This window comes from Ammospiza nelsoni, chromosome 1 (assembly GCF_027579445.1).
Source record: "Ammospiza nelsoni isolate bAmmNel1 chromosome 1, bAmmNel1.pri, whole genome shotgun sequence".
Lineage (NCBI taxonomy): Eukaryota > Metazoa > Chordata > Aves > Passeriformes > Passerellidae > Ammospiza > Ammospiza nelsoni.
The window spans coordinates 26,560,252-26,680,127 of record NC_080633.1 but is presented as its reverse complement, the minus strand read 5'-3'; the positions used below and the strand labels follow the sequence as shown (position 1 = coordinate 26,680,127).

Here is a 119,876-nt window from a genome sequence, read left to right as displayed (position 1 = left end):
GATCCACTACAGCAGGATTCAAGTTTCACCCCAAAAGCCACTCTTGAAAACAGAAAAAGAATAAATATGTGAGCAGAGGAGAGCACTATGAAAATTAAACAGCTTTCCAAAACAGAACAAAAAAAAAAAAGAACCCAAACTAATCCTTTTACTACTACATTCAAAGTTTAATTGTGTTATTGTGTGTTGCATTTAGTCTTCAGTAATGCAGACAGTTGAAAAAAAACTCAGCTCCACAGAACTTAAACTGTATCAGTCCATTTCATGGAGAGCTGGAAAAGTTACATGTTTTATTTTAAATTTAGTGATAATTTATCTAGGAGGCAGTTTGGTAGTAGCACTTTGGTTTTAATGATTTCTAGCTAAAAGTAGCTCCCTGTCCCTGTGGTGTTTTTGTGACCCCGCATGCATTGCTGGTGGGCACTTCTGGGGTGTCTTTGCAGACTCGCTCAGGACATGCAATTCTCCAGTGCAACTCTGAGTGAAGAGGTAAGTTTTTTAGATCCTGAGTAATCCATGGACTTTAGGCCCCTTCTTTAATTCCGCCCACTTAAGCAGTGACCTGCATCAATGGCACTATTAGCACTATTTACACATTTACATGTTTGCAGAGTTAAGGCTTGTGTACCTGCAGATAAGTGACCAGCTGTGCCTGGCAGGTAGAGTCATGTACAATATGTAATGATGCCATTTGGGCTTTGCCTTTTCTCTTTTATATGTTTTCCATATTCTTCACACATATATTTGTAACTCTGTCACCTATTGTATTGGCAGTTAGTTTTCCCAGTACTTTTCCATGGCCTTTCCCTAAGCAGAAAGACAAAACAAAGCTCCAAACCCCAGGGGTACAAGGCCCCTGTCCTATCTTGGCTCTTCCTGTATTGGTGCTGAAGGGGAGGCTCCAGACAAGGGGTTTGCATCACCAATTGTCCTCTTAATTGGTACTTTTTATCAATTATGCTGATTTCCTAAAACCTCTAAAAATATACTCCCCCCTGGAGCAGGTGGGCTTTTGTGCACATCTTTCCATAACTGCTCCTTAAGGTCTTCAAATAAAGATCTTATTTTATATTACCTCCTTACTAAAATTGTCTCGAGTTTCCAGGCTGGGAAAAAGGCAAGTGTTAGTTGACTGGCAAGTGAAATTATGTGTTTGCAGAAGAGTTCAGTACAAAAAGTCCATGTGCAGGTAAATTACATCTTGTCTTCCTGTGGTGGTGTAAAACATAAGATTCAAAATCAAAATTGATTTCCCACTGTTTTCTCTACCCAGCTGATGTAGTGTCTGTGGTGAATGTCTTCATCTCTTCACAACACTGCACAGACCATTCTGTAAGCCCAAGTGGGAATCTTCCACATCTCAGACTGTTTCTGGCGTCTTCTCTCCAAAGGAGGCTGGGCATCCTAGAACCCCACTGACTGGAGAAATGTGCTATGGACAAAAGCCTAGCTACATTTTTGATTAAATACAGCATCATCCGGGTGGCTTTTATGTTATTTAAAGTTTATTTACGGAAAACATTAAATCCTATGCAGAAATAATTTTTTAAAAAATATAGCCACCAGAATGTAGCTGCAGACACAACAGACAGTTTTCAGTGTATTTGTATCTGTTATAAGACAGTACCTTAAAAAACCTGAAATACACACGAATATAATGCACAGTCTTCATTCTGACCATGTGATGTGTTCATATGTTTCAATACTTACCCTGCAAAGAGGTTAAAAAATATGAAACAATCCATTCTCACAACAATAACTGAAGTAGAGAAGTTTGGCTATGCAAGAGAATTGCAAGTTGGAAAATTTAAGGGCTTAAACATATTCTAATCGCAATAGAAAAACAAACTGTAGTTTATTCAACCTAAAGCTATACCTGGCTCCAGTTTTAAGGTTAAACTGTGGTTTGTACTTGTAAACAACTAGCCTGGTGCACCATTATGTCAAGAGATGCTGCTATGGGTGAAATTTCCCATTTGTTGAGCTTTTGATACAAAGCAAAATGATTCATATTCTTCACATCCTTCTGAGCAGAAACCAGGAGCATTTATTCCCAGAAGGACTGTTCAGCTGATGCCTTTCTTAAACAGTGTTAGCAGTACAGAGGGCCAAACACAACAAACAGACGTAGTTTGGGCAGTATTTCCATAGCTATCATTTCTGATAGGGATTCAACACCTTAAGCGCAACCATCAGCACACTTAGATAGCTGTTTCATTGTCAAAAGACCAAGGCAGGAAACCCCAGAGGGCAGTTCATCTTGCATACCTCGAATGTGAAGCTTTAGAGCACTTAGAGATTTGATTCATCATTTTGAAGCCAATTAGAGAACTGCTTTATTTAGAGTATATTTTTTTCCAAGAGGCCATATTTCTTCATTGGCTGAGGAAGGGGGCACCAAACAGACTAGACCCTGGCTTTCAGACAGCTAAAGCTGGAGAGAATGAAGCACACGTCCTGTGTCTTTTAACTTGCTGGAATCATTAATTGTGGATTTTAAACTACGGTATGTAGGCAACCCCTTTCCTGACTGCTTCCAGACACTAAAATCCTAACCCTAAAGTCCAAATTACTTAATGGTCAAAATCAGAAGCTGTCATGTTAAAAAAACATCCTGATACCAATTTGAAACTACTTCAAAGATCACACTACAAAGCCTTTTATTTTTCTCCAATATGAATGTTGAGCAGTCATCAATTAAGGAATAATGTAAAGCTCTTGCTCAGACACAGGCATCAATGTCATATCACCACATATAGATACAAACTAGCCAGGAACATTGACTGTCAGGGACAAGCAGCTATTTTCAAACACAGCCAAGGTGCTTTCAGCAGGGATATTACTCACATGCTGCTTTATACAAACAAAGAGCTTTTTTATAAACTCCCTAGTTATCTATTCTGCTGAGAAGTGCATCTCCACCCCAGTCAAAAAAAAAAGAATAATATAATGCACAAAGGTTTCCAGGGTACCTTTGCCATCCTAATTACAGGCAAAAAAATTCATTCAGTGTTTAACACAACAGATTTAAGTGATGAATAGCCTAGTTTTATATCTACTCTAGATGCCACCTTGGACTGTGCCACAAACCAGCACCTGAAGGTCCCCAGTTGTGGGATTTCTGTCTTGGGTCCTTCATCTCTCTCTTAGACTGAGATGTTCTAATAGACATGAAAATAAAGAGATGTCATGACAAGCAGTCTCAATATGGCAAAGACCAGCGCGGTGGAGCAGCAACTCAAATTTATGTAGCATTTGGCCTCTTCTAGAAGAGGAATAGATCAAAAGATTAATAGAATAATATTCCCTATGTAGCTCTCCTGGCAATCTTTCTTACAAGTCAACATCCTTACCTGAGGAAGAGAAGGGACAGGTACCGATTTCTTCACTCTCACAAATCATGACAGGACTTGAGGAAGCAGCATGAGGCTGAGTCAGGGGAGTTTAGGCTGGATATCAGAAAAAGGTTTTTCATCCAGTGAGAGGCTGGGCACTGGAACAGGCTCCTCAGGGAGGGAGCACTGACAAAGCTCAAGAAGTGTTTGGAAAATGCTCTCAGGCACATAGTGTGACTCATGGGGATGGTCCTGTGCAGGCTAAGAACTGGACTCAGTGATCCTTTTGGGTCCTTTCTAACTCAGGATATTCTGTAATTCCATTATTTTACTGCTGCCAATGAGCAAGCTGTGTGACCTGTGACCTGTGTACCATTTGGCTGAGTTATATGCTGCCTGCTTCACTCATCCATTGTACTCATTAGCAAAGGCTTGAAGAAAAATGACTTCATTTGTATCTATTTCTTATCCAGAATTCCCACTGGATGCTCAGCTGTCAGAACATCTCTGTGTTTGAAGGTATTCGAGCATTTCTGAACTAAGATTTGAGTTTTCTCCCGTATTAATTACAGGAACATGCTGAGCTGCTCTTCAGTCATAAATCTCCTTTTTGCCACACAAGAATGTGTGACATACAGCTTACAACAAAGGAAAAGAAGTCACAGATGTATTTAACACTTAAATGAAATTGAACTTGATGTTTCAGAGACCATTGCAAAATAATTTGAAAGAATCTCACAGGATCAAAAAACATAATTATAATCTGTAGCAGTAGCATGATGTTGGCTGAGGTTCACTTGTCCTAACTTTATGCTTCCTTCCACAGGGAGAAATGTCAAAATTCTGAATTTCTCAGTTAGCAAATCTGCCAACAACACAAAGCATTTTGCTTTGTATCACAAGCTCAACAAATTGGTTGATGTGCTGGAGGGAAGGGATGACAGGTTTGGGAGGTGGGTCTGTGAAAACCTCATGAAGTTCAAGAAATTCAAGTGCAAGGTCCTGCAACAGGGTTGGGGCACTCCCAAGCATGAATACAAACTGAGCAGAGAATGGAGTGAGAGCAGCACTGCTGAGAAGGATGTGGGGTGCTGGTGGATGACAGCAATGTGCACTTGTAGCACAGAAAGCCAAATGTGTCCTGGGCTGCATCTACAGCAGCATGGCCAGCAGGGCCAGGAAGGGGATTCTGCTCCTCTACTCTGCTCTGCTCTGCTGTGCTCTGCTCTGCTCAAACCCCACCCACCGTGCTGCATCCAGCTCTGGGATCCCTAACATGACAAGGATGTGGATTTGTTGGATGAGTCCAGGGAAGGGCGACAAAGATGATCACAGGACTGGAGTACCTCTCTAGGGTGAGAAAGCTGGTGTTGTTCAGCCTGGAGACAAGAAAGATCTGGGAAGACACTAGAGCACCTTCCAGAACCTAGAGGGGCTACAAGAGAGACTTGTAACAAGGACATGTAGTGACAGGACAAGGGGTCACGGCTGCAAACTGAAAGAGGCAGGTTTAGATTAGATACAAGGAAGAAATTCTTTACTGTGAGGGTGGTGAGGCACTGGAACAGGTTGCCCAGAGAAGCTGTGAATGCCCCATCCATGGAATTGCTCAAGGCCAGGCTGGATCAAGCTCTGAACAACCTGGTGTAGAGGAAAGCATCCTTGCTCATGCCAGGGGAGTTGGAACTAGATTAACTTTAAGGTTCCTTGTAACCCAAACCATTCCATGATTTTGTATTTCTATGATCCTACCCTAGGTACCTCTGTGAAGGGGTGAAAGGAAAAGAAAAAAGAGACATAAGCCCAAGTCTAAATAAAGAGATAACAACACAGCAGTGAGATGTGATGTGACACTGTCCTTGCAAGGGAAGAGAACAGAGAGGGACAAGGCAAGTGAGATGAAAGCAAGAAGTGGTTTATGTTTGTAAACAGGCTCTTTGTAAAGGGAAGTGAAAAGGTCACTGGACTGGAATCAGTGACTGACAAAGATGAAAGAGAATATTGTGTGATGAAAGGATTCCTATTATTTATAGAAACAGGTTTTTGAAAATGGAAATAGTGTGTAACTGTGTATCTGCTGGTGCTAGATGAGCTGCTAGTGACTGCATTAAAGTGACACTACTCAAGGAGAAAAATGGGAAAAAAAGTGAATGAAAAGATTAGAAAACTTATGGAATTTCTGCTAAATTGCTTAATGAACTAGTGAGTGGTAGGAAAGTTTTTGTGACTGTATGTCCTTATAAAAGAGTTACATCTGTTCATCAGAGTCCATTGCAAAAGCAACCATCAAGAAAGTGGTGGAGGAAATCAAGAACTGCCAGAAAACAAATGGCAAATGTTTGTGCAATGCTCCCACCACTACTAATAGGCCAGCCTGTGAGGAGGTGTTTGTGACTCAACAAGGGATGTGGCTGAGTGTGCAGTATGTCCCCAGAGATGGAGGTAGTGAGAAGAGTGATTGGTTTGGGATCAGTCATCCTGCAAAACCACAGAAAGAAGGTAATCCAGGCTACTGAAGAAAGACCCATGGACCTTACAGGTAATTTCATGGGCGTAATCCAAAATTTTTTACAGGGGTGTCTACTCAAGTGTCAACCTGAAGTTCACTTCAATTCTAAACAAAGAGAAGAGAAAGAGTAGTGAGCAGTAGGAGAGTAAGAGTAAGAAAGTTAGAAGTAATAGAAAAGAGTAGTGCCTAGTAAGATAAAAAAGATAGTAAATATCTTCAGAATAAGCAGAGCTGTGCAAATGGCACAGTTTTATGTATTGCCTCCTAAATAACTCAGTGGTAAAAACATGAAGCACTGGTAGGTAAGCTCAGTCAAGCAGCAGTGTGGGTAGAAGAGTGAGGAAGGAGCACAGGAGAGCACTGGGGGAGAGAACACCCAGACTGTCCAGGGAAGTCTGCAAATTGCCCTCTTGCCTGTCCCTGCTCATACAACAGGCCTGCCAAGTCTGAATGAAACAATCTCCTCTCCTTTTCCATTCCACAGGAGCGGCTGCTAGAACAGCAAGTGTTTCAACATGCACAGGTCCTGTTGGTCCTCTCACTTAGTCTTGTAGTTCTTCCTGAGTCTGAGTTTGCCTGCTCACATAAAACAGGGGAGTCAGACTTCAGTGAGAGTCTTCTGTCTTAGCTAAGCTACAGGAACAAGAGATGTGTGCTAAAACAATGCCTCAAGGTACAGTGAGACTAGTTCATAATGCTGAGCCTCAGCTGGACTCTCTGGAAGCTGCAGCTGCTGGGTAGTGTGGCTCTGAATAATAATAGGAAAAAACACAGAAGTGTCACTAGTGTTTTTATCTTATAAAAATGTATTAATTGTGTCATCCAGCTACTTCTGTGCTATACTGAAAGGGTGGTGAGAGGGTCTCTTAGCTTACCATGGTGTTTCTGATCCAGAAATTACCTGAAATACCCTTGGTTATCTTTGCACAGAGGTAAGTTGTTCTGTCCTGAAAACACTGGCTGTGCCTCTGCTGAGTGTTTTCCCTTTGGGCCCAGGCTACCACATCACAGCATCTCTCCATGATACACTTTCTGATAATGGCATCTGTTTGGCTTCCCTGACTATGTGATTGCCTACAACGACTAAGTTGTGACCTATAAAACTCCTAAATAAGCTAATATTTGATCAATACGCTTCCAAAGACCTGGTTTAGAAGAAATTCCTAGTTATCTAAAGTAGATGACACCCATTTGAAATGACATCTCAGGTCATCTGTAGTCCTATTTTAACTTTATTAATTTTTTATTGATCTTAAACAGAAATTTCTTTTGCCTTTGCAGTACTCCTTTCTTCATTCTTCATTCTTCATTGAGCATATAGCAAAATACACATGGCTGTAAACTCTTCATTTGTTAAGTACCATAATGATTTCAGGATGATTGATTGTGACAAATTCAAGATTCTCTTTGCTAAAACTACCTTGAGAGGGCTGTGAGCATTAGCTGGCATTCCCTGAGTGTATTTCTCATTACATCCCATCATTTTACTGTCTTTCAACAACGATGTCCCTTGCCTTCATTCCAGGGCTGCCTTGGGATACAGTAATGAGTCCTCTGACCATTTTAGTCTCTCTCTAAAGGGAAAGCAAACAAAGTGCCAGACAGAGAAGAAGATAAAAAAGCTCACATAGTAGGAAAGCAGGGAAGGAGATGGCACTATACAGCAAAGAAATCATCAGTAGTTTTGATTCACCCTGGGTCCAGGCATCACTTGACCGATCTGTAAGAGACACCCAACTTGGTCTCTTCTGTAAAGCTCCATTGAAATAATTTTAGTTTTCTAATGCTATCTGATCCCTTTCTCTCTGTCTCAGCTGCTTGATTTCAAGCGTTCCCCCTGAGTATTTGAACACGAATGCAAAACAAGTATTAGAGAATTGTATGATAGAGCTTGACATTTATGAAATAAAAGGAAAGACAGTCAAGTGTTGTTGGTTTTTTTTTTTTTTTAACTCTGCCAGTTGCTGGAGACCTTTCCATGGCTATGGTATTATCACTAGTTTCCAGTATATAACACTGAAATTGAATTATGGATAAGCTTCCACATCTTTGGCTTTCAGCTATTGGCAGTCCTGAGAAAACTGTATGTCTTGGGCTGTCCACCATTTCAAACATGGTAATGTCTCTCAAGGACACATCTCTGTTTCTTCCCTTCAGAGAATCATAGAATATGCTGAGTAGGAAGGGGCCTATCAGAATCATCAAGTCCAACTCCTGGTCCTGCACAGGACATCCCCAAGAGTCACACCATGTGCCTGAGAGTGTTGTATTAATGATTCTTGAACTGTCAGGCTTGGTGCTGTGACCACTTCCCTGGGGAGCTTTTCCAATGCCCAGCCACCCTCTGCACGAAGAACCTTTTCTTGATATTTACCCTAAACACACACCCCCTCCACACCCCCACCACCACCCTAGCTCAGCCTCATGCCATTTCCTGGAGTCCTGTCACTGCCCACCACGGGGAAGAGATCACTGTCTGCCCCTCCTCTTCCCCTCATGAGGAAGTTGTAACTGCAATGAGGTCTCCCCTCAGTCTCCTCTTCTCCGGACTGAAGAGACCAAGTGACCTCAGCCACTCCTGATATGGCTTCCCCTCAAGGCCCTTCACCATCTTTGCTGCCCTCCTTTGGGCACTCTCTAACAGCTTAATGAGTTGTTTGGTTTTTTTAATTTTGGGCCCTAAAACTGCCCCCAGGACTCAGTGCAGAGCAGAGCAGGACAATCCCCTCCCTTGCCCAGCCAGTGATGCTGTGCCTGATGCCCCCCAGGACACAGGTGGCCCCCCGGCTGCCAGGGCATCGCTGACTCATGTCCAACCTGACATCAACCAGGACCCCCAGGACCCTTTCTGCAGCTCCAGCCTCTCATTCCCCAGTTTATATTCACAAACAGGGCTGCCCTTCCCCAGGAGCAGAATCCTGGCAGAAATTACCAGAACCATTATTTTTCTTCCCCTCCTGGCACAGCTCCTTCTGCTTATCCCTTTGCAAGGCCTTCGTAAGGGGAAGGCCTTCACTGCTGACACTGAAAGACAAGCTGGCCATTGCTTCTCCCAGCTCTGCTGCTTTGCTGGCATGGGGCTGGTTCCAGCCCTCCCCAGCTTCTGTTGCTGCAGGACTGACCATGGGTTAGGGCAGTGGACAGCTCAGCTGGGGCTGCTGCTGCTGTAGCTTCCAGCTGAATGAATGTTTCTCCATAGCACAGAGACTGACTTGGTCAACACGTTTGTGCCTGGATCCCAATGGTGTTCACCAGCCAATGGATATCTCAGTTCCCACTCTTTTTGATCAGGAAATTAATAATACTGGCTCTTCTCTACATAACTGAGAAGCCAGTACCTATTTGAAATCGCTGCAGTTGTCAGTGTTGTTGTCCTCTTTAAACTGACGAACCTTTGACAGCTTTATGCCCTAGCAACACAAAGCAAGGCAGACTATGCTGTTCAAAATAATTTCCTCCTGCCAGGAATGTGTAGAAACCACTTGTGATATAACATATGCCTTCTCACCATAGTTCTCTGCAGCCTCACAGACTTCCTAACCTATGACAAACATCCTAGGGAGGTTTGGAAATAGCTTCATGGGAGGCATGAAAATCACCTGTAAAAAGCACAGCACATTGCTCGGGTTTGCCAGGGAAGTCAGAAATAAATGCGTGATTTATGGAAGAAGTGTGCAGAAGAGGTTGTTCAAGTTCTAAACATGGTTGCTGTGGTTCCTGATGAATCGTTTACAGAAAAAGACACTTGATTTCCTTTCAAATGCAAAGAAAAGGTAAAAAAAGAGGGTTTCCACAAGAGGTTTTCATCCTTCTTTTTATGCATTGCTTTAACCGCTTTGTGAAGGACTGTGCCACCCAAAGCTAAAGAAGCCACTCACAAATCCAGTGGAAGAAAAGAATACAGCTATACAAATCAGAATAAAATATACTAGTTTCTCCTTTCCCCTTCACAAAAATACATCAAGAGTGCAAACCTGATTTTCTTGCAAACACATATGACAGTTAGAGGGGCAGAGTTTCTTTGGGTCACATCCCATTGCCACCAGTCTGACCCTCCTCATCAAAACCCTTCTCTGCTTATGGCTGCAGCTATTTCTCCCTTTAACCACATCAAGTATTTGCTCAGTGACCACAGCCTCACAGGGGCTCTCAAAAAAGATAAGCACAGCACAAATACAGCAATTGTTTCCTTCCTTCCTTCCTTCCTTCCTTCCTTCCTTCCTTCCTTCCTTCCTTCCTTCCTTCCTTCCTTCCTTCCGACACTTCCTTCCGACACTTCCTTCCGACACTTCCTTCCGACACTTCCTTCCTTCCGACACTTCCTTCCTTCCTTCCGACACTTCCTTCCTTCCTTCCTTCCTCCCTCCCTTCCTCCCTCCCTTCCTCCCTCCCTTCCTCCCTCCCTTCCTCCCTTCCTTCCGACACTTCCTTCCGACACTTCCTTCCTTCCTTCCTTCCTTCCTTCCTTCCTTCCTTCCTTCCTTCCTTCCTTCCTTCCTTCCTTCCGACACTTCCTTCCGACACTTCCTTCCGACACTTCCTTCCTTCCTTCCTTCCAACACTTCCTTCCGACACTTCCTTCCTTCCTTCCTTCCTTCCTTCCTTCCTTCCTTCCTTCCTTCCTTCCTTCCTTCCTTCCTTCCTTCCTTCCTTCCTTCCTTCCTTCCGACACTTCCTTCCTTCCTTCCTTCCGACACTTCCTTCCTTCCTTCCGACACTTCCTTCCTTCCTTCCGACACTTCCTTCCTTCCTTCCTTCCTTCCTTCCTTCCTTCCTTCCTTCCTTCCTTCCTTCCTTCCTTCCTTCCTTCCTTCCTTCCTTCCTTCCTTCCTTCCTTCCTTCCTTCCTTCCTTCCTTCCTTCCTTCCTCCCTCCCTTCCTCCCTCCCTTCCTCCCTCCCTTCCTCCCTCCCTTCCGACACTTCCTTCCGACACTTCCTTCCGACACTTCCTTCCGCCACTTCCTTCCTTCCTTCCGCCACTTCCTTCCTTCCGCCACTTCCTTCCTTCCTTCCTTCCGACACTTCCTTCCTTCCGACACTTCCTTCCGCCACTTCCTTCCGCCACTTCCTTCCGCCACTTCCTTCCTTCCGCCACTTCCTTCCTTCCTTCCTTCCTTCCTTCCTTCCTTCCTTCCTTCCTTCCTTCCTTCCTTCCTTCCTTCCTTCCTTCCTTCCGACACTTCCTTCCGACACTTCCTTCCTTCCTTCCTTCCTTCCTTCCTTCCTTCCTTCCTTCCTTCCTTCCTTCCTTCCTTCCTTCCTTCCTTCCTTCCTTCCTTCCTTCCTTCTTTCCTCCCTCCCTTCCTCCCTCCCTTCCTCCCTCCCTTCCGACACTTCCTTCCGCCACTTCCTTCCTTCCTTCCGCCACTTCCTTCCTTCCGCCACTTCCTTCCTTCCTTCCGACACTTCCTTCCTTCCGCCACTTCCTTCCGCCACTTCCTTCTGCCACTTCCTTCCGCCACTTCCTTCCTTCCGACACTTCCTTCCGCCACTTCCTTCCGCCACTTCCTTCCTTCCGACACTTCCTTCCTTCCTTCCTTCCTTCCTTCCTTCCTTCCTTCCTTCCTTCCTTCCTTCCGACACTTCCTTCCGACACTTTCTTCCGACACTTCCTTCCTTCCGACACTTCCTTCCTTCCTTCCGACACTTCCTTCCTTCCGACACTTCCTTCCTTCCTTCCTTCCGACACTTCCTTCCGACACTTCCTTCCGACACTTCCTTCCTATTTTGTCCCCATCGCTGGTGCTTTTCCTCAAGCCACTTCAGAGCTGCAAAGTGCAATCCTCATTTCTTCATTCTTAGCTGGGACCTCAACTACAAAAGCTCATTCCCAGAGAAACAAAATTATCCAAATGATCCTAAAACATCTAAACATTTCCAATCATACAGAACTATGGATAAGCAAGCAGATACAGTTTGAGATACTCTAGGGAACAGGAATAAACATTTTTGGAAGATAACCTTTCCTCTGGTGTTTTTCTGCACTGGCACTTTCAAACATCTGCTGCATCCTTCCACCTGTTACTGCAATACTGTCATAACTTATCAGTGATGGCCAGGTGGTATTTGCATTGCAAAAATCTAGGGAATATCTGGATTCCTCAGGAAGGTAAAATCTTATTTTACCCTCTAACATGAATTCTCAGATTGTTATTGCAGGATGATGTAGAGCACTGACCTGCCGAGAGGATTTTGTCTTCCAGATAAGGCATAAAGTGAGAGTCTGCTACTGCAGTCACTAAAGATACTGTGACACTTTTGTTTAAGGTGTATTATTTCCTCTACTCTGGTGAAATCCCAGCTGTGAACTTTACATTTCTCCTATCTCCTTTCTCCTTAAAATTAAATTGGATAGGATGGTTTTCATTTCCTGTCCCCTCACTTCTTGTGTGTGTGGCTACAGGCAGTTAAAAAACCACAGTGTTTCACCCTGGAGGTGCCTCTATCTCAGTAAAAGGTGAAATAATCTTTTATGAAAAGATTTACCTGTCTCACAGGAATTTTTTGAAGTTTAAGCCTTTTCTTTTCTCTTTTTTTTTTTTTTAAGAGGATTGAGATAAAAAACACCACGACTATACAGATGACCTGCATATTTACAAGGAATTGACAAATTTTGAATGCAATTAGGATCATCATTTTCTGAGATTTCGGTATCCTTCATCATTTTTGAGAGGAGAAATCAAAATAAAAGCAGTTGAAAGGTAATCCAGACAGGAAAGGAAAACCAACCACAGTGCTTTTCTTTAAAGGAAGTAGCTCTCTCTGCCAGGCATGATCTCTGCAGGATTTATAAAAACTATTGTGAAGGATGGCTGTCATATTAATGCATTTTTGGGTCTTTTCCTGCTGACACTTTGAAGACATGTGACTCAGCTCTATTTCTTTCTATTCAGCAAAGCTAGTGCTTGCTTTGAATACCAAAGGGTTAGGGAAAAAGGGACACAGAGAAATCTCTGTCAGCAGTCACACAGCCAGTGCAATTTCTGATGAAAATGATGGCAGATGCCTAGGTTACCTTGGTACCTTGCACTTTCATCCCTGTTTCACTGAGTTTTGCAGATCTGGAGGCTTGACATCCAAGAGACATTAAACCCTTGAAGTGAAACAAGTAGATGTGATTAAAATCAGTGTTAAAATTGTTTTCAACAAATTTGGCAAAGGTGGGGCATGGTTAGATGTTATTCCATGCAGTCCTGGCAGAGGGAGACATCAGAAATATCTCTAGTTATTACACTGGAGGATCATCTGCCTTGGAAGGATAACAGCCACTATTAATCCTGGTTTTCAGCAGCATCCAGCATGACTGAGAGACTTTCAAGTACCAACAAAGATCAGTCCTTAACCTTATAGTCTGAAACTAAATTCAGTGTCAGAGGTAAAGGGGAAATAGTAAAATGTACTGAGTGCTCCTTTGGATGGTCTGAACTAGACACGGTAAATCAACCAGGCAATCTTATAAGTAGGGATGACCTTGAGAACCCTCCAGTCTATTTTAGTCATACAGTGCTTGTAGAAACTTGACTGCTTCATTCTCGATGAGTTTTGTCAAGTACCTTCTGTGAAAGTAGGCATACCCACTGCAGGAAGAAAATTAAGTGCAGTCTATTCTCATTTATTTTCAGGAGAATTTTCCAACTTGCAGTTTAGTGAGACTTCACAGGACAACCCCAAATTCTTCCTGTTTAAACCCTCCTTTTAAAGTCTTAACTTCTTTTCTTTTTTTAATTTTTTTTCCAACAGCAAATACACTAACTACATGTTGGCTTCAAACTCTACAAATGTTTTATCTTAACCAGGTGTTTATTTTGTTTGCATTATCTCACCCACTTCTTCCATGGATATTTGAGGATTAGCATATGTTGTGGACAAGATCAAAGCAATCAACTTACAGTTTGTGAGCTTTATAAGGGAATTATTTGATTTTTTCAAACCCAACACAGCTGTTGTGCATGAAAAAATCTACTTAATTTTATGTAAAGAAAAGATTTCTATGAACGCTTTTGTTTGACGAATTCACTTCTCCATCTCATACAAAAATCAATTAAGATGAAAATGCAACTGGACTGTGTATGTGTATTTTTTTTTTTTTAATCAGGAGAGCTCCATGTCTCCAGATTCTATTGAAGTAGGTTTTCAAAGCCCTTTTGTTCTCACCTGCCTATGAAAAATCATTTGCAGCATCCTGGATCTGAGCTCACAGTGACTGCCTGGATCCAAAAGGTAAAGCAGCCCATCCCCATGGAGGAGGCCAGCTGTCTCATTGAGTCTGCAAGGCTCTTGGCTGGCACTGAAGCAGCACTGGCATCATTTCCAGGGAGAGGTGTATAATGAGGTAGCACCATGTTAACCATAAGCAGGGAGAAGTCAAACATCTGGTCTGGAGGAAAAGAGGAGTCCAGAGCTGAACTATCAGCATCAAAGCAGGCATTTGTTGGGGACTGTATGCCAGGATTCAACACCTAGAAGCAAAAGCTTTGGGGATGAAAAGGAATGCAAAAACAATAGTAAAAAATAATAGGAAGAAAACTCCTTGTTCAATACACTTATTTTCTAGGAACTATATTCTTGATTATGTAAAACCAACGCTATTACAATTCTACTGTGGTGAAAGAGAGGATACTCAGAATAATCTTCATTTTGTACAAATGTACAATTATTTCCTCAACATGACTTTTTAAATGTCTGTCTCTTTGTCTTTCACAGACCAAGCTGCCAGTTTGATGCAATTCCACTAAAACCCCAGCCCAGCGCAGCCTTTTCTCCTTTCTGGGTTGCAATTCTACAGCAGCAGTTTATGAATGCCAAGAAGCCCTGTCAGTGAGTTGGGAGAAATTATCTCATGGACTTCTCCTACAGTTTGGAGGGATGAGAATATAAATAGTGAAAATTATTTAGCAGCACTTGGGGAAGATGAAGGGGAGTGTTTTAAAAACAGAGGCAGAGGGTGAGAAAAGGACAGAAGTCATCCTAGGCAGCCCTTGCTGGCAGGTGCATTCACACCAGGTGCTGGCTCTGTTCTCCACTGATTGTAGCAGCAGGACACTGGCAGGTTTTGCTATGCTATAGAAATGTCTGGGTGTATTTCAGCTTTATTTTTGTTGGGTTGACACTTTTAAAAAATTTTGGGTTCTATCAACAAAACAAAAGGAAAGAAGAAGTGTCTTCCTGTAATGTATAAGGGGTAAAACAATCTCTGCATCAGTTTCCAGAGTGCAGCTTTCTCTTTGGCTGCAGTGTCACATGCCCAAGTGAGTGTATGGCACATTCACAGGTCTCTCATCATCATTCTGGACATGCTTCTTGCTGAACAAAGTTGCCTCCTAGAGAACTGATCCTAAGCTCAAGTACTTGTGATGCCAAGTCCTGGTGGCAGGCATTTCACAATGAAATTCACTGTTCTTTCTTACAGTCATGGGGGAAGGTGACTCTGACCTGCAATCTGCTGTTTGCTTTGGCAAACAGGGTCAGGATTTCCAGTATTGCCCAGTCTCATGACTGATTTAGAATTGACTGATTAACACATCTTGTTAGTTGTGTACTGAGACTTTGATCTTTTTGTCTGTTCATCCCTGAGCGGTGATCTTTGCAAAGTGTTATGAAATTGATTGCTATTTTCTTACAATGCTAAATATGGAATAGTTAAATCTGCCAAGGACTTTTTAAACAATATCTCTACCAACTTTCCTGCATTCCCATCTGGATGTTCATAGTATGGATTTGCTATGACATGCTATTTGCTATGCTTTAGTTGATACAGCAAGGAAAAGCATTTTTGGAACATAAGACTCCCACAACCTCTCTCAGCCCCAATTAGGACTCCCCAAAGTTCCTTATTTCACATTGCAAGGAGTCAGATGCACAACAGTAAGTTATCAGATCCTAAACCAGAATACTAATCTGTCATCCTCACCCATTTCCTCCTCTTCTACTCACAAACTGCTCCAGGTAGTTTTCTACCCTGAACTGCCCATTGCTCTTTCTCCACTCCCCCATATGCCTGCTCAGAGCAATACATCATCTCCTTTCCTAATCATCTTTCCTTACTCTAGTTTTTAATGTCAAAATATTCTGTGCCTTTGGGGATTTGCTAGTCCATATTTTCCTTTTTGCTGCTCACTGACTCTTTCTGGTCCTCCCTTCTTTGAAAATACCAGAAACACTGAGTGTTGTAGCATATATGCTATATATGTGTTCCCATTATAGTGCTATGAGTCTATATTTGCATTTTTGGGGATGTGAAGCCCGTGAAACATCTTCTCATTCCCTGGCTGTTCAAACTGGTGGACCTCTTGGTGTAAACTGTGTCCCCCCTTTCAGTCAGCACATGTGAATATATTTTTTGGCATAAAGGAAGGGAGGTCATGCTCCTCAGGAAGAGGTCTACCTCAGGAAGAAGGTGGAACATTGCTGATGTGTGCCTCCATAGCCAGAAGCTGCAAAATCCCAAATCCCAAAGTACAGATGGAGCTAGGGAAAAATGAAAAAAAAAAAAAAAAAAGAAGCCCCACTGCATTTAGAACAGGCCATATAAAAAGGTTCTTTACAGATCCATCAGTATAAATGTAAGTGGTTGATGCATCTATCTATAACAATTCTGGTGCCAGTCACATGACAAGTTACTGGGGGGTCAGAAATAACATGCCATCAAAATAAGCTCCTTGAGTATTTCCATTTTGGTGCACAGAACATCTGATAAAAAGAGGCACTTGTCATCACTTCCTTAAACATAGTCTTCTGCCTCTTTTGTTCAAACCACTAAAAGCTAGATAGCATATGCACGGGACTAAATTCTTCACAGGCAGGCATCTGGATCAGTATATTGAAATTGAGTCTATTTTTAGGCCACTGATGCTAGCTTCCCCATGAAACTGCATATTCGTAGTTTTTCAGGCTTTCTGAAGTGGATTCTTGCCATAAATTGATTGTAAATCATTTTGAGTGCATGGGAGGAAGGGCCTGCTCCAAAGTCTATTGAAAATACATTAGAGTCTTTCTATTGATTTGAAAAGCTGAAGATCCAGACAGCAAGAATTCATTCTGCCCATGTAAAATACGTGCAATTTGCATTAGAAATGCAACATAAATGTATTTCTTATGCAAAACTCAGCTGAACAACACACTTCACTGCATATCTAGCAAATTCCACAGCTGGAAATATTGTTCTCTCTTTTATACCCCTATTCTTCTTATCCAAGCAGCTAAGGAGATATTTGGGGTTTTCTCAATTGTTTCGTTAGGGGGATAAATTAATGGGAGAGAGAGCCTGTGATTGCTCTGGTACAACCATTTGCTTTACAAGGAGCAAGCATAAATCCCAGATACAGCAGGAAGAGCAATAAAATGTCTTCTTTTTTTTTTTTTCTTTTTTTTTTTTTTGTCTTTAAGCATTATAAATCTGTCTTTTTAACAATCATTCTGCCCCAAAAGCTGTTTTATCCCCTTTGGCTTTCCTTCCATCATGCCACACATACTTCTCTGTTACCTGTTTTTCTGGTCCTTTCTGTGGTTTTTTCATGACTGCTGATCCTCTGGTCTATGTATGGTACCCTTAGGCTCTGAGACTGCTTTGCAGAAATTTGCAGCTGCTGGGATCTGCTGTCAGTGCTCATAGTAGCAATTCCACTGTGTCAGCTGCTGCTTAACACCTACTATCACTTCACTGTCCTCATTTATCTTAAAAGAAAGTGATTGTCATGCCCAGGAACTTGAGTGAAATCTCTGATTGTTTCCAAATCAAAAAGCTCAGACCTACAACCAAGTTACAACATATAAGCAGTTATCTAACTCTTGATGATCCACAATAAGTGCTCAAATATCCATCCTTTCAGGCCATATCAAATACATAGGAAATCCATTTAGCTAAGTCCCCAAAGAGCATCATCCCAATCAAAATATGTTTTGTATTAGCTCCCTTGATGTTCTCAGGCCACTGAGGCTCAGAGAAGGCTTTATATAAATCAATAGGTTCATATGGGGTCAAACAAGAGGAGCATGTGGTTTTCAATCTCTTCAGGAAAAATTTGAGGTACCAATCAAGCTATTCCTCATTCTGTGAACTTGTATTACCTTGACTGATCACAAACTGTGAAGCAGTGGATATTTATTAAGTTATTTGGGGGCCTTTTGGGGATGGTGTACCTTGTCTAAGCCACACACTGCTAGGATAAGAGAAATTCAGTATTAAATGCAATTCTGTTATGTTATTTTTTCTCTTAAGCTCAAATATTTTTATTTAAAGTTTAATTTTAAAGTTTTGAAAAATAAAATCTTAAAGTTTTGAAACACATGCAAAGTCAAGACAAATTCATAGAACTTATGTCCTATGAATACAAGTGTGTGTGGTGTTTGGCCATAAAGGGAATAGTGTTTCCTGGTGTTTGTTCTAGGGTCAATCTCCAAATTATGTAGAGTTTTAAAACATCTTCATATTTTAATTTTCGATCTCATGTGATGGCCTGGAGAATATTTTTAAGTAGACTTATGAATTCTCATTAATTTATGAACTCGTTTTTTGACTTATTTTCAACATGGAATAAATATACAGAAAAAGAAACCCTGCCTGTGAGACAGACATGTCTCAGGGCCATGAACAGCTTCGCCCCAGGAAAACAGTGGAAGTCACTGCCTGAGACATTTACTCTTAACTATTTTTAGCCTCAAATTAAAGAAAGGATGGAGAATAGAAACAACACAGAGGAAAGGTAGAAGGACGAGATATTTAAAAATGGACTTTACAAGCAAAATTCTAATAAAAGTGGCAAAAAAAACCTACAAAATCCTAAAACAGGAAAGAAAGTATGGCAGGAAAAAACCCAAAAGTTCTAAGAAACCTTAACAACATTAACAATCCTTTAGAAAATCCTAAAGGGTGTTTTTTATTGTTTTTACATCTACAATTCTTTGGTTTCCATTTCTTCCATTATTGGTATGCTTAAAGTCTTTTACAAAGGCTGAATGTGTTTAGCTTCAGCTGTCACAGAGCTCTGCAGAGTTAAATAGCCTGTCAGAGCTACCTCAGGAGGGCCTTGATGAAACCAAAACTATTTTAGCTGAGTATACGTGAGCACAGTAACATTCTAATGTTTCTGGAGTCATATTAGTATGAAAAAGTATTGCTTTTGTGTCTCTTACTGCTGAATAAAAAAGCCTATTTACACCAAAAGTAATAAATTGTGACATTGCATTCATTGAAAAAACTACTGAAATTAATGACAAAAAACTACAGCATGTTCAGTCTTCTATATGAATATTACTTTCTGACTTATTTTGTGTCTTTGCTCTTCTTTATCAAGACAAAAATGTATAAGCACCTCTATAATCTGTTTACCCAGGTCTTCAGCTCTCTGATGGAACACTTCCATCACCCACCCAGTATGTAAGAGATGGGCACTATTGATCTTCCAAGCCTTTCTCTGTGCCTTCAAAGTTTAAGAAAAGATGTAATTATCTGTTCTAATTAGTTGACATGGAAGCAAAAAGAAAAAGGAATCCCTTTCTCAGGGTCTTAAATTTCCCCATACATTAGGCATCTAAGTCAGATTTGTCAACTCCATTCCCAGAGCCAATTCAGTTTCAGAACTGAACCCCACCATATGTGCAAAGCTAGGTATACTTCACCAAGGTCACGTTGAAATCTGGGAAGGAGTGAGGGATTGAAATTCTTTCCTTCAAATGTCTTGTTCCCTTCTAGTGCACCTGGAACAGCACTGAAGACAAAAGCACTAGCAATTCATATAATGAATAGCCCTTCCATTAAAAACTGCTCCAGGCACACTTGGCAGCCCCAACAAGGATAAGTGGGAGGACCAAGGTAGATGATAACACTTGGTAAACTATTAACCAGCCCACACATGGGCTTGAAAGGTTTGTACCTGTATATATTAATCTTTTGTGTAAACACATGGAGGACAATTATGGACACAGTGGCTTAAACTGCAAGTGTTAAAGAGATTGCTGACCCAGCACAATTACTGCTGCACAACTCCCTCAGACACCTGTCCTTTATGCTGAGAAGGACATCCTAGCTGGGAGTGCTTCTGTATATACATATGTATAAAATGGCACTTGGTTCACATTGGGAAATATAAAAGAAACCACAGAAAAGCTCTTTGTGACACCTAATAGAGATCATCTTGACGAGTCTGTGACTTGTCCTTACTTGAATCCAGTAACTCCACCAGGAGAATGCAGAGAGGCTGCAGTTTTTTGGCAATGGCTGCAACAGGAGCTTTACAGCCCTGCTCAGTAGCCCTAGGTTAAAAAGTAGGTTTGTCCTCTGCAGACCATTCATATTCCATCCTCCTAAAGCCCAAATACTGAGATTATAAAAGCAGAGCAGCTCTCAGTGAGGGTGTGCAAGTATGAAAACCCCCTGAACACAGACAAGTATTGATGTCTCTGTATTTGAGTACATGTCCTGTCTGTTCTGGAAGCCCCAAGATCCCAGGAAAACTACTACACCCTGCTCCAATTTCTCTGGCATTCTGTTTTAATGGCTGTGTGGTATTGCAGGTTGCTTTGACAAAGGTCTCTGTTTCACCCCACAAGTACACACATACAAACTCTGAAAAAAATAATTCCTCTTTACATCATAACACCTGGCTTCCTTTTGCAATAAAAGGTGCCATATAAAGCAAGATATGACAATCTGAGCAATAAAATTAGAAATTTTAATCTCTCCATGCTGGGCACAGAAAGAAGTTCATTGAGGCATTGGTTTACTGTAGTATGTTATCGAATTGTGATAATGCAGATAAAAAGGGAATGGAAATGGCAAAGTTATTAAACTAACTGTATCAGCAAGGATATTAATTTGATTTATCTCACTTATTATTATTGCCATCAAGCTCAAATGCAAATCCCAAAGTTTGAGTTAAATCGATGACTGGATTTAGTTAGGAGGAAGGAAAAGGAAGGATTAACAGTTATAAATGCTACTCCCTTACATGAATTTGGAAAAGAAAATCTTTCTTGTAAGTTATTTTTTATCTCCTTCTTGTTTTCTAATCTTCTTGTTAGTAATTTTTAATGCTCCAATTTTAAAGGGACTAATAAAGACATCTAGTGTGTACAATTTTGCTTTTCTGGACATTAATATGTTTGCCTGATACTAACCCAATTCTCTGGTGTTTCAGTGGATGCTCAGAGGCAGCTCAGAAGCATATGGAAATCATAAGACCTAGGGCCCTCAGACAGATGAACTGTTATTCTCTGCCTACAAATAAACAATGTACTGTAATAAGTTTTAAAGTTTGTATTCTGTTACCACAGTGCTAGCACATGCAAAAAAAAAATTTAAATGTGAAATATATGGTTTCTAGTTTATACTTCCACTTCAGTGTATGGTATTCTTTATTTACATATCACCTTTCTTTAAGGAAGGAGTTAGGGTTTTGTTAGGTTTCTTATATTGTATATATTTGAAAGCTCACATCCAGGGCCTAGCACAATAAACCAGTGTATTTTGATGCACTAAAAGTGAAATTTGGTCTTATTTTGAAGAAATGTCAAAAGTCCAGGGTGACACCTAAGGTATATATTAAGGTATATACATAAGATATAAATACTAGAGTCAGATAATCCTCATCCTGACTGGGAATCACAGAATCACAGAATCACAGAATTTTCAAGACTGGAAGAGACCTATAAGATCATCTAGTCCAGCCGATGTTCTAACTGTTCAACTAGATCATGGCAGCAAGTGCCACATCCAGTCTTTTTTTAAATTCTTCAAGGGATGATGCCTCTACCACCTCACTGGGTAAATGATTCCAGTTTCTGACCACTCTTTCTGTGAAGTATTTCCTTCTTACTTCTAACTTACATCTAGCTTGACGCAACTTGAGACTGTGTCCTCTTGTTCTATCCGTTGTCGCCCGGAGAAAGAGGCCGAATATATCTATAATATTTACAACAGTTTCAACTCACTTGCTGAAGGTAATTTAACCTTAGAAAGATCGTTTCATTAGGATGGTTGTGATGCTTTTGGTACCCAAGAAGGCGTCCTCAGAGCAGTATTCTCCAAAGACATCAGGGTTTTATAACAATACACAATGCTTTGGTATAGGACATATACCCAGTCATTGTGTCAGGATTAAATCATTCATTCTTAAGGTAATATATTTGAGATGGAATACATGCTTAAAAGACTTGTTAAAATGCAGTCATACTCTGTGATGAAAGTTAGGATTCAGATCTTATGAATTTAAAATAAAAGTTAAGCCAAGGGTAGCCAAGGTTCATTATTATAGCTTTGTGCAGCATGGTAATCAAGCCTGTGGAAGTGTCTGCAGCTGTACCCACAACATCCCTTCTGAAATGGTTCTGTCACTAAGCTGAGATCTTGAACTAAGTGGATTGTTGCCTACCATTCAATGTACACAGAAAAAAAAAAAACAAAAAAAAAAAAAAAAACCAAAACCAAGGATAGACAGCAAAATATAATTTTGGCTACCATCTCCCTAAGTTAATAATCTTCGTAGAAGTACATGTTGAGTTTTGGTATTAAAACAAAGGGTTTCATATTATAGATTATGGGGAGACTCATGTGAACAAAGTGACAGATATAGACAATCAAAGTGTCTATTGAGGCATGGTGCTGCAATACAAAAGCAATCAGTGCAGAAAGCAAGGCAGAGACAATACAATTTTAAATCCATTTGACAGACAAACTGTATCAGTTGAAGCTTCTTAGGCTGAATGAATATAAAACTCATTATCAGTATTGCAGCATGCCCCACTTTATTTATTTGGATGAAGATTGGAGAGTGTGAGTAAATAAAGCAACCCTGCTCTCTACAATTTCTTTGCAGGTAAATCCTTTGCCTATATTTGTTCTTTGTTTTCGCACTTCCCACGAGTCTGTCATGCGAGCTCCCTGCCCACCGAAGGAAAACAACCCTAATAGAAAGTACAGGGCATGAGAAGGAAGTGTATTTACCTTTTAGAATGGTCAGTGCACACACACAAGTCATAGTGATACTGAAAGTACTGACTCCTTAATCTCGACTTTTATCATATAATGATCATGGCTGACTATCTCAGATGTCTGTGAAGCATTACAGACTATTTATTCAGTCACGTCTTTAAATGGTGAGAATTGTTTGGCTGGCAGAGTGACTTTTATCATATAATGATCATGGCTGACTATCTCAGATGTCTGTGAAGCATTACAGACTATTTATTCAGTCACGTCTTTAAATGGTGAGAATTGTTTGGCTGGCAGAGTCCATTCAGTCAAACGGTGTGGTAACTTCTGGACACAAATATTTGGGGTTTTATAAGTACTTTCCACATACCAATGTTCCCACACGGACTGTGGATCCCAAGCAGTGTGCAACCCATTTCACTCATATCACCAGCCAGCACCTTGAATCCTAATGTAGAGGATCTATTCTTCTCCTCTCATTTGAATACAAAGAAGTCTTATAAATAAACATTCCCAAAATATTTCAAAAGCACATGATTAACCACATTTGTACATTTTTCAAGATGAGAAAACTTTTAAAGATCCCATTTTCAGTGTTTACCAATGGTTTAGACAGTTATTTTTTACCCCAAATCCAGAACTAACCCTACTTTGATAATGTCTGAAGCCTGAATAATCTCATATGTAGGGATCCATGCTTTTCAGCGAATTTTGAATCAGATTCACATACAATAATTATTATTTTCCTTGCTCTGTGGTGGAAAACTAGTTCAGTTTCAGACTTCCTTTTCTTTTTTCCCCTCATCCTTTTTTATAAAATCTGTAATTGTGACAATAACTGTGAGTAATTTGATTTGAAAGCAACTCCTGGTCTCAATTTCAGCAACCTTAGGGAAGAGGTGAAAGAGAGGTCGTTCAAAACACAGAAATTATCAAAAAGGTTTAAATAACAGAATCATTAAGATTCCATAACAGCCTTTGCATGAAAAAGACTGTCATGAAAAGAGGAAATAGCACACCATGCAATGTATTCATTGGGAAAATAACTGTAATGAAACTTAAGCCCGGGAAATAATACAAATGTAGCCTGTTCTCATTATATTCTAAAGATAGACAACAGTGTATCCCTTTCTTCCCATCATTGTTACTCTTTTAAAAATCAAACCATACTTTCATCTTAAAAGTCACATTTTTCTCAACCTTCAATACAAATGTGTTACAGAAAATTGTAAGATCGGTCAAGTGGTCAGGGTATTTCTTTGCAGTTAATACAAATTGGTAAACAAATCTTATGCTTGAATCTATAGGCAATATTTTTCAATCAATTACAAATATATTTAGATTTATGGGATATAGAAGAGCCCTTGGAAATATCAAAAGGAAGTCAATCATGAACTAGTCATCACCTGGTGAGACACGAAGTGAAATCACAAGTTTTCCTTAGAAGATTATTGTGCAGATGACTATTCCAGGAATCTACAATATTCATGGACTTACTTGAAAACTGCAATGCAAAATCAGTAAGATGTTGTGGGTACTTCCACTCTCCTTGGTGGCCTTGATCTCAACTCTTTCAATCTCCTATGGCCACAAATACAGAAGGGAGACTGTAGTAGGGTCCAGTACTCCTCACCTTATAAAATCTGCTATTAACTCAATGCAGTGAGGCACACTGGATGTAAATTTTCCGTAATCTTCATTTTAAAATCTATTAAATGAACAACAGGCATGTGTTATCAAAGTATTTCTTGTGCAGAGGCACTAGTATACTGGAAGAAGATGCTGCTTTTATTCTTTAGACTCACCTGCAAAGATGTGACACTTGACAGGTGTGGATTTGTTCTCTTCCCATCTGTCTTGCTTCCTTTGAGCAGAATTCCAGCACTCAGTGCCTGGTGTCCCCTGCATCAATAAACACCCCTAGGTTTCTAGTGTTACATTTTCACCTGACATAAAAACAAATGAAAAGTGTTCTTCTGTATATCCAGTTCTGTTTCACACAGCTTTGGCAACTGCCAGCTGGAATAGGAAGAGACACTCTGATTTCAATAGTTGACAGAAATGATACGCAGAGAAAGCCAGCCAGTGACAACTGAAAAGGAACAGGACATTACAGAAAACCTGTATGTTAATACCAGAGTCCAAGGCCAAAGAGAGCAGATTCAAACCTCACCCTTTCCTTGCCCCAGCTGTCACCAGGCATCAGACCCAAACAATTCTCAAGCTCATGGTTTTGATAGTGACTCCTACTAAGTGCCCCCATACATAGGTAGTGCAGCTGCTGTCAAGCACAGATCACTTTGGGTACATTTTAGAAAGAGAGGGGCAAAATGACTGCAACTCAGCCCCGTGTACTTTCTGGAGACCAAACTATTGCAAACTTGGGAACAGCTCCACAGGCAATCTGGGGTACCTCATGTACCACACAGTGGGGACTTGGAATCCTGCATGGAGCCAAGCTCCCAGCCAACCTACACACACCAGCTTTGTCAACCACTGCCCCCCTCCAACAAGGATCTGTTAGAAGAAGACAGGAAGGTGAATCAAGTGAAAAGACACAGATATTCTTCATGGCTTCAGCTGTTCTTCTTTTCTTCTATCCCAGTGATGACATCTGCCACCAGTGAAGGGGAAGAAACAAGAAAGGCATAAAACAAAAAAGTTTGAGAGCTGCTAATAGGGCATATAATGGGCACACTGTATAATATTTTTCTAATGTAAAGCCTCTTCTTATATTGGAATAGGGCTTTTTTCTCATGACCACCACTGCATGTGTGCATCTGTCCTTTAAAATGTGCAGATGTCCCCTTGTGGGTACATCTAAAGGTTTGGAGAGCCAAGGAAAGGGCAGAGAATTTGTCATGAATATTTTTCCTATCACAGTCAAACATTTTGATCTGAGTAACAAAACAAGGCTCTGTGACTATGGTAAAAATAGAGATTTTGCTGTAGATTTCACTTATATTAATTTCTCATTCCCTCAAATTTCAATATAGCAAATTCCAAGGCAAGCTTTTCTAGAGACTTCTAATATGTTTAGAAACTTTGTTTCAACATTTCATATGATATTTCCAGGCACATGACAAACTCTGGATGGAGCATTTATGACACCTGACATCTAGAGCATTCAAATGCCTTTTCAACGACAGCTGCTGAGAAGAAATAGCATCCTCCAGCTGCACAACTTTTTTTCCTTCCCTCACTTGTGAATTGAGATGTTTGGCTTTAAAGTGGCTCTCTGTATTGTACTCTTAAAACTGCAATTGTCACTTGATGAAAGGAAGCCAAATGCACCATCAACGACATCTCACAGCAAATAAAAATCTCTTTCCTAAGGGCATAATGGGCAGGATGCAGCCATATCATTCTTTCATCTTATTAAATCACACTATCCTTGGGATTAGCTATCAGGCACTAGACACGTGGGCTCCACAAAAATATACAAAGCAGAAGCAGGGTACAAAAGGCAAGCACATGCTCCTCCTCAAAACTGAGCACTATGACATTCCATGAATAAATTTTTGTGATTACTCCTCCAAAGAAATAAGAAATACCAAGGAAAACATCTGGCACTAATGCAAGGCCAGGTACTCCATCACCTTAAGCCTGGCCTTCACAGTGGGATAAAACTATGGGGGAAGAAAGAAACATCAGCTTCTCACTATCTGCAGTTTCTCACTTGCAGGATAAATTTTAAAGAACAACACAAGTATATGCACAATAATTGCCAGATAGTTAAACAAGGGTGAAAAACATGATCACATGAAACAAAACTCTGAGTTTGCTCATTCTTTCCTCTCACAGCTGCTGTCCAGCCGCAGTCTCCTTCTCAACTCTAATTAGCAGCCCAAATTAAGCCTTGATGTTACTCTGTTCAACAGAGTTTGCAAGTGGCATACATTTGCACTGATGTGCTGGGGTAGAGATTTTCTTAAGTGACTCTCTGCTAATATTTAGATGTTGAGGAATCTGATTTCAGAAAGGGCTGTGTGTCTTGACACACAGATAGATTCTCTGTATAAGGACTAAAATGTCAAAGACAGTCCAGAGTGAATCAACTAGCTGTGCTTCTGGAGGCAGTAGATCCACCTTGGTTCCCAAATCAGACCCAGCAAGCATACACACCCAAGAGCATCTTCAGTGATACAAGACATCAGTAGTTCAGAACCTTAAATGTGCCCCACAAACCAAACAAGGAGATTTTTGGCTTTTATGTGTGCTGTATCCAGGCACAATTACCTTAAATTTATCACACTTTTCAGCCTAATGTACAGATAATAATACTGCTAATAAAAATCAGATTAAATATTGGTAATAGCTTTTTTTTTTTTTTTTTTTACTTTTTAGTATTTCCCTTATTTAGTCCTATGATTTTATTTGCAAGGTACAGTTCAGTTCCAAAAGGCCCACATAGGATTAGCAAAAAGATGCCCTCTTGATCACAAACAACTGCAAGGCCAAGCACAGACCTCCCTTCTACTGCCACTGGGTAGAAGAGGAGCAGCTTAATAGGGAGATCCCCAGTGTACACAGAATCGTAATCACATACTCTCCATGTCCCTGTTACATCCTCCCCAGAGAAAAGCTTACCATATCTCCTCTTCACCACAAGCAAGAAAACACAAGGGTCAGCAGAATCCTTTTGCTTTTATCTATCCTCATTTAGAAGCACAGGAGGCAGGGGTTCTCACTGTGAAACCTCCCTCCTTTTATTTCATGATATGGCTTGAATCCCTAAGACACAACATTTCTGTTTCTCTCTTGCACAAAGGAAGGGCAAAATCTGTCTTGCATGGGATACATGAAGACTTGGTTTGGGCTCTCCCAAGCAGATATCTGGTGCAGACCTGAACTGAGAAGTGGAGAAGGACTTAGATGCAGAGTGAGAAAGGAGAGGGTGCACATCAGTGCACTTATCTCTGACTGCACAGCAAGCCCAGACCCCGGTGCTCCAGTCAAAAGCACCATACAAATTACCTTAACTGACCCCAGTTTATTCACAGAGCATTTTATTCTAGAACATGCATCCTGTGAATCCCCTTGGCAACTAGCTAACAGCCAGCAAAATATTCCCTGCCAAATGCCCATTAAACTTCACATAACGTTCCTACACCAAAGAGGCTTTATCTCTAGTTTGTAGTCTCATTTTTTAAACATCCTGCAGTACCAGATAAGCTTTTAAAAAAGGTATTCATTATTTGATGTTTCTTTTGTTCAGATAAAAATGACAACAAATAAATTCAGAAAAAAAAACCCAAAACCAGACACCACTTTCATATTTTCAGTGGTGCTATTCACATGACAAAGATACATTTTTAACACTTCTGCCCAGAATATTAAAGTCCTGCATTTTGCCTGAGAGAGAATTTGGGTATAGAGAGCTTCATTATCAAAGGTGTCAGCACTTCTTCTTGTCTGTATCTTCCCTAACAGCATCTTGGATGTCGCAATCATTTTCTGGGAAAGTAATTTTGATCTTCCACAGAAAGCTATTAAAAGTGACCTGGATCTTATAGGTACAGCACTTTAACTTGAGAATTTTAAATAAGCAATAGCCCTTCTAAATTATTTAATAGAGATTTAGCATCAGGTATTAGCTCCTGGACAGAGCTGTATGTCAAGTATATGTTGTATAATTTGTTACTGAAGGATGAACATTAATGTCTGTTGCCACCTTAGAAGACAGGCTTGACCTGAGCAATACTTTACTAATAGTTTGCAGGGTGGGAGGATTTTGAATTTCCATCATTTTTAATGATTCATTTGTGTTTTAATGGGGAGCCAGCTTCACTTCACATCCCTGGGCCATTAAAGACATTTTAGCCCCCTTAGTTAATTCTGTGTTCATTCCCCAAAATGAATATTCATACCATTCAAATGCAATTTTTAATTAACAGCACCAGCAGCATTATCATTATTACACCTGAAAGATTCAAAGCCAGATCAGAGAAATGTTGCCACAATAGAGTTCACTAAATTCTGCTCACATTCTCCTCTAAGGCTGATCACCTTAAAAGTAACAAGAATAAACTGTGGGATAATGTAAGACAGATCTAATTAAGATAATGAACTGGGGATTATGAACATTGCTACTCCATGTCTGAAGAATTTTAATATATTAGTCTAACAGAAGGTTAAGGATTTACAAAAGGAATCATAGTGAAATATACAATGTGGGCTTTTTGGACAAAGCTTGAGATTCAGCACCTAAAATGTATAAATAAGTGGGATAAAAAGAAATCAAGGAGGATATTTCAGGAAACACACATCATAAATTCTTTTAATTAATTTACCTAATACTTCCACAGAACATACAATGAGAGAATTCTCCCTACAAAGCAAAAGCAGGCAGGGAAACATTATGGGAAGCTGAGAGGCACTTACAAGGCTATACTGTGGAGAGTTTTATCCTAGCTTCCATCTGATATGGCTATTATGGCCTTGGATGAATTTTTCTTGAGGGAGCAGCCTAATTAGCTTGCCAGCAGCAGCATGGAAAGGAAAGGGAGGGAGGCAGGCAGAGAGGAAAGAGGTAAATGAGCTGTTAGGTAAAATACAGTTGATATCAATAAGACCCACTGTTCAGTTTCTGAGAAGCTTCATCTTCCAAAACAAGGCAGCAGACAGACAAATATTTGAGGATGAAACTAGAACTAAACAATTTTCTGTAATCAATAGCAGATTGTCAGAAATCATCCTTCTCACATTTGCAGAGGTCCATTCTTCAAAGCAAGTGCCTGGGAACTGCTGCCTTGGAATCGTACCCCCAGATAATTCACTGTAATTATTCTGCTACAGGTAAAGTTTCACTCCAGAAAGAATCATTATTATCCTTCTAGAATAGAAACATCAGGTTACTAGAATATTTGTTGAGGAGTAAATACAATTAGGTCAGGCTGTGCTGGCTCGGTGCTGCACTGCAGGCCTCCTCTGGAAAGAGGGGGCACTGGAAAAACACAACTCTTGGGGGGTAAGTCAACACAGAGGCACGACTGCAGCTCAGGCAGGCTTAACCTGCCCAGCACTGGCAACAACAGGAGCATGTCTGCAGCAGCACAGCTTCCATCAGACTGCACTGGCCTGCCCAAAACCACAGGTAAGCGCTGAGCTGTGAAGCCTCAGCTGCCACAGGGGGATTGCTGCTCCTGCCCAAACTGGACAGAGTAACACCCGGCCCCTGTGAGCCAGGAGCCCTCATGTGTGAGGGTGACACCGCTCCTGGACATGATTTGCTCTGTGCTGCACACTGCTGCTGTAGGCTAACAGGTCCTTGATGTGCCCCAGTACCTGTGGAAGTATAAACGTGTCAAAATGTCCACAGTGTTATTCTGACTCATCACAGACTCCTGCACAGGAGTGAGCCAGCATCGCTCGAGGGAACAGGAGGCACAGACCCTGCACTCAGGGGAGAGCACAGCCCTGCACAGAGGCTGGTCACTGGGCACAACGGGGGAAGCAGCTTTATGATAGCCAGCTCAGAATCAGACATTTCGTGTTGTGTTGCCATAGCAATACAATATAAGGAAAATAAAATAAAATTTTCCCCGATTAAAGACAAGGTTTAGCTTAGAAAATATCCTTTGACAGAAAGAAGTATCTGGGAATAAAATGAAAGTAATGTCATTCTGGTTCACTTCTATTGCTTCAAACAGGATGCCACAGACAATTCATAATGGCTCCAACATTCGTTTCCAAAAGGATAATTCTCACTGGTGCCACCTGTCAAATTTTCATCTTGTTCCAGACACAGAGGTTGTACTATAGATAAGCCTAATTGTCATTGTCTTCACTGAAATAGCTGTGCTATTTCTCTGTATTTAGGACCACCCACTTTCCTCAGAAAAACAGATATCTATGGCTCTGGAGACAGAGAAATTCAATTTTTTTTGAGCTTCCCTTCATATTATTCTAGTAAAAAAAAACCAAAAAACAACCCAAACAAACAACAGCTTTTTCTCCCTAAAGCAGAAGAAAGAGAATATCCATAACACATTCTCTACAAAGAGTAAAGCCTGTCTGTGAAGCAGACAGGTTCTGGAATCTTGCTTAGTGCTTGGGCTAAGCAAGGAAATAGGGACATAACAACACTCACTATTTATACACTGAACAACAAGATCATTGCTTTTACCCTCGATTCTCTCTTATTAGCACAGTATTTAAAGTAATTCCAAAGGAAAATATTCAGCTGGGCACACTCATCCCCCTGAGGAGAGGGTGAGAGCATAAACATACACCAGCTGTTCCTCATGCTGCTCCGTGCTCTTTTGCATGTCACTCTGGTGCTTTGGTCATGAGCTCAATACAAAACCCCAAAAGAATAAACTGGAAATGAAGAGTGTCCTAGTATCTCTGAGAAAAGCCTGAAAAAATCAGAATGAGAGCACTGAAGCAATTCCTCACAGGTCTGCCAGCTGTCTACTATACACCAGCTCACTGGGAAAGGACAAATTAAATGAGGAGTCATCTTCAGTCCTTGAATTTTAAAACAGATTCTTAGGGTATGACTTGAAAAAAAATCAGTAGACTGTAGAGGTGGCAAAGCCTCTAAAAGATCTACAGATCTTTTAGAAAAAACTGGTTTATATGAATGACTTGTGTTGATCAAATTGACAATGCACTGCAATAAATTGTTAAAACTGCCCTGGTTTGTACACATTTAATTTGGCATTTGACACAAGGCACGTCCGCTGTGATGGGAAGGAGTATTGCAACAATATGCAACAATGAGCAGGGCAGTCAGTCAGTGAGAGGATGAGGCATCTCTTTGTAAACCCTTGGGGGACAGCAGGAGGCTCCCTAGCCATAGGCAGACTCCCTCAGACCGCCAGTCAGCCCACACATTTTCCTCCATGAGAAAGGAGACGAAGGAAAGGAAAAGGCAGCTGGAAATATGTAGGTACATTTAAGCAGATAATGGTTGGTGGGGTTGATGGTTGGCCTGCCTGCTTTTAGGAAAACAAAGCATTATTTCAGGGATACTAAGTGACTTGTTTTAAAACCTTTTTCTCTAACTGCTACATTAGCTTGGATTAGAAGTGACCTAGCCACTAAATTCAGGCTAGTCACTGTCCAGTGGAGACAAGGACTTCGTTAAAGTACACAAGGGTCACTTGATTTCACACCAAAAGTTACAGGTACAAAAGCTAAAAGAGGAGATTTGATAAAGGAGAAATAACATTGAATAAAGCTTGCCTTCCAAATCATTCCAGTCTAGTGAAAATTTTTTGTGAAGAAAGATGCAAAATAATTTTATTTTCCTGTATGATAATTCTGATATTTTTTCAGACAGGTAACATAACTGCAGTTTGATAATTTTTAGTGTACCTTATAATCATAATGGAGAAATGAGACAGTACTTGTCATACCTGATTTGCAGAGCTGAAATATTTCTCCCTGTATTTACAGATTCTCCCATTCTGACCAGGTTTTTTTAGGCCTAAAAAGAAAAATGAAATCCAAAATTGTTCACATAGATACTAAATAACTTTTTATGTTTCTCTTTTCTTATGGAAAAACAGAGAATTCATTCAGAGATGGAGAACCAACACCTGCCTGCAATGTCACTTAAGAAAGTTATTTCTTCTGATTTAACTAGAAATTAATGAATTTTTTTGTTGCAAGATCACAATCTGAACTCCCAAACTGATGTACTACGTATTATTTCTCTTTTGCTATCAATGTTTAATGGTTTTTTGACAACGTTGGATTTCCCTAATACTTTTGTTTATAAATATTTTCCTTCCACAATATTCAAATCTATGGTTTCAAAAATTCTTTTACACTCCATTATCCTTCCAATTTTTGTTGGCCTCAAGACCAAATTTTTATCCCATGCATATGCACAGAGATGAAAATATCAAGAGACACAAGCTCACTTAAATCTCATCATCTGTCTTATATCCAATGTACTGTATATTAATGGAGCATAAAAGTTTTTGAATTAAATAAAAGCACAAAATTCAGTCATGACAATAAAGGCTGCTATCATCCAGCAATCACCATCTTAACTGCTGCATGCATACATGAGTAAGACATATGATTTGAATAACAATGAGAATATTGACAAATATTGAGTAGCTGTGTGAAAGTGTAACATTTAGTGTGGTAGATGCATCACTATCAAAAAGTGAAGGGGAACAGACATGTCATCAGGTCAAGGACAAAGCTCGATTTTCACACTACCTTTATATACTGATATATTTATATTAGTTCTCTTACAAGAAAACTCCAGGTACTAAAGTGCATCACTTTCTAAAAGTTTTAAAGAACTTTGATATTGGGCTATTCTGTTTAAAATAAGTCAACTTAAGGAATAGTCAGTTGGTAAAAAGACCAAAGAGTCTCCCAAAGAGAGGAAGCTACCTCTTACCACTCTTTAACTCAGCAGCTGCCAAGATGACCTGCATCAAAATTACCAGGTCAATGAGATGCATCTCCAGCTTGATATGAGGAGTATGAGGAGGGAAGAATTACTGCCCTGTCAAGAGTTCCTAAAAAGAATTTTCCCAGAGTCTGGACTTACATTGTCATTGTGGGAACCTTTCTGGAAAGTGTCCTCACAACTAAAATTCACCCTAGCAAATAGAAGTCATCTGCTGGCCCATTGACCTTTCCACGCCCAAGAAGTAAAATGACTTATTGAAGAGTCATGTACTGTAGTTTTGACTTGTCCTAATTGAATTATTCTCCAGCATTGCAGGAAACCACAGGGAAAAAATGGCACCCTTTCTGCTAGGCCAAAAGCATGGAATAAAGTCCAAACCCAACTCAAAATCCAACCCCAACACAAAGAGATTATGATTTAGGGACAAGCCTCAGGCATCTTATACCTAAGACCTAGAGAGATTAAACAGGAAAGCCTGTTTAATCATCATCATCGTTTTCCATGCAAAAGAAATGAGGAGGCCTAAAGGGGCCCTAAAAGACCTTCACACTGAGTAAGGTTTCTTTAGAAGAGGCACTATGAAAGAACCCAATAAGCTTTGTTCCTAACATCCTTTCTCAAGGTCTGGTGAAAGGAGCATGCTACAGCTTGGAGTGGGGACAAAAGAAACAGTATTATGGATATTCCAGCCATGACATTTCTATTTCATGCAATCCTATTTCACATTCCCGTAGGACACCGACGAAGAACCACAGTTTGAACTGAACAGATTACACTAGAGCATTCACCACACCCCAGGGCAATTCAAGGTTAAAAGAACTCGGAAGTCTCTTGAAGCTACTTTTGCCTCTCTTCCTACTGGGTCATGATTTCTGTGCTTCTACTCTAGGGACAGAACACAGAATTTCACTGTGATTTGCTCAAAGTTGTCAGTTCCAGAACTATTTCAGATGCCAGGAATTCTCAGTCTGCCTTTTTTATGCTGCTCTTTAGCAGAGGGACTGCCTAGCCTGGAGATGAGACAGCTAAAGGGGATCTTATCACTGTGTATAAATACCTGATAAGAATGACTAAAGAAGACTCTTCACTGTAGAACCCAGTGACAGGGTAAGAGCAAATGGGGCACAAACTGAAATACAAGAGATTGCACTTTTAACACAAGCAAAACTTTTTTTTTTTTTTTTTTGATGGTAAGAACTGTTGAATATTGAAATATAGAGGTTGTGAAGTCTCCATCCTTGGAGATACTCAAAACCCAACTGGACACAGCTTTAGCAACCTGCTCCAGTGACCCTGTTGTGAGCAGTGACTTGGTTGGACAAGACAGAGTTCCTCACAAACTCAGCCACTCTGAGGTTAGGAGCCCTTCCAGACAATAATAACTTGATGGCCCTGTGAGTAACTGAAAGTTGTCATAATCTGTGATGCTTGCCTCAAAATATTTTCCTTCTCTGAAGGAAGGCAGAATGTGCTAACATGGATGTGCAAACGTAGAATACAGCACAGGATGAATTTCTTCCAAGTTAGTATTTTTGCTTGTTCTATGCTTGATTTGCAAGGGTCCCTTGGTGGAAGAAATGCTGCTGAAACTTGGAACTAGAGAACTTCCATATGCTCCTCTGTCTTTAGTGATGCCCCAGTTCTCTGCTTAGTTATGTACAGACTTTCTCAGGAAATTGGCCTCAAGAGATGCTTTTCACTGAGGTGTGGGTAGGGTGGGCATGACTTGGGGATGAGGTTTTCAAGGGCATCTGAGGGATTTAGGGAACTTACTTACACTAGAAAGTGAGAACTGAGACATCCTTTTCTTTGGCTGGTGATGGACACGCTTCCCACCATGTTTATTCCTTGCTGTGTATGATTACTTGCAATGAGAACTCCAACATCAGTGATGTGACACCACTTTAGCCTCACAGGCTACACAATTCTGTAAAAACAATAATCTGTTGTGCTTCTTGTCACTCCAGATGCTTTAGAGTAGCTCTCCATTTCAGGAGACACAGACATAGAGGATCACAGCATGTATCAGGTAGCAAGCAAACAGAAATTCTTTGCCAGGAAATAATAACAAGGTTTTCAGGTTTCCTAAAATGATACAGTTCTGCAAGGTCAGATGATTAACCTATTGGGACTTTGCACAGCACCAAAAGAACTGACTTTCTCCTTACCTTTTTTCACAGTATTTATAGCATCAATCACTACCACTACCATTCCCTCAACTTTGCAAGCTGTCACAGAAAAGTACACAAATTAGGAACTATATGAAGGGCCACATATTTGAATCTAGAAATATATTCAGTTATTCACACTGGCTTGTCTGAATCCTAACAAAAAACCAACCAAACAAAAAAAAATCACCTTTCATTTTCATCTCAGAATACCTGACAGAAAAAGAGGAAATACCTGTAGTAGGCACGTCGTGGACTTCTGAGTCCTAGAAGAGCAGGACTTGTGAGACCACTTACTAAGTACCACACTATCCTGACACTGGGATCTAAGAACATCAAATAGAAGATGAGGCAGGAATAAAACCAGAAAAAACAATGTCTGTCAGGTCTGCCTGTCACAGATAGGAGCTTCTTTGACTCTGCTGTAGCGCTAACAAACAGAAGGGACATTCATGGCATGAACACCCTTAGCCTCCCCCCTCCCTCCTCGCCTCTCTTTGAAAAGCCAGAGCTCTTTGCATCTCTACTGCATCTCTAGTTTCAATGATGCTCAGTTTCTTTGCTTCCACACTGATATTTCACAGATTCTTAATGGCTCCTTATTAAACCAAAAAGTCCGTTTTCATACATGCTAATGAGAAGAGCATAATGTCAGCTCAGGGATTGGGAAGTACAGCTCCACAATGAAGCACTTTGCCAAAGTACCTCAGTATTCACATGGGCAGGTGAAAAATATACTTGAGGACAGAGTAATAACAAAGTCATATTCACACACAAGGACATCAGAGCATACATGGCATATAATGAATTTGTGTTTAAACATCTGAATGTAGTGCCTGTGCATAAAATGCTGTGAAGGGATTAAGCCAAAAGAGTCATGTGGCAGTGACTCAATAAGAAAGATAAAGCACAGTCATTTAGGCCCCAGTTTCCCCAAACCTTAGCGTCAGCTGCTCAGGCTTCATTAACATTACCACATCTTGTGCTTCAGCTATTAACAGCACACTACATTGTGACTGGCCTTTTGTGGGGACACAAAAAGAATGAGTGGTCACAAGGAAACCTTTGTGCCTCTTCCACAGTTGCATAGGAGAGCCAGTCCGTGCAGCCCACAGCTGTATAGGGAGTTTCAGAGTTAATAATGCCAGCAGCAGAATACTTTTCAAAGGAAAGTGGAGCAGAAGGGAGGGCAGTTAAAGCTCTGCTCTCTTTCTCTCACATTAGCTACCAAACTAAACAGAGGGAGTTTATGCTATACCCTCACAAAGGAGACGCACAAACTACTTGTCATTGAAGAAATCCTTCCCATGACACTGAGACTTTCTGCCTGCCCTTGAGAGCTGACAGGCGCAACACTTTCAGGAATTACCAGCGCTGCAGTGCACCTGCAGTTCCCCCATGATTCTGCTGTGCCCTTGGTAGTGTCAGGAGAATAGACATCATACAGTATTTATGCATGTCCTATTGCCGGATTTATTCATGGATTTTTAAGCACTGGCCATATGCATGGTGCTTAGTAAGGCACTAGTTCTGCCTGGAAGAGATTATTTGTAACATATTTTTTCATTCTCTGCCTCAAAAAAAATCCCAAAGAGTATTTTAGAAGTTACATAAATTGCCTTATTCATTCTCAAAACACCAAATCCATCAGCATGCCTAGCTAGCCAATTAGCACCACTGAATTTGTCTTAAATGTCAAACTTTATGAATAAGCAGTCTGGGTAGTAAGAATTGGAAGCTTGTTTTTACTGAGGACATGCTTACAGTCTGTAATATGAGTTGCAAGCTCTATATAAAAATTGTTCACAACCTTCAGAAAGAAAAGGATAAGAAATAGGTGATGATACTAGAAAAATAAAATTCTCCTAAGGCAGAAGGAATTAGGCTATTTTAAGGCTATTTTAAATAAAGCTGGACGTGTCTCGAACGCAGAAAATCCATTTCTGTGTGAGCAAAAGAAGCCAGCAGGTGTCAGCCTTGCTTTATCCAACCAGCCTCTTCCTGGCTCGGTAGCAAATTCTTGCAAATTTATTTGCTATGATTTTTGATCGTAATTTTCTTCTCAGGAGAAATAGTTAACTGTGTTAGCACAAGTTAACTGTGTTATCACAGAATTCTATATTGGGCAATATTTATATAGGTTAAAATGTTGAAACAGCTGCTACCATAGCAACTGCTGCATCAGATGGATTATCACCAGGTGAACAAGGAGACTGGAACAACTTCCTGATGAGAAATTCAATTAATATGTCCGTGTTTGTATGCAGAAGCCAAACAGCAGTTTGTCTGAGTTGGCAATCACATTTTACATGTGATGTTTTTTTCCACAAGGGGAATGATGACCATAATACCTTTATGCCTCCCTCACATTTTTATGAATGCCTGTTTTCAAGGCCTGAGACACACTTATTTCCATTATACAAAATTCTAACTCCTGAAATGATGTGCGGGGTCTTGCTCAATAAACACATCACACAGGGAGTGTTTTGTAATGCCAGTGATCACTCTGCTGTGTAATAAAATAGTGTTTCCTTTATTAAAAATGCATATAATATCACTTTTAATCTAAAATTTTATAAAGACAAAGTGCTGTAGGTTAAGGGCAAAAAAAGCCCAGAAGTCCAGTCCTTGTGCAATTCAGGTTTTGATAGGCTCCTTATCTCCTACTACACTGCAATTTCCAGCAATCTGAATTCCCAGGGATGCTGTCAGTCACTGTGATGGGTGCAGCACCCAATGCTGTTCATTTCTGATGATCTTTTAAACTCACTCCCCCCACCTCATTACAGTGTAACCTGCAGGAAGCATCTCTAAAGAACAGTGCAAAATTGTGTCTGTGGAAGACTCCTGACTCTTCATTTTCCTATCTACTTTAAGTCGTGCCATAATTTGCTGTAGGGAGTTGTAGTCATTTCTTCTGAGATGCCCAAATCATTTCTTTGCTGTATACTCATGGGAAAGTGCCCTTCAGGTCTCTTACTTTAAAACACTTTAATCTGTTTCAATCACAGAAACCTTCAAATGTTAGTTGATACCAAAGCCATCTTGTTTCCATTTGAAAAAGAAATGCAAAACATGACTTGATTAGTTCCAAAGTTTCACACATTTTTATTTAAAAGCTCATACAAAGAACATGCACAAATTTCTCAGAAGCCGACGTGAAGGTTTTCCCGCTCATAAATTTCAAGTCTGGATTTCCACCTGATCATATGCTCAAAATAAGCTTCCCTCTCTCTCACAGGACTTCCACCAGGACTACATTCAAGTTCCCCTTGTTCTCTAGTTATTTTTACTTTCCAATTCCTATTTATCTTTAGGCAGATACCAAACTGATGCATCCGACCCTGAATCTGTGGTCAATTTTGAGGCAAGTCCTTTAAGCTGCCCAGATAAAAATCTATTTGGGCCTTGTCCAGCCTAACATTGGCTTTTACTGCTATGTTTATTATTAGAATGAGGGAAATTCTATGGCTTCCTCATTTAGAATAAAGCAGAGATAATGTAGTAATACATACCAAACAATGCATCTGAGGTGAGCCAAACAACACCACTATCAAGCAGAACAAAACCCTGTGTCACACAGGATATGGCCGAAGTGGAAGTTCATAGTGAGCTTATACTCAACATGAAGTTTGATACTCTCATGAGTAAATCAGTGTCAGCATATGACTTCTGAAAAATGTGGTTTCCTTTGAGGCTTCATATCAGTGCCTCCTTATTACCCCAGTTCTGTGAATATGGAAGGCTTTCTGTGCAACCACAAGTAAAACAAACAGCCTTTAAAACCGATCTGTGAAATTTCAGTTGCTGGCTACTGCAGTTAGGTGAGATCCAAAGGTATGTGAGAGACAGATTAGACTAACAAGCAAGCTGCTGGATGGAGACTTAGATGTCTAAGGCTCAGAAGACTTGCCTTCGGTTTTTATCCTTTTCACTTACATATGATGGGACCACAGATAAGGCACTTCCTCTCACTGTAACCTTTTTTTTCCTGCTGTCCTTTTCCTGTATTCCCTGCAAGGATTATTTAGAGATTTAGAGACAAAGATTTATTTCCATTTTATTTACAAAGCAGAGATCACAGTGATTACACAGCAGAGACCACATATTGTCAGGATGTCTGAGTGCTCAAGGAATGCAGTTATCCTGCATTAAACAACATTATTAATAAATCATAGAAACCATGGCAAATGTCAACTCACTGAAAATAGCTTTACAATTCTGGTCACATAAGGCCACCCATCATATTCTTTATTGATAGTTTAATTTTTTTTATACAATATTACATTAAACATTTCCTGAAATCCGATTTTTGTCCAAATTCTCTTTTCAGTTCCATTTGTGTACTGAAAGACTCTGGTATAGAAAGTGTTTAATTTGTAAATAAATAATTTCAAAATATAATCCTAAGGGGATTTTATGTAGGTAATTCCTATTTGTACATCAGAATGCAATAAAGGAATTAATTTATTGTATTAGTTAAATATCAGTGCAGTTTCAACACACCTAAATTTCTGGACACTAGAAGTGAAAGATGTTGATTTCACTGACAATAAAACATTTGTGCATTTTTTATTATGTGGGTTATTACAGACATATGTAACTTGATTTGGATTTGTACATGATATAAGATCAGAATTAAAGGAAGTTGATCCAAATCAAATAAACAATTTTGGTGAAGATGGAGTATTTTTCTGTCATGTTGGCAGCCATACTAATGAATTAGAAGACAAATGCACAAATTCTAATTTTCACCTGGAGTCTGAAGACACTAAACACAAAGGCAGCAGCACAGCTAGGTTGAAGGGAAACAGAACAGTATCAAGATGCTGCCTCTGTCTTGTCTTCTTTTATTAGTTTGGAATCAAGGCCATGCTGACAGCATGACAGCACAGTCAGACAGCAACAAATAACTCTCAGCTTGGTGCATTATACAGACATTGCACAGAAGCACAGGCCAGCACAAAACTGGCCACTTCTAGTAAGCTGCATTCTGTTTGCTAGACATATTCAAAGAAAATGGTTTTGTCAAGCTGGTACCATGGAGTATCAGCTTAACCAATACAAACTGACAATTACTAGCGCTTCCTACTGTTAATCAAAAGCAAAATCAAAGTTGCCATCTTGTACTTGCTGGTTCTTATCAGCTGAAAATGTTCGACATAAGTGAACAAGAAGGTTTGGTGAAATTCAGGCACTTGCTGATAGATCTCTTCAAGCAGCTCCTCACAGATTTCTGCTACATCATTTCAGGCCAAAGATATTCTATAATCTGCTGCCATTTCCTATCTGTAATTGTGAATCATATATCTCAACAGAATCTACTGTTCCAGATCTCTTATCACTCTTTTTTTTAAATTTTTAATTTGAGTTTTTTGAGGTTTAGTTAGCAGAAATATGCCAGTATCTATGGACCATGTTTTTCAGCTTGTGCAAGGTTACATAGGTATAGGGCTTTTTTAGTGGCTTAGTTGAAGAAAGCCTTAGATCTGTCCTATGAGCTAACTGTCCTTTGTGCCTTTGAAAATATCCTGTGGGGCCCCATATTTACTTTTCTAATTATTTAAAACAGTTTGGATCTGAGCCAATAAGGTTCATTAAGAGGCACTCAACCAGGTTCTTCATGTAAATTTCTAACATCTTTACAAACACGTGGCCAGCAAAGCAAAGAATGCTAAGAAACAAGGTTTCCTTTGTATCAGTCACAATCTCCTCTGAATCAAAAAAACCCAACCAGAAATGGAACAAGGATAATTAATTTTATAACCTTAATGGGCACCTCTTCTCCCAAAATCCAGACAAATTGGCAGGTGGTGTGAGGAAAGGGCATGGGGAAATCAGCAAATATCAGGAGGCTGTTATACAAGGCACAGAAACAGCTCTCTCTGCACTGGGTGTGCATCTGCTCACACACAGCCTCTCAAGGAGCCCACTCTAGAATTACAGGGTATTTAGAGAAGAATGGAAGGGGAAAAAAGGGAGATGGAGTTTTACAAAGGGAGACTTAAAATATTGATATTGCTTTTCTTAGAAAAGAAATGAGATACAGCAAAGGCACTTCCTAGCTCTTAGTAACTCTTACCATGTCTATATACTAGTGATATCATGGTTGTAATGGTCAATATGAGTGACAAACAGGCAGAAGTAAGAAAACTTCATGGGTATGATCTTAAATTCAGGGATTAGGCTGAAATTTATATCTGACCTGCAACTAGCTCCTGTCCAGGTCTTTGCATCTTCCCCTAGTGCTGGCTGTGGTTTGACACAGGACAGCACACAGGTCTCGCACAGCACTGCAATTTCTTTGCTCCTTTAGCCAGTGGGCACAGTCCTTGAAAACACGAAAATGGGCATATTCCCATTTTTATTCTGGAGTCATTAAAATAAGGAAATTGCAGTTGCAACACTACTCAACTAACTTTCTAACTCTCATTCCTGAAAAACAGAACTTAAAAATCATTCATAATGCATCCTGCTTCCCTGTTCAGTACAGTCATTCCTTCCAGCTCTTTATCTCCAAAATGCCTTGGATAAAACCTGCAGGAACTAAAAATAACAGCATTAGCTCATCATCACACTCTGGTCAATGAGTTGAGTAATTCAGACCTTATGAAAATGTACATTTAGAGCTCTTGCAGATGAGATGTATAACACAAGCCATTAAACACAAATCTATTGATCTAATTTCATTATTTTCAGCAGACTGGAGTTTAGAAATTATGAGTTGCACTAATGAATACCAATCCCCGGGAAAAAATGGCTGTAATTGAATAAATTTTAGTTGGAAACACCTAAGATGAGATATTTGTCATTACAGATAAAGGTTTAACATTTTAAAGAATGTATGTTCATGCAAAATACTCCAAGCTTAGTTTTGTTCAAAAAGACAATATGCAGAAAATTGAATCATTCTTTCCCACTGATATATTACTGCTTTCTAGGGATAGGGCTAGAGAATGGTATCTTTCTGGAAAAGTAGACAAGATAAAATGTTAAAAATGGTGATAACATTAAACTCATATTTCTATGCTGAAATGGAAAAAGGCACTTTTATATGTTGCAATTAAATAAGCCTTTTCTTTTATTCAGAGAGGTGGGGAGAACTAGACATACAAAATGATTTCCTCATCTCAAAACATTTCTATTTCTTCTTGGTAACAAGGCCCTTCCTCAGTCACAGAAGCTAATTTTAAAAAAATTAAAATTCATGTTACAAGGGTATGCTGGTTGTAACTGCCACAACAGAGTGCCTAATCTTGCCTCCCATCCATGCCAAATATCAGGACTTCTTTCAATCAATTCCTATTGAACTTGAGTATAAGCTTTACAAAAGAAAGACCCACTGCTCTTACTGTGATTCTCCATAAAAGAGTCACATTTGCTTGATAAAGATCAATGAATGTTTTTTCAATTATTTTGGTGTTTGATTGTACTAGCTTCATAAGTCAAATTCGGACTTTAGTCAGAAACATATATCTGGAACAATTAAGTCCGTTCACTTCACATTTGTAGTAATGTAACAGAAGAATTCCAAACTGATGTGATAAAAGAGGGAGCAAGTAGCAATGTTTACACACTTGTACAACACTGAAATATATGTCATTATATGCTAAAGCTTGTTCTGTGTTTTTCCATTTTAGGATGTATTATGTGGTAGGTGTTCTGCTTCGTGTCTTGAGTGCCAGACAGGGCATACGGTTGTTCAGAGATTCAAACAATGACAATCATTTTTCATGTCACTGATTAATAGCTCTATTAAACAGGAATAATGTTCCAATACTTAAAGTACTTCATCATAATTAAGTCATACTGCAGAAGGGATGACAAACCTTTCCTGTATAATATCTGTCCTGAGGTAAGCCTAGGTATGTGCTTGTACTCTTAAGACACACACATTAAGCAGCACATCAACCTCTTTGTCCAATTTTTCAAAACACCCCTATGCAGCAGCTTTGCCCTCAAATGTATCAGCTGTTTTCTCCAATTTAGTGGCAGCCATGAACTTGCTGAGGATGTTTCAACCCATCATCCAGGTTATAAACTAAGGCATTAAACAAGTTAGCCCATAAACAACTGCAGAAGGTCTACACTAGAGGCTACCTGAACTTCAAATCAGTGACTCTTTGAGCCTAGTGATTAAGCCAGTTTTCCAGTCACCTTGTAATCCATCCATATCTAATTTGGTTTATAAGGATGCTATGGCAGACTTTAACATAAACCTATTAAAGTAAAAGCATACAACATCCCTTGCTCTATCTCAGTTACTAACAAGGACAGCTATTAAATCACAGAGAGCTATCAAATTGCTCAGGGATGACTTATCCCTGGCAAATCCATACTGGTTGCTCCTAATTGTGTTATTTGCCTTTCAGAGCATGGAAATGGCCTCCAGAAGGATTTTCTCCATGATCATCCTAGAGACTGAGGCCAGGCAGAGCAGGCTGCCCCTCCCTGGTCACCTTTATGGATGGCCCTTCATAAACACAGGCTTAATGTTTGCTTTTTCCCAGCCATCAGAAATATCCCCTAGTCATCACAGCCTCTCCATGACACCAGCCAGCATCCCAGCCTGTCCAGTGAATCAGGGTATGTTCAGCATGCCTAAAAATGGTCCTTAATCAAGCTCCTCTATACTGTGGGATTCTGCCACAAAGAACAGACACTTGGGAGGCCTGCAAACAAATCTTGCCAACAATTACCAAGAGATACTTATGATTTTACACATTCTTCTGTAGCTCACAAAAAAGCTTCATAAAGGTAGATATAAAACCAATAGAAAAGAAAAAGATTTTCAATTGCTTCTTTGTTTTTTTTGTTTTTCGATTGGCCATGTTTTGTAGTGTGTGTTTGCTATGGCTGAATAGCTCAATGTCTTCAGCTTTACTCAGATTAAATATTTGGTTATGCATTGTTTTCACTGGCTTGAAAGAGACATGTAAATCTGGGAGATGATGATTCAGACATCATAAAAGCATCTTGATTTGGTCAAAGTTAGAATATTACAGTTTGTTTTAGACTGCTTATATTGCATTTACTTCAGTTTTAAGAAGCTTGTGAAAAAAAATGTTGCTCAATAACAGAACTGAGCTCAACTGACCTAAAATTCTAAAACCACATAAACAGAAGGAGTACAACATCTTGAACCAGCAGTCATTAAAGTCATCAAGACTTTAGATTGAACTTGTAGTTTAAGGGACTCAAATGCTAATTTTTTTCTCAGTCACAATGAATACATTCAGTGGAATTTTGCACTGTTATTACTTGTTCATCCCTATAACACATATCATCAAACATAAAAAGATAGCTAGCTAGCCAAAAACTTTTAAATTGCATTTTCAAAAAGGAAAGATAACATTGTGTGCTTCTAGAGCAACTAGGTGTGTAAAAGGTCTGCTTTTGTACTAATGAACAAGTTACTTAAATCTTGTATTCTAATAGGCAGAAGTAGCAAACACAATACTTTTCACTGCACAGGTTCATTGGGAAGGGGAATACATTGAGTTTTCTCTTCTTTGCACTAGTCAGGAGCCACCTCTTATAAAGGAAGTTAAAATGAGCTGGTGCAGACCAGCAGGAAGACTGTACTACACCAGAGGAGAGCATCTCAAAGGCACAATGTCTTCAAGCTGCACAGACTGCACACCATTCAGGGACCAAGGCTGTGCTGAAAGAAACAGTCTAGCCCTGAATATTTTATTTTCCAGAATTCAGTCTAATGAATTTTTGTGCTGTAGAGGCAATAGATAAGAAGTAGAGCTGTAGGAAAACAACATATTTTGCATTTCCAAAAGCTAACGAAACGAAAACTATCAATAGTACATATTATAAGCCAAATTTTATCCTGGTGAGAACTGAAATGAATGAATTAGGATCCTCTCCAAAAAAAGGATGTGATAACGGAAAAGCTGACAGATCTTTCATTAAAGCAGCTCAGGATAGAAATCTACTGTGGTACAAATCACTGGCTTTAACAGCAAATTTTAAAAACCAGCAAATTTAAAAACTTGCTTTAACAGCAAATTTTAGCAGGCTTTATCTCTAAAAGTATTAAGATAATCAATGTTGTCAATAACTCAAAATGACAAATAATCTATCTACTATGCTTTCACAATTAAAAAAATGATTTCTCAAAAATTCCAGAATATTCATACTAACAGTATCTATGGAATTTAAGAGACTTTTTCAAAACCTGCCTTAGAGAGAAGCTGAACCTCAAGACTTTAATTTTATTGTATATTCCAAGTAAATGTTTATCTCTCGTCAGCAGGAATGAGCTGAGCACATCAACCTAGTGAGCAAACTGGTTTACTGCCCACAACAGTTTCACCTTTGTTAAATGTTCTGTAGATATCAGAACACTTCTCACAGAACCAGAATGAAAATAATCTCATGGCAACATGCAGGAAGTATGCACATCTTTTTAGTTCTGTGGAATATACATATATAAGATGGGGAAAAAACAGCAGAAACAGAAAACAGTGAATCTCAGTGAGGGCACAGCTTATCTCCTGGGACAAATTATTCATGCTGTTCACAAAGAGGAAGGAAAAAGTCATGGCTGAATGAGAGATGCAGCAGTATTTTGATGAATAATTTTTCTACTTAAAACAATACTTTATAATTTTTTTCTCTGTTCAGATCAATAATTTAATTTATGATGAGATGGGGTGTTTTTTCAACAAAATAGTATGAAAAAGTTAGAAAAATCAAGTTTTCAGTAAAAATTTGTATTTTCCATCACTTAAGAAAGTGCACCATAGAAAATTAAGAGGCTTGTTTTCAAATGCAAACTTGTACTGAAGTTGGACTGAGCTGTATTTTCAGAACAGTAGCCTTCATATTCCTCTTGGCACAACTGAAAAAAAAATAGATTGGTAAAGGTATGTTTTTGTCAGATAAGAAACATCTGCATATTAGATTATGAAACTCCACCAATGTTCTGTTTCTCTAGCAATGCCACTATTTTTTCTATTAAATGGCAAAAATAACATAAAGTCCATGTGTCATAAGGAATTGAAAAGCATCTTCTATCTCAAAACAGTTATCTTGGGACAGCCAGTTCATACTGCCTTGAAGGGCAAAGAGATTATACAGGACTGGAACATCTGATTCAAGCTGTTGAAATCTCAGAGATTATTTAAATCACAATGCTCAGTTTTAGGACCATCTTATCACTAAGAACTCTGGCACATGATACGAAGGTTTATTGAGCACAACAGCTTCATTATAATTTCTTTTCAAGCAAATGTCAAAAAATTTTACAAACCCAAATATTAACATGTTTTGGGGGGAAAAAATCAAGTTTTTAAAATTATCCACAGATGGATTGTTCAGAATTTCAATTTTCCAAAATCAATATTCAAATTTGTACCAAGCCGTAGTATTGCTTGCTAAGTATTAAGTGTCACACATTCAGAAAATTCTGTAAGTATACATTTACAATAATAGTGTTTATGTGATACATGAGGGGTTGAAAGTAAAACAAACTCTGTAGTTGCCTGCAACAGTTATTGTGCTGCAAATTTATTTTCTGATATAGTGGAATTCTTCTCACACGTTTGAGAATTAGCAATATCTACAGTACACAGGATAACAGCTGCCAGATTCTTTTTTAGTAGACTTACACTCCTAACATATGAAACATCTCCAGGAGAGCTTTAAAAATTAGGTGACTCATATTCTTAATGGGCCCGAATATTTTAATGACTGATTCAAAATGTTTGTCTTTATAGGGAACAGCTCTCATGAATGCACCAAAGAGAGAGCATGGTAACATCTGGGAGCCCCGGCCTGTATTTACAACATTATTGTCTTCTAAAGAAACGAACTTAATAGAAAATGCATTCATATTGCCACTATGAAAATATATTAAATGAAGAGCTATTTTATTGATATACCATGCTTCAAAGAAGTTGTATTTATTAAACATGGTTTCTGTCAGCACCCTGCTCCTTTCTCATTTCCAAACCTGTGGAAAAAGCAAGCCCATCTTAGGAATCTCTGGCCTTTGAAAATACTGGAAGATGGGATAGCTAAAGGTGGTGGTAAACCAGTGTAAAAACCCTTGGTCAGTTCTGTCACCAATTTTTGCTGACAAATCATTTTATCTGTGTCTCAATTTCTCATTTACAAAGCAAAACCAGTGATTCTTGCTGTCTCTCTCCCATTTTGCATTTTCTTTCAGACTGTAAGCCTCTTTGGGAAAGAAGTTTGGGGATTATTCAATAATACCGTTGCAGACTATAATAAAATAAATTCATCGTTTACGGCAGGGATCGGATTGCTTATGCAAGTCCACAGTAGATAAAGATAATCTCAGTTCAAGTACATATGCATTTCAGAATACAACCCATGACTGCAGGTTGGGTGTATCCACATTAATATTTCCAAGTAAATACTTAAGAAGAATGTTTTTTAAAATATTATTGTTCTCAGATGAAAATCAGTGCAAATTGCCATCGTTCTCCTCTCCCTACCGTCTACTTGTCTTATTAAGGATAAACCTGGCTCTTAAATGCCTTGCTAATTCTCTGGTGAATTCTGCAAATACCAGCTCCATCTAAACAACAGATTAACCAACACAGTTCTTTTGATTCAAAATGTCAGGTATGAAAAATAGATAGTCAGTCCACAGGCTCCATCCCTGTCATTCAAATGAAAAGTATTTGACAGGAAAGAATACCCTGTGTGCTGTTTGCAAGAGTATCCAGGGAGCTGGATAATGACAATAAAGGAGACAAATAGTGTAGGATAGCGGAAGAATGTACAAAAATGTTCAGTGCAAACCAGACAAGAGGAAAGAAGAGTATTGCACAGCTCACTGATCAGGAATTGCCAAAAAGAGTATATGAACCAGCATCTGGACAGCAACATTAAATCTGGACTTCAGACTCCATCTCAAAGTGAACACAAACCTGCATGAAGTAAAATTTAGGCAAGCCCTTCCACTCCAGACTGTTTTAATTTTAAGAATTAAAATAGGAAAGAACTATAGAAAAGTAATGATGATTGGTCATCATGAAAGCCACAATTACAGGCTGAGTCCTACTTGGCAATTTTGGTCCTACCTTGATGTTCAGAGATGCTGGCACCACTTCAACCTGGAGTCCTCTAATTCTATATTTGGCTGTCATTTCAGGGCCTCTATCATAGAAGATATTGGGGGCAACAGGCACAAACTGAAACACAGGAAGTCCCATAAGAACATGAGGGAAAACTTCCAATCAGAACAGGCTGCATGGAGAGGTTCTGGAGTCTCCTTCTCTGGACACACTGAAAATCCACCTGCACACAACAATCCTGTGCAACATGCTCCAGGGGAGTCTGCTTTAGCAGCAGGGGCTGGACCAGATTATCCCAGAGATCTCTTCCAATATCAACCCAAATTATCCTGCGATTCTGTATTTTCCAGTTCATGAAAGGAGAAATAAATGACTAATTAAGTAAATCTCTGAAGCTGACAATAGGCTAAAGGTTTTCAGTCGATCACTAAGCTGGAACAGTCACACAAACAATACAAGTTACATGCCTTGCAAAGCTAAATTACAGAAACTATAAAAATAAATGCAAAAGAGCAGAACACAAACACCTTTAAACTAGACAGATTTTTGCTAAGAATTTTGAAAACAAACAGCAATGTGGCAGGAGAATTAAAAGAACAGCAGTTAGACAAGAGAGGACAAAAAAGACTGGAAAATATTCATATGAGGGACTTGAGCAAGTTTAAGGGAATCATTTTCCTCATCTTGATTTCTAAATTTTGAGCAGAAGCTCAAGAAAGAAGTGACTGTGTCCATAAAACAAAACATTAAAAGACTGTACTTCCTTATGTGGAAAAGAAATAGAGGGCAAATAACATGAGAGGATTAAAAACCATCTTAATATGTGAAATAATAATAATAATAATAATAATAATAATAATAATAATAATAATAATGATGATGATGATGATGATGATGATGATGATGATGATGATGATGATGATGATGATGATGATGATGATGTTACTGTCCAGGGAAGATGAGAAACCTTCAATGCTGTTTCTAGGATACCTAATGCTATTCAAGTTTCTGAAGTTACTAATTGCCAGATACATATAAATAAATGTGGGACAGAATAACAACACATTAAGAAACCTTAAGAAAATAATATATACAAATAGGGAAATGTAATTTCTATTGCTTCAACTGAAAAACAGGACACTACTACTGGGATTCCAAAATCTTTGAATTTCTAGTTTCTAGTTTACTCTCTCTTTATGGTTTCCATTTTCTTATTTGAAATTCAATCTTATCACTTAAGGAATATAATAAGCCAAAAACCACCACACACATTTTTAGGATTATTTTATATAGACAGCACAGAACACCTGAGAATATATCAATTTAATGACAAGGACAGCATACCCCATAGTATGCTATAGTAGCCATGTGGTACAGTAAACACAACTGGATGGTGAGTCTCACTGAGTCAACATAGGATTCCAACCCTTATTTGTCTTTTAAAAAATTAAAGGCAGCTGGAGCAAAGTGCAACACAAAGCTCAGATGCAAAAAGGAGCTTACAAGATGAGGGCTAAAAATAATCGCTGCCTCAGTCTTTCAAAAGCTCTGGGTTTGTGTGATTGAGGGCTTGGAATGTCATTTCTCTACCATAAAACGTGATGTTTTCAACTGTGAAATGATCAGTAGTTCCACCTCAGAGGGCTGTACTTCATCTTTACTTCCATCTTATGGCAATTTTAATGATGTCACCCAAAGAATCTCAGTTTGTGAGAGGATGGGGTGTTCCATGGAAAGAACAGAAAGCAGAAATGAACTTTTTTAAGGTCAGGGAACCAGCTGCTTAGTTAATTTCAGCAACTTAGAGTATTTTGATGCTGAAATGGGGAAAAACTGTTAGTAGCAGAAAGGTATGAAGAACCATGTTTCAAGGTGCTTCATGCATCCAGTCAGCTTTGTCAAAGAACTAAGCCTGTGAAAAGTAGAAAGTACACCTTATTTCAAATATCACTTACAATAACTGTTTTAGTTACATCTATGTATTTCTGCTACCCTAAAAATATATCCATGGGAGATAAGAGAGGTGCTAGAACAACCAGATGGCACTTGCTTATATTTATAACATTTACATCTGGTGATAAACTACATGAAACATGAGACAAGATTAAGAAATGCCTTCCCTTCAGTGAGGAATAAAGCTTTAAAACTAATTTTTTGAGGTTATATAGTAATCTCAGCTAATGGTTTGAGACATTTAGATGGACAAAGCCAAAAGTTGTCTGTGATTTGCAGGATATAGTCCTAAAGTACATAAGAAATGAGCTAGCCTAAGTCCTGATCTTTGGTATATTCACATACATACATAAATATTGGCATAAAAGTAGTTCCAATAATTACAAAAGTACAGCGTTTTGCAGAATCAAAGTTTATTCAGGTTTATTTTCCCTCTTTCTTACAGTGGAGCAACTAAGAAAAGTAACACTTGCAAATTTGCAAATTTACCAAAAAAAAAAAAAAAATCTATTTGTCTTGGTTCTGCTCCTGCAATGGCTAAAGTAATTCCTTACATCCTGTGAAATTTTCTTTTTACACCTTCCTCTAGAAGATTTGCACATGTAAATACTACTAAAAGACACAACAGATTCTTCATGTTCACTGAGAAACTAAAAGCTATCAAATCCCAACGTCAGACGTGGCTGAAGAGATCCCAGATCCTCATCCACTGCAGAGAAACTTTGTGTCACTTATTAGCACCACTTCCCTTTGGTAAGAACTCACTCCATGAACATTTTTTCTCCCAAAACCAGTAACATCTCAAATTTATTTGACTAACGGGGTAATATGTCTAATGCAAGTATTTACACTTCAGCCTGTTACTCTTTCAGTCATGGGAACCCATGTCCAGAGAATGATTAATCTCACTGGAAACTAAAATAAACCAGATAACCACACCCTAAAACGCATCTTTTTATATTTGTTCTAAAGAGAGCTCTAGAATAAAAAGGCAGCTGAACAGTGTTTATTTACAGTATAACATCCAGAAGCAAATGAGATATTTTACACCAGGTTTCCTGTATTCCAAGCTTTCAGCTGTGTCATACCCTTTTCTGCAAGATGAAGGACCCCATTAAGAGATTTGTCTCGCATGAAAATATTTTCTTGCTGTTACTTTGCTTTAACACAAAACCTATCCTGTTAGGGTTTCTGTAGTTCTGGCAAACAAGCCTGTATTTCCTGCCATAAAAACATTCTTGTTTGTCAACACACTCTCTGTGCTACATACACCATGCTTGGGGGTATGACCTGCTGTTAGTGGTCACACTAATGCTAAACAGCAAAACTAAACAAGCTCCTAAATTATACCTGAAATTCCTCACATTATAGTGTTAAATTATCCCAGTGGATTTCTTCAGAGCTCAGGGATAGCATGCCTAGCTCTCTACCCATTTAGGATCCCAAGTCTTCTTCACAGTCACTGTCTCACAGCACAGTCCCTGTGGTTGAAAACATCTTACTTTTACTCTTAGATCTGTGACTTCCAGCGAAATATATCAGCTCTGCCTCACAGAAACATGGAGACACTAGCATGAGTGCTTGGGATTTCTGTAACGTTCAGAAAATGAAGCCTCACAACCACTCTTCTCCTCTCTTCATTTTCCACAGCTTCCTCTTGTCCACTCTTCCTCAACCCTTTCGGGGGCCCCATCAACCCAACCTCCTCTTCTCCGTTCCTGCCTTCACGCCCTGCGTCGTGCTTGCACCTCCGCTCTCTGACGCCGGTAAGTTAACACTGCCCCACTTAAGTGGGATCGTTTTTCACACGGGTACCGCTGCTCTGCGTTTCTCCTTTTACTTCATTTTCAAATGCTACCTGTGAACTCTTCTCCCCATTTCAAGCTCTGAAATCAGCTCCAAATCCACCTCCTTTACTCAAAAAGCTCTCACACAACCCCAATGACCCAATTCCGACATGAGCTCAAAACCAACGCTCTCCTGACCCCCTCCTCCGTCACTGCCACCTGCCTGCTACGTTAAAAGGCCTTTTCCTCCAAGTTTCCACTCCTCGATGGCAGCTATTTATGACAACCGAAACATTTTAGTATTTCCTTGCTGCTCCTCGCGGGACACCTGCGGTCCCCAGCAGGCTGGGGCGGAGGCACGGGGCTTATGCTTTGTCGAGGCGGTGATCAGGGCCCCAACCCGAGTGACTCTCCCACTGCTTCCCTCACAGCGCGGCAGGAAAAGCAGCAGGAAACGCCTCCCTGCCCTGCCCACGACCGGACAGCGGCCGGCCCGAGCTCCGCGGACCTGGCGGCCGCGCCCTCCCGGCTCGGGGGCCGGGCTGGGCCGGGCCGGGCGGCGGCTCCGCCCCGCTGCGGGGGCGCCCGCGCCGGCACAGGCGGCTCCGGTGGCCGCGCTGACGCCGGCGGCGCTGGAACACCTGGCGGGGCGGCGGCGCCTGCGGCTCGGCCCTTCCCTCCACAAGGTGAGTGCGGAAAGGGGGGACTCGCCGGTCTCCGCGCTGGGGCCCGGCGGGGAGAGCCGGTGCCGCGGGTACCAGCACGGGGTGGGCGCCGCCTCCCCCGCGGGCGCCCCGCTCGGGGCGAGGGAGGCGGCGCGGCCGCCGGGCCTGCGGAGCTGATGCCCGTCAGCGCGGTATCCACGGGCGGACCTGTTCAGAGCGACATTTCCGAGGCTCAAGATGGCATCTGTTCCTCCTTTTGCCTTGTGTTCCCCCTCCTGCCGTGCGGTTGTCTCGCCATGATTATTGCATTTATCCGTTTGTGCCTCCCGTACATCCTCGCTGGCGCTGCGCCCGCTGGAAGCGGGGAGGGAAACGGCCGGCTCTCCGCGGCGGTTTCCGGCTCGGCTGCCGGCTCGGCGCAGGTTGCCCGGCTGCGCTCCGAACCCTCCCGGGATCGGCCGGGTGGAGAGGGCTGGCAGGGCATCCTCTGGTCAGGTAATGTCAGACATCGAACCAGCACCGAGGCAGTGACAGCTGGTGAAATGGCAGTTCAAGAATCCCACGTTTACGGCTTAAAGCTTACAATTTGTGAAAGGTTCATCCTGGTAATCAGGTTTATTTTACGTCCATCCACCTGACTCACGAAAGCTGCTATAGTCTTTTAGAAGAAAATAGAAAAATCGGATATTACTTGAAACATCAGGTCGGTTTTTAGCAGCAGAAAGGGGTGACGGGCAGTGTGTTATTTGTCAATGTCATGATGTATTTGTTCAGTGCCATATGTAAATAGGTCTTCTGTTTCACACTGTTTTGTGTAAAGCTGTTAGCCTCAAGGATCTGTGTGACCCCTCTTAAAGCAGTAATGCAGGCTTGACTTAGAGGTGTAAATGTGAAATTGACTCTGGTAATCTCACAGTTACATCCTTTAACCCCCTACCACCAAGTTACATTGTGGTAGTAATTTGGAAGCTTGTCATTGGAGTTGTTCTTCTGTTTGGTTGTTTGAATATTTTCTCCCTGCCTACAAGCCTTGCTTTAAACCAAGATGACCTATTATTTCCATTAAACACCTGTTTGTTTGCTTTTGTTCTCCCCATGTTTAATTGTGTTATCCTCTTTCTTTCAGTTTCTGGATAGATTTTATTTAATTTCGGTCTCAGGAAGCAGCTGTGGCCCTTGTTTCAGACTTCTTGGAAATAAACTGTTCTTGTGTTCTGCTCTCATAAGGACAAAACTGTTTGATCACTTTTCCAAACTGTTGGACAGAGAAAACAGTGGGCTAGATTTTGGCATCTGCAGTGCAGGTGGCATTTGGTTATGGTCTTTTATCCGATTTTTTTTTATAATCCACTCTTGATTTTTTGATAATCCACTCTTTCCACTTTGTCTATGTAGCATTCTCAAATAGGGAGTGAAAGAACCCCTTGACAGTGCTGTCTGGCACAGATGTAGAAGTTGCAGTTCTTACTGGTACTTAGCATGACAACCAGCAACATCTTGTTTAGACTTTATCAGGTTTTTTTAACTGCTGTTTCAACAGCCTGTTGGTTTAAACTTAGTAATTTAATAGTTTAATGTTAATATCACTGAAGGAGGAATTTAGTGTCAAGCCACAGAGATCTTTTGAGTAGTGAACTGCCATAACTGGTATAACCAGTCACATTTTGCACATGACACACTACTGGAAGATAGTGTGGTGGTTAAGTAGTGCCAAACCTCAGTCTACATGAGTTTTTCAAGTTTCTTCACTGTCAGAATGTCATGCATGAAACGTTGTTGTTTCCAGAAAGGTTCCAGCACTTTACTCAAGAATCTAGATGCTGGTCAGTGGTATTTGCTTCAGTTGAGAAAAAAAATAAATGCATTTTAGATAATGGTGCTTTCTTGTATTGTGCTTGTTGGAGTTGAGATTTAAATATAAACTTCAGATTCAAGAAGACAAGTTATGAGTTTATTTAAGGGCGGGTTTCGTTAACATTTTTCTTTTAGAAGTTTATATTAGTGGGGGATGAAGGGGATCACATAGTGCAAAGTAAAATTCCTGTTGAACCCTACTACAGAGTTAGGGGGTTTTGTCCTGGCTTAGTAGAGTTTCAAGCCCAACCATCTTGCCAGTTTTTCTCTGTTATCCATCCTTTACACAGTTGTTAAATTGTTCTGATGATTTCTCACATCATCTTTTCTTGAAGAAATTAATAATAACAGCTCTTTTCAGGCTTCAAGTAGTGTTGAAAGCTGTTGGTACAAGTTGGCAGAAAAAAATGTGCTAATATCGCAAATAAACAAGAAGACAAAAAATGCTCTCAAAGACTTTTTAATACTTTTAAAAATCACCTCCAAGAGTATTGCTCTGTAGTTTATTCTTCAAGATTTTTTGCTGCTTCTCAACCATAAAATCACTCTGGAGACAAAATTATGCCACGATGCAGAAACATTACAAATACAAAATCCCAGAGAGAGAAGTTTGTTAGAGCCAAACAGTCAAGAACAAGAAATTTGACCTTTTAAGTGTTGTTAGTAATAGCAGTCTCACAGTACTTTTTCCTGTGACTATTGTTAGCCACAGCAAACTGAGGGGCATTTTGACCGGTTATGCAATTGTTCGCGTCAACTTTGAGAACTGTCTGTGCCAAGTCACTGAAACAGTACTTGGGTACATCTTGCAAGTGGCTTCATAGGGATCACCACTGCCCTAGGAGCAGTCAGCTGGTGTGCCAGGATATTACTGAGAGCAGTAATACAAAAGTTGAGTGGACTCTGTGTCTGCTGAGAACATGTAGCCTGCACTGGTGGTGTTTACTCAAAGGGCGGTGCGAGATCGCCCTGCATTGTTCTTGCTGTGCATGGTGAGGCTGTTTTGTTAATCGAATCTCTTATCCACAGATGTGGAATAATCTCTGAGGGAATCTGGAGAAAATTATTTTCTTGTGTTCCCTCCTCCAGCATTGTTTCCCCTTGGGTATAAATGGCATTGCCTTCTGGCTTCTGAATGGATGAAAAGGCAGGAGGGTGACAGAAATGTGAGAAGGTTTACTGTGCCAGTAAATAGGGTATCTAAATAAGAGAGCCATTAGTTTGAAGTTCTAAAACCTTATATGTTTGTATGTAATATACTGTACATGCAAGAGTTTCATGGGTTTGGGTTTTTTGGTCCATTCACTACTTTTCTCATAGTTTCGCAAGAGGAAAGTTTCCCAGTAGTAAGACTCTACTCTGACTACTAGAGCTAGAGTGCATCAGAAGAGCAATTTGTCTCTTATAATCTATGTACACTGCATGTTCCATATGATATTTTGCTTAATAATATTCAGCTATTAAGTTTACATGTAGCAGTTCTTAAATGAAGAGAACATATGTGTGTTATGAAACAAATTGATAGTCATTTTAAAGAAACAAAGCAAGTCTGCGTTTAGAAAAAGATTAAATACTGCACAGTAAATATCCCCAGTTTTGCTCATTTGCAGTGAGCTTAGACCTGCCATTCAATGACTTATACTCAAGTTATTCTTCCATAAAATGCATGTAGTACTTACAAATCTCACTGTCTCCACAAATGCAATGGAACACTTTACTAGTGAAGTAAAAGATGTTATCTGAGGGGAAACTGATACTATGTATTGTACCTACATTATTCCACAATAAGCAGATGAAAAACCAGTATAATCTGAAAAAGGAATTTAAAATTTAATTTTTGTGTGATTAAATATCTCTGTGCAAATGATAAAGTTCTATGTGCAAATGAACTTATCTAGAAAGTGCTGTTGTTTGCTAATCAATCTTGCAGTCAACCAGCATTTATTTGAAATATTTTGTTCTGAGACTACATGTACTGTGCATGTACATCTTGTGACTTCATGTGCCATTGTTATCAGTGTTTTTGAGAATCCACTGGGTTTAGGAATTTTTTGTTCTCAGCTGTTTAAAAAAAACAAACAAGAAAACCCCCAACCCAGTTCCAAGTATAATTTCAGTGCATTTATGCTCTAGAAAGAAGATCACTTTATGCCTGTAAGTTTGACCTGATAGTTTATGGAATTATATGACAGATATATGGTACCAAAATAGACACAAAATTATTTTTTTAGAGAGGAATACTAACTCTTGAGTTGGTCCTCGCACTTTGTGGGGGCAAAAATAAGTTTTAACAAACATGTTGACAGTGCCCAATTCCTGCTTTTTCAGGATGGCTAAAAGTTACTTGTAACCATTCAAGTACTGAAAACCAGAGTGAGTGGTTCAGATGGATTGATACTCTTCAATTCTTGGTATAAGGGAGCAATAAACAAACTGTAAATATGTAGTTTGTCTGCCAAGTGTACACATCAGAGTTGGGAATAGAAAAATAAAGACTAAATGACAGCATAAGAAACATGGCCCCAGATATCATCCTTTCTTTAGACTACACTGGAAACTTAAGTAGAATAATTAATTCACACATTAATTGTGTGTTCTGAAATTAGAAGTGCAACAATTGTGTTTTGGAAGAAAGTGACTCTTGACAGTACTCTCTGCAATAGATGTGACCCATACATGCCCTACACAGAGTATTGCATAGAGCCAGTGTAAAATTGAGTGAAAGACAGGTGTCAGTAGTACTGCTGCTCATTTGGTTGGATGTACTATGTGCAGATAGGTGCCTATGTAGTGCTACAAAATGACAGAAAGAAGACCCAAAACATTCAGATTTCTTCGTGCCTTGTACATGGTTTCTTACGGTGCAAGTCTTTAATCACACAATCTTAGTCATTTAAGACACCTGCTGGTATTACTGTGGATTGTTCTCCACTCAGTTTACTAGCTTGAAAAACAAAGGTGTGTTGTGTTGGGTCAAACTACCTCCTTGGAGAACAAACTCCAATTTCTCTGACACTTCTGTTGTTTTAAGTATGTGCTTGGGATTTTTCTGCACATCAAATTTGGCAGGGGTAGCAGGCTCAGTAGAGTAGGTTAATTCTTTGGGGGGGGTTTGAATTATTTGAAGGATCAGGACAGATGAATAAATGAAATTTAATAAATGTCTAGTTTTCTGGGATGTCTCATAGGCTTTGGTAGCTATGAGAAGGAAATGGCAGTAACTGTGGCAGAAATGTTAGTTCCAGAAGTGTTTGTAGTAAAGAGAAAATTGATTCCAGGGAACTTAATGGGATGTGGCCATGTCCCAAGGATGGTGTTACTCAATATGCTGTTGACTTTTTTTTTTTTTTACAGTAATTCAGCAGACCACCATGAAATACTAGCTCTAAAAGAAGGGGAATAGAGCAATGCTCTCACAGCAGGATTTATCTTTGTAGTTCAGCTGCCTAATGCAAAAAGCATAATTTCTGTGTGCACAGAGCGCAGTGGTGGGGCTTTGGTTGAGGTGCTCAGTGTAGCTCTTTGGAGGTTGTATTCACTATCTGTGCAGGGACTTAGCTTGTATGGTAATTTAGGCACTAAAGTTAGGTAATTGCAGTCAAACAGGATTTTTTTCCCCCTCAGCACCTCGCATGTGTATGAATATAGCAGGAGCCTTCACTGTATAACAGATGCCATTTTTATCATGTGCTTCTTTTAAGGATGTATGAAATTCTTTCTAGGTGTCAATCCCTGAAATAGATTGAAAGAGTAATTCTGTTGATACTGCAATCTTGTATTTCTTCTCCTGAGAACTTGTGGGTAATCTCCAAGATAGACACTTTCAAGGATAAGTAGCAAAGCTGTGAATCAGTCTGAGACAAAGGATTAGACAAAAAGTTGTAATGGTTGGAAGGAACTGCTAATGCAGCACTTACAGACCAATTTGCAAACTTTTTGAATAAATAAACAAGTACATCAGTGAGTAGTCTAACAGAACAAAAAGACTCCTGGATTTGAAGCTAAGCATGGATGATTCTGCAGGATTAGAGCATCAATATTGAGACTTAAGAGCTTTAGAGGAAAAATTAAATCTTGTCGTTTGTCATAGATATACCTTGAACTCTAGATTCATTTTAGCTGAATTAGAGTGGTAGCTGTTCTTGTATTTAAGAGTAGGAATGTTTCTATGTCTTGTGTGTAATCTTGATGCTGAAAGACCCAGACTTCAGTTTTCACTCTGTTCCTGCATTGACAATGTGGATAGTTTGGATCTGCAGGCTGTTATATTCCCTTTTGCTTGGGAAAGGCAAAGCGAAACACCATTTGTAGCTCCTGGTCTCTGTGTTTGTACACCAGAGAAGATAAAACTGTACCGTCTAGTCTTCATCTTGCAGTGAGACTGCATCTTGTTTTGCAGACCCATTTACTTGGTTCAGCTTGATCACAGCTTCCAGGGAGCAGAGAGGAGGAGATAGGTTGTTAGCCAAGAGCTGTTGGAGGCACAGATGGCATTGATTCCCTCACCTAGGCACATTTTCTTCCCTTCAAAGTATTTTACATAAATGAAATTATCAGTCTTAATTTTTATATATGGAATTCCTTCTTTTTTATTGCTGTTATTTAGCACCACTGTACTATTACTGTATTAAAAGTTTCTTGGAAGATTATTCATTTTAATAAAATGTTGACGTAAGTCAACAGCAGTGCATGATTCTGCCATATTTGAAAGTTATAAGTTGGAAGGACTTTAGGATGTGGAGAATCTGTTAGGATTTGAGGAGCCACAGAACATATTCTCTGCTTTGAAAGAGCAGTAGACTTAGGACAGTTCTGTCAGTGAAAGTGCAGACTCTTCTGTGTGTTTTGATGAACATATTTCCTTCACATAAGGGTTGCTGAATTTTGCTATGTTGTTTGTTCAGTTCCCTTTCCTTGTTTCTGGATGTATCTCAAAAGAATGTGTTGTTCAATCTACTGCCTTCCTACATAGCTGCTAGGTCATCTTCGGTTGTTAGATTTACTCTGTACATCAGGATTTATAATGTTTTTGCAAGGATTTCATCTCCTCTCTTTGTTCTGAGAAGCTATGATTAGATCAACAGTTTGTTTTACATACAGTCTTCAGACTTGAAAAGATTCCTGTTTGATGCCTCTGCATGCTGATATTTTTCTACGTAATCAGTTTGAGCTAAGAGCACAGTAAGAGCTAGGTAACCAATGCTCAGGCAAGAAGAGATACTTGAATTAAGGCTGTTTTGTTTGTTGAGCTGGGTTTTTAACTGATTTCCTTATAACCTAGGAGAGTATTAAGATTTGAACTTTACCATGCCGTGTGACACTTCTTACTTTTAGGCTTACTGAAAAAGAGAAGTAATGTGAGTGACACTGATATACAGACTTGTTTATTATCAATGTAGCTGTTGGAGAGAAGGCACTCATACCATCTTTTTCTTATGCAAGTAGAATCTAAAGATTATTCATAAAGCTGTTTAGCTCTTGGGAAACCAGACAACTTATGCTGCAGCAAAACGTACTAAAGCTAAAAAAGAGAAGCAAGCTTGTACAAATGTGGTACAGAGCATGAGCTGGAGGGTAATCCTAGCATATACTGCAGTTCAAATCACACAAAACGCCGTGAAAGCATTTTCCTATTTGCACAGAAAAAATTACATATGTATTCAAGTGGTCTTGGTGAATATAGAGAATCAGAAGATTCTCCATAGGAATATAAATGTCACTTGCTAATGACGAGTGTCCTCCATCAACTTTTGTTTCAGTGTGACAGCTAATAAAATTCCTTAGTAGGATGATGAGTATGGCAGAAATAGCATGAAATTCTGTGTGCATTCCAGCTGTTATGGCTTCCCGTGGAAATAATTTGTGTGCAAATAGTCTACCACCCAGAGAAACTCTGCCATAGTTGGCTGTTTGCAGGACCATCTTGGTTTTGGCATTTCTTGTTGTCTGTGGCAGAGCACTGCCTGAATTCAGCTGTATTCCACTTAAAGCCAGGCAGAGTCTAGAAACAGTTCTGATGTATTTCAGTGTCCAGGCTGTGCCTGTCTTCTCTGGCATCATTCTGCAAAGAGGATGGTTTGTGGAAAGTGATGCTGGGGCTTCTTGGTGCGTCAAAAACACGTGCTAAGGATTTTCAAGGTTTTGGCAGGGCTTGTGGGCCCACCAGTTCTGTATGGGAATGAATCTTTCAGCTCTGTGGCTCCTTGTGTTCCAAGCAGACTTGTTATGAGTGGAACCAGCTCAGGTTTAATGCTTAAACTCGGGTAGCATTAGTCTCTCTCAAAACACTGACAAGCACTTGGAAAATTACTGGAACCATGAATGGACTTCTTCAGGAAGCCTTAGATCCATCACTGTGCAGTATTAAACATGGGTTTGTGTACAGTTGTCTGTAATGTGGCACTGCTTTCTCTGGTGTGAATAAAGCAGGTGTGCTTGCTTCTGGCACCCACCCTCTCATCTAGAGTATCCCTCCCTTTTGTTTGTCAAGGTAAAGTCTGTTGTGGAGATCACAAGTGTTGTATAACTCTTTATTGTCAAATATCATGGAAACTTCCCAATATAAATGCTTTCCCATAGGGAGGTGATTTTCTTTTTAATGTTGTTAATCATTGTCAGGATAATACTGTTTATTGAAACTTATATCTTTGTTTGTTTGTTTTAATACACTGAGAAGAAAAACAAGCAAAAAAAGTCCATTACATCAACTCCTTGTGGCAACTAAAGCTTATTTTTATATCTAACACTGTATGATAACATGGGTTAATTTTAAATTTGACTGCAATTTTTGGAGAGAGTATTGGTAGATTCAAGTTAGTGTCATGTGCATCTATTGTAGTCAATTTTGGCAAAGACCAACTGGCTTGTTACTTCTGTTTGGGACATTTGTCTTGTTCTTCAAAGGCATAAGCGTTCAAAACTTGAAGTAATGAGAGGTTATGTGCTCATTCTTGGTCTCTCTCTGCAGCCTCAAAACCAGCATTTTGTGGCTGTAGGGATTTCTTTACATGACTGTTAAATGTTCCTTTTAATTCTTGGGAACTTCCCTGGGCTATTTCCAGTCCCCTCTTATTAGTGTCTCTCACTTTTTGAGACTAGACTTAGATTTCAATATTTCTTTTTAAAAATCTCACTGCTTTCAGCTATGCTTTTAATAGTGTCCTTTGTTAGAGCTGAACCAGTATCTTAACCCTTTTTGGTTCCAGGACTTGGAACAGACAATAACAACACATGAAGTAAGAGATTATATAAATAAATTATGGCCCTGTTAAATTACTGCAGAGACAATTCACTGCACTTTTTTTTAGGAAGTACATTTCTGTTTTTTCGATGCTAGTACTTACTAAGCTGTCTTTGCAAACTGAATTCTCATTTATGACCAAAAGTCAGCTCCATACTGGAAATAAAATGGGCACAGGGATTGAGTTTGTGTCCTGGGCTGCTGCTTGTTGCTACTGCTTAATTACAGCAATGTCCCTGGCATGCTTTTTATCTATACTATCTAGAACTCTCTATGACCTTTTTCCCTCCTGGCCTGTTTTGGATGATAATCACATGCCAGGAGCCATTTCCAGCAGGCAGTGTAGGTAAGGCTCCATTTCTGTTTTCTTCCACCCTAACTGGCCATAGGACACCATCCCAGCAGGTCTTGTAGCCCCAAATGCCATCCCATCACACAGCAGAACAGAGAATACATGCCCTCATTTTAATACTATGAAAATATTGTCCAGTTTGAATGTAAAAACTCCCACAAAGAATATCCTCAGGGCATAAGGGTGCTATGTAGAACCTGGAAGAGTATACTTAGGAAGATGTCAGAGTGAGAAGGTGAGGTCAGATGTTTAGGAAGAGAGAGCATGAGCTGTATTGCAAATAACAACTGTTTCACCATGACCCTATTTATTTTTTGTAGGGACAGTGGTTTCCAGAAGAAGCAGGTGGATGTGTACAGTGAATAAGGTCAGTGCCTTGCACCTTTTCCCCATGCTGGTTGCTTAAACTTTGTTCCAAGTAATGTACGTGTTAGTCCACCTGGACAGGCTGTTCTTTGCTTCCTGTCAAACCAAGTGTGCTGCTGAATAACTGAGTCATGGACAAGCTTGTGTATACAAGCTAAATCCTGTGGTCTTATCTCACACACACACACACCCCCACAGTTGACTGAAGGAGGACCAATGTGAAAACAGTGAAGTCAAGAATATAAAGGCATTAGAAAATTAGTTAGTAGTGTCTGTGCCTATGGCTCTAGAAAGAACAGCACAGCAGTCCATTCTATATCTTGTCTCACTCAATGGTTGTGTAACACAACAATCTGAAAAGATTCTTTCTTCCTCCTTCTTTAGCTGTTTGAACTGTGGTCTGAAGACAGAGTTACTAATTTTCTTGTGGTCTCTCCTGCAGTGCTTAAGAACATTTCACAAAAATTCCAATTCAGGCGAAATTCCTGCTCTGATATAATCTTGCAGAATCTCCTGGATCTTTGCCAGCAAGTTTCACAGGTACTGACAGCAGAGAGGTTAGGCTCAGAAATCTGAGATTTGGCTCCATTCAGCTCCAAATGGAAGTGCATGTGCTTTATGCTTGCAGGAAGCATCCAGGTTGTTTGCATTGCCTTGTTTGGGTTCCTGCAATCTGTTCCAGTCCCTTTGCCTCTCCAGTGCTAACCACACTGTCTGAATGCAGTATTGTGCTAGTTTCCAACATGACGACTCCCCTTTGTAGCCCCTTTTCTTTCTTACTTGGATTAGAGCCAAAGTTCAGTTTCAGCACTGTTACCTCCCTAACTCCTTTTTCCATTACTGTTTTCTCAGTCAGTCAGCTTCATACCTTAGTGGAGCCTGTTGGTGTGTTCATTCTGTGCCTCTCCTTGCTGGAGTCCATTCCCCAGCAGCACCACCCATCTCACTGGCTTCATTTTGGTCTCATCCAGATCCTGCTGCAGTGCCTCCATTCCCATGTTAGCCATGTGCCAGTCCTCTCTGAAAGCAGCAGAGGAGAAGCCTGGTGCTTGTTTTTTATGATTATCTGGCTTGGCTGTTAAATTTGGCCTGGAAGGAGCATGCTCAGGTACTAGTGGGAAATTATGTGCATGCCATTATGTGCATGCTGGAGATGGTAACTTAAAAAATCTAAAGTTCTAATGCCTATAAATCATATTCTATCCTCAGGATCTGCGGTGTCCCTCATAGAAAAACCATCTGGTCGTTAAATTTCACATCTCTGACTCAAGACATGATGTAACTAGTGTTTTAGAAAAATAGGTCAGTGGGATATAGGCAGAAAAAAAAAGTTAAAAAGTAATTGAATTTTGTTGTGGCTAAAACTTGTAGGAAAAAAGCTTGACTGAGGGTGATGCCTAGCATGAACAATTTTGGCATGCCTCATAAAAAGTCACTGAATTTTTGCCTGGTAAATATGCTTTTGCTTGAAAAACTTGCTAACATAGAAGGATTGGCAGCACTTAAATCCATTTGTAATGGGTTTTCAGGAGAATTGTGGTACACAAGGAAGGCATTTGGCTCACAGATTGAAGAGTTTTCTTTTGTAATATGGTAAACAAGATGCTGTAGCATATTAATTTTCTGAGGGAAAAGATATAGGATTTCTAGTGTTTTATCTAAGAATTACAGATACTTGTATTAACTGAACATTTCTTATTTAGGTGTCTGAAGAAGACAAGAATCATGGAAGGTCATAAATAGTAAGCATCTTGATAATTTTTTATTCTAAAGAGCTAATAGTGTTTGTATGGTGATTTGTTCAGTTTGTTCATCAGTCTCATAATTCAGGAATCTGTATTAATCCCAGCACTTTTTCTAATCTTTTTGTGACCTTATATTAGTAGCTGGTTAACATCAGATGAGTTATGGTGTTTTCTTCACTTGACTACTGAAATGAGATCTCAGTTATTTTCACTGCTGTAGCAGAAACACACAATTAGCCAGGCAGCTAAGGCCTTTATAATACCTTGCGAGAAGTTTGATGGGTATTTTTAATTATTATTAAAGTAATGCTATTTTTATTAAACTCTCATATTATGTTTTCTCATAATACAGGAGGGTTTTTTTATTCATTAAAGGTAGTAACTTTGGTATTTTAAAGGTGCAGCCTGTATCAGATGAATATAATATTCACCCAACTTGATAGGTTGTCGGTTGTCAGTGTGTGTGATGGCTTGTTTATACAGAGTTCCAAATAAAATGTGGTATGTTTTGTACGTGTTTTTTATTTTTTGCTGTAGCATCAAAATACCTTTATTTTAATTTTAATTAATAAATTAAACTCTTGGAACTAATATTTGTGTAGAATTAAATGGATAAATATCTTTGCTTTTCAAGTTTGGTGAAGAAGCCATGAAGTGCTCTGTGTAAGTGCTTTTTAAAATGATATCTCTGCTCACTTCCAGTTTAATTTCTTACCATTTATTTGGTAATTAAGGTGCTGTCACCTAACTCACTGATTAAAAGTAACTAAAGCAAGTAATGTAAGCCTGTGAAAAAATTTTCCTTTTCAGGTTAAACTGTGTCACTAGTGACTGTGTAGGGTAGATGTGGTTCCCTTTTGGGGGAGTGTGTACCAATGGCTTGTTTTTTCAGAATGGCTGTATTGCTTCACAGCAAATGTATAGATATACATCCATCTATCTATCTATCTATCTATCTATCTATCTATCTGTCTGTCTGTCTGTCTGTCTATCTATCTATCTATCTATCTATCTATCTATCTATCTATCTATCTATCTATCTATCCATATGATACATATAATCAGAGGGTCATAGGATGATTGAGTGGCCTGGGTTGGAAGGGACCTCAGAGATGACCTGGTTCTAACCCCCCTGCCATGGGCAGGGACACACGTCTCCATACACGACTTGATGTGTATGTTGGGTCTGAAGACCTCTTGGGGTAGCATCTCTGAGCAATTTGTGTGTTGTGAACAGAACTAGGGGTCAATATCTCACTAATGAACTCCAGTTTAACACTCCAGATGTACGGTGTCTTCTCAAAATAAACTCAACCTATTTAAGTTTTGTGAAGCATCCAATTATAGCAGTGTTTAGCAACCACTTTTTAGTTCTAAAAAGCTGAAAGACTACTCCAGCTTTTTATATATGCATATAGGGGGAAATGTATGTACTTTTGCACAAATTAATAATGGAGTAACACTTCCTGAAAGACACTGAAATTTTGTGGTAAAGCTATATTTTCTATTAAGCTGTCTGGGTATGGCTTAAATATTGTGGAATATGGAATTTATATATTGCACTTTTTATTAGGTCTGCTGCAGGAATGCAGAATTATTTGTCAGTGAGAAATAATCCTTGAAAGAAAAAGTTACCTGTTATACACCCACAGTTGTCATGTAGTCCATTGTATAAAGAGAGATGTGAGATATCAGTCTTTCACATAGCATGCTCAAAAGAGATGAGTGTTTTTCTGATTCTTTTTTTATTCAGTTACAAGAAAAGGAGGGCAGGAAGTAGTCTAATCCCATTCATAAAATGAGTTGTGTCAAATCCCAACAGTGCTGAAATAGCATGAAAATTGCTACCTGCTTGAGCAACTCTGCTAGTTCACTTGAAACTCTTCTATTAATTATACAAAATAAAAAGTTAATTCCATGGGCTAGAAATCCTTTCCTAATGCCTTGGGGGGAATTCTTTGAGGCTGTTTATTAGGCAGTACTGCATGGTTAAGATATTCAAGTTGAAATCAGTGTATTTTTTTTCAGAGTAGGATGGGAAATACAGTAATTTAGTTGCTTTGTTATTAATGCATAATGAGGAACTGCATGTTATATGTGTGTTGGCATGCAAATGCAATACTCTTAATGGAAATGTATTAATTGTGTTAGAGTTATCTTTAAAGTATCCAATTGAAGTTTTAAATTTTGTTTGTTAATATTCTAGCAACTATCCAAGAGAATTTTATGATCAATATGCTCAAAGCCAAGAAAAATCTGTGGTCAATAAAATGCAACAGAAATACTGGAAAACAAAACAAACCCTTATAAAAGTTACAGGAAAAAAGGAAGATGAGCATGTTGTTGCTTCAGATGCAGATCTGGATGCAAAACTAGAGGTTTGTAATATTTACATAATGTCTGTTCTCTACTTGTTAATTTTTAAAGTGTCTTCATTTCCACCAAGCCTTTAACATGTGTGCATGTAGGATATAATTACATACATACATTTTTATAATTTTCATGTATTAGCTCTTCCAGATTCTGACAAAAGTATCTGTGTAAATTCAGAGAATATAGGGGAATTTAGGAACACAAAACCCTATGTCCCTTTAACTTTGTTTGAAACTGAACATATCTCAGATTTATTTTCATATTATAGGGACAGATTTTCTCCTTTTGTTAGCAGAGGAGTCAGGAGATTATCCTTTGCCTATGTCAGTTTAAGGTGATTTGGTTTGGTTTTTTCCTAAAAGTATTTTATTGAGCATACAAATGACATTTTTTAATACAAGTATGAAATACCACATATACCAGAAAAACATTCAATATGCCCAGGAGCAAGGTGCACAGTGCATTCTACTCTGAAGGTTTCGAGCAGATTAGTGGGTTCTGACATGTCAAAAGAAGCCTCTGAAAGTCTTAAAAATAAAACCAAGAGAAGGAATCCTGCTGTGTGACAAATACAGTCCCACTGTCAGTATCCTCAACTCCACTGAGGGGGAAAAAAATAGGTTAAAGTTCTACAAAATTAAGACCTAGAATGTTTTTGAGACAAAGCAAAAAATAGAGGGTGCACTATGGAAGTGTAATAAGCCAGTTAATGTCCATCTAAGTTCTGTTTGTGTTGTTTTCTTGCATGATGGTAAATGTTTTGCTTTACTGGCTTTCTTGTAGTTTCTTTAAAAAAATGTTGACTTAGGATTCTCAGTTTATTTAGGTTTTAGCTGAAATACAGGAGGCTGTAGTAGAACAAACTCAAGAGCAATAACTTATCACCCGGTGGTTCTACTTACAGAGTCTTCACAATGGGTTGTAAATCAGAAGTATTGATGTAAAACAAGCTGGAAGTATGGAACACTATTTTATAAATACATACCTGAATTTTTTCCATGTCTACTGTGTTGCAGATTTATCAGGAAGCATGCTCTGTTAGCTCAGGTGGGGCTGGAAATAGTGGAATAAGTTCACACAAGTGGAATAAGTATGTTTTGAACAAATTCTCACTTGCAAGTCATACTCCCAGTTGAAAAGACAAGACCTGTATAAATTTGTAGTCAAGCAGCCTTGACAGAAAGCACTAACTGTGCCAGTGGTCTATTTTACTTCTAGCTGTGTAATGCCTCATATAGTAGAGTTTAGATTTAAGTTGCAGGCTGGAGGTTTTAGATGGACAGACAGAGAGAGTAGTAATTTTTCTATTTCCTAGAAATAATCTCCAAATATAGTCATGACTGACTTTTTTTTTTTTTTACCTCTACTTCCTTTGAAAGCTGCTTTGTTTCCAATATGCCAATAAAACTTTCAGTTTAAATCAACAACCTTCTGTGTTGGCCATACCTATGCAAGTTTGTTCCACTAGACTTGACAGTGTCTATGAAAAATTTAGTATGCATATTCCCACATGTGAGAATGACTGATGGATAAATATTTTGATAACTCTGTTCTACCTTGAGGTTTTTAGAAGCAGATTTGTACATCTTCATATCTATACAAAGATATCACCTAAAAAAACCCACACCCAACGCAAGTCCTTTGGTTAACTACCAACTGTTGCAGACCTGTTTCCAAAGTTATTTTTTCTTTATTTTCCTTCTGTAAGGTTATGATTGGTCAGTCTTTAGTTTCAGTAAAAAACTTAATTGAAAAAAGAGCACAATTGATAAGGGGAATACCAGAAATATTTCTCATTGTTCAAGAAGAAAAGAATGCTCCCTAATAATTTCTATGAAAAATTAAGGTCTTTCTTGTATTTTATTCCTCAGTGTTTCTTGCATACGCTTGACAAATTTTTGTGTATTTTGTTTCAATATCAGCTGTTCCATTCTATTCAAAGAACGTGTATGGAGTTGCTGAAAGCAATTGAACTGTATCAAAAAAGGATTTGTTGTAAGTATGATCAAACACAGTAGTTAAAATGATAAGAAGGTCTGCATTATGGAATCATTGAACAAGTGAAAAGGTAAAAATGAAAGCGGAGAACTACTAGTTTCATCCTGTTCAAAAGTAATGTTCCTTGCAGACCCCTGAATGCAAATTTGGTTATTTGTTTGAAGATTTCCCAGTTCTGACATTTTATTGATATGATGCCGTGATAGCAATAATGACTGGAGAAAGCTTTCTTTAGTTTTTTTCCCCCCATGACTTAGTTGACAAATTCAAAAGTGTCATGTCTAGAAATCATAACCCCTTTCTAAACAGTTTTAGTGTTTTGTTTTGCTATTTTTTTAAATCAGGATTGCTGATGAAGAGTTTTTGTCTTATTACTAGTTTTATAATCAAGTAGTCTATGCTATTATGATGAATTCGATCATGCTGACTTAATTGCAAAAACCATACAGTAATTAGTGACAATCATTAGTGAGAGATGGGGGACCTGATTTGGGAAGTTTCAAACAGCAAGTTGTATTAAATGTCCTCCAAAGGTTCTCTACAGTCCATATTATTTGATTTCTGGCCTGAAGGAGAGAGTTCAGCTATGAAATCAGTAAATCTTCAATTGCATTTTCTCGAGGCTTTCATTTTTCTTTATCCAAAGAAAGTCAGAGATAATGTTTCAGAATCAGGAGGTAAAATTGAAATACAGAATAGTAGTGTATCAAGTTGAAGAATTGGCAGGTGAAATATGATGGCAAGATTTGCATCAGGTGCAGATGTGCATCCTCTACCAAAGAGTGCCGAGTCTGCACTGGAGTTGGCTGTTGGCATTTTGGAAAATGGCAAGAGGACTTCAGGAGATCATCTTCATTGTTTTAGGCCATTCTCTCTCTTGATAGTGATTGACATTGGTAGTATAGGAGATAGCCACTTTGAAAGACAAAGAGATGAGAGCATCATTAAATGTTTTTGTAAGGTTCTCTGTGATCCATGGTCCCAGTTTAGAAACAGTCAACAATTCAGTGTAAAACCACTTCATCTTCCTGTTTAAAAAAATAAAAAATTTCTTTGAGGTAGATGTCTTTCAGGTAGTTGAAATACAGTGTTTGAATTACAGAATGTTCAAGTTGTGAAGTAATCTTGCCAGGTAATTTGAAAGTAAATGTTCTTTAAAATGAAGTACTAGACTTGTCATGTGAAATTTTATGTAGTCAAGCATGAAGAATGGTAAGAGAAAAGCAAGTAAATGAGTTTTGGTTAGTACAGCTTGGAATTAGCTTCAATAAAAGTATGCTATCAACTGAGGCAATCCAAGTGGTAAAAAAGAACTAAAAACCAACCTACCAAACCAGACAGAACCCAAAAAACCCAACACTGAAAGTTAAGTGCAATCAAGATGTAATAAAACCCTTTTTGTAATATAACCAACCCAGATTTTCCTTTGTAAGAAAGAAATAGCCCATTTTTCCTGTTGTCTTTTGGTGCTGATGGAATTTTGTGATTTTTAAGTATATCAGCAAGCGTCTCAAATGAACCAGGTCTTCTGTTTACTACATGCAGGAATCCTGTGAAATTATTTATTTTTGCTTTGCTGCTTGGACCTAAAGTGACTTAAACTGTTTGATGGTAGGCTGGTTTTTAAGCTGTTAGGGACCAATTAAATAACATATTTGACAACTCATTTATTTTTTGTTAGTTCTGTCTCAGGAAGAAAATGAATTGGGGAAATTTCTCCGATCACAGGGTTCTCAGGATAAAACAAGAGCAGGAAAAATGATGCAAGCTACAGGAAAGGCCCTCTGCTTTTCTTCTCAGCAAAGGTATATGGGTCAACATTTCTGTCTGATTTGCATAGTACTTGTGATAATGGTAGTTGATTCACCAATGTCATCATTCATTTGGCCATTTGAAATGTGTGATGAACCAATCTATAGGAAAATTATTGACAAAATTTGCTGTAATATTGGCAATATTAGTGACTTCTTGAATTTTGCCTGATGGTGCTTTTTGTCCATAGACCTGCTATGTCTGTCTTCAGATCCCCTGCCTGTGCCTGTTCAGCTCAGTGTCTCTGAGGCTGTACTGGAGCTTCTCCAGCAGTAGGGTTGTAAAGGAGATGATGTCAGATCCCCCTCCTGGTTGGTAGCAGTTCTCACTCTGCAGAGAAGTGCTGCAGCAAGCTCACTGTGGAGGTGTCTGGTTCCTGCAAGGGAGGGAATGAGTAAGGGAATACTTTTTTCTGGGCCATCGGGTCTCATACCTCAACTAGTTGGAAGAGAAAGGAGGAGTCTGAATGCCATCTTCTGCTTTAACTTCAGTGTAAAGTTCTCCTGAGACAAGATCCCAGATCCCTACAGAGCTCATGTAGGTTGTGCAGGGGCAAGTAAAAGGCAAGGAATCCAGATGGACTCACAAACACACTAACACCTGCTGTTAACTGGAGTCCTTCATGTGTCCCTGACCCGGTGTTTGCTCTAGGAGTTTAAAGATAGCATTACCTGATGTCATTGTAAGTATTGTGATGCTCTTTTTCACAGCATTAGGACTATGAAAGGATGAAAATCACCATCACTCACAAAGGAAGATTCTATTCCATTATGTTTTACAGGATTTTGGAGGGCTTTCAACTACTATGATACTTTCTGGCTTTATCTTAACAGTGCAGTTGTTTGGCTCAAAATGAAGCACAGCATACAGAGCACTGAGAATTTCTTATGTTTATTATCTTGGGCTAGAGTTTGGTCATTAGCACCTCCAGTAGCAGACATGATTTGCATCATTAAGGCACTTGTAAAGCACCTTTGAGCAAAAGTGCTGATGGCTTGCTCCTTTATGAAGCATAACTGTTAATAGACAAAATCTCAATGCATATCTACATAAACTAAACTTTCTTTTGGATATCTGGGTAAGAATTTGTGGAATGAGAAAAAACATCATGAAAAAAAAAAAGTCATATTGAATTCACATATTAATATAGCTCTGACCCAGTACTTTTTTAAGGCATCTTTTCAGATAAATTCACATTTAAAACAAAACCATTTGTCTTTCTTCTTTTAAGCTATCCTCAAACTCTTGCTGAAGTTGGGACTGCTTTTATTCATGTTTCATGCTTGTAGCTAGCTCATTAGCTGGAGATCAAGACAACATATCTTGGGGTACTGGAGCCAAAATTAGAAATTCTCTTATGCCAAGGGACTTCCTGCACATTTAACTATCTCTGTGCTGGTGTGTGGCTGATTGAACCCATTCCAGTGAGGTGCTGCTGCTGGAAGCCAAAAGGGAAGCAGAAGCAGCAGGAGGAAGCAAAGCAAAAGGAATAATCCTGTCAGGTGTTGAGATCCCATTAGGAGCTGAAGTGATGGCATAGGGGGGACAACAGTGTCTCCTACTGCCTTTCCAAAGTGTGGTTGTCAGAAGAAACATTTAGATAAATGTCTGAATCTTCCAAAAGAAAAGATAATGTCCTTCAAAGAAATTGTTCCAGTTACTAAAAAAAAAAAAAGAAAACCTCAGATAATTATCTACCTGACAGATGAATTATTTATTTAGATTTATATTTGAAGACTTAAAAGACTAATGGAAGTACTTTTTGTGATGTTTAGCATGACATTCCTGATACATCTGTAATACTTTTCCAGTAATAAATTACCTTGGGTATATTTTTATAGTTGCTAAATGAAATTTATGAAGAGGAATGGTAATAACATACAAGTGGTCAAACTAAAATACATAGGCACAGTAGAAGAGGTTTCTTTTCCACTCACATGTGTAATTGAAAAGTTGCTATTTGAACAGAAGAGTTGCAAACAGTATTCGTTCAGAATTACTCTGTTTCATGTGTACCTCCAACCACGTGGTGAAATCATCTGAACGTACACTGGCACTAAAGTGAACTGTGTTGGCTGTGTATGTTTTTTTTGAGTGCTAGTAAACTGTCAGGAGTTGTGTTAATCCTTTGTGGAACAACATGTTTAAGGTGTTCCTCTCTCTCCTCTCTTTGCTCCATGCCTTCCCAGGTTAGCACTCCGTGTCCCTCTCAGTAGGTTGTATCAAGAAGTGGAGACTTTCAGATACAGGGCCATCTCAGACACGTGGCTGACGGTGAACAGGATGGAGCAGTACCGGACTGAATACAGAGGAGCTCTGCTCTGGATGAAAGATGTGTCTCAGGAGCTGGATCCAGATCTTTATAAGCAGATGGAAAAGTTCAGGAAGGTATGAGGTTTCCTAGAAGGGATTGCCTAATGAGTGACAATGAAGCATGGTTTTGATTCTTCCAAGGAGGGCACAATTAAGAAGCAATAAGGATGCCATTTATCCTAACCACTTCTTTGTGAGCTGTAAGGAAAGGCATTTTTTTAGTAGTATATTAAACTTCAGCATACATCTTTATAATTTAAATAATATATCTTTTTGAAGAAGGTTATCTAATTTTGAATCCTTAGTGGTGATGCCTGAATGACTAATAGAGGAAGACATGTATGCTGTCAGAGGGGGAAGGGAATATTAATTTTTGCAACTAAAAAACAATAACAGTACTTTACCTAATTGGTCTGCTGCTAAATTTTGCGGGCAGTTAAAGACCAACATTTTCAAAATTCGCTATTGTTGGATTTTGGGGAGGAGTTGCAAATCTGGAATTTATTTTTAGGTTCCTGATGCAGTTCAGTGTGATTCTTTGGCAACTGTTAAACCCTAAAACTGCTAAGGAGACATTCTCCATAAATAGCCTTCATTCAATGTCACTCAAGTTTGCTAAACTCCTCCCCTCCCAAAAGACTTGCAAAATCACGAGTCCTAGGTGGTAGGCTGCAATGTTGCTACCAGGTGAGAGTATAGAATTTATTTAGGCTGATCCTGTCCCAGTTCAGGAATGCACATGAGACATTTTCTAGTGAGGCCCTAGAGCCAAGTTTGTCAAAAGTCTGTAGTGTTCACAGTTGGCTGTTTATAGATGCTGCCTCTCAGGAAGACTTAGGATCTTAGGTATAACCAAGTGGCTCATGCTTTGAGTAAAGGCAGTAAAAAAATTTACAGAAATTGTAAAACTGTATTAAAGTGTACAGAAACTGTATTAAAGTGTACATGTAAATATGTATGTGTCTTAGAGATAGGTAATGTATAAAAGATAAAATCCTGTTAATTGATGGCTTAAGCAGTCTGTAACTGAAAGTGCTTGAGGATAAAAGGTATATAACTGTGGATTTTAAAAGCTTGACTAAACCATCCTAAGAGGAAAGGACTGGCATGCATCTAACTATGCTATTTTTTGTAAACCAAAGTGGTGACAATAGCAATTAAGAAAGGGATGGAACAAATAGTGCCCCAGTTAGTCATCTAATCTTTATTTAATGCTTCAGTACAGGGTATTCCTGTAAGTCTTGTGGCACCAGACATATATTTTATTATGCCCTATGGGAAATGTTTGTAATGGCAAGTTCTTGCAGGTAAAATAATTGGTATGGTCTTGGCCTCAGCTGATTGCTTATGTACATTGTTTGATTTATTAGGAAAACACTTAAAAATGGAATGTTAGAAGGAATAAAGCAGTACTGGTAATAGAAAACTGATTTATAGCTTTCTTGCTAAACAAGTGCCGTGGAAAGCATAAGTTATATAAATGGCAAAGTAATTAAAATAACATATGGTTTGTGCAGTGAGCACTTGTAGATAAAAACTTAGATGTGGAATTTCAGACATCTTGAGTTGTTGTGCTTCAAGGTCAGCAAAAAAATATATTTTTTTAAAGTTCTTACAAAATTTAGTAGCAAAAATGTGGAAATACTAAGTATTTTTAAATATTTCTAGATCTGAAATAAATTACATTCTGAGATAAAAAAATAAAAGTAGATTCTAAAATTCTGTAGCATGACCTCAAATAGTTAAAAAAAAACAAACTTGAAAGCTTTCTGAACATATCTCTTGTCCAACTGGCTGTGGACTGAAAACCTTTCAGTTCACATTGTAATGCAGGGAACAAAAAGCTCTACATTTTGTAGCCAACAAAGCAAAGAAATGCCCCTGGTATCCACTTTCCCACATTCCCCATCTGTGCAACAGGCATATCAAGCTAGTCTTTGAAGATTTAATACTTGCAGAACGTAAACTTTTTGGTTTTTAATCGCGGGGAAAAAAATACTGAAATAAAATCCACAGGCATAATGTTCCTAGGTAGCGTTGCTGAGCAAGATCTGAGTTTCTTTTCAGTGCTTTACAAAAATTAATGGTGGATTCTGTAGTTCTAAATAATTAGAGGAGTTTTTATTGTCTTTTTTTTCTATTTTTTGCTTGCAGATCTTAATTGTGCCATAGTGTGGCAGTGTAATGCTGAGGTTTTAGGGCTTATTTTGGATCTGTAGCAATTTAAGAAGTCATGCTAGTTTTGTGTTGAGCAAGATGTTACACACGTAAGGTTTTTGGTTCTTAAATACACCATTGCCAGAGAGAAGCATTTTGAGCTGGAGCTGCATATTGAATGATACACCACCAAGTAGTTAGGGAAGCTAATCCTCTCAGAGCACTTGAAAGAAAGTTTTCTTCAGACTTCTGATTGTAAAAATCCAAACTATTACTTAAGTAAATGTTTTTTGGTTTTTTTTTATTTCTAGTAAACAGTGCTGGTTTAATGATCTTTAATACACCTAGTACATCAGCAGTATTTATATCATTTAGTTAAAGGACTGTTTTTCAAGTATGTAGCCTTTTATAATGTAATCCTTAATGTATCATTATGTATACAGATATGGTACTTGTTTTTGGAGACCAAAGCTAAATCAATCCAGATGGGGTTTTCATACCTTCCCTCCGAATAGCTCAGGCTAAAAGATCAATAGTTGAGTCAGTATTTTCAGAGCTGATAAAATCTGAGTTAAAACACTGACATTTTTGTAGCTCTCTTTCAAAACAATGAGGTACTTGAAAGAATTTTCTAATGCTGTTCTTAAGGCGTCAGCCTAAGTGTGCAAGACCCAGCAACACTACCCCTTTCAGAGTGTCTCAGAGCACTGCAGAGCAGCCTTTTTACATTGTTGTTTGAAGATAGCTGTATAATTGTAGCTACTTGAGTCAAACTAAGGAAATAGGTATTTACTTTTTCCTGCAGAGTTCTATAAATGCTATGTAACTTCTTTTTTTTTCCTATTAGCAGTTTTTATGAACAGTGCAGTGCTGTTCTGGCTACAGAGGTCTTCCATCCCAAGTTCAGAGTTTGAAGTGTTCCTTGAGAGCATCTAAACAGTGCTGTGATATGTAGAAGAATGTTAATGAGCTAATATCCTTTTACCAAATTCTTCACACTGATCAGGTTTTTAATGTTCTTAAATCTGGTCTCTTTTATCTGTCTGGAGAGACTGTACACTATAACATGAACTGTGCTGTGACATTGAAAATTATAGACCAAATGGCCCAAGTGTGTCCTTCTTCCAGTTCTGAAAAAGTTAAGCTTTTCCATGCATTTTCTGAGCAGGAATGCAGTGTGTAGGGATAAACTGAGACCAGGACACAGCCTTCCATATGCAGCCTATATGACACAGGACAGTGTGCTGTTCAATTTTACTTGGCTGTGCTATCCCATGAACAGTTCAATACTGTAGACTTTCTCATCAAACCTGTACATTTCAGTGCCATCCCTAACAAATAAAAAGTGAGAGCTGAAAAAAATTGTCATGCTGACCTTCAAGCTAGCTATGAGAAAATTACATCTGTGGCATGATAGGTTGTTTATCATGCTACATTGATAAAGCAGATTAATCCCTTCTATATTTGTTTTTTGCTTCCTTTGTTCTCATACTCCTCTGCTTCCCCTTCATTCTGAGGTTTGAACCAAAGCTGAAGTATTTTTGTTATTACCCAGTGGCTGTGCTGGGCTCCCTGAGACAGGCTGCACTGCACCTTACCACCCAGCTCTCAGTTTGCGGGTAGGTGTTGAGAACTTGCAAGCTAGAAGCTGAATTGTTTGGATACATTTTATCTCCAATTCCTTATAGTCTTTATATACTTGAAACAAAATTAATGCCCTTAAATGTAATTTTAAAGACAAATCTGTCAAGAGAACAGTAAAGTGGGAAGAAGGAAGGTTCAACAAGAGGAGCTCAAATGACATAACGACAACTTAAACTGCTGTTGTTATAAATGTACCAATATAGGGAGTGGCTGACCTGTGCAAGCTTTCCTTGAATATATTTTACTTCTTGAAAGTTAAAGCTCCAGTGTATAGATGGGAAATCATGAAGATATAAATAATTCTATTGATTAAAAGGTCATAAGGGAATCACTGACTGTATGTATTCATTGTAAAGGTCTCAGCAAGTATGGCTCAGATACATCTGCTGCAGCCTGTCAGGAAGGCTCAGGACCTACAGCTCTCTTCCCCTGCTGTCCCCTTGCCCAGTATCACTGCTGGGCACGAGGACATTCTGGCTTGTGTGATGATAAAGGTGCTGTACCATGTTACAGCATCATCTGCTGCTCCCCTATCCATTAACATTAGCTGCTAACAGCCCAGCAAACCTAAAGGCACTTTGGAAATGTACTGGAGTATTGTTTTAATTTTTTTTTGTAATTCTCTGTTACTTTTGAAAACTCTTGGAGAGTTCAGAAAATGCAAAAAGCCTGCTGAAGGAGAAAAACCAAATATGAAGCTGATCTTTGACGTAAGGACAGACTTGGCAGTTGTCATACTTGGGAACTAAATTTCAGTTTCTGGTAAAAATAAAGTGAAAAGGAAATCTGTAGGCATTTAGAAGCTAGCAAACTGAAGAGCAAGTAAAAACAGAGGTTTATAAATAACATTACATGATGATGTTTTTTTATATTTTTGCATTTTTAGTCAAATTGTTGTTTTAATGGAAAACAAATTGCAAGTCTGTATTCTTGCAGTTCCTTATGAGTGATTACTAGAAAAGTGAATTTAACTTTACTAGAAAAATAAGAGCTTTCAGGAGCTGAGAGTTGAGAATATTGACCAAAGAACACTAAACAAAGTTTCAGAGGATCATAGAATTTAAAGATAGAAAACAACTTAAAGATCAACTAAACTCTCTTCCTGCCAGAACAAAATCTGTACATCTGTAATATGTTTTCCAAGTATTTTTCTATATCTAATAAAACAATTGATTTGAGGGTGACTCTCTTAGAAGTTTTGTGGTGCTGTTTGTTGGTCATGTTCTAGTTGAATTATTAAAAGCCAACCGAGAGAAAATATGCTAATACTATTGGCATCTGTAGATGATATTAAGCTGGAAAATCTTTCAGTTTTCCAGCAGCAAAGTACACCAGGATCTTAAAGAAAAATATCTTTGGCCATGGCAGTCACAACGGTGTAAATAAAAGACTCTAAGTTGTCATAGTTACAAGTAGCAGTATAATTGATGGATATTTAGAGCCAGCTGGGTAGTCACTGTTGACCTAGCTTAGGTTTTTAAAATTAACAAAAACAATTCTTAAAAAAACCTGTAGTTATCTCTGTTTGATTTTAGGTGTTACTTTCCCAATAAATTCCAACTCCATCTGAAAAATTTTAAGCACTTTTATCTTGGGGCAACAATAATATAGGCCCCTACATGTGAGAGAGCACATGTTGGTGTTTGTGCTCTGGAGGTGTCAGAGAGGTCTGAGTTGCTTCAGTAGACTGTATGCTGGATATGAGATGTGTGGCACTGCAATGTGAAAAAAGAATGGTGACTTTCTTAATACCTGCTAGGAATCTGGGATATTAAAGCCTCTCACAGTAATAGATATGATTTTATCAGCCTTGATTCAAAATCTTCCTTTAAAAAACCAAAACAACCCCCCACCTATTCTCTTCAGTGATTTGGATTGCTGCTGCTGCTTACTAGAAGAATAGGTGAACTTCCAGGAGATGCAATAATACTCTCTGCAAGGTAGAGAGTATGTGTCTCCTCTCAAATTAGTAAGATGGTGTCAAACTGCACTCTGAGATCCACATCTTAGTGTAGCAATGTGATAGCAGAGATAAAGATAACAGCCCACTCTTACGATCCGATGATAAGCAACACCCACACATATCTCTTCTTGTGGCATGCCTGTGCCATCAGGAGTAGGTTTGGCTTCTTTCTGGTGGGGAATAGCAGTCAGAGTAGGGGTTTTGAGATCAGTTTTTTAAATATAAAAGTGTATGGTGTTGGAAAGGCTAAATTTAGTGATTTACCGAGAAATTAGGGTAGGGAAAGACAAAGCATATAAAAAGTGCTCTTCACTCAAAATTCTAGTTGTTGCTTTGTGATTATTGCATCTCCCTGTAAAAGCAGATGGAGTTCCAGTGCTGAGTGTATTATCTTAGAGGATTTTCTGCTGTAATGTTCTTTCCAACTTCTCCAATATCATATTTAGTAACGTTAAGCAGAGAAACCAAAACATTACGAGATATCTCACATGCAAAATGCACAAGCATTTTTAGGCAGTTAGGAAAGATATACCTATTTTGAAAACATAACCTTTAGGAGAAATGTTCTTCACAGTAAAAGCATTTTATAGTCTTACAACTTTAAATTACCATTTCAAGTACCATTTGTAAGACTCAGAGTACATAATGATACAAAATCAGTAATCTTCTGAAGCCATTTCATGTATATTAAATATCGCTGATGATTGTTACTGAGTTAAAAGCAAAGTAACAATGTGTGATGGAGATGCCCTTTTAAAAGCATAATAACAGTATGCCACTTAAAAATAGAAAGAGACTTCTTGGAACAGATTACATCATCTTTAGAGGTATTGCTTGTAGAATATGGTTGCTTCCAGAGATTAATGCTTACCCTTGATAAATGGTTCATCATCTGTTCAGTTATTTTTACAAAAGAAGAATTTGAGGTGAGACTCTGAAAAATGGCATTAAAGTAAAATAAAATTAGTCTGCTGTTAGTCCTCTAGATTACAGATATGATATAGTTTTTTAACTTTGTTTCATGTGACCTTGCTGAAATCAAACAAGGCAGATTTAGGTTATTTGTACATTTTCAGTACCTGTATTTATGTTGAGAAAAGGTAGGCAGGCACATCCTAAAAATTTCTGTTCACCTAAATAACAGAATAAAAAATGTTTCAACAGAGTACAATAAATCTAAAAAAAAAATCAGTGATGTAAATCAATAGCCTTAACTTTTATGCAATAATTGGTTTTGGTCCCAGTATTAAAAAGACTCTCTCAAATATGATGTGATTAAAATTAAACTCCAGGAATTTTCTCATGCCTAATAATTATAGGAATGTGTAAATATTGAATTTATTATTGGATTTAAAAAAATGCAGGAATGGAAAAAAAATACCTGAAATATTATTCTGAAAATGGGAAAGAAAAGATGATTGCCCAGACAATTTCTATTGCTCACATGAAAACTCAAACCCTGCAAGCTGGTCTATGTGGGCAAAGCTTGTTACCCATGTGGATCATTTTGTGAATTCAGAACCTAAATGAAGTGTAAAAAATATGACCAGAGTAGGCTGTGAAAAGAGAAATGAGATTTGGAAAATTCCCTCAACATTAATAGTCTGAAAAGGCTAGGAGGATAGCTAAAGAAATATTTTTTAAAAATAAATGAAATACAGATGTGACTGAACTGAGAGAATTCTGCAGAAGTGAAGAATAAACAGGAAGGGGAATACAGCTGTTGGGGAAAACATTGTTTACACAAGAGAACCAAGCTTTTCTATAGTCGCCACTGCCCAGGAATTCTTCTTATACTTTCCTAAAATGCCTGGGCACATGCATAATGTAGTCCATCTGCTTTGACTTCATAAGGCCTTAGCTGTTCAGTTGTATGTTGCATAGGCTCTGAAAGATGCTGTGTTTGATTTTTCTCCTTCACTTAATGAAACCAAATTAGATAGGATTAAAAAAAAAACAACAAACAAAAAGGTACTGTTCTAACCAAAAAAATGGCAAATATACCACCATCTCTGATTCAGAGTTCTGCCTGAACCCTGCGTATGTTTCAAATGTTGTTTCATCTTTAATAGCACACTGTGAAGTCTGAAGAGCACCACAAAAAGATTTGTGTCTTTTTTATAAATTTATACTCTTTCAGAGTTTGTGTCTTGACAAAATATAAGTAAATTGTTTTGATGGAAGCAAGCCATGCTTATTGATATATTAAATGCCAACCAGGAACAGCAATAACAAAGCATGGAATTATTTACAACAGACTTTGTGTTACAAATGTATCGTGATTATTTGTGGGTGCCATTTTATATTCTGTACTGAAAGGTTGAATAGAAAATGAAACACAAAACCTTGACTTACAGGACTTCTGCATTAGCACTGTAAACAGGGTGGCTTTGCACTCAGGACAGTGAGAGCATTTGGGGACTGAATATTAAAGGAACTTGGTAATCCTGTTGATTTTGTTAGAGGTGTCTTTCTTAATGTTGGTGTCACATCTAGCTATGATTTGCAACATGTGTCAGTGCCATTCCCTGGCAGTTTGTACATCTGTTCATGCCACTGCCCTTTGCAATGGCTAAGGAGATCATACAGGCCAGCTCACTGTTTTACAGTGAGTTTTCAATAGGGATATTGTTACTGCACCTGAATTTGAGCTTTTCAAGTCCCTTTATTTAATTCCAGTGTATTCACTCCTCCCATCTGCTTCCTCAGAGGAGATGCAGATTCAAGTAACAATCTTGCTCAGGCCTTGAAGAATTTAATTTGGATGCAAAGAAATTAAAAATATGAATTATATTTTCCCTATGAGGACACTGTACCTGAAGGAGTCAAGAAGACCTCCAAATTATCTGCATTATCTAAGATAAACTGAATTGTATAATTACTAGATTAATACAGTCATGGGTATAGTAGACATGTTAGTTTTATGCTATATTACAATATTCTTTACATCACCTCTGATCTTCAGTGTTCAAAAGCAGTAATTACCTGTCTCAGTTTCCTGCAGGGGCTGACTGTCTAATTGCTCTCCACTTGCCAGCATTCCCCCTGTACCATGTGTGGCAACCATCCTTTGCTCTCAGGTTGTCTGATGTGATAAACACAAGTGAGTTATGCAATTCTCAGCAACATTTAACACTCAGTCCAGGTTATGCCTGCTTTAGAGCTATATGTGATCTTTCAAACCTGAAAGACCATATTATTTCTTCATTTTTGCAATTTATCTTGGTTGGCCTGCTTCTTGCTACAAATCTTTACAATAATTTTTAGCAACTCATAGACTTGGATCATACCAATAAAATGCAACTCTTTGTTTTCAGACTATTCATAGTTATTTGCATTTATGCAAGAACTGTTGACTTTTTATGAACTCCCTTAGAGTCATTTCAGGAGAGGAGAGTTCAGTAGTTTTCAGGACCATATTCTTCCCTGAAGAGGATGTTTGTCCATGCATGAAAATATGCCTCTGTTTGTAAATTGGGAGGGTGCATCCAAGCACACTGTGGTGGTAATGACTCATGTCTGCAGAGTGACAGATGTATGTTCCCTACTGGAACTGCATTTGGGGCTCATAATGTAAAAGTCTTTCCCCAAACTCTGAAATAATGCTGTTTAGATGAATGTAATTCTGTATTCAATTTAAGAGTTTGCTGATCATTTATATTTTCTTTGTATGTCCTTACTTCAAGGTCCCTGTCAGTGCCAACAAGTGTTTTTTGGTCTTTTTTTTTCTTTCAGCCTGGTAAACCACACATTCTGGGTTTGACCAGTACTGAAACTCATTACCAGCAGAAAGCTGAAGCATGTATTTAAAAGGCTTCTTAAAGTAGAAGAAAACCAGATGTTTTAACAAGGCTAGAAGTTCATATTTATTGCCTTCCTTTCATTTAAATTGTAATTTCATGTTTGTTCCCTTTTAAAAATAATTTGCACATTGATCTAAGCTGTAAGAATGAATACAATGGCTGTGAGGAATCCATCCATATTAATAGTTTCAGGAGCATGACGTGTTCTCTGCTCACTGGTAATCTGAGAGCAGCCAGGAGGTGCAAGGTCTGTGAGGTGGAGCTGCTTTCATACACTGTCATGACCCTGTGTGAATGAGCTGGGAGGAGAGGCTGTGTGCACTCCAGCTCTCAGCTGTCACATATCTCACTGCATTAACCCTCCCTCCTTTGGTACAGTTTCAAGTTAAACATATTGACCATAAGTAGTTTGTCCCTCTACTGGATAAAATAGGAGGAGAGGCCTCATGCAGCCTGCAGAAATGTCAGCTGGGTTGCTGATGCTGGCTGTATCCCTTTATTTCCCCATGAACCTTTCTTGGGAATGCAAGCTACAGCTTTTTGGGCCAAAACTGCTGAGGCCAGGTTCTGTCCTGCATGAAGTGTGGACACATTCATTTGGAGTTGATCTATTCCTGCACAGGCAGGAGATGGAGAAGTTGCTTGGCAACATGTAAGGAGAATGGGGCTATGTATTTGAAGAGTAGGGGAAGATTTTTCTAAGGGCAAAGGCTGGAGTATGTATGACCTGTTTTCTGGGGAAAATGTATGGCTGTGCAGAGATGCTGCTTTTCTGAAGGGTGATGCCTAGATGAAGCTGACCTGGTGCAGAACTCTGTAATCATTCACTGTGTTTTGAACATAGCATCTATCTATTTAGCTTAAAAATGTATTTTCCCAAACTTAAACTCAAGTCAACCACTCCTAATTTAAAATAAGTCTTGTGTAAGACTTAGCATCTGTTTAATTCAAAATTTTTGTTAAAACAGCTAATGTGCAGAAAAGTTGCATATCTCTGTCTCTTGGGGTGTGAGCTCAAAAGCTCTGAATGTTTTAAAATGGGGTGACTCAGGAGTGGTTTTTTGCTTTGCCTGAATTTTTATGTTGTGATGTGATCATAATTTGTATAATAACTCTGAGTGTGGTTCTGAAAAACTGAAGACTGTTGTTGCTTTCGTCCTAACTTTAACAGACTTTCCTTCATTTTGCAGTAAATAGTGGTCGGAATTCCAGAAGCAGTCCACATCACGTATTTGAGAGTCAGCTGCATGCTGTATTTATTTGATAGAATTTTTTTTAAGCTGATGTATTTTCTGAGAATATTTCTTTGTATATTTTGTTGTAATTGTTTTATTTTAAGCAGTTGGATTCACAGTCTGGGTCTGCACTGTGTGTTCTGTTTGTGAAAGCTGTTGTGAATCTTTAAGCTAAAGGCTCTGGTTTTTGGCTGAATGAGCTTGCTGGACTGTGGGTGTAATTTTGATCAGGGCTGTGTCCAGCTGCTGGATAAGTGGAAGGATTCTGTAGAGGCGTTGCTCTCCCCAAATGACACACTGTGTCTGCATCTTGGCCATGCTAGAGGGGCAGAAGTCAGGGAGGAGGAGGAAAATACCACCTTAATCCCTGGTAATTCCTTAGGAAAAAAACTTCAGAGGTTTTCTGTTGCTGTTGAGCTGTACTGTTCAACTTGTGGTGTTTGGCTTTTGTTTTTTTTCCTATGAAGGGACTAAATTACTTTTTAATAATGGAGGAGGAAGTATATGTCTCTTGCTTTAGGGCAGCTGTTCAGAATGTTATTATTTAGTACAGAGCACTGTATTGCTTCCCACAAATTATTTTCATGTCTCAGAGAAATTTAATTTGGATATAACAAAACTTTGCTGCTTCTAAGAGGTGTTTGGATCCATGTCTTTGCCCTGCTATAATAGTGAGAGTAGGGAATAGCAGAGCAACTTTTTTCATATAAATTTAGAGAACATGTAGTTGATGGGCCTGATCTGTTGAAATGCCTAATCCAAAAGCAGGGCTGTTTCAACAATATTTATTTTTAGCAAACTACCCTCTAAAAAATAGAGCAAAAAATTAGTTAGGTATTCATTTCCCACAGGTTTCATGTAGACAATAACACTGTTTACTATTCCAGCCCCCACCTAAATACCATGAGTAACCATTTCACTTGGCAGACAACCATCTGGAAAGAAGAGAGGAGATTTGTGGTGGATGTTGAAAGATAAGCTAGGCCTGTCCAGGTAAATCCTGTAGGTTTTGGCAATTAATTTCCAAAATTCAAACCTCAAGTCTTAATGTATATGTAGATTTTTTTCAAGGGAGTACAAAATTGTTTGAAAGATCTGATCTTCTCTCCATACTGTGGTTGTAATTGTAGAAATGTTGGAGCACCTCGAAATTGCCCCACCCCTTCTCCTGGTGAATCTGTGTGAATGTAAAGCTTACATTCTGTCATATAGTTACAGTAACTGAAGCATTTCCATGGGATTTCTGTTACCTAAACATGTTGGGCATAGGCAGTGCCTGAATATGCTCTGGCACCTCTAACAGTTGAAAAATTCTGTAACTCATGATTTTGAATTTCTCTAGTTGAAAATCTGCAGTTACACAGGTGTTATGTTGCAAAAGCTAATTTGAAGTATCTGTGCTACCTTAAATCACAGAACAGAGAGTTCTTCAGCATAAAAGGATGCTGTGCTGGTCTGAATCCAGCAGAGCAAACTCTCAAACTCTCCATAACCTGCGAATGTGCCTCAGGGTTACTTTATTCTTCAGACAAAAATCCACTGGCTGTGCATCATCTTTCTTCACTGGTGCCCAATGGTAGCAGCTTGGGAGCTGCATAGAGCAAATGCACAGAGGTGTTTTCTTTTAGTACTGTGGCTAGTGGAGACATCACAGGACATAGGGTTTGTTTTCCTGTAAAATTGTCCAGTCGCCTTTTGAACCAAGATAAATTCTGGCCATCCCCAATGCATGGCTGTGCTCAAAGACCTGCCCTGCAGACGAAGATGTTGTGTAAAGATCACCTCACCTCATTTTGTGTTCAGTATAATGCCCTCTGGTTCCTGTGTTGGCTGAAGTCTCCTCTTAACAAGTTTTGTATCTGTGGTATGATGGCCTTCCATCATACTCCTCCTTATTCTTTTTTTTCCTGGCCTGACAAACCATCATCTGTTGTTCTTTTTACATAAACTAATTTACATATGTGGTCAAAAATTTATCATTGCTTGCCTTTTTTTCCCCATTGCTAAGCCTGAACTGATCTGTGTTTACATATCCAACTTGGCTTTCAGTTGAAGAAAAATGCAGAGGGAAAAGTCATGTCCCTGTGTAATATTTATGGAATCACATGCATAAAGTGTGAGGAGGTTCTCATTTTTCCCCATTCTTAAAGAGACACAAGAGACTTGAAAAAGCTACATTATAAAATAATGCAGCAGGAATAAACACAAGCTGGGAAGGAAGTGAAGCAGTAGGAAAAAAAGAGAGGAGTAAGATAAATGTCTATATGTTTGCATAAAGGAGAGAGGGAGAGCTATTCAGTTTCGGTGATAGCCATCATTGAATATATCAGAAGATGGTACAACCAACCTTTGTTTTTTGGAGGGGAAAAAAGGAAGAATATTCAAGCCAGCCATAACCTTATATCCTCACAGGGTTCAGAGAATTGCTCACATCTGCTTTCAGTGGTTGTGAAGTAAGCAGTTCTGGCCATGGTTTACTCATTACTGCCAGGCTGGAGTTGCATGGTGTGTGAGCCAACAGGCTGAAGGCAGTAAAATTTTTACAGGCCAAATACTGAAAAACTGAAGAGGGAAATGTGGCATAAATGTGAAACAAAGACCAAATTTCATATACTCCAAAAAAAAAAAAATCCACAGAGATCCTGGTGTATATCCATGGTCTGGCACTTCAGTAGAAGTTTTTATATCTTTTAGAAAAAATTCTTTGTTGGAATTTAAAAGTAATAGTAGTTAATTCAGTGTACCTAAGAAGATATTTTCCTACCTTAGTTTTTTCTATTGCTGTTAAGGTAGAAACTGCATCAAAGATCATTAAGCAAATTGCTCCTTAACATGGCATTCTCCTTGACCCTGACTTATAGACATGAATTTCAAACAGGAAGAAAAACACATGCCTTGGACCCAAAATAATGAGGGGAAAATAACAGAGCTAAAAATTAGGGCAAAGTTACATAGGCAGGAGAGAATAAAAGCATGAGACTCTATGGTCAAAGAAGAGAACAGAGAATGGTAGTTGTACTTCATCTGTGATACATTTGTATCCTGAATACAACAGCCTCATCTTCAGTGACTGGAGATGCAAACAACTAAACAGTGTATGTTTGAAGTGCTAGATTAAAGAGGTTTTTTGTGTATTTAATCACAATTTCATCTCTTTTGTATATTTAATTCTTTTCTCCCAGCAGCAAACTGCTAATTGCAGCTCTGCAACTACAGTTGAAAGCTTTTTGCAAGAGGTTTTTGTGAAGATCTTATGTAAAGATGGAGCTTAGCTGTAAGCCAGTGGTGTCTCTTGGTGCAGTTTGAGCAAGCACAGATTGCAGTCCACATCTCTGGGTTGAGAACCTGGAGAGGAGAGTGTCAGAAGTATAAGATGTGGTACAGAGACTAGGGGAAGCTACCTAAGATGAGGTGTTTCTAAGTCAATCTGTCTCATTTAACAAACAGAAGATGAAAATTGGTTAGACCATGATACATAAGCTGCTGAGGCTCTGAGGCTCCTCAGTGTTTTCATCAGAAGTTTTTCAAGAGTCATGGCTTGGAAGCTTATACTGGATGAATTAACAGGGTAAATAAGGCACACAATCAAATACTTATGGTTATTATTAGCAACAAAGGAATTAATTTTCTGGATGTTATTTAGTTTAGGATTTATCAAACATAAGTTCAGACACGTGCTCTGTAGATGTCTACACCTAAATGGATCAGTGAGAGCTCCCTTTATGGTCCAGTAGAGAGAAACAGGGTAATATGAAGTGCATTCTAGTGTCAATTGTTTGTGTTTGCTGGATCTCCATCCACTAACACAGGCACAAGGTAGTGAGGTGGATGTCAAGGCCTGAGCTAGGCACACCTAGCATGCTTTTGTGGGTGGAAGGTGTGTCTGAGGGCAGGTGCAAGAGTAATATTTTGTGATGTTCATCTGCTGGTTTGTACTGCCTGTAACCTCTCTGATGAAATACATAGCAACTCTCCAGCAAGGCTTTTCTGGAAGACCTGTGGAGCTTCCCTAACCTGGCTTAGGTATGAGTGACCAAGGGGATAGGTGTGTGCACAGGGACAAATTCTGGTAAAAACTGAGCCAAATAGTAATGACAATTTTGATGAGTCATAATGGCTCTCCTCAAGAACTGCCATAGACTGTGTTTTAAGAGGACATTTGAAAATTCACAAAATTGGAGAAAATATGACACTTTTTTGGCACTTCTTGGCGTTTAAAATTTTGCTATTCACAGATATGAAATTTTTCTAATAAAATGTTTTTAACATACCAAAAATAGTAAATTAAGTAAATTGTAGCAGCTTTGAATGACAGAGTGTGAAGGCTGCTGGGTTTGAGGGAATAACATTTTGGTTATAATGTGACTTTTTTACTATTTTTTTTTCTCTAGGCTTCTCCATTGTAGCATAAGGAGAGCAGAATACATGTTTAAGTCATGGAGATTTGATGGTTCTGACTAGAATCAAAAATGTCAGCATTAAATGAAAAAAAACTTTTAATCAACTTATACTGACTTTATGGTCATTCTGTTTGTAGACAGTTGATGTTTCATATTGAGTTTTCTGGCAGAGAAACATGATCTGGTACCAGTAAATAGAGGGAAATGATGCTACTGTTGTACTAATCTATGTTAAGATGCATTTGTGTATATTCTGTTATGCAGCAATATAGCATTGCTTCTGCCTTTTTTCTTTTTTTGTCTTCATTTTCTTTTGTCTGCTTCAGCACTCTTCTTCTATTGCTTACATTGAGTTCCAGGACTGTCATGAGCAATTAAATCTAAAAGCTCTGAGTAATTATGGCAGGCAATACTCTAGTAGGTATTTGCAGTTATTTCAGTTGGCATTGATTTCATTGGATTATGTTGGCTATCACTGTGTTTTAGTGCAATATTTTAATTGTTTCTCACAATGAATGTTTCAGCCATTAGAAAAATGGTCTTTGGTGGCTTAAAAGATTTTGCGTTGTATTTTATCTTGGGATAGACTTGCCTTGTTCAAGTCTGTATATAATGGGAGATTTCTACGCCTTCAGGACATCAGAAAGTTGTATCATCTTCCTTTCCAGAATTTTCTCTTGCAGTGCAACTGGCCTAATACATCTTTAATTCAGTTTCACTTACTGGCTGTCTCTCCACATGAATTTGCCAATATATTTAAGGTTCCTCAAAACACGAACATAAGTGCTTTCTCAAAGCTGACATGCCACTTGTTCTTTTGTGGCCAAAGGGCAGACAGTACTTGCTGTAGAATCATAGAGTGGTTTGGTTGAGAAGGACCTTAAAAGTCATCTAGAGGAGATCAGTTCCTCTGTCATAGGCAGGGACCCCTTCCATAGAAGGTGTTTTGTTGGTTTCCAGAGTGAGATGGGCAGACATGCAGTGATAATTAAGTCCTTTATATGAATTACAATATTACTGCAAATTTTCTTAATCAAGCCTGATAGAGTGAGATGCATAGGGCTTTTGCACAAGCACAGACAATCATCATTAAGTCCAAGATGGCAAATTTAAGAAATGTATTACCGGAACTTGGTTTGCACTAAAATTATCTTAATTCAAATGTCAAGAATAGTTTTGTTTGTTGAACAAATGTGATGTACATCTGCTCAGCTTCAGACTTGAGGGATATCATTCGGATCTGTTTATACTGTCCAAGTAGTTTTTCCTTTTAGCTAGACGTGGCTCACTTTAAAAATTTCATCTCCTCAAATAATTTCTACCAGTGTTTCTCATCAGACCATAAGTGAAGATTTTAACAACCAGGGTTGAAGGAGTTTTTTAACCACTGTTTTTAACCAATGTTTTTATGTGTTATTCTAAAAAAATGATGGAGCAGAGATTAATGAATGCAATGAATACTCTTCCAACCCAAGGGAACAGTTGAATCAAAGTGTAGTCTGCAAAATGTAGAATATACCAAAGCACAGGGAAATCAGGCTTCATACTGTGCAAGGCGTTGGAAGTCTGTACCTTGCCTGTGGAAGAGTTACAGGCATTATTTTGTATAAAACATTGCCTTTTCTGCTCTCTGACTGCATATCATCAATCCTGAATTAAAAAGAAGGGGAAAAATAAACCAGCAAGTAGTTAGTTATACTCATGTGAAAGTGTAATGGGTGCTCCTCATCAAAACACCACTCAAACTATGAAATTACTGCAGTTTGTGGGAACTGAGAATCTAGTTCCTTATGTTTTCTGTGCCATATGCAGAAATGCTGTAAGTTGTGCTCTATGGTAAATACTTGGTCCTCAAACTACAGTTTGATTTCATTTTCATGTAGTCTTTACAAGGATCAGGTATGCCAGAAGGTGCTATACTTATTTAATGCAAAGATTTGCACTGATTCTATCTGCTGACAGGGTTTACCCAGAGCCCCAAACAGGAAGTTTTGCTATATTTCAGACATTTTTCCCCCACAATTCACTTATCCCCCTCCTTCCAGCCTAAACACACACTGTGCATGCTTTTCAGATCGAGTAAGTGAGAGGTTGGGTGACAAATTAGACTAAAAGCATCTGTTTCTCCTTCTATGCTGGAAATGCTGAGACAAAAATATACATACAGTGAGTTAGTACATTTATCTAACATAATTTTGGAGATGGTGCTTCACTAGCTGAATTGTCCCTGAAATTAGGCTACTACTGAAAATACATTTTGCATTTTATAGGAGACTGAAAGAAAGTAGTAACACAGATGTACTGTAGACAACATAAAGACTCCTTGAAAGTGCATGGCCAATCTGTATTTTAGTAACTGAACATATTGAATAGAGTTTTTAACTGGGTCTGAGGATTTTTTTTTTATGTTATCATGCTTGAAGATTAGAATTTTTCTGTTTGAATAAAGGTTTTCAGCATACTTGCTGGAAAGCAGCTCTGTGGAGAAGCACCTGTGGGTACTGGTGGATAACAAACTGTCCATGAGCCAGCAATACCCTTGTGACCAAGAAGACCAATGGTATCCTGATGTTCACTAGGAAAAGCATTGACAACAGCTTGAGAGAGATGATCCTGCCCCTTTACTCTGCCCTAGTGAGGCCACACCTGCAGTGCTGTGTCCAGTTCTGGGCTCTTCAGTGAAAAAGAGACATGAAGCTCCTGAATTGGGTCCAGTGGAGAGTGACAAAGATGATTTAGGGACTGGAGCATCTCTTATGAGGAAAGGCTAAGGAAACTGGGCCTGTTCAGATGCTGGAAGAGGTGACTGAGAAAGGACTTAGTCAATGTCTCCAAGTGCCTGAAGGGAGGGTACCAGAAGGATGGACCAGGTTCTTCTCAGCGGTGCCAAGCAACAGGACAAAAGAGACTGAGCAGATGCACAGGAAATTCCACCTGAACATGAGGAAGAAACTCTTCACTGTGCACATGGCCATACACTGGAGCAAGTTGCCCAGAGAGGCTGTGGAGTCTCTGTCACTGGAGATACTCAAGCACTGTCTGGATACTGTCCTGTGCTGTGTGCTCTGGGATGGCCCTGCTTGAGCAGAGAGGTTGGACCAGAGGATCTACTGTGGTCCCTTCCAACCTGATCCATTTTGGGATACTGTTTAGGAAACTGTATTAGCAAATAGTTGCCCTTACAGTCAAGCATTCTAGAATTTGACTTGGGGCCCCCAGGATTTAGGATTGTAGCATTTCAGTCCTTTGAAATTATTTGTCTGGCATCTTACAGTTTATCAAGCTATAGATACTGCTTTCCAAATTACTGTAAAGATACTGCTTTCCAAATTTATGTTTTCTTCTGTGCTCTTTATGAATATTGTACTTGAGTGTTTGCATTGGAAAATTAAAAGCCAGGTTGCTGCTTAGAAAAAGAGTAATAATCTTTTTTATGCTAAGAGTACTGTAAGATTTTCTTGTATGATATAATCTCACATCTAGCACCTGTAGTTTCAGATGCTTAGAATCTCATTCATCATAAAATGCTCAGGTTGTGTTTGGATCAAGGCGGTTCTCCTAGGGTCAGTAAAATCCTGACCGTTTTCAGACCAGGATTTTCAAGAAATATTGTATGCTCAGTATTAATAAATTTAAATGAATGAAAATTTGTAGTACTGAGACCATAATAAGGTTCTGTTTCTCATGTCTTAGAGAATACTTGCAGAGAAAGGAGAAGAAGATTAGTATGTATTATATCAGCTTTGCCCTGAGTAGAGAACCAAAGGTTCATTCTGATAACTTGTGTGGTATTAAGTAGATTATGCTTTGTAAGTACTAAGGTTTAAAACCTAATTCATGAAGCCAACAAGTAATCTTAAAAGATGTCTAATAATAACAATTTCAATTGAAAATGCATTTTTTGGCACAGATAAAAAGCAAAAGGTCATGCTGATGTAGTGTGTGGTGTTCTTAGTTGCCCTGTACTGCTGCTGAAAAAAGGAGAATACTTCTGCTCAATAAACTTTCAATATATCAAAAAACCTAAAAGCATGCTTAATTTAATAGTTTTCATAATACCACATTTTCCTGGTTGGCAAGAGAAATGTGTAGCATTTGGTAAGGCAGCATTAAGTATCTTGAATCATCTGTATGAGTGTGATAAACAAAAGGGTTTGTATTCCACATTGTATTGTGGATCACCTCTTTCTCTTTATGAGTGCTTTAGTTTTTAAAGGAGACACTAGTTACATGTTCAGTTAAGATAAATGCCCCTGAAGAATGGATGCAGGAAGACTGCAACTCAAACTATACAGGTGCTTTTGTTTTATGGATTTTTTTTCTCCTTTCTTAAGGAGTTGGAGTAGGAATTCATAATTCCATTTAGTAGTACTTCTTTTTTTAAAATTGTGGCTCACCATCACTGGCAGAATTCACATTCTTTGCTTACTTGAACTTTCAGTCTACAAAGCCACAGCTGTTCTTACTGTGCTTTTGCCAGTGCTGTGATATACCAAGTAGGAAAGGGATTCTGTTCTCAGCTGCACCACTGTAAAATATAGTTATATATGTGACACATTTCCATTTACATTAGTTGAATTTCTCTGGATTTTCATGGCTGTAACTGAGATTAGTTTTTTCAAAGCCCAACAACATCTCTTACTTAAATCCCTACCCATTGCAGCAATTCTTTGTGGCAAAAGATGCACATAATCCCATATTTGGATTTCAGTTAGAAGTTCCTTTTTGCACAGGCACATGACTTTCTACACAACTCTCCTTTTCACACTGCAGTTGTAACTGTGCTCTCAGGCACTTGCAGCTGAAGCAAATAAAGGATTTAAGGACCTAAGACAGGACAAATGTCTTTATCCAGCACTGGATAAAGCTTCTACACTTCTGCCACTGCTCCTGTCTTCCTCCATTGCTGCTCAGTTTTGGAGGTCCAAGTGCTGTTTGGACTAGACAGATGTGCTGGGATGGCACTCCTGGCATGCATAGCATGGTGCCTTGCTTGGGCTTGCATCAGGCACAAGCTAGAAGTGTAGCAATCCTTGGGGATCCCAAACGAAGAAGCAGCCTCAGCTCGTGCCTGTGTAACTCTGACTGGGTGGGGCTTTTCATGACATTCCATACCTTGTCGTAGATATCCTGGCAGTGGCTGCTCCATAATTTTTATATCATAGCTTAACATTTGTCATGCTTGCCTGAGAAGTGGAAGCCATTGGAGCCATTTCCTCTTTCCTGAGGAAAATCAAATTTGTCTCTACTTCACTAAAACATCTTCTAACTACCTAAGAAGTTTTCCATCTTCTGGAGACGCCTCTGTTTTTTTGCACTCTCCAACATGCAAAGATAGCCAGCAAGTTATCAGTAAGATGTTTTACTCATGCTTAGAGCACTGGATCCAGTCAGACATTTCAGTTGTCTTTTTTTACTACTAGAACTCAGGATTTGTTCACTGATGGTTTGGTGGAGTTGCTCTGGAAGACTTCCTCTTTTGGATGAACACAGTAACCACAGAGCTATTTTGTAAAAGTAGAGTAGCACTGCTCTTTAAAAAGTGTTTGCTTTTTTTCATTTGGCATCATCTTTTTCTAAATCTCACCTGTAAGATTCTGAATTTATGACAGATTTTGAATTGTGGTAGTTTCTTCCTTATGAACAGATGAGGCTGATGAGCAGTATTGCTTAAGCAGAACTGATCTGATAAGTGAAACAAAGTTGCCATATACCCAGAAATTCAGGAATCCCACAATTTGTATGAGTAGGTCGCCTGATGAATTTGTGATACAGGTCTTTGGCTGGTTTTCTACCTGGTTAAAGGTCTTGTATACTCTGAGTTTGGGAAAATAAGAGCAGAAGTTCAGTAAACATAACATTTCAGATGGCATTATGAGATGTCTGTATTTGTTCTTGCTGCAAAGTTCCAGGTTCACTTCTGAAGATCAGGAGCATACAAGTTGGACAAATCTTGGACTGAGTTTGGGTATTCTGGACAAAATGGGTTTACTCTCCAAGTTAGGCCAGAAAAGGAAAGAAATGTATTATTTACTTCAGTATTTTGTTTTCATTATGAAACATTTTATCTTTTGGGTAAATACTTTATTTTAACTATGAAAGAGTTATAGGAGAGTCATAATACTTTGCGGTTTGATTGTTTCCCATTCCGTTGGAAGAAAATGATAACAAGACTTGTTTACAGAATTTAAACAAATACCTTTCATTAATGTAATATTTTGGTAGTGTGCAAAGCTGTGACAAAAATGGAAAATCCTGGATACTAAATGTGTACATCTACCTTCTACCCTGATACCAAATCATGTCAGTGTTGCTGTGAAGCACATGCAGTTTGTGGAACAGGATGTTGTATATGTACTTTACCTACAGGTATATGTACTTAATAGGTGATAGAAAAATAATTTGAAAAAATAAAACCCCTTGAACTGAAATTGTTAGTTCCTAGGAAAAGGGTGATTGATATTTTTCTGATAGCAGTTAAGAGAAAAGGCATTCCCATTTTAGAAGGAGAACTTTATTGAGTGAAATTTTCATAGCGATCCAAAAATATTGATGTGCTGTATCATTGCAGACAGACTTTAAACTTTGTCATTTGTCTCTTGCTGTAGGCACGTGGAAATGTCTCTGACTGTGCACCTGTATATTATGTTGAAAACTTTAAGCTCCAGATTTGTTGGTTGGGCTTTGAATTTGTCCTTCTTGAAAGAGATATCAATATGAGTATCTTTTCCAATTGTTCTCAGTGTATGTTTTATACTAATATCCATCATACAAAACAGGGGTTAGAAAACAAAAATTCTTCTCTGGATATATTACAAAAAGCAATGACAGAGAAGAGTACCATTTATCAGCCAGTTTAGCTTAATTTCAGTGGGATTGATGAAAATAAAACTGTAATTGAGCCTGTTCAGTTTTCTGATTTCCCTAGAGGTAGTATTAGTTTGCTCTTTCCTTAAAAATAGAGAAAAAAATCACTTCATAAACAATTGTCCTTTTGTGTGAAGGTTCAAGCACAAGTGCGACACGCAAAACTCAACTTTGACAAACTGAAGACTGATGTCTGTCAAAAAGTGGATCTTCTGGGAGCCAGCAGATGCAACCTCCTTTCTCATGTGTTAACAACATATCAGGTATCCAAGGAAAATGTTGACCTCTGAAAGAATGTTTTCCTGTTAATGTGGCTTTTTAAGAGGTTACCATGGCAATATTCAACCATAAGAATATGTAGCTAGTGTTGGAGGGAAGATGAGAAATTTGCACTGAAACAGATCACTGAAAACAGATTTGTGTTAACATTGGCACTGAGATTTTACCCTGTCTTACAGACAACACTGCTTCATTTTTGGGAAAAAACTTCACACACAATGGCAGCCATCCATGAAAGTTTCAAAGGTTATCAGCCATATGAATTCACTATGTTAAAGGTAAGGAATATATAGATATATATGTTTGCCCGGTGATAACCAGTAAGAGATCATACAAGAGTGCAGGAAGCATATGTTGATATTTTTTTCCATATATTTTCTGACACTTTTATCCCTGTTTTGTCTTTTCATTTAAATACAGGTTTTTTGTTTAATGTCCTTCTGACCAGCTGTGCTGGTGGGTTCTTCTCTTACCTTCCTGTTTGCTTTGATGCAAAAAACTATTTCAGTCTAATTTGTGTAGGTAGCCTGTATTGTTGCTGGGTATTTATTTTCCATGCTCTTTTGTATCTAAAAGGTTGATTATTTGAACAACACATGGGATGATTCAAGATTTATAATAACATTTAGACACCTTGGAGAGGAACTTGGAAAGAAAATGCACCTGCTTTGGTGTACCCTTGTGATGGAAGAGGAGGGACATTTGGGGATGCTTTGTACCTTTTGAACTTCCTCCTGTGAAAAATTTCACCATGATTTAAATTTGAAATCAGATTGGGAATCTATGATAAAGAAATACCATCTATATTGAGCCCACACATGTGGCAAGCAACTCCTTGAAGCAAAACCTATTGTAAAAATGGCTGGGAATATTGTAGTGTGTTTAGGATGCAGCCTTTGTTATGAAAATCTTAACCAATTATATTACTCACCTCCTGCACTAAAAGATGTTATTTCCTGTTTTTGCACTGATATGTATGGTGATAAATGATGCTAATCAGGGGATAGTTTAAAACTCTAGGATTTTATATAATTCTGTGCTTTCAGAAAACAGCTGCTTGTGAGTGAGACTGTGTTACTGGCTTTTAGTATCAGGGTTTTTTTTTTCTTTCGGTCTCTGGAGTGTGGGGTTATTTTCTATACCAAAGTCTTCTCCATGATCTCTTGTCCCCAGCAATTAGTTTCTGATAGTTTGCATTACATAATTGCTAAGGTGATTAGATCAAAATCTGGTGATTGCATCAGGTGAGATTGTGTTGCCTAAGAGAATAGATGTCTGCTGCTACTTCAGTTGCATTCCAGGGTAAGTGACCTCTGCTTGTCACTTCTGGAGGGCGTGGTGAGTCCCATCTCACCTCTGCTACACCTGGGTGTGGAATGACAATAGGTGATTATGGTTAGGGAACTGATCCCTACCTGTCATATCATATGTTCATGCCAGAGGAACTATATATTAAAAAGGAGCTGCAAACTAATTTTACATTGAGATTATGAGGTATTATTTTTTAATTATGTATGGTAGATAGCTATGGCTGATCTAAGGTAGTGTAGTTTCTGATGGAGAAATTTTTGGTCTAAAAATGTACCCAATGGAGATGCCATGTCTGTTGCTGACGTTATGCATTAAAATATAAAATCAGAATATATAGTGGATTAAAATACACATCAAATATTTGTGCCCATCTCTACATTTAATTGGAAGTTACTTCTTTTATACTATGTCCCCCAGCCTGATACCAGGCAGGGGCAAATAGTCTAAAAGAAGTAACTTCCAACCCCTTCTCAAAGGGATCTGCCTTAAATGGAAATTTTGAATTTTATGCTTGCAAATCATTTTTGTCTTTTATGATCCCATAAAAGACAAAATCTTGCTCATACAAATTAAACTGAATGAAACTGAGGATATGTGAATGTAGGATTAGTGTTCTACTTTAAAACAAGAAATTAATGCAAGTTAATATTTAATTTAAACATAGATTGTTTTACTGAAAAATTAAGAGGTGCTATGTACTAGAAAACTGCTCTTCGTATTTTGTAGTATAAATACATATTTGTGTACCAGGTTTACCTCAGGAAAGAGACTCTGAAATGCCTCTCGGGATTGTTTCTGGAAAGAAAACATTGTCTTTAGAGATGTTTGCCAAACTCCCTTAATGAAAAGCAGCCATTTGTTTTCTTTGCTTCAGGGTATGTGCAGAGAGCAGTATAATTGTGCTATTGCAGCTGTATTTTGTAACTCTTGAGTTTTGTGCTTGATGAAAGATGATTATTAATGTGCTAACAGCTCTATGTATAGTGATGTAAAAGTATCTGGTACTGTATCCATCACTTTACTATTACAGATGATGGGCTGCTGTTTTGGTAAAGCCCTTAAGGTTTCATTGTCTTGAAATTAACATATATCAAATGAATTAAAGTTTATTTCAGGGGCTGCTTTTCATGAATAATACCTTTTTTAAATTTCTGTTACGATTTATTTGCCTTAGTTACTTAAATGATATTTAGTTGCATTCTTTAAATTTAAATGCTAGAATACCAAACTTTCAGAAGAGTTTGTATTAGAAATAATAGCTGCACTGGTAAGAGAGTCAGAAGGCAGAAATCTCAGTGCATCTATTTATTTCTGTGTGAAGTGGAATACTGCTGCCTGAGCTCCTTACATGGACTATTTCCTTGGAGTGCTCTGTCCAAACAGGTACTACCACACTGTTGCCTTCTGCTGACCTCTGCTGCAGTCTGGTATCCTCTCTTGTTTCTTTACTCATAGACAAGATTGCCTATGATTTTGCATCTCTTAAGGGTTTTGGGGGAGATGTGATATTTCTTTTCTTGATAGGAAGAAATTCTGAGACAACCTGCTTTTCCTCGTCCTCTTCAGTTCTCCCCCCAAATGAAATATGTTCAATATTTTGTCTCCTCAGTGCTGTTGCACTTTTTCATAAATGTTGTTACATCTTGGAATGTATGCCTGGCTCTTGAAACTGCCCTTAGCTGTGTTGCTTTGATTCTGTCTCTGTCAAGAAGTGCACTAGTCGTCCAAGGCACTTGGGAGGAGCTGTGGGTGAGCTGAGTGCAATGTCAACACTGCTGAGTTAACTGCAGAGCGCAGATTTTAGGTGCAATCCAGATGATCTTGGCTTGACTTGAAAGCAGCCCAGATGCAGGTAAAGGAATTTAGTGAGTGAGTAGCAGTCAGAAATAGAGCCTGACCTGGAACCAGAGTTAACTCTACAGTGGAGGAATCTCTTATCAGTTGGATACTTAGTCTGAGTCCTGGAGCAGGTGAAATATCCCTGGGTGACTTTTGGTGTTAGAAACAAACACACCGGGCAAATTGAATGATTGTGAACTTGCTCTGCTAGTGTGTAAGGTCTTACTCTGACTTCTGTAGTAAAAGAGAGATCTAAGAAGCTAGGAAGATAGGTTTCTAAATATGCAAGGATCCTACTTCAAGCCACAAATGTGGTGTAGCTCACAACAAAATCCATTGTAGCCCACATGAGCAGCCAGAAGAGTGCTGTGAAGTTACACATCTGTGTGCTCTGAGCAGCCAAGTCAGGGGTATGTCCAGATGAAATGTGCTCTCTTTGATCTGAACTCAGTCTGTCTTGTCATAACTCTGTTAATCACTTTCTAGATGGTGAGTCTTCTTCCCTTCCTTCTAATGTAACCTAAAACAATTAAGAGAATATAATGGTTTTATTTCTATGCCTGCTGACAATAGTGATCACATTACTGTGGGTTTCTGTTTAGGAAATGGTTGACTGTGGCCTTTTTAACATTGTTTCATTTCATACTCATTCTCTACCTTTTTTAAATCTTTTTGAAAAGGTGCCTCAGTTTGGAGTGAACCTCAGGATGCAGAGTAGAGGAAAATAATTTCATTATTTGGTATCCAATTTTGAGTCCAAATCAAGTTGTTAGGTGGAATTATTGCATCAAAATACAGCTTCTGATTATCAACAATTTTATAATAATTGCCATTGAAACCAAAGCTGTATTTCAGAGCTATGTTTATTTTTCTGATACAGGAAATAGTAACTGCCATTATTATCATGCTGTTTCCTTCCCGAGGTACTTGTGAACTCCATTTCTATATGCTGTTTCCGTGGTTTGATCACAGTCCTTTAAATACGGATTTCCTGAAATACTGACAAAGGAAGCTTCTTAAAATATAGATCCTTAAAGAAAGATTATTATTTCCCTGGGTTTTTTTGGTTTTGTTTGTTTGGGGTTTTTTTTTTGTGAATATACAGGATTTACTTCTAATAATTTTCCTTAACTTGTATAGCTAGGCAGTGGTCCGAGTAATTCTGGTTTTTGTCTAAAACCTTTACAACCCTTTTTGGAGCAACCCTTTTGCCTGCCTCCCTTGGTGGCAGGCACAGCACCACAACTGTTTGACCATCACCTCCTGATTCAGTGGGCTGTGTGTCCTCTTGTGAAGATGTCCAGGTGGTTCAAGTGCCCAAAGCAGCACAGTCCCCATAATGCAGAGCTGCTTTCTTTCTCTACTTGCACTTTTGTGCAAGTATAGTCTATATTTGTTCTTGAACTCTAGTCCAGGACTTCTTGGAGTCAGTGGAATAATTCCCATCAATTTTAATAGCACAAGAAGTGCAGTCTAATCAATACCCAGTGCATGTGCAGATGAAGGGTGACATCCATACATAGGTTATCTAGCTGAACAGGCTGGTGTCCTTTTTCAGCATGTGAGGAGAACTACACTTACATGTGATTCTGGGTAGCAGCAGTGTCAAATAAAAGAGTGGCAACCACAGAATAAGGTTCATTTCTTTAAGGCTTTTTTATTATTGCTGTTTTTGTGACCTTCATCTTTTGATCATGCCTGCAGTGCTGAGGCTGCTTATGACAAATTAATCAGCAGTGCTATGCAGAATTAGTTTATTGAGAGGGAAAAAAAAGCAACTGCAGCTCAAGACAAATCTAGAACTTTAGTTTCTAAAATACTGAAGTGTCAGTTCCTTATACAGACAAATACTGAACCAAGCAGAAACTGGAATGCTCCTTCTGGGAACTCCTCTGTCCTGGTTAGCAGGGCAGTGGAAACAAGACCTGCAGCATGTCTGGGAATGCTTTTGTTGTGACAGATGGGCTGGACACCCTAACTTTTATTCAGTCAATTAGGCTGTGGTTTTTCTTTTTACTTTTCTCATGAAACACATTCATGTTTTGTTCAAATTCCAGATGCAAAACCACTACATTTTTGTGGGTTTTAAGTTTATATAGAAGTTGACTTCTCTGTTTCACCCTCAGCTTTTTTTCTTTGGGGTGGGGGGACATGAGGATAAGTTGGGGTGAGATGCACTGCTATTACTATCAGGGCAACATTAATAAATTTACTTACAAATGGTCAAAACTATTCACATGTACCATGGTTTAATTTTCAGAAACTGAGTTGGACTTTAGAAAGAGGAAATTTTTTTCACCTTCACACCAAAACTGTTTGATAGACATGGAAATATTTACATTGCTAACATCTGCTTTAACTAATTACTGTGTTCTTTCATTTAATTTTTTAGACAGAATTTCTAATTTATACATAAGAGTGACAGCTAGTAGTGTATTTATCACTTCAGATTCAGTCTATAATGCTTGTGTTGGCTTGTTCTCATCTCCAGATTTTGGTAATAAAAATGCTGAATCGTTATCTTGTAGCACAGCCTTTCAGACTGAAAAGGGACAGTGGGGTTTCATAATACCCCACCTGTCCTTCATCTACTATCATACAAGATTTTAACCCTTGTTTTCAGATTCAGGATACAAGCAGTATCTTCCCATTACCATTGCAGTTGCCAAGTTTGTGTAAACAATTGTGGAAGGGGAAAAGAGAATAAATAAGAAAAGAAACAGTATATGAGGAACAAACAGATATAAAGAATTTATTTTTCTCATCTTAGAAAAAGGAAAATAAGGAAGAAATAAGCAAATCCCCAAAATAGCAAAGAAACATGCCATCTGGCCTGCTTTGCACATGGTACAGATAGATTTACTTAAAAATATGGAAAATATTTACCTAGAAGTAATCATTTAGAGATATTGGAAACAGAACACGAGTTTAGAAGTTGCCACATGAAGTGTGTTCACAGACTCAGTTTGAATGAGTATCTTCTAACACTTTAATTCTGCTTGAGTCAGATACGGTTTTGATATAGTATAAAACCATTTTTCCTTGATTTCTCTTGGTCTAGAGTCAGGTTTGGTCTCAAATGACACACTTTAGCTTTCCTGATTCTAATTGGTTTTCTTCTTTATATTTATATTGTGGTTATGATCTAGAGCTTGCAAGATCCTGTGAATAAACTAACAGAAAAAGCAGAAAAGGAGGACCAGCAGATTGAGAGCACCAATTCAGTGGATGATCAGCAGAGTCAGTAAGTCACATGTCCTGTATAGCAAAATAATAAGTATTTTTGTCTGTAATCCGCTTCCTGGTTGCTAAAGTCGCCAAACATAAGTAGACATGTAGACACAGCTAGTCTAATCCTACTGGTTACCTCAATACAAAAGTTCCTGAAATGTTGTAATGTGTATATCAAAATTAATAAACTTTATGGTGGAATTAAGAGATTTTAAAAGGCCCACAAAACCCTTATATGTTTTTCATCTTTTCTGGTCTTCTTTTTATTTTTTTCAGCTTTTTGCTTCATTTTTTCTTTATTAAAAGAAATGTTAAACAGCTATACATGGGAGAAGATATATGAGCATTGTATTTCTCCTTTCAGCAGCATCTCCTTTCACCTGGAAATGGGATATAGATTACTGATTGCTCCGAGTAGCGATTAGTTTTTGTAATGTATACAGCATCAGTTAGCAATCCAATGAAGCAGTAGGTACTTAGTAGAAAGTACATCTAAGTGAGCTGATGCTGTCAAGTTTTGAGTTACCTGTAGCTCTGAGCTGAGAGAGACTTATGAATGGGCTGCTGTGGGGAGAGGAGAAGAGGAGAAAGAGATGCGATCCCTCCCCTACCTGCCCGTCAGGATTCGGTTGCCAGGGGATGCAGTGTTGATACAATCCTGCTGCCACCTGTTGTTTTGACTATCCCTGCTTAAATGAAGCACCCAGCAAAGGATCAGTTGTCAAAAAGCAGAGAACAGCTTGACTGATTAGTGGATTTTGCTTGGCTATTTATAATAATGAATTTTTAAGGAGTTCAGGTTTTCAGTCATTTTTCTAGTTCAGATTCAGAACCACTGGCCAATTCTGCTTAATAAATTGGTCAGATTTGGTGCTGTTTATATTAGAAGAGACTGACTTGACTTGAGTACAGTTTGGTAGGTGGTTATCTCCACAGCACCTACTTCCCTCTGTGTCATCTCACATGACAGTAACAGAGTTATTTATTAAACTCCTCAGTGTTGAATATGAAGTTCTAGAATGAACGTGTGATTTATGCAAGATGTGTGCATTGGCACCTACCAGGAAATGCATCAGATGCCATTTCATGGTTGTATTTGTGTTTATTTATGTATTATCTTTGTCCTTGTCTGGCATAAAAGTGAGGGACAAAATGTGTCACCCTTTTGCTGACTAAAACCATAAACAAACATCTAGGATTCAAGAAGAACTACACAAGGCAAAGCTTTTTAAATCCTCACGAATTTTCCATTCACAGTAAACATTCATTATACTAGAATTTGGCCTGAATCTAATTTTCCTCTACCACAGCCCTACCCCCAAGAGCAGGGGAGGTGCTTTTTTCTGTCCTGTCACTAGAGGGTAGGAGGAATGTGCCCACACAGTCCTTTTCACCACCACATCAGCCCTGTGGCTGCTTCAGTCCCAACTCCCTGAATGGCTTTCCACAAAGTAATAGCAGTTGGAAAGTGTGTATTCTTCATTGAAGAGATCACCTTTGTTTAAAGGTTGCACATAAACTGCACCTTTCTTTTTCTCCCTGCTGAGAGCTTTTTTCAGCAACGCTGCTGATCTGTTATTTTAGAGATCTGCTGACATGGGGCAAAACTGTCCTGACTGTTGATTTTTAATTAATAGTTGTTAAAAAGAGAAACACAGAGTGGTTGGTTGCCATTTTTGGGGAGAAGGAGGGGGAGGGGGCTGGGGAACAGTTGTAGCTCCTTCATGATAGCTATGAAAGACCAAATGTGCAAATGCAGAATACACAGTACTTTTCAGTAGAGGTTGAGTCAGACTAAAAATGGAAGCTGATAGGATTTGCTAGTTCAATCTAATTTTCATTTTCAACAGACCTACCAGTGAACCAATGAAAGGTAACAACAGACCAGTAAATGCAAGAGTCCATCTGTTATTACAGTTTATTTGTTAATGATATGAATCTGTAATGATTTGACCAAAAAGAGGAAAATGTATTGTTATTTTAGAGCTTTGGAATTATTTTCCCTTTTTTTTTCTTGTTCTTTCAAATTAAGGTTGATTTCATTAGATGACGAGAGCCATACCAAGGAATCAAACTATTCAGGTATTATATTTCATGTTTTCATAACTCCATAAGTGCTGTAACACTTCGGGTTTTTATTTGGTTTGGTTTATTTCCTGTATCAGCTTCACCCAGCAAATCCCTACAAATGCATAAAACCAAAGGGCAGGAGAATCTGTTAATCCCTTGCATGTCACATCCCACTGCATTTCATTCAGTCATCCTCAGACAGGTCAAATAGCTTGTGCTCCAGAGCCTAATTCTTGCATGGGGCATGTTCCCTTCAAGAAAGGGATCTGCAGGTTAGTAGGTGAGACAAGGGAAGTGTGCCACTTTGCTCACTAGTTTGTTCCAGTCATTAAACTGCAGTCTGTGAAAAACTTGATGAATTCAGTGGAACTTCTGCCCAAAAGCCAGGCAAGATCATACTCAGCTGCTGCCAATGACCTTATGTGTTGTTATTACCCAGGGACACAGCCAGGCTCCAATTGGAACTGCACTGAGAAAGAAAGGAGGGAATAGATATTAGTGATAAAAAGGGAAATTCTGAGTGCATACTAAGAAGCAAATGCTTGCAGTGAGGGTGGTGAAGTACTGTAAAAAGTGGAATCTTCATCCATGGAATTCTACAAGATGATCTTAACTTTTTATATTAAATTAATGGAGAATAATTTTAATATGATATATTTTATCCTTCATTAAGATACTTATAAAGTACAACATGAAAGTCAAGACTACTCTCAAATCTTTATTTCAGTGGGTTAGTTGTATTGATGTCTTGAACCCATCATCTCATCTTTATTTTTGAAGTTTTTGTTTTCACTCCACTTTACAACATTCCTTTTCAAATATGAAATACATAGCTAGACAAGAGATTTCTGATGTTGTTCTCAACTGTCATGTGTCTAGATGGTAAAATCACATTACTGTTTCTATATCCAAGAAGAGCATCCCATTTTGCTGCAACATCAAGTTTGAAGCTCATATCTGAATTCGTTATTTACCAAGACTCAGTTCCTTTTAGCCATAGCTTTCCAGGATTCATTTGTGCTTTCTACAGCATGGCTTATGTTCCTTAGTCCTGGAGATGTAACTTACAGTTTGGTGGTATTGAATTCTCCCAGCTCTCACTACAGAAACCAAATGAGTGGGCTGATTGACCACCTCTGATAGTCTGTTTGTTGTTTGCACATTTTTTTTCTAGAGTGATTTTGTATTTACTTCCAGATGACTGCTAAAGCCATTGACTAGCAATGGATAAAACAGTAAGCCTTGCAGATCTAAACTAGAAACACTTCTGCTTTGCAATTACTCCTCTTAACAACGTGTTTTTGACATGTGTTAGTTGTCATGTTCCTAATCTATTCAATATGTTCATTATAGATGTTACACAGTGCTAACTTTTCAGCTGGAAGGCTGTGCAGTGCAAAGTCAAGTTGTTTCTAAACAAATATCTTTACTGAAAAAAAGTTCATAGTTTTATTGAAGAATTAAATTAGCTTTTTTTTTTTCAACTAGGTCTGCTTTCCATGAAATCAACAGTAAATTATGAGAGGAGCATTTATTATGCTCACATTCTTTTGCTGGATTCCATACTGAATGGCTTTCCATTAATTTTTTGACTGGGAGTAATGGTGATCTACCAGCCCATAGTAACTTACAGTTATTTGAGTCACTCTGTTTGATTATGGTTCTTTGGGGGTATTTTTGTAATAAAGACACAATATTAGGACTTTCCCAGTGTTTTGAAGTTTCACACATGTTGCAAATAATTAGATCAGATATATCTTTGACAAGATATTTTAATATATATGGGTACAAAATCTGACTTATATTTTCTTAGCAGATGTTTTCTAGAATCTCAGTTGCTTAGGGACTGTAAAATATTTCACCATAATATAATACCTTGTTCTGTCTTTTTCTTCATCACCCCTAAAAAGAACTGAAGTGTTTTGAAATATTTCTAACTGGTCTTCTAAATTTTTCCATCTTCATAAACCAGCAAGTCTGTGCCATTGCTGAGATTTTTTTTCTTGAATCACCCTCTGTATTCTGAAGTCATACAGATACATTGCTTCTAGTGAGCGAGCTGTGTTGCTTCTTAGTTTTCCTCACCAACTACTTCATAGCTTCATTTTTTTATCATTTGCTCTGCATTTTCCCTTACTATGCTACAGATGCCTTCAAGATTGGCTCCATCATGTTTACCACTCAACTAAGGCAGGCTCTGGGCAACAGTTGTACCTTTTTCATTACAGAATTGCGGCCATCCATATCCCACCTTTCATGAACTTCTCTTTCTGAGTTTCTTTTCCCCTCTGTCAGGCAGTTTAGGGTTGGGATTTTCCACTTTACTTCGTGCATTGTGCTTTTATGAAAATATAATTTATATATTAGTTCATATGTTTTTATCCCTCTGCTGTCTGTGTCTATATAGAGCGTAATCAGATGTGCTCATGGGTTCTTAAATGACCAGCTGATTCTTGTGCTTGGAGCACATTCTAGCAAAGCCCTATGAAGATAATGATACAAACAGCAAGCTGTTCTATTTCCTTTTGTTCTGAACACACATTGAAGTTTCTCTTCGAAGGGATTGGCAATTCTCTTGAAAGAGTTTGGGATTCAGTTTTTATTTCATAGTAGAGAACTCTATTTCACTTTTCCAGCCTCTAGTGTGAGGTTCCAGCAGATGGGCCTTCCAGTTCTAGCAATACTGCGACCAAGCCCTTCCTTTGTCCTTAGAGATAAAGACTTGATTGTCTTGGAGCTAGATTTCCTCAACAGTTAATAAGGGAGAAAAGGGTATATTCAGCAGTTAACTCATCCTTCATGTTTTGCTGCATGTCTTAAATGGGGTTAATCACCTGAGGGAGGTACCTTTCTCTTCACTGATAAACAGAATCTGGATAATTGTTTTGATTTCATGTGTCATCCAAGAAACTTGCTGAGAATTTAAGCCATGTTTTGTCACCTCTAATAGCCTATAAATCTCAGCTCTACATTTTAATCCTTATTGGTCTTAGTCCATTTATTTCCCTGCAGAGGAGATGCTGTTACTTACATCCTGACTTGGGGTACCTTGGGTGAAGATTCCTTCTCCCTGTTCCCAGAGTTTGTGTCATGAGGAATAACACATCGCAAGGAAGGCAGTTTAGAGAGTGATAAGGTCCCAGAACTTTTTTGCACTCCCCTGGCCTACGTACAAGCCACTAAAATAAATTTCTCTGCTTCTGGAGGACTGATTGTTGCAGTTGCCTTAGCTGGGTGCACTCAGCCTGGAGAGGGTACTGTAACAGGCAAGGACTCAAAGGAAGGTCTCCCTCAGGTTATTATCCAGAAATTGGCCTCACTTTGAAATGCTTGTACCTTGGATCTTTCATTCATTGTGACCAGGCTCATTTTAAACATCATTTAAAACATGAATCCCAACAACCATTGCATGTTGATCCTGTAGTGGTGTTGTTTATAAGCATGGTCTCCTGCCAAGTGCAATTTAACCCCTTTATGGATCTCAATTACAGCTGATGATGGCAAGGATGTCATCTCCACGTTACAAGGACATTGTAACCACGAGCAGAACTCAGGTGAAGACACTTCAGAAAGCTATCTTTACATGTTTACCTACTGATTGTCAGTGTACTGCAGGTCTTCCTTTGTGGCTTTTAATTTTTCTGTATTTCTCCTTTTTTTTTTAGGTGCTATAGATGAGTTATTAGATCTGCAACCTGAAGAAAATGGTATGATATGATTGTGCATGTCTGTTTCATCTGTTTCATTTGCTTTTCAGTCATAGTAGCCAAGTATACTTTTAATTTTAGATCTTAATTTATTTCACAGTCTGAAAGATAAAATGAAATTATTCAGCTGCAGTATTTAAATAGTGTTAAAGTTAACTCAGCAGAGACACTATTCCTGATGTTACTGAAGTAAACCTTACTGGGGGTAAAATGTTTATACCAAGATTAGGTAGACTGGGCTATATCCTGTTTGCCAGCTGAAGTAGGTTCCATTGTAAACCTTACCCCTCCTATAACATTTCACAGATTTTTCATTTTGGTTTTTTGTTGTTGTGCTACAACTCTTGGCAATACACTAGTAACCATAAGATTTTGTGTTGAAAATGTACATATCAGAAACAAATAATGTATTCTTCTTAAAACCATGTAAGAACTGGTGACTTCTTTCAGACAGAGAGTTAATTAAATCCACGGTGCTGTCCTTCTACTTCTGTGAGATCCCTGGCAGCTCAAGGGGATGTGCTGTTTTACCAGATAACACATGAAATATCTGGGTTAAAATTTTATAAGTTTTCCTAAGAAGTTAGAGTGTTGTCTGTAATTTTTCAATTGCTTTTCACTCATACATTTCAGAAGAATGAGTTAAAAAAACTTCAACAACCAAAACAATTGTGGCAACTCAAAAAGCAAATGAAGCAAAGAAAAAAATCTCTTTGTGTGGTTTAGTCAGTCAGACTGAGAGCATTTGGGGTGTTTAAAGCACTGCCCTCATGGTAGGTAAGGACATTTGCAAACACCTTGACTTTGGATTTGCCATGGGCAGTGTCTTGCACTGGGGGGGAAATTATCCATGTGGAGAATCACCCATGAGTGCAGGCACCAGGAAAGTTCCTCAGCTGTCTGCGGAAGCAGCCCTAATCTGTGAATAGATAAGGTAACAATGATTTCTTTTCTGTGGTTAATAAAAAGATCTGTGTGTGTCTGATAGCGGCATTTTTTTTCTTCTGGTTTTCTTCTTATTCAGTTCCATTCCTTGTTGGGCCTTCCTAGTGGAGATACAGATAATACATACAATTATTGCTCATACAAGCTTAGCTCTGTCACTTAGAACACTTTTTTCTTTACTTAAGCAGTGAAATTAATGCAGGAACTTCTGTGGGGTGTCTGCATTGGCTAAGGTTGGCTATGGCACTGTTACAATAGCAGCCTTTCACCCTAATTTTACACATTAGCTAGCTTTAGGTTAATGAATATTGTACTAAGTGGAGCAGTATAGGTAGAGGTACTCTTTCACATGTGTTTCAGAAGGAAGTCTTTATCATGTGTTGCCAATCATATACTGTTGTAAATATTTTTAGTTTCTCTTCCCTTTTTTGTTTAACAGCAACAAAACGAGGTAAGTTTACAAAGGAATTGTGAGCATTGCTACAGGCTTGTTCAAACAGAGCAGAAAGAATATAGTCACATTGTTCTTTCAGTGTTTTAATGCAAGGTTTGGATTTTTTTCATGGGCATGTATAAGGGCTGCATGTGCAGACAGAAAAAAGGATTTTGACTGAAAATGGATAGTGAAAACAGAAACAGGAAAAGTAATAGAAGATTTACGGGTAAAGTGAGAAAGTCCCTATCATTCTGGTAATCTAGCAGAGATACCACATGAGTAATATCTCGGTAAGCAAGGCTGGTTTCTAGATAACCTTTATTGCAAACAAGAGTAAAAGCTGCTGCTGCTGCTGCTTACTCAGAGCAGCCTGAGCCTGAACACACCCTGTCCTGCCCTGCTGCACAGTCCCCACAGGAAGATCAGGAAGATTGCTGAGCCACAAAATGTGTCACTCCTCAGATTTCTGGTGGCTGTACACCCTGCAGCAAGACTTGGCTGCTCTTCACATGTAAAGCTTTATGCTGTACTTGCTGCTAAAGTCAAGATGGGTCTTCTGCAATGGTTCCCCAGATGGAGCAGAGCTTGGCTCTGAGCTGTGCTGCTGCATTTGTTCCGCTCAGGGCACTTGTGTTTACGTGTGGGGTTGGTGCTGTGTCATAGCAGGGCTGCTACAGATGCTGCTCCCTTTGCATCTCCCCCTGCAAGTTCATGAAGGGGCTTCCTGAGAGCAGCTTTGAGGTGGTGATGCCCCATGGAGCTCAGAGTTCTTAGGGGCCTTTGAAATAGCAGGTATGTTTCCCCTATGGGAGGATTTACCCCTCTGTCTTACCTGCTGAATAACTTGGGGGAATTGGAGGTACTTGGACAATGTTAATATTCTTTGCTCTTTATCTGAAGATGGGAAAACAGCCTGAAAATTCTTAAGAACAAATTGTTTTCCGTGGTATTTTAGTTATAGTCTAGGGAGAACATCAGGAGAATTGACGTCTTTCTAATGTTTCTATTTCTAATTTTTAGGCCCTGTCAGGGAGTACAGAGGTATATCAAAATGTGAGTTAGAAAGGAGTTGAATCTCACAGCTGACTTCAGTAATGAATAAAATAATTTTAATTTGTGTTGGTTTATTTGTTTCTTAGTACGTAGGTGTGTGCGTTGACGCATGAGCCTATTTTAAAACAGTTTTGTGCTTTTTTTCCTCCTCTGACTCAACTTCAACCATTTAATTATAAATTATTACAGCTGTTGCCAGGAAACTTTTCTGAGAAGGCTGTTGAGTTTCAGTAAAATGGCCTGTTTCAGACACTTGCTACTGTCAGTCGTTTATCCCAACCCAAAAGGGTTAAAAGCATTTTGTAAGTTGAATGCAAGTTGGAGAGCTCAGCTGATCTACCAAAACTTTGGAAAACTGAAGTTGCTTCTGTGCCTTACCACAAGTTTGAAACAAGCATAATTAAGATGAACTGATCTGGATTTCAGGAATGTAACATTATCAGCCTTGTTAACCACCATTTTTGTCATCTGCAGATTTCCACAGTTGAGCTCCAAATGCTTCCAAATGGAGCTCCAAATGCTTCCAAGTAAAATAACACTTGGGGGTCCTTGATAGTTCTTTAACTCTCAGAATGTTTTGGGAAACAATAATGATCCTGGTTAACAGTTTCATGTATTTTATGTAACTATTTACCATTTCTAAAATAAGAAAAAATTGGTTTTGAGGAGCAGTGGCTCAAGTGATCTAAGAGATTCTTCAATACTACAGCATTGGTCAGCATAGAAATCTAACTCTGTATGATAGACTAACCTTTTTGATGGGGAAATACCCCAAGAATTCAAGCATAGATCAGAAGGTCATAAGGGAGATCTTAAGTCCCCAAGCCTTACTTTTTTTTAAGTTTATACCAATCTGGATTTTTTTGAGACTTTCATATAATGTTTCAAGAAGCAACATAAAAGTAGTATTTTCCAATTATTTAAATATTAGACTGTGTAATGATTTTGGTGTGTTCAATAGATTTTTAAGCACACTTGTAATATTATTTTCAATGAGAAGCAAGTGCTAACAGCAGTGAGGTTATCTAAGATGATGAAGGAATTATTTGTTGCATAAGGTATAAACCCAGATGTCCAAGAGAATTGAGTCTAAAAAAGAAAATAAATATTCATGCAAAAATATTCCATCTCACTTAACATACCTAGTCTAGATTGGATATGTTTTTAAAAGTTCTTTATTTACTTTGTCTTAAAAAAATTTATCTTAACTCTCTTGTTCTGAGACAGCTTCAAAGGAAAAGTTTGTGAGATCCTTGGAGCCAGAGCTTGGTGATAAGGATGACATGGTGTTACTAAATGAGATCCTCAACGCCTCCTCCCTGGATGAGGGGGAGTTCAGCAAGGAGTGGACAGCTGTTTTTGGGCAGGCTGCTGATCTCACCATGAACTCTTCAGCTAGAGATGGGGAGAGCACCTCCTCGTCTGCAGTACCAGCACCATCGGGATACTTACCCTCACAGCTGCTAGACCAAAACATGAATGACTTGCAGTCGTCCTTACATGGTGAGAGCTCATCTTGTTCTGTCAGTGTGTTGGAGTTAGGGCTTGGAGTGAGGATTTCTGGTATGTAGAACTGTGGTGAGAGTTTATATTTTGCCATGGCTGCAGAAATTGTACCTGAAATTAAAGCAGAGTATGGCCTAGAGAAAAAACATGAGTGACTTATTTGTTTTTTTAGCCCTTCTCATTCAGTGTTTGAATGAAGTACCCAAAACCTAAAGTCAAGATTACTGTCATGAATGTTTTAATTTAATTTTTTGAAATGTTCTTTGAGATCTTTAGAACCTTGAGATATTTTTTTATTCCTGAAACAGAAAATATGTTTGAGTGGGTTTTTCTGATTTAATCATAACTGCTGTCTCTGTTAAGGGGCCAAGGAAACAAAAAAATGATTACTTTATTTTGTCTGGGCAAATTCTTTTTAAACCATGTAGTGAAAATCAGTTGCATTCTTTTTTTTTTTTCCCCAAGCATCCTATACATTGGATGTAGGGATATGGGTCAGGTAGAATGAGTTGTCTTATCCTGTTAACCATACAGGTGGATTTCTCTTGCAGGTGGTTACTGATGCAACTCCCTCTCCTTCCTCTTTCTTCTGTGCTGTTAACTCTCGGCTTTTCCAAGCTACTGCTGGGGAGAAGAAAAGAGGGGAACTAGGGCAGAGCTTTCCAGCTGCTGCTTTGGCCTTGAGGAAGGAAGAGAGGGAGGAAGGCAGGCTGGTGATAAGCAGCCAGCAGCACCCACCTTTGTGCTCCTTGCAGTCTGGCTGGGTCTTCTGCAGGGCTTTGCAAGCTGGAGGGGACCTTGCCTTTTTGGGCCCTGTCCCAAGTCATTTAAATCTCACTTGGGGAAGAGAAATATTGGAAACAGTAGCAGGCTGATCCTATCCTGGAGATTATTTTTTGGAACCCTTGCAACTGGAAGAGTCATACATGAGGTAAAATTTGGCAGGAATTAGAAAGTCAGATTTACTTTATAATTAATACAGTAACTACCAGCACCCCTAAAGCAAGATACCTTGGTTCATTGGCTTCAGCACTTGGATGAAAAATGGGAGAATGACATTTGTAATGATGCACAGGTTTAGATGTAGCTTTATAAGGTACATGGTTTTTAAGCAAATTTCTAAAAATCGCAACAGAAATATTATGAGATTGATTTTTTCCCACAGCTTTACATGTTTTTTAATATATTTTACATTTCAGTGCAATTTCCATTTTTAAATGTAAATGTGTTTTTAAAGGAAAAGTATTTTTTAGGCATAAATAGCAAGCAGAGTTGTGCATCCTTTCTGATGTGGCTGTTAACTTTCATGTGCACTGGCATTGGGTGCAGTGTTAGAGAGTTCAAAATCAGAATTCAGTAATGTTGCATTCAAGGAACAGTAGAAATGAAAAATCCATTCCAGCCAACATGATATTCCAAAATATTTTTGAATAAACAAAATAATAAAGCGTAAAATATATGGATGTTTTCAAATGGGTTTCCAAGGTTTTGGCAGAAGATTGTGGTAATTTATGTACCAGCACTTGAAAAGTCAGGGTTAATCAGCTGAGTGATTGTATGTGAAAATAATCTTTCTAAATGTTTTGTTTCTTGTTTTAGCTTTCTAAATATTTCCAAGATTTTGTTTCCTATTTTTTAACAGAAGGTGAAATTTGGTCCATATTATATCTTGCAAAAACTCAGCTTTAATCTTAAACTGCATTTCATTTCACTTCACAACTTTTCTTTCAGAATTCGACCTTATCATTAAATATGGGAAGAGAGACTTTTTTTTTTTTAATACTAACTGGAGTATAAGCATATCCAGACATACAAGTTGCAAATATTAAAATGTATGAATTATATTTTTACTGAGGACTTGTGATACATCTCCTGCATTTATTTCCCTAACTGGTAGGATTGCTTAATAATTACTCAGTGTGAGGTGCTACACTGGAGCCTCAATGTTGCATACTTCCTGTGTGAATTTGGCCTTAAGACCATAAAGATTCTTAAAACTCACATGCTTAACTTTAAGCACATTAACTTTTCTATTAACTTCAGTGGGATTACTTACTTATTTTACGTTAAGCACGCTCATAAATCTTTGGGGCTTTGTTTTCTCTCTGCCTCAGATCTTAATCTGTAAAACAGGCACAATGCTATGCAGGTTATAAACTGTTAGGGTCAGGAATTCCCAGCTCAGAGTTTTCTCTGGCTGTATTTATAGGCATGATCCAGGACAGTGGGACTCTGAATTGCTATGGGGCTACCAGGTGCTGGTTTAAAATACATATAAATGTGTGTGTAAATATAATAGAAACAAAGCATGCTCCCAGTGTATCTTTTAGATTCTCCTCCAGATACAGCTCTGTAGTTCAGTTGCCTTTTCTCCTTTTTCAGCGGGAGCGTTGGCTTTCTCTTTTCAAGATGTTTATGGCCTCATTTACTTACTCATTCGTACCATTAAGGGCCCCTCTTTATCTTCCCTACATGTGCATGTATTCTAGTTCATAAGAAAATGCACAGCTCACAATTTCCTAATCTAAATTTAATCATTGCAATGTTGGTGAAGATGCTTGCTGAACAGCAAGCTGTTTGGTTTCCTTGCTGTCTTGGCAATAACCTTTTGTCTGGTCATGTAACAAAGCCATCCTGTGAACAGGCAAACCAAAACAGGCTTAGGGCCAACAACTGCTTTCAAACTGATAGGCTGTGGTTTGCTTTTGAAAGGCAGAGTTGTTCTCTGTAGCTCACTGAAAATTTAATTAATTAAAGTATTTCATACAAATTCTGCGTCAGTCTTTCCCAGTACCTTCATAAATCAGTAATTTCATTATGAAAGCATCACATATTTTCTGGAGTGTATTTGGTTGGATTTTTCGTTGCTGTTGTGAGGTGGTTCTTGCTTTCTGAGTGAGCTACCTGCATTTCAGTAAATGGCAGCCAAGCCACAGCATCTCTCATGGATGTGCTGCCTACCAGGCCTTAGTCCAGGGACTCAAAAGGAGAGAGGGCTCCAGAGGAGGTCACTGTCTGAAGTGTTTTGCTCCCTGACCTGCCAGGCACACCAGTGTACAGGAACATCAGGGATGTCAATGGGAATCAGTTCCTGATTTTTCTGAAGTCACTGGGACTGGCACAGACAGTTTCTGGCAGAGCTCCCATTCATTTTTATCAGATTTGACCCTCTATTTAAGCAGCTGAATTTACCTGTTGTCATTCATTGCCATATCAAACACTTTCTCACAATGCATCTCCAAGCACACAAAAGCATTGCAGTCTACTGTAGTTGTGTATAATGTCCTCTGCCATTCTTGTTTGTAGCACAAGCAGAGAAAATGGCTGGAAAGTATGTCATTCTGCAGGGGTCATGCCATGCTTTCCATTATTATCATTCAGATTTGCTTATTTGAAAGATTAAACTCTAAGACCTCACTTTCAGAGGGCAGAAGCTGGCTCACAAGCCTTTATCACCTTTGTCTAGAGCAAATACATGTGAGCACTCTGCACCCAGATTTTGAAGAAGTTTTTGGTTCGTTTCCTTAGCGATAGATACAGAGGATGTTTGTGGCTTTAAATTTCCTTCCTAATTCATGTGATTTTACAGAAAAACTCTTTGTGCCTCTTTTTATAACCTAGCATGGGCTTTAGGCCTTTTATAGGCAAGGTAAGATCAGAGAGTGATGAGAATAATCCACTGAGAGAGAAAGGGCTGATGCGACTGATGTGGTTGTTGCATTACCTGTTGGGATGCTGGGTGCCAGCATCTGACAGGGCTCCCAAAAGAGCGGAAAGTAAGGGGAGGAAGGAGAAAAAGAGTAAAAAAGGATGTGAAAGCAGGCACTTGTAGAAAAAAAGACACTGAATAAGGAAATGGTAGCTGGGTGCATAGATGAGCATCCTGTTTGTGATACTGCCAAATTAGATGGGTAATTGGCAAGGCCAAACTTAAAGGATAAATTAATTAAATTAGAAATACTGTCTCCAGTCCTCTAAATGTACTAAAGCACATGAATTTAAATATCTTAAGTAAGGGACAAAAATATTGGTTTTTTTCTAATATGTTTCTGCAGTATACTACTCCTAGTTCATTTTGCCAGCCTGGTTATCTGGCCTTATTAACTTATTTGTCATTACTCTTTTGTGGATATGGAATATGCATGTAAGAACAAAAAACTATTTCACTTTTTCCTGCATAGTTGCTCTCTTCTTGCTGAGAATCTCCTTTCAAATAAAGATAAAGAATAAATAGTCCATTAAAATTTAGTTTTAAGTTAACTTGAAGTAATTAATTTTGAATTTAATTCTTCAGTGTTTTGCAATGAATTATCTTTTTTTTCCAGAATTACTTCGAAATTAACTAAAAAATTTAGGGTCTCTAAATAAGGTTTTTTCTGGAACAATGGAGGAAATAAAAGTATTTGGACTTAGAAAAAATGTTTATTATTTGTGGTGGTATTTCTATCCAAATGTAAGTGATTCTTTTCCCTACGGCTGTGTTGGACCTGATTACTGAACTGGCTTTTCTGTAAATGGGTATTAACTGTGATTCAATAAGAGAAACAAAAATATTTTCTAGCCAGGTGAAAGGTTTGAAAATAGTATAATTGCCTGAAGCTGGAGATGATGAAAGTGACCTAGAGATAATCTCTTGTAAAGGGTGCTGCTCCTGTGCAGGTCTGACTGCTGACTTTGTGTGCGCAAGGACAGACACAAATGGCCATAAATGAACACTCTGCTCCTCTGTCTGATGCTGCCAGACACTAGGGCTTGGAGCTAACAAAGTAACTCCTCATGCTAATGCTGCTCTGTTGCTGAATTGTAGGATGGGCAGCCAGCAGTGTCAGCCCACCATCAATACCACAGCCAGCCCAGAAACCACACAGCCTGAATGTGAGTGATGACAAGACGCCTGTGAAAGGTGATACTTGGCTTTTCCTTTTTAGCTCTTGTATCTTGTACAGTGTCTCATGTCTTCCCAGTTACTGTGGTAACAAAACTTATTTTTGTAGTAGCTACAGCTCAATCTTGTGCTCCCTGATCACTCTGTTTCACCTTTATTAGGTGTATGATATGTGTGTGTGTGTATATTTTTGGTAGGCTTAGTGCTAATCGCGTGTCAGAAGAGTAATTTACTAAATAAGAAAGGAAACTGCAGCTACAGTTTCTTCTACCTACTTTAATTTAGACTCACACAGAACAACATCTGCATGCACTTTGAGCTAAACAATGCTTTTAAGTTCTAAGATTTAGCGTTGTGGCTAAAATACAGGCTACTGATAAGGCAGAAGAGCCCTTTCAAATATTTTTGATAAACATACATGATATCAGTAGTCATTTGTATAAAACTTAATTCAGTTATTGCAGCTGAGCCAAGAGTGCATAGTCCTTCCATCTACTGAGACAATGGCCTGCTGATTTTTGACCAGGATTTCCTGCATAAGTGAACCAGTTGAATTATGTTGAAATATGTCACCAGTTTGTAGCCAGTTCTGTGCATTCACATTTGATGATACAGAAGAAAGGGGTGATATGTATTCCTTCCCCTGAAATTTTTCAGCTCAGAAGAAAAAAACAAAAAAAGAGGATTAAGGTGTTTTGGAAACTGTTTTGGAAATCAGTGTGATTGTGCAGCCACAGGACTGGCACCAGCAAAAGGAATGGCCTTCAGCTATTTGGAAATCTGTGGTTCTGAAAGTGGCAAGTACCAAGAGGAGTGTCATGCCAGGCAGAGCCTATTTTGTCTGTAAATTCTTTGTGTTGCAAAGAAAGCTTTCATATGCCATTATCTCTCTGAGAGAAGAGCATATCTTATTTCACTATCAGTATAATACATGTTGGGCATAGGGCAACAAAAAAAAAAAGCAACTGGAGATGTACCTTCTTCATAGCAGCCAAAGTTGTTACTGCTTTAAGCTGAATATCTGCCCAGTTGGAATAAAAGCAGTCAGATAACCTCTGTTAAATACATATATCAGTGTGGACACAGAGGTACAATAGTCCAGCTGCTATTGGATGTAGTCCCTATTCACATTTTGTCTATATCCATCAGAATTAAACTAGAAGCTGTACTGGGGACTGCCTATCAAATATAACCCCTCTCTTTCTCTCTCCAGCCAGTGCCTTCCCATTAAAACTTCATTCCAGATGAGTAATGACCTTGTTGGTTGCATACAGGGGAGACAGAACAGTCACATGAGTTGGATTTAGGCAAAGGAATTTAGTCCTCTAAGAGAGCTTGAAAGTAAAATTTGCCTTCACTTTCCTTTTGCTTGTTTGCAGGCATGCAGAGGCACACTCAAATACCTTTCATGAAACAACGTTAGACAGAGTGAGATTGTTTCTATTTCTAGTTCAAGTGTTCCTGTACTTATCATGGCAGGAGCCTTATAAAATACGTAGCAGACATGTAAAACACTCATTCTTACTAAAGTTCTATATTCTGACAAAGATGGTGTTTTAAAATGCAATCACTTATTCTGATTTTCTTGTCAGAATACCCTTGGTAATAAATTAAACAATAGCATGGCATTTGTTTGACCTCAGTCAAACATGCAGTCAGTTTTGTTTTGAAACAGCTGACAAGTCCATGCATTTCTTTTTTCTTTCTTTTTTTCTTTTTCGTTCCAGAATCTACAAAGAATCCTAAAGACTTGACTGCTTGGTTCAGTCTCTTTGCTGACCTGGACCCGTTATCCAATCCTGATGCTGTTGGGAAAACTGATAAAGAACATGAATTGCTTAATGCATGAGTCAGCTGCCTCTGGTAACTCACATTCTTCCCTTCATCAACATTATTTTGGAGTTTAAAAAAACTAAATGAAAATTAGTATGCTGTTGTGAAAATATAAAGTATGTGCCATGATAATAAAACTAAAGGGGATTAATCCCTTTTTCTATAGGTACAATTATTTGCTCTTGTTTTGTATAAAGAGTTCGCATTTATTTTCTATGTGGACTTACAAAAATGAGGTTAAGAATTAGGGCAGATTTCTTGCCAAATTAGATTGTCTGCTGAAACACTGTCTTTGCCTGGGGTGATGTGGAGCTAACACCGAAGCGAAATACAAATCGCAAACCTATTTTTTTATAATGTTTCTTGAGTAAATTTAAAAAAAAATCAGGTAACTGAAGAGGCTGCATGAGTCAAACATCTATCATGTATATAATATATCTATTACTGCTATATTAAGATGTCAACTAAGTTTGTTCTGTTAGTACTCACAGTTGAAAAACCTGTGCCGGAGCTAAATATTGAAGAAGTAAATTTGGGTCTGTGCAGCCATCAAAATTGTGCCCTTTCCAATCTAACTTATTTGACAAACTGCACTACACAAACTCAAAGAGAAGTCATGCCCAGGAGGCTTCTTTTTCTGAGTTTTTTCTCCATTGCACCAACAGAATTCGCACTTGTTTGCAGAAGTTTCTTGGAACGGATGCTTTGCCATGCCTTCAATCCATTTCTGTTTCTGTTCTGAGAATTTTTCATCCAGTTTTATTTCTGAAGCATGTGTTACTTTAAGCTTGTTGTGACATTAACTCTTTAATAAAATGATTTTGACAAAAACCACAACTTTATTCCCACTAGAGTGCTGTTGTGCTGTTGAATTGATACATAACAAACATCTGAAGTTAAAAGATGACCAGTTTGTAGACAGTACTGAACCCTTTGTTTCTGAATAGTAATCCAGAAGGAAGGACAGCGAGAAAATATGAACTCAATGTGGTGTCCCTTTGCTTCCCCTCAAAAGAAGGGAAAAAGGCTCATAGAGTCATAAAGGTTGGAAATAGCCTCCAAGACTACTGAGTGCAACCTTGGAACAAACAGTTCCCCTGCCAGCTAAACCACAGCACTCAGTGCCATGTCTGGTTGTCTTTTGAACACTGCCAGGCACTCCATCGCCTTCCGGGGCAGCCCATCCTAATGCCTGACCGTCCCCTTCAGAGGAGAAATTCTTCCATATGTCAAACCTGGACATCCCCTGGAGCACCCTGAGGATGTGTCACTAGCCAGTAAAGATCACAAGCTCTATGTACTGTACAGGACCCACTCTGCAATTTATTATATTCAGCCTTTTTTAATTTGCTTGATTTTCCCTTTACATTGGTGAAGTGTTTTCACAACCTGTACACTCAGTTAATCCCTGTTTCATGGTCTAATAGGTAACTAAGTACCTGAAAATAACTATATAAATGTACAAGTTCACTGAATTGGCCAACTTCTTCTTGAGTGCAGCAGAACATTGTTGGATGTGTGCACTGAGCAGCAGTAATGTGGTTTTGGTGCCTCCTATCTAAAAAGCCACATGCTAGCAGTGGATGTGAGGTTGGACTGACCAGAGTTCATCAGGCTCAACCCTTGGCAAGCTTTAAACATCCCTGTTCCAACTATCATGTTCATCATTCCATCCCATCCCCTGGAAGTGTCAAAGTACTTCAGTTGTTCCCAGAAGTTCCTCAGATGCTTAGGAGTGGATTTTCATGTCTGATGGGTAAAGGTGGTCTGATCTTCTCTTTGCACAGTCCCCAGGCCAGCTGGGGCCCTGAGGCATGTAGGACCTGGAATCAGAGCTGCACTCCTTCTAAAGGTAAAACTTGGTTCCCTC

At 38.7% G+C, this 119,876-nt stretch overlaps 1 protein-coding gene across 7 annotated transcripts; it reads left to right on the top strand.

The window, feature by feature from the left end:
- The first annotated feature begins 52,686 nt into the window (after positions 1 to 52,686).
- On the top strand, positions 52,687 to 118,857 carry ICA1 (islet cell autoantigen 1). Of its 7 annotated transcripts, XM_059477670.1 has the most exons (18): positions 52,687 to 52,810; positions 62,556 to 62,602; positions 63,044 to 63,141; positions 64,305 to 64,343; positions 66,553 to 66,724; positions 68,642 to 68,714; positions 70,399 to 70,522; positions 72,719 to 72,917; positions 95,049 to 95,174; positions 95,370 to 95,468; positions 101,490 to 101,584; positions 103,604 to 103,653; positions 107,133 to 107,195; positions 107,307 to 107,348; positions 111,010 to 111,285; positions 116,096 to 116,191; positions 117,901 to 118,036; positions 118,672 to 118,857. In XM_059477670.1, exons 4-17 carry the CDS (start codon positions 64,327 to 64,329, stop codon positions 118,020 to 118,022), a joined length of 1,554 nt encoding a protein of 517 aa, XP_059333653.1. In that variant the 5' UTR covers positions 52,687 to 52,810; positions 62,556 to 62,602; positions 63,044 to 63,141; positions 64,305 to 64,326; the 3' UTR covers positions 118,023 to 118,036; positions 118,672 to 118,857. The 7 variants fall into 7 exon arrangements, with proteins under 7 accessions (XP_059333653.1, XP_059333674.1, XP_059333646.1 ...); XM_059477691.1 differs by lacking the exon at positions 116,096 to 116,191; XM_059477663.1 differs by having other exon boundaries at positions 117,901 to 118,857.
- Positions 118,858 to 119,876: the final 1,019 nt, after the last annotated feature.

What these genes read in the sequence shown, in the direction of transcription:
- ICA1 (XM_059477670.1), top strand. An exon ending in CAAGGAATCAAACTATTCAG is followed by an intron (nt 103,654 to 107,132) that starts GTATTATATTTC and finishes TCTCAATTACAG; the next exon opens with CTGATGATGGCAAGGATGTC. An exon ending in CTTGCAGTCGTCCTTACATG is followed by an intron (nt 111,286 to 116,095) that starts GTGAGAGCTCAT and finishes GCTGAATTGTAG; the next exon opens with GATGGGCAGCCAGCAGTGTC.